The 115,506-nt window shown below is 39.8% G+C and overlaps 5 protein-coding genes across 10 annotated transcripts in view; 2 read left to right on the top strand and 3 right to left on the bottom strand.

Moving 5' to 3' along the window:
- Positions 1–873: 873 nt before the first annotated feature.
- egfra (epidermal growth factor receptor a (erythroblastic leukemia viral (v-erb-b) oncogene homolog, avian)) lies at positions 874–39,187 on the bottom strand. Its single transcript, XM_010729229.3, has 28 exons — positions 38,903–39,187; positions 19,815–19,966; positions 18,968–19,154; positions 18,702–18,830; positions 18,518–18,586; positions 18,033–18,151; positions 17,524–17,665; positions 16,876–16,992; positions 16,069–16,195; positions 15,901–15,974; positions 15,728–15,815; positions 15,417–15,616; positions 15,113–15,245; positions 14,571–14,661; positions 13,819–13,976; positions 12,784–12,822; positions 12,495–12,639; positions 12,245–12,367; positions 11,204–11,302; positions 9,879–10,064; positions 9,392–9,547; positions 7,775–7,850; positions 6,836–6,982; positions 6,583–6,680; positions 6,322–6,489; positions 4,097–4,144; positions 3,902–3,995; positions 874–2,950 (listed from the first exon to the last, which is right to left on the bottom strand). The coding sequence occupies exons 1-28, from the start codon at positions 38,979–38,981 to the stop codon at positions 2,604–2,606; spliced, it is 3,591 nt and encodes a 1,196-aa protein (XP_010727531.3). The 5' UTR covers positions 38,982–39,187; the 3' UTR covers positions 874–2,603.
- A 6,250-nt stretch (positions 39,188–45,437) lies between these two features.
- Positions 45,438–60,702, top strand: mmp16b (matrix metallopeptidase 16b (membrane-inserted)). Of its 2 annotated transcripts, XM_019267102.2 has the most exons (11): positions 45,438–45,884; positions 48,163–48,311; positions 48,572–48,586; positions 48,963–49,079; positions 50,047–50,351; positions 53,856–54,017; positions 54,398–54,612; positions 54,715–54,853; positions 56,120–56,270; positions 58,066–58,181; positions 58,664–60,702. In XM_019267102.2, the coding sequence occupies exons 1-11, from the start codon at positions 45,759–45,761 to the stop codon at positions 59,023–59,025; spliced, it is 1,857 nt and encodes a 618-aa protein (XP_019122647.1). In that variant the 5' UTR covers positions 45,438–45,758; the 3' UTR covers positions 59,026–60,702. The 2 variants fall into 2 exon arrangements, with proteins under 2 accessions (XP_019122647.1, XP_010727532.2); XM_010729230.3 differs by lacking the exon at positions 48,572–48,586.
- Positions 60,703–80,291: 19,589 nt separating this feature from the next.
- pter (phosphotriesterase related) lies at positions 80,292–85,844 on the top strand. 3 transcript variants are annotated; one of them, XM_010729233.3, is made up of 5 exons: positions 80,292–80,390; positions 80,881–81,339; positions 81,992–82,257; positions 83,345–83,485; positions 85,187–85,844. In XM_010729233.3, exons 2-5 carry the CDS (start codon positions 80,908–80,910, stop codon positions 85,395–85,397), a joined length of 1,050 nt encoding a protein of 349 aa, XP_010727535.2. In that variant the 5' UTR covers positions 80,292–80,390; positions 80,881–80,907; the 3' UTR covers positions 85,398–85,844. The 3 variants fall into 3 exon arrangements, with proteins under 3 accessions (XP_010727535.2, XP_019122649.1, XP_010727534.2); XM_019267104.2 differs by having other exon boundaries at positions 80,335–80,450; XM_010729232.3 differs by having other exon boundaries at positions 80,355–80,504.
- A 636-nt stretch (positions 85,845–86,480) lies between these two features.
- On the bottom strand, positions 86,481–88,685 carry c1ql3b (complement component 1, q subcomponent-like 3b). The gene is made up of 2 exons (XM_010729278.3): positions 87,433–88,685; positions 86,481–87,186 (listed from the first exon to the last, which is right to left on the bottom strand). The coding sequence occupies exons 1-2, from the start codon at positions 88,051–88,053 to the stop codon at positions 87,007–87,009; spliced, it is 801 nt and encodes a 266-aa protein (XP_010727580.2). The 5' UTR covers positions 88,054–88,685; the 3' UTR covers positions 86,481–87,006.
- A 14,567-nt stretch (positions 88,686–103,252) lies between these two features.
- Positions 103,253–115,506, bottom strand: part of gpt (glutamic--pyruvic transaminase) — a 15,815-nt gene continuing 3,561 nt past the window's right edge. The window contains exons 1-12 of one of the 3 annotated variants that reach the window (XM_010729238.3): positions 114,850–115,028; positions 114,108–114,294; positions 110,122–110,211; positions 109,799–109,907; positions 109,506–109,639; positions 108,876–109,119; positions 108,205–108,284; positions 107,977–108,113; positions 107,718–107,892; positions 106,653–106,808; positions 105,076–105,188; positions 103,253–103,842 (exon numbers count right to left, since the gene is read on the bottom strand). In XM_010729238.3, the coding sequence (XP_010727540.3) occupies positions 103,752–103,842; positions 105,076–105,188; positions 106,653–106,808; positions 107,718–107,892; positions 107,977–108,113; positions 108,205–108,284; positions 108,876–109,119; positions 109,506–109,639; positions 109,799–109,907; positions 110,122–110,211; positions 114,108–114,245 (1,467 nt within the window). In that variant the 5' untranslated portion in view covers positions 114,246–114,294; positions 114,850–115,028 and the 3' untranslated portion in view covers positions 103,253–103,751. Of the gene's footprint in view, positions 103,843–105,075; positions 105,189–106,652; positions 106,809–107,717; positions 107,893–107,976; positions 108,114–108,204; positions 108,285–108,875; positions 109,120–109,505; positions 109,640–109,798; positions 109,908–110,121; positions 110,212–114,107; positions 114,814–114,849; positions 115,029–115,506 lie in introns of those variants that run through there. The other 2 variants (XM_010729237.3, XM_010729235.3) reach the window with 2 other exon arrangements.

Below are 115,506 nucleotides of genomic sequence, written 5' to 3'. Positions count from 1 at the left end.
TTTGCCACACTGGTTGTGGTGCTTGCAATAATGAGAAAACTAGCTGTGAACACCAAAATTCTGTACACCATATTAAGATTAATATGAATAAGATACTACTGAACACTAACTTTACAACAATTCTGATTTTGTTACACCTATTTTGACATTGTCCATATTGAATTAAACAGTAAACTGACACAACCTCCACTTCAAACAAGAAGCCTGTTTGATACATGTGTGCTCTTTTATTGTTCAGAAGATAAACAATAACGTTTTCATGTAAGCACATCCTCTTTCTCTCTGTTATTGTTAATGATTGAAGTAAAGTAAGGGGAAACTGACAACCACATCTGATCAAAGCAAACCTAAACAGTCCTGATGAGTAGATTAGTGGTAGACTGTGATTTTTTTGTGTTATATGTAATGTTATGGAGACGTCAGGGTCTTTATATGTAAACTCTTAGAACAGGGCCGTTGAGTAGAAGTGAAGTGTTAAACTCCTCAGTTACAAGTCAACAACACAACAGTCTAATCAGAAACATAAAGGCAAATTTAGGAGAATAAGGAACCGTTTTGTCCCTTAATCAAGCTCCTTTTGTCTCATCAGAGGTGGTTTCAAGTCACGACATGGTGTCCAAGCTGACATACTGTAACTACAGAGTCTTTTAAATTCATGAATTCAAATCACTTTTAATGAACTGGCAAAGTATCCAGGTTGACGCTGCTCTTATTCAGCTGATTATGTGCTAAAGGCATTTCATCAAGCTGCTGCTTGAAGTGCTGTTGGCATTAAGATAAAAAAGACTGAGTAGATGATTGAATCCTTGAGTTCTGAGTTCTTCTTCCTGTACCTTGTTAAAACTGTGGGAGAAAAGAAAAAAAAACAAAATGTTTTTCCATAGAAAAAAAAAAGAAGATTTATTCATGTTCACTTTTGAATGTAATAATTACAATTCAGGATTAAGTGCATAATCATGTATGATGTAACAAAACTGTGTACTGAGTATAAATTATACGTGACTATTTTGGGGTATACTGAAGCATAATCACTACTTTCTGTACATGTACCTGTGTAAAATCTGCAAAAGTAGGCGTACAGGCTGCTACAATAGTATATTCCTTTAAAACTAGGAATAATAATGGAAAAGTTAATGCTCTTGCAAGACTACAAGACTTTAAAGCTAGGAGCAGATTCATAGATATGATGTCAACACCCTGTGTGGAACAACGGTCCATACTTTAGTTACAAAAAAAAAAAAAAAGTCTCCAGGTAATAATATAGATACATTAGACCACAAACATCAGAAACATTCTTGGTTTGTGACTTGACATAGAGTCAAATCAAATAAAACAACATTTTTTTACAGGGAAATACTAAAATCAAACTCACATGACCTCAGATAGTTCAACCAGCAAGTGAAAAAACATTAAAAATAGTGACAACTTTATTGAAATGTATTTGGAAGTGGTGGTTTTTACCCCTCAGCGGTTTTCCTGATGGAAGTTTTTTGCTGTCATGTCAACATATTGATCAGTAGAAAGTTGATTAGCTGTGAGTGCAGTCGGAGTGTTGCAAAATACTGTCTGCACAAAGTCAAGAAAAACAAACTTCCTCGGTACACAAACTAAGCCATACTGAGCTCAGAGTTTAGCTATCTTTGTGGGTTCACACAAATATGCTTCATGCTACAGGAGTGCTGAAGGTTTTAAACTGTAAAACACAGCAGTGTGAATACGACCACAATCACATTTGCGATATTTACCATTACATTCTCTACATAGTTAGTGTGATATCACACATCAGGGGACACAGGAAACTCCAGCAAGCAGTTTGTAATACATACAAAACTGTCATAGAGAATAAAAGGTAACATTTTAAATGCTACAATTCAATAGTATTCCCATATACATTCTATACATTGCAACATTATGTTTCCTCATTAACTCATCCTTCAAGATGAGTGTCGTCAGGCCACAACTACAACAGTCAAGCCATCATTTTATTCTTAAAACCTCCATTTTAAATCATGACTTCACCACAGAAGAATGTTCTGAGGCTTCACATCAGCGTCAAGTGAAAGCACCACTGTGTGTTTGAATCCCAACATACCAATACCGTTGACTGATTGTGTATCTGACTTATGTTTCGCACATTTACCATAGGTTGTGTTTTGGTGTTAAGCTGCCAGTTTCTGTTCTTTGCAATAGAGCTTCTGCCTCCTACAAAATGGAGACATTTGCATCATTTTATTAGCAGTCTTTTGGAGACTCACTTTTCTGACAGGGGTTACAATATGTATGTCTGTATCTGGTACAGCAACTCTCAGATCAACTGAGTCATGTATGCATCAACCTCAGTCCAGCTTTCGTCAAGAAAGAGTCATTTTAGTTTGGTGGTGAGAAAAAAACTCTTTGGAATGAGAGGGGTTTTGCGTGAAAAGTATGACTGCATGCAAACAACACAGGAAGCTGCACAAAGTGTCACCTGACTCTGTAAGACAGGATACAACATATATGATTATTGATGGTACCACTTATCTATGCTCTCCCAGCTAAGACATCAATGTCCTCACTTATTGGAACAGAAAACAGTCTATTTCTTGTCTGTATCCACTAAGTCCTCAGTCTGGGCCCAGGTACTCTGCATTCTCTGCCGCTGGTATGTGTCCGTTGGTGTGGGTCTTGAAGGTGGGAGTGAAATCCTGTTGATAATCAGGGTTGTCTATGCTATTCTGGGGCTGGTATTTCTGAATGCTGTGGACCGTGCCGTTGGAGGTTAATGGGAGGATCGCAGGGGTAGGGACCTCGTTCAGGTACTCTGGTCCGTTGGCCCCGTTTTTAAAGCAGTTCAGGTACTCCGTTTCTGTGTCTTCTTCTGAAGATATGGTGGGGAGGATGGTGCGAGGAGGACCGGGGTGCTGATAGATGGGATTCATCATATCTGAGACTCCATTCTGGTTCATGTAGTCTGTAAGAAAGCCAGTGACATTAGCAAGGACACTAGATAGTTTCTCATTAAGTCTATACACAGTAAAATAGAAACCGGCAGATTGTTTATATGACTGAACAAACCATAATGATAGTATTCCAAGTTTCAGCCCATTAACCACAAGTCATTATATTATATCATTATTGTGGCTGCAAGACTTCAAAAGTTTAACGAAAAGTCTGTGTTACAAACTGGCAATATGGAGTTTGAAATAAGGGGATGTTTATAGGGAATAGGGAAGGACGAATGCTGCAGTCCATTGCAAGTCGAAGGTCAATAGTTCCAAGTTTTCCCAACTAGGGTCTACCTGGTTGGTTAGTTCTAGCACAAATCATCAGAAAGGGAATCAAAGTGGAAACTACAGAACTGCTACAGCCATTTTCACAACACAGACACTCCAAACAACTCAGGTTAGACAGATCTTGTCCGAGTTTCAACAATGGAATGCAGCATAACAAAAAGATGCTATCAAGATGCATTATGGGAAATGTAGGATTAAGTTTGTGGAAGATCATCCTTACTAGGACCTGAAATTCAGGATATTTTGGCCTCTGCTGTGTCGATTTTGAGCAATATTTTATAAATCTGTCCCTCGAAAATCCCAACTTTATGGAAGGGCGATACTAAATTTGTCATAATACATGTTTGATGTATGACATTATTCACTTTAAACCTCCCTCTACAGCCACAAAGACTAAAGATTTATGAACTAATAGTACAGTGATAGCACTGGAAGAAAGACTACATCAAATGATAAATAGCATATGTTCTTAAGCTTGGGCAGCAGTGAAAAAACTACAGCAATACAGTTCTTGTCCACCAGATGTCCCCCTACCTCACTGAGTCAAATACATTGACAAGGGGAGAACTCTGCTGAGATTCATTTAAATGACATGAAAAAGAGGTGGTTTTGCAGTTGAGAATACTTGCCTGGAGCTGGCTGGAAAGCCTCATCTAATTGTTTGTCGGTGGGGTCAGGGATATAACGAAGTACGATGCTTCCATCTCTGCTTGGGAATCCATTCTGCAATGTAGGACAAAGGTGTTTGGAGCTGTGGCACTTTCAGTAAAACACAAAGAGGAAAGTAATTTTCTCTAAGTGGAGTTTTAATTGATTTATCTTACCAATAAAGCATTTCTGCTGTTGCAAGTCCCAATGCTACTGTTGAGGCTCTGCAAAACAGAAAATATAAACTTAATGTCTCATGATAACACCACAGTAAATGCAGAACAGGGAGCTCTAACACATTTGGATATACCTCTATTATCCATGGAGCAGACATTAAGTGAGAAATGTTTCAAATGTAACTAAACAGGCAGGTTTAGTGTGATGCACAACACAAAGATGGTCTATTGTGCCCAATTTTTGATTTGGTAAATCCTTAATAAAGCTCAAAAAGGCCAAAAAAAAGGGGACAATAAGTTTCTTTGAACAGTGATAATGTGTTTTTATGGTACCCAAGGAACCATAACTGTACGAGCTAATTACAATTATTACGATCGAAATAAACGTCCACCAAGCAAATTCATATTCATTCAAGCAACATGACAAGCTTTGTTATGTCTGTCAGATTCTCCAGTCAAAGGACTATGTGAATGCGCATTAAAACCATGGAAACCGAGAAAATAAAGAGAAAAGAGTGACAGCTATGGCAATGCAATTACTTTCAACAAGAAAAGGAAATTAAACACGCTGAAGGAGCAACCATGTGTAAAAAAAAAGTCTCGACCCTTAATGGGCCATGCCCCAACACCGATATAGCAAAAGCAGGCTTATGCTGAGCTTTTGTTGGACAAAGCTTTAAAAAAAAAAAGTTTGCCTGGTTGCCTGCAAAGGTAATCAAACTTTAAAGTTTTCATATGAGCTAACCAGGCTGTCAGTGGCCGGCAATAATCCCAGGTAGCAGAGCCAGACCTACGCATGGCCTTCACTGAACCTGAGGTAGAAGAGTTCTGCTCATTCAGCTCTCATCAATCAAAGGGCACCTGGGAGGAAATGTGGGAGAGGGGATGCTGATGAGGAAGAGTGGGCAGGTTCACGAGGAGGAGAAATGGTCCCACTGGTGACTGTTAAACAGAATGAGGGCAACTGGGGTCTGCAGGGTTCAGGCCAGGTACGACTGGCCACATAGAACAACTCTCTTTTCTCTGTGTGATCACCTGGATTCAGTTAAACAGTCAGTGATCTGCAGCTGCTGCTTCAAGTGAAGGCTAATTACTTTCAACAAGCTAAGAAGAAGACTGCGTTTACCTCCGTTCTGACTCAGAGGATAATGATTTATGCAGAAATTCCATTTCCCAAAAACACAGTTAAAATAGCGCAATGAAATGACTGCATGTTGGTGAAGTGTTTGCTCTGCTGGTGCAATTTTTTAAATCAATTAAGGTTGCTTTTTCTGGGAAACTCTATCCTGCCTCCTAAGCAGCTGGTATTCCTCTTTCACTGTTTGGATAGAGAAGGTCAACGTGACTGAGTCTGGTGTGTGCGTCTGTAAGGAATCTGTGCCTCATTACATGTGCCGATTCATTGCTTCTTTTTTTTTTCAGTTGACTCTACTGAGGCTGAAAGTTCACAGCATACAATATTATGACAATATTCTACCTCATTGTGGCTAAAATCCATCCCATATACGATTAGAAGCAAATGCTGCTATTGTTAAAATGCAACTGTAGCCCACTATTTTCTAATCTCCTGGTAGGACCTTTTGAGTTGATATAGTAGTAATGGCACTTATATATACAGTGTAGTCGTGTATACAATACAACATTTATGTCTTTTTAAACACTTTGATTTTCATAATTGTTTTATACTTGGCTTAGCTTGGTTGTCCTAGATTGCACCTCTGAATTGAACCTTTGACTATTAATGAGAACACACTACTAAGACAGTCAGTGTGATTTGTAATTTCACTGTTGTTGGATAATCCTAAAAAATATCTTGTGTTGTTTACAAGTACTGTCGGATGCATCTTCAGTCAAACTACGCCATCTTGTGGAAGTTCTACATACATAGGCAGTAGTCACTCTTAACCACATGTGACTCAGAGGCCAGTTGTGTTAATATTTGTTAATAACTGAGTTTGCATGGTGAGTAATATTTATATTTTGGGAGGAGGATTAACTTTATTGGACAGCGAAGAAATGCAGATAGGAAATGGAGAGAGAGAGAGAGAGAGGACAGAGGGGTGTGTAAGATGTGCAACAAAAGTTGTCCACTGGAATCAAACCGGCAACATCGCTTATTGTAGGTACATGACAAAGGCAACAACAACGGACCCGTGGAACCACAAAGGTCACCCAAGACAGAGAGACGGACACATCTCATCCATTTTCTATATGAAGTAGCTTACTGTGGAGTGAAGCAGCTGGGTGCGGGAGGTGCTCGGGCTGCTGAAGAAGCCATGTTGCGGGACCAGATACTCATCTGCATCCACAGCGTCCTCCATGTCCTCCCCGCTGATCAGGCTGCGGTACAATTTAGTGTCTGAGGGAGTCGGCAGGTGCATGCGGTCATCACCCTGGAATAAAAATACAATTAACCTAGTCAGCTTTGTGCATGTGCTACAAATCATCAGAGATTTAAGACTATGAGATCTGAGGTAAAATTATACCTGAATGACCAGATAACGAGAAGGATCTCGAGCCATCTTTGTAAACTCAGCTATTAGTTCCCGGAAACGAGGTCGGCTGTCAGCATCAATCATCCAACCTGCACAGACACATCAGCAGATATAATTATGAGACAGATAAGATAAGATACGATTCAATTTGACATTATCTGTGGGGAAATGATCAGAAATTATTAGATTCAGCAGGAAGATATCATGCAAATGAGTGTTTGAACCAGCATCCCTCCAAGCTTACATTTCACCATGATCATGTAGACATCTATGGTACAGATTGGTGGTTGAGGCAGTCGCTCTCCCTTCTCCAGGACACCAGCTATTTCACTAGCTGGAATCCCATCATACGGTTTGGTCCCAAAGGTCATAAGCTCCCAAACTGTTACACCTAGAGAAAGGAGGACAGATGATATGTGTCAGTCTGATGAGCTGTCATTCACTTTGTTTCGCTCCCAATAAAAGAGAAGAAATGAGAGTGATAGGATGTAAGCTTTCCAAATAACACGCAGTATCAAAATAGAAATGTTGACAAATTGGCTCTCATATGTAGGAGTGGGAGTTAGCAGGATGCATCTCTGTGTTGGAGGAACTGATGAAGGGAAAAGGAGGAAAGGAAGCTCGTCACTTCTGCCAGGGTCTACTGATGCTTTTGCCATATTGAGCGGAAGACATAATCAAAACCTTGGGAAAAGAAGATTTGGAAAGTAGCCCACTCGTGAAAGCTGTGTGTGTGTGTAGGCATCTGTGCATATATGTTCTCTTAGGCTGAAAGAACTGTTTATGTGGGTTGTGCCAACAGTCCATGACGTGATATTGTCCATCTGAGACTGCTGGTGTGTAGGTGTGTGCTATCAGTGTCCTAAAATCGCAGATGCTAGCAAGATGTTCTCCCTTTCTCATTCTGGGTTTTAAAATGTTGACGAGTCTTATTAGATCCAAAAACAACATCCTATCCAAACCTTCAAAACGTCCTTCATCTGTTTACCCCACTCACTGTTAAAACACTTTATTTAGCAATGAATAAATATTTCTCCAGTGAGGCTGTCACCAATACTCAGGAGGACAGTGAAAGCTCAGGGAAGCTTAGCTGTTTTACATATCTGAAGTTACACAAGGATCTCAATCTGAATTGCAAACAGGGGTTCATTGGGTCAGAGGTATTCACAACAGAGAGACTTACCATAACTCCACACGTCACTCTGATGTGTGTATGTTCTGTTCAGGATAGATTCAAGAGCCATCCATTTGATTGGTACCTGTGAAACAAAAAGTAGTCATTGTATCATTTACAAATATTACAGTTGCTTCAGTAATGGACTATGCCTGTAGATTTGCACTTAACATGATAAAAGGGCACAAACCTAAAAGAGAATATATTTTCCTGCAGTCTTAATAATACTCTGCTTCATTTTTTAGCAGATAATTTGTGCTGGGAACATTTTATGTTCCTGTGTTTGCAGGGGAGTTTTAAAAGAGCGATGATGAGAAGGTTTATTAGCTCATTAAGACCGCAGCCTCAGCTGTACACTTGTCAATTGACTCTCAACAGTAATATCTGTAACAGGCTGTTAACAAGAGTAATAACTTTAATTTGTACCACAGTAATATCTAGTCAAATCTTGGCTTGTTTATTCAAAGTACTGTGTTGCTTCCTTAAACTGAATATCTTTACCACACAGTGTGTAAAGACGGTGCTGTAATGTAACAGTGCTGTCACCTAGTGGTGCATGCATACATCATAAATACAAAAATCCACATTTTTTTTCATGAAGTTACAAACATAGATCAAATCCAGAAATGGAAAAACAGTTTGCAATTTAAAGGAGCTGAGAAGCAGTATGCTGTCATCGCGAAGCTTAAAAAATGATTTCAGGGATGGTTTCCTGCATAAGGATTAAGTCCGGTTCCATACTGAAGATGTTTTTCAGTCGATATCTCTACTCACAAGGCTTAATCTATAACACAAGGTTTAATCCTTGTCTGGAAAACTGCCCTGTGATGTTTAATTAACAGCGTGTTTCAGAATAGCAACTACAAATGGAGCAAATCTCAACAGTAGCAGGTTCCACAGTTTGAGAGCCAGTCCAAACTTGTCCAGATTAATTTTCAAAGAACTGGACTGGGTCTTCACATGTGCACCCCTGGTGAGGACAAGCAGTACACTCTCAGGACAGAAACTGAATACTGCATTATATTACCAGTCAGAATTATTCTATCATCTGTTTGGAGGGAATATAACACAGTTCTGATAATGTAATAAACTAATATAGGTAAGTATATACATTACTACAGATTATTGGATTTTGAAGAAGTTAAGTAAAAGAATCCAAACATTTGGGGAACACTGAGGGAAAATCATGATGATCAAAACTGCGTACTATAGTCTATAGGTCACCCTGTAGATACAAGTAAACACAGTAGGGCACATTCTTCTGCAAGGGAAATACTGCATTGACTTGCACAAAGAAAGACTGATAAGAGAAGGAACCTATCTGATTTTTCATTTCTCTTGGAGCTCACTTCACTGACAGGACTATTTTTACTACATTACTTTATCTAGATGCAGTCTAGAGCAAAACTACAAAAGCAAAAATTCCATCAAGACATGGAACAAATTCATCATTCATCTACAGGAAGCCATCTGTCTAACAAACAATTGTAACAGGCTAAAAAATAGGGTTATTTATACTAGTTGCATACAATCTATGACTACAAAACTGAAAGATGATACAGTGTTTTTGAAATATTAATGACAGACAGACAGACACTGCAGACTACTTTTTAATCTCCAACTAACCTTTCCACCGTCTGCGTGGTACTCTTTCTCATCTGCATTGAGGAGCTTGGCCAGACCAAAGTCGGTGATCTTGACATGTTGCGGAGTCTTCACCAAGACATTTCTCGCTGCCAAGTCACGGTGTACCAAGTGGCGCTCCTCCAGGTAGTTCATACCCTTTTGTCAAACAAACGATTAAATATAAGTTATTACATAAGCATCTTACACCTGATACGGATGTCAAAACATAAAAACATTGCTTGATCAGGCGTGATAAAAGACTGTATTGACAGCAACACATAGATGACTCATATCATTTAATAACTATTTCTAGTTAAAGGCAGCAGGTACTGTTGCATAAGCAAAAAAACTGCTTCGTCTGCAGCAAGGCTCAATTGCTTTTGCTTATCACGTGTATCATAAACAATATTCTTAAGTTTTTATATTACTTAACTATCTACTGAAATCCTACCATGTAACTCGAGCCCTTACTTGGTTTCTCTCTTACCTTGGATATCTGCACACACCAGTTGAGCAGGTACTGGGAGCCGATATTGTCTTTGTTCTCTTTGACATAGTCCAGCAGGCAGCCGTAGGGCATCAGCTGGGTGACGAGCTGTACCGTGGAAGTCAGGCAGATGCCAAGCAGACGACACACATGGGGATGTTCCACGCTGGCCATCACATAAGCCTCCTGTGGTGCACATGTAGACATATGAAATTGTGTTTTTTTTTTCCATTCAGTGTATAATATTAATTAGAGGCTGTCAGGTGACACAAAGTACAAAACAACCTCCTTGTCTTCTGCATTTAAGGAAAGCGTCCACATTCATTCTCAAAACTGATAGCCTAAGAAACACAACATCTGTGCATATATCCAGTGTTAGGTGATATGTTCCTTAGCAGCAGTCATACCCAGTCAAGCATATGCTATGTGTCTCAGCTAAGGCAAGGGAAGATTTTCAGTTGTCATAACAGGAAAGAGACATAGAAAGAAAACATGGGGATAATCACTGGCCACCAACAACAAGCCTCCTACAAGTAGAACCATGCAAACAGCAGTTCAAACCGACCTTTATTTATTACGTTCCCAGTCAGGAGTGCATTACTTGTACCCCAAATATTTTGTACATGCCTATTACAGTATCAAATTGTTCAGTAAATAGCCACTTGATTGTTAGGAGCTCTGTAATTCTGACAGTCTGACGACAAAAAGGGCTTCAAAGCACTTTTAAAAACAAGCCCTGAAGTCATAAAGTTCAGAGGATGTGCATGTCCACTACAACTTCCAGATGTACAGTGACTGAGCAACACGGCCGCAAAAATCACAGGATCCAAGACGCACATTCAGCCGTTCGCACACTACATTTTGAATGGCCTGCTTTCTCAGTGTGGCTACAGGACTGCATTCCTTTCCAGCACACCTCAGCCTTGGATTACACACCAACGCCCACACACAGCCCTCGAATGAATTAATCCCATTTCCTACAGCCCTGTAAGAGGGTCACGGTGTAAAAACATGACACATTCTCTGTTAGAAGGGAAATAAGTGGTCATTAGTTTCAAATAAAGTTGCATGTGCTGTAAATTAGAGGGTAAATTACACTTAAATTGACATCTGGGAAGCGATAATTGTCACTCAACTTTGACGTACTCAGTCAAGTCAAAATATTATAATGCATAGTTTTAACTTCTATATTTCCACTGTCATTTCCCACCAGTGGTACACACTTTACTGAAGTAGTTTGGTAAATGAAAGACTTTCAAAGTTATGACTCAGTATTACAGTAAGTTTAGAATACTAAAATGTACCACATAAATCAAGAAACCTACGTCCAAGATCTCTTTGTTTGCTTTTGGTGATGTGGCCTCTCTCAAAACCTTAATGGCCACTGGGATCTTCACATCTTCTCCCTCTGGAACCCACAGGCCCTGTATGGAAACAAGTTTGTTATTTTACATGCTGTAGTTACAACTAAATCATACACATAAACACACATGCTTAAAAAAAATGTTAATATAGAGCACAGTAACAAATGCTGCCATACTGTACGTACTGCATGAGTCCAGCATTACCCGCAAACTCTTTGTATTCTGTATACAGTACTGTGCAGTATAATTTTAGTACTTAAGCTGCACATGTCTCTGAACATGAAATGTTAAATAATTTAAATGATCTCCACTTCAACAAGCTAAAACATTAAACGCTGTCTACACTTACTATATTTAAAGTACATTTTGTGTACTTCTACTTAAGTATAAATACCAGACTTTTTACAGCATGACTTTCTTTTCACAACCACTGGCTAAACCTAACCATCATAACTAAATGGTTAACCCTAACCCTTGCCCTAACCATAACTTAAACCAAACTCATACCTCAGCCCTTTGAAAAAAAAATTGCTTACTTTGCATGTCCTAATTCAAGGTCTAAAACCCAAACTGGTCCTCACAAAGATAAAAATTCAATAGCCAACACACACTCTTGTTTTTGTAATAAGAACGATGTGTTGACTCACATTCTTTCTCTGGGGATTTAACCTAACCTTGACAGATGGTTAACTTTGTAGAGACCATTCTTTTGTCCCCATATTGATAATAAGTTGCGCACGCACACACACGCACGCACGCAGTATATACATGCGCAGCACTGAAACTGAAAGTAGAGCCACTCATGCATGATCTGGCAAGTTAAAAATGTGTCTTTTAATTGAAAAATTGACAACAGATGTAGATGAGCAAAAACACTGACGGGTGTTGGCTATGTAGACTTGGCACATTCAGTACTCCAGAGCTCCAGCTTTAATAAAGCTCAGTGTTGTGTAATTTTGAAAACAACATGTTTACAGAAACAAACCTGAAGCCTGGTATTACCTTGTAGACTGTACCAAAAGCTCCTGATCCCAGCACTTTGATTTTCTTAAATTCAGGTTCCTTCAGGATCCGAAGCAGAGCTTGGTTTGGTGCCTCCCCACTTGGAGTCAAAGGTTCAACCAGCTGGAAAAGAAGGATTAAATATCTTACAAAGTCTCTTGCCAACAGCACAGCTCATATCTCTGTAAAATAACCCCGTCTTAATATCATCTTCTTCCTGTGTGGTGGTGACTCACTTCCCTCATCTCACCTCTCTTTCTTGGAGGAGCCTGCGCATGGTTCTCTTTCTCTTGATGTGGCGTCGGCGTAGCAACACGAAGACTGACAGGCCTGCAATAAGAACAGCGAGGAGTCCTCCGACTACACCAGCCGCAATCATGGAAAGACCAGAAGTGCTGAAAGACAGGAGGAAAATGATTTAAGAAAACAGATAGAAAACAGATTACATTTACAAATTCAGTAAACAAGGAGAGGTGCCAAACTTTGGCAAAGCCAGTGTATACTTCAGCATCAATGACAAGTGTTATGGGATTACTCACCTTTTATTTTGGCAGCCCTGGAGACCAGGACCAGAGCACCTGTAGAAAAAAAATCAATGCAAAAAATTTGATGCAACCATAAAATCACTATGCTTTCATCATATAGTCACATTGTTTATCTATGACACTAAACAATCAAGGAAATGCTTTGCAATCAGTGTCCATCAAAAACAAAAAAACAATTATTGTTGCCACACTTCTATGTTGCCTAACATGTTTAATTTAATAAAAATCCATCATGTGAGAAGATTTCTGATTTCTGCCAGTAAAAGCACTAAGTTCACAAAGTTCAAAGTAATTTGTTACAAATATACAAGACTCAAGTCCAAGTGCTTTATTATCATCTGGACAACAATTACCTCACTGTAATTCTGTTGAATAAATACTTGGATGGATCAGTAACTTGGGTCAACTGGGGTTTGTTAAACTTTAAAAAAAAGATATATAATATGAAAGATGTGGAAAGACTTGATCATATTTTTCTCATCAAAAGTTTCAGAATACAGTTACACAAGCCCATCAACACAGTGGATTAAAGGACATGGTGCCCTTGAACCACTTCCCTCCTTACTCATCACTATACCATCCAGCCACCACAATGGCTGAATGTTGATTATCCATCAGTGCGAACATTAAATGTGCTTTCATCTCTGTTCTATAATGCAGTGCAGAGCTCTGTCCACTGAATACTGAAATGGATGGAAATGAATGGCAAAAACATTCAGAGGTATACAAAATGAGGGTACGCTTTGAAAAAAAAGAGCAAAAGTAATGTGAAATATAGCAATTTCCAAGTAAATCACCGGTACTTTCCTTTAATGTTAGTCCACAACATCTCTCCTAAATTATCATCGTCACTGATCTCAACAAACAAATCACCTAAAGGCCGACCTCTCTCCACTCTGTGCCAACAGAACGACAGCCGACCCTTCTAGCTTGGATTAAGTTACTGCATCATCATTATGACAGACAAATGTTTGCACCACAGGAAAAATAAAGCGCCAGTTCTCAGGTTAAGCTAAACAATGCTCTTACCCTTGAGTGCAGTTTTTGTGGCATAGCTGGCACACTTTCCTCTCGTCTGCGTATTTCCACACTAGCATGTCATCCTCCCCTAGCACGCCTTGGGGACATCGAGACACGCAGAACAGTCCATCCTGGAAGTTGGCACACTTTGTACAGTTTTCAGAACCCTGGAAGTAAAAAAACAGGCTCATGATGTTTACAATTCTCTCGAGAGGAGTAGTAAATATTATGTAAACTGCATGTCTCATAGTAATTTCTCAGAGAAAGCTGCACACATCTTTCCTTATAAAAATGCAAATGTTTAACAAAGAAAATCCACCCAGTATTGTTAGGTGCTTCAGATTTAGGTCAGGACAACTCTGTTTTCAAGTACTGAAATTTAATACTTTCTCTCAATCTGTACTATACAATAATGATACGCCACATTTCCTAGAGTTACGTTCTCATCAACAGACTTGTGCTTGTTGTTTTCAGCCAAAGATGAGATTCTGAGTGTATAAAAGTAGACACAGCACTAACTAGATCACACACCTCTTATCCATCACACAACATGTCTTGTGGCTGAACTGCATTGGAGAAATTAGCAGAGCTAAAACTTCTGCAATGGATCTGATCTTTGATTCAGAGTGACTAATACAAATCACACTAATCTATTGTTGACATTTTAGTTTCATGAATAATGTTAGCAAAGTGAATAGTTCATGTGTTTTTGTTTATAATGGATGTTTATATGAATAGTTTAATTATTGTGACACACATACAGGCGCACTGCAGGTTGCAGTCCCATTCATGCTCTGACACTCGGGATGACACTCCACGCAGATTTTATTCACGACGGCCTCCCGCGGCTCTCTGCAAAAACAATAACAAAGCTGACAAGACTCTCATCGCCGTGTGCAGCACATTTCAAACAGTTACACGTGAAGTGAAATTCTTGATCGCCTTTTTGAGGGCACAAGTTAAATTGTAAGCATGTCGAGATTCAATGTTTGACAGAGATCTGCAAAGATAAACACATGTCAGTGAATGTGCCATTTCAGCTGCAGTGTTTGTCTTATATCTACTGGAGGTTTAACTCCAAAATACCTTGGATCATATTTGGACTGAGATTTGCTTCAATAACAAATCCCCACATCTAATGTCATAGTCTGGAAATGCTTGTGGTATGAAAACAGACTTTAAAAAGGAGTTAACGGCACAGCACAAAGATCTAAGCACAGTTCAGACTGTTTGTTTGTATAAAATAAGGAACACAGCATTTCTGAGATAAAAAAAAGCATTAAAACACAGATTCCTCCCTTACCCCTCCAGGATGTTGCAGGAGTCAACACAGTTTCCGTCACGGCTATAGTCACGGCAGGCGAAACACATGCCCGGGCCTGGACCCCAGCAGTCGCTTGTGGTACATTTCCTATCACAAGTGTTGTTCCTCATAGCTGAAAACAAAGATGGAATCTCAAAAAGGGATCTTTCCCGCATAATTATCCAATTTTGAAATCAGACTTCATTAATTAAATCTGCTTTGTGCATTACGTAATCAGACGTTACAAAACAAAACATCAAAGGATCGGACTGAATTCAGTGTGGGGAAACAAAATTAAATTTACCACATGTGGCTTCATTAGCATTTTCGCCTATTTTAGCACTTTGGCTTTCTGATTTGAAGAGTCCCTTCCAGTGGCTGCTTTTGATGTAGCACAGGTTCTGGTTTTTCATGATGACCACATCTCCATCGCTGATTTCTTTGAGGGAGCGAAGGCCCAGGTGGTTAATACCGAGCTGAGTTACGGCCAGACTGTGGCTACCACTACAAAAAAAGAAAAGGTTGAAGAGAAGAAAAAAAGCAAAGATTTGTTGAACAGCCTTGAATAATACTCATCTCTTATGATCCAGTGTTTAGTCTTTACAAGGAACGTACCGCTTAGTTCGTCCTCGAATGATCTCCAGATTCTCAAAAGGACTGAGTGAGCTCAGGCTCTCTGGCCACGTTTGAATCAACAAGAATCCTGAAGTGACAAATGGATTTTTAATTGTGAAACTCTTTGGTGTGCATTTAATGTGACAAGAATTACTCAGCTCTTACAGTCTTACCAGAAATTTCTTTTACGGTCTTAAAGACTTCAAGCTGGGCAGGCTGCATCTTTGGTGTTTTGGTATATTTATCCCTACAAATAATAAGAACATACATTGACCATTAGTTAAGGTACCTGGTAGAGTTGATATAGATGGACATGAATGCTGATAAGGCCCTTAACTTACCCATGAATCGATGTGTGGATGATAGCAATGTTGCCATTGATTATGGTGCAATTTTTAAAGGAGTCAATATTGGTGGCATTGATAGACAGGGTGTTAGTCAAGTGTCCTGTTCCAAGTCCATCACACACTGTAGAAAATTAAGAAAAAGAATAATTATTGATTTGAAATCTGTTGAGCTCACTCTAATTTTGGTTTTAAGCTATTACGAAACTGAGCAGAACATTTTAAAGAAAGCAAACTGTGCTACTGTAGTTCAGACCCTTCAGTAAAAGAAGCAAAACCATAAAGTGATGTATAGTAAAAGTACTAATTATTATAACTATTGCATAAGGAGTAATACATGTATAAGTATTTCAACTATACTCAGCAATATGTTCCCTTAAAGTGTTTTATTATTATATCATTATGATATTGGACTATGATTGGATAAACAGTGCGTGCCTGGCCCTGTCCAAAGGTAACAAAATCCACCTACCAGCACTTCTATAGATCACTAATATGTTATATGATATTTGATGTTTGTTAAAAAGTTGTAGTTTGGAGAGTTACGTGATAAGCTAACTGTAACAGCTAGCATCATATTTAATAGACAGATATGAGAGTGGTATCAATCTTCTCATCCAACCCTCAGAAAGAAAGTGAATATGTGTATTTCCCTAACATGGAAAAAAGTAAAAAGCTAATGTCTATATTGCACAAAATAAAAGCATTGATAAAGTACCTTACTTGAGTAAATGTTCCACCACTGCAAACTATATTGTGTATATGACTCAGAAAAGGCTGCACAGTGACAGCGTAAGCCCCTACCTTTTGGGCATAGTCCGCGACACTTGGCGCACTTCCTAATTCCTCCCTCATCCACCTCGTATGTGTTACCACTGCATGTCCGTACGCACGCTCCGTGATCAGTCACAACGTAGTTATCTGGAATGATTGAAAAGTACAAGCTGTTTACTCTATAATCATTATCTTCATTTATAAGTTGAACATTACAAAAGAATCTGAATGCACAAAAAGCCTGAAAAGATCAAACGTGCTTTTCAGCATTAATAACCTATAGGAGTTATACCACCAGTATGACTATAGGTACATAATAATTCTGCAAGCCATTCATTATAGACTGAGTAATACTGGGAAAGATTTGTGGAAGTTAAACTGAGAAGGAGCAGTGTTGCATTAACACGCCCTGAAACTCAATCATTTTCTTTCTGTGTTTATACAGTTTATAATTAAACTGAGACTAACTGTAACCACCGAATGTCTAACACTGAAGGACAACCTGGGCACTTGTTCAACATACCACAACGTAAAAAAGCTCATAGTCATGCATGATATATTTCAAATTGGCCAATAAATCCTACTAGTTTTAGTTTATTTATCTGGACTGTCAAGACAACAGCTACAACAGTGTGTGTTTTTATATAAAATAATATATCAGTATCTAGACGTTCTTACGTGGGCAGGTCTTAACACAGGTGGCCCCGAAGCTGTACTTTCCAAGTGGGTTCGGTACCAGCTGGTGAAGGTTGGGGTCATAGCGCATAAGGCCTGGGCAGGCGTCTTTACACACCCCGTCGTCCTGGAAGTCCCGACAGGCCTGCAGCACAAACAAAAGTCATCCAGTACACTGGGACCATAACAGAGCCCCACACTAATGATAACACTGCATTCCTCTATCACAGCCTTGGCTTCTATCATCAGAGCTGCACAGAGAGGGAGAGCAGACGCTGATACTCGAGGCACTGTCAAATGAAAGATTTAATCAGCACTTGTCTCATTGGTACTGAAACCAATAACAATACTTCTGATCATAAAAACAGATGCTGCTGAGTGAGGGCTTTGTTTTGTTAGATGCTTCTCATCCAGATTTAATATAGACACATGTGTTTTGTTGTTCTATTCTACCCCAGCGCCTTGATCATATCATTACTCTTGTCCCCCATATGAAGGTGTCTTTCTCTCACCAGACAGTCGGTGGGCCGCGGTCCTGTGCAGCCCGCAGCACAATGCTCATTACAGCAGTCACTGGGTGAAGGTCCTTTGCATTTCTTAGAGCACTGCTGTGCACAGTTCAGCTTTGTTACTGGAAAAAAGAAAGACCCGTAACAAGTTTTTATTATCATTTATTAGTAATATTGAAGCCCTATCAAAAGTCTAAATCATAACATTTTGCATCTTAAAACAATGGAGCCTGATTGAAAAAGTCTGCAGACTAGCCAATCACTTTGCCTCTCTATTTATTTATCTATTTATTGCAACACCTGAATTTCCCCTCTGAATAATAAAGGCTTATCTAATCCAAATAATGGCAACAACTATTTTTAGTGATACACCACACCATAATTAGGGACTAACAACAATATATTAAGTAAAATAAATTATAGATTTCAGGTTGAAAAAAGCATATCTACTTGAGTTTTGTTTTATTTGATCAAAAATGATAACTCACAGGTCTGACAGTTTTGAGGACCTGGTGCCCAGCATGACCCATTGACGCAGCTGGAGTCACATTTTTTACCTGTAACATCAGACAAGAAATAAACAGGACACATTTTTTAAGCATTTCTCAAATTAAGTGATATCAAAAAATGACTTTGCAGTCTTAGCTTTCGGCAGTGAAATGTATTACTCACAAAGTGGATTGTAGCTGGCCACTGGGAGCTTCATGGTGGGATTTCGGTCACTGACAATGTCATCCCACTGTATTGTTTCCACATTGCATAACTGGTTGGACCAAAACTTCACACCTCCTTTAAGAATTTCTGCAAAAGAAAACGTCCAACGTCCATCCAATATGTGAGATCATCTCTACAACCCATCGATATTTTGTACACATAGCTTTGTTAATAATACATACTGTAGATTTTATGAGAAATTCTGTCCAAACTGTTGGTCTTACCTGTCAGGCTGGTTAGAAGAAGCTCACTGGTGCCCTGACCTGTACTTTTGTTATAATTGCCAAGCACAGCGAGAGCAAACTCTCTTTCATAGAGTGAATGACCTCGAATGATGCGCAGGTTCTCCAGAGGAATCCTTGGTGCTGTGTTGAGTCCAATAAGGACATAGCCACCCACTTCTTCAATAGACTGTGGAAGAAAAGAGTGAGGTTGATTTACTGCCTGGTGTTTTATTCTAGTATTTAGAAGACACACAAATTAAATGATTTTTACCAATAAAATATGTACAAGACTGCGCTGTTAGACCCGTAAGTAACATTAACTGGCTGCTTTGTTCATATTTACCATAATGGTAATGCACACTAAAACTGGGGATGCTATATCACAAAAAATACCAACTCCTACATAATGATGCTTTACTCTAGAGTAGAGCACAGGAGCCATGCCCCCTCCTCACTAGTGGAAATTAAACCCTTGGAACTACTGCATGATATCTGCTGACTCTATGTTATTCTGTTTGTGTGTGCAAGCTTGTACGAGAGTGTGTGTGGTCCCTCGTGACATCTGCCCAGTGTTCACAACCTTGTCGTTACAACTTTTCAAGCGTTCAAAGCTCCAACCGGAGCGTCATAAACACATTGAATCATCCATCACTACGGACTTTCCACTGATTTTAATTATCTGCACTGAAGTAATAGGAACAATGAAGAGCCTGCAAAGACCAGGGATAAATTGTCTGGCAACCTGACTTCAGACCACCAATGTGACTACCAAAAAAGATAATAGGAACCTTCTCCCATCTGGTATTTGCATGTTTAAGCTCCACTGCTAACAGAGAACAGCCTTTACCCTGAGGAAGGACAGGTCATGGTGCTCCTCCATGTAAGTGATCTCCAGGTTTTCCAGGACCACACTGCAGTTGCTGTATGTCTTCACCATGTTCTGATAATGGTCCTCTCCGGATGCCAGAAGGTTCAAACGATTGCTGAAGCCTTGGCATGCTGCAGGGACAAAGAAACAATTTGGATTTATTTGAATGTTGAAACATAAGATGCAAAGTGGTGGTAAATAATCTGCAATGTCACAAAAGAATTCATCCAAGGCTCACAGTGCTATCAGTCAGAAACATTCACTCCTTATGTAACACACTGGCTCAATTTATGCCTTTCTGTGTGTGTCTCTGTTTGTGAATTTGATCTGGACAGCCATAACTTGGCCAGCTTTCATGTGAAAATACACGAACTGGGTTACATCTACAATAGGAATCAAATCTCAGCAACGAAGCAAATTCTGGCTCATGAGTCAAAGTGAGCTGGCTGTATTTACACTGGCAAAGGCCTGAATCTTTCCACAGCTATGCGGGCTAGTTAAAACAACCACTGTGACCAGCGTCTCCAAACTCGTTGTGTCATTTCAGAGAAAAGATTTGGTGTGTCACAGATTCCATGAGATTTGTCAGTGTGTTTCTTTGGGGGGAATTTTAGACCTCTAAGTCTCATAATTAATATCTGTCTCAATAACTTTACCCTTGTTTAAGCATATCTGATTTTGGGGCAAGTTCATGACATGACTAAATAACAACTTTAAGCTTAAATCAAATGCTGATTCATGCAGTTTCTCTCGAGTTTTATATTGCAAGAACAACAAAACCATTGCAGGAGAGATTCATAGGACTACAATTATGGGCTGATAATGTAGCCTATCTGACATTATGCAATAAAGTGTTTGGATAAGTAAGGCGCTATTACTGATAAGTGCCGAAGACACAAGGAGCTTTTTTCTTGTAGTTTTAAAGGAAGAATGTGTTTCGTGAAAAATCAGGTCGTCTTCCTCTGTTCTGTCCCCTGAGCTGGTCAGACAGGTTCTCACTGGCATTGAAGATAGAGTCAGCTGTGTTTAACACAGTGACACCCCTGCAACACACACACACGCGCGAAGCCATACATACACGCCTGTACTCACACATAATAAGCATATAATTGATTTTTCTCTTATGTTTGTGTTTCAGTTTAAGCAACGGGTCCAAAAAAAACAGAAGATTCTCCCTCCTGTTTATTAGAAATTGCGGTGCTGCTGTAATGTCTCTTGGGTCACATTCCAAAACGTGTCTGCTCTTGACTGCAAACAAAGCCAAAACATGTGCTCCAAATTCTGAGACACACCTCGCAAAAACACTGTACACAACAGTTAATTTAATTGCACCGAGGCATTTCTGACTGTTCGAATTGAAGAAAAAAGATGATCATCTTTCTCGCTAAAAAAACGATCTGAAATCAATATTTTGTACTTTTCCTGGACCACTTTGCTTTTAACACATGTTGTTGTTTTGAATTCACACAAACTGACAGCAGTTGAGCACCCAATCAGTGAGAATTAGGCACAAACAGCTGTCTCTCACCCTCCCTCTTCTTCTTCCTCATTAGTTTATCCCTGAGGGATCTCGCTGACATGAACCCTGCAGTCCAGCAGCCTAACGCCCCGGCAACAGAGGCAGACCAGCAAAAGCAGGCTGACCGTTTTAATTAGAGGAGCCATGTGAGATGTAATTAGCCCCCTAATTATTGCTCAGACTGAGAAACCAAACTGTAATAAACAAAAAGGTTGTCATGACTGTGCGCCTGTGCATATTAATCAACCAGATTTGGACATCCTAAACGATGAACACTAATGAGGATGCTATGGGGTTCATTCATCTTTTGTTTTACTATGTAGGGTACATAGATGCACATGTGTATCTCCCAGCTGCATTCATACAGCCTGCTTCCTGTCTGAATGTTTTGTTCAGTTAATATTTATGATGAGCAGTAAAGGCTGCATGAGGCAGGTGAGTAAAGGTTCAACAAATTTCCTGCACCAGAGGCTCAGCCTTGTGTGGCGCACAAGGAAGAAAAAAAAAAACTGCTGATTGCTCAAGCAAGCAGCAGTATAACCACTGTAAACAACTCTCCTCTGTCCAGTTGATTTCATAACTCCATGCAGGTGGTAAATGAACTGATATTCTACAACCATAAACTGACTTCCTCATCGGGCTCCAACACATGAGAAAGAAACAAGATCAGGGTGTAGCTACAACTAAAATATGACTTCATACTTCTACCTAAAAAAACTACAAAACAGAACTATACAAATGAAAATTGTAGAGTTAGATGTGTCATAAAAAGGTTGTGCAACTTGCAAACTACCTTTCTGCTAGGACATACAAACAACAGCTATTATGGGAAAGATCAGACAGACTGGAAATTACAGGGAACTGTCTTTTTCCAGAGCATGTGATTCAATTTTGACTCATCAAACATACTAAAAACACAGCTTACTGTCTACAAACTGCTAAAATGCAAAGGTGGGGCCTGCAATGACGTAACTGATACTGTGACAAAGACTAATTACCGATTGCTTCACTTCCTCCAGCTGTATTGTCGTCACTAAAATGTCCAGAAGGTAACTCAGAGAGCAAGGAGTGGCGGATCTGGTATATCTCTACCTCGGTGTGGGGGTGTGGGGGTGTGTGTATGTGTACTGACATGTGTGTGAGTGTGTAATACTGTGCAAGATATTCTTCGGATTGCGCTGCACCGATCAGAGCTTGACAAAAGACTCGATAAACCTGATCATTAGTCATCTAAACTTGTTGAAATGTGCGGTCACATATCACTCTTTTGATGTTTACTTGGGGACTTTACTTGGAAGTCAAGGTGTGTGTGGTAGATATTTGTTTCTTGAGGCTACAGGATCTGTGCGACTACAAAAAAATAAGTTGCACATGCTCGTTTTGTGAGATCATTTGCTCACTGCTCAGGCCTGCACTCAATACACACTGAAATACTGCACTGGAGTTGAGAATTCACATGCTACTGTTACAGAGAAGGCGGGTCAGATCTGTGTTTGAACTACTTCAAGAGCTGTAAATAATTGATGATTAATTGCTCGAATCTTATTATATAATGCTTAAAAGTCTGTTCAATCATGTATTAAAAGCGCAAGATCATAAATTAATACTAAAACTAGAAAAAAATGACATTTCTTCTACTACGTGCAAAGCTAATGGACAAATATGAAAGTGGTGTAGATCTTTTTTTCCAAACTTTGCCTTTAAAAGCTTTCCAAAGGTGGCATTTACTGTATGTATTGGATTACATAAAGTCTATGCTAAAGGTGTTTCTGATGTTTATTATCCAAAATGTTGAACTTTGAAGCTGAAAAACTTATTTGACAGAGAAAAAGGGGAACATGTGAAGCAGATTATAAAACCAAAAATTTAGACAAAAGTTACAAACATTTGAGACACATTTACTAAACACGGTAAGATCAAATGCTCACTGATAAGTACCGAAACCAACCAAAGGAAAAGGGTGAAAGTCTGTAATAAATTCACATTTTGAGGTTGCATTTAAATGTTTGGATGAAACATTGTATTTTTCTGGCCACGAGAGGAAATACTGAATGTCCACAAATGTAAACTAAACCTTCCAGGGACACAGCAAAAACTTCTCTAACTCATCTAATGGTTTCCTTTCCTACACTGAGCCGTCTACTATACATTTAAATCATCATGCTTCATGGCTTTCTACAGACAACAGAAATGGCCCTGCTGCTTTCTCTTCCTCTTATTCACTACCTGCAATTCAATTAAGCTGTGTCCAGAGTCTGATAATGACATTATGTGAAAACTTATACATAATTAATGGGAAGTAACAATGCTAACTGACATGACTTGTTTATTTCTCTCTCCAAGTCAACAGCATTACGGCAAAGTATCTTATGTAACTCAATCTGCAGCGTTTCTCCACTGATAACAAAATCGATGCAGAGATTTATTCCCTTAAAAGGTAAATTATGGTTAAGTCCCTTATATGTCTGCAAAAAAATGGTGATATTACAAAGAAAAAAAATACACGTTCTGCTTTTATTGGCCTCAGTTTTAAGTCGTAGCTCACTCGCATTAGCTCAAATTTCTCAGCCTTCAGATTTCAGAGAAGCATAAATCTCTGGAAGCCCACTATCAGTAAATGAAGGGGGACAAAAGCCATTTTTTAAAAATTCTCTCTGTAAATTCATTTCATACTTTTTTCTGACTCGCTCAAAGTCAGGAGGAGATCACATATCATAGGCGAAACCAGCAGGCAGCACGAGTAAAAATGTGTGAGTTCTTCGGGTGGTGTACTATGTTCATATACTCTGTAGCTGATATCCTGCTCTCTGTACAGGGGAAACACAATCTTCCTTTGCGTGGGAGATGCACCAATCCCTTAGAGAAAACATCTTGGGGCCTCAGAAAAGAAAAAAAAGGGGGCAGTAAGGACGAGAGGATACCCCCCCACTTTCCCTTCTTATCCCCAGTGAATGCAACAACACAAGTCCCTTTGACATCTCAGGAAGTTGATCTTTGCACAGGGTCAGTTGCAGACATTACCCTGTGATGCTGAAGCAGATGGCAGCTGATTGTCGTCTCCAGCGGAGGAGGAGGACGTAGTATTAGTACACAACGTTATGTTCTGGAGAACGGGTGGACAGGAAGTGTGACGGGGGGAAAAAAAAGGAGAGTCAGGAGTGGTTTGTGGTTTAGCTAACCAAGGCGTAGATGTGGGACATAGGAGCCGACTGTGGGGTCAAACTGTGGAAACCGGGTGTAAAGCCTTACGCTTGATGTATGAACATTGCTGACCTTTCCCTGAAGGCTAACAAAGGGGACAAAACGTTGGAGCAGCCTGCTGTAGAACACAAACGCAAATGAAGCATCCCACTGAAACAGTTCAACTCTGCCCTGCCTGAGTTAGAGCACAGTCAGTGAAGTTTAGTCTGTTAAAAGCTAGGCAAAGTGACCAAATAAAGACCAAAAAGGCTAATGTTTACTCTCTGCTCCTGAAGAGCACTCTCTACCAGTCAGTGAGACACTCCAGATACCTGTGGCTGGGCCCATCATAATGTTTACTCTCCACCTCAGCGTGAGGAAACCGTGGATTTAGGTTCTGCACAAACACAGGAATACAGCATGTATACTCACACTCTTGCATACTGTGATCACCATTTCTAAGACCTTGTGACATCAAAAATTGTCCACATCCCAGAACCAGAACCAGTTTTAACTTTCAGATCAATTTATTTATTAAATTTGTGGTTTTAAATTAATATAGAGCATACAGATACTATCCATGTACATGGGGTTAAAGACTACGGCACATTATCTCAATAGTGAATGATGCGTTCATTCCCCAATAGTGATAAAATAGATTTAAAAAACCATAAATGATCATTGAAAAAGGCACAAATTACTAGGCAACAGGTTGATTTATTGGCATTAGTTAAACACAGCTGCACTCCTAGTTCTCTCCAGATGTGACCAGTATACAAGAGTTTCAAAATGATGGCCCCAAATAATCAAGCGATACATATCATTAGTCAGATAATTCTCCCACATGCCCTGTTGGTAAGGCCATTAGTCCTCCATGAAGGAACCAAACAATCCCACTCCTGTTACCCAAAACTCACACAACCTCCATTAGCCCCAGCCCCATTTAAATTCCAATAATGCACCCACCATTCTCCTGAAATGTTCCAACATTCAACCCACTTCCTCTTTAACGTCCAGGCATTCTCCCTATTGAAGCCCATTCTAGCCAAGACAACCCCCCCCCAACCTCCCCTCTTTCTTTTTCTTCATTCTCCTTCCCTGTTAAAACGATACTCCTCTTCAATCCCACAGGAAGCACGAAAGGAAGACTGGAGAGGGAGTGGGCGGTAAGGCGCACTGCTGTTAACTCACTGCTCAATGTCCCCCCCCACCCCCACCCCCACCACTACCACCACCTCACCACCACCCGCCCCACTCTGACCGTCACTGAGCCATGCCTGGAAAAGAAGAGAGGCAGAGAAGAGAGAAAGAAAAACAACAACCACAAGCGAAGAAACCCACACATTTCACACATCATCATTCCAGCAGGAGAAAGCAGCTGTGACTTGGGAATCCCCTGTTGGGCTTTCTTTCCCAGTGCAGAGCAGCAGGCCCAGGTTGGAGCACATCAACACAGAGCACAGATAACTCTCACTCACTGGACTCCTCACTTCATCTAAACAAAAAGGAGATAGACGCTCTTTGAGGCAGCCTTTCTGCTTAAGGGTTTCTTATTTTTAGCCCCATTGCTGACAGGCTCATTTCTGTGTAGGTCTAACCACTGTTTCGCAGCATTGCTTGCCAACAACTCTGTTACTGCCTTAGTCATGTCTCTAGCAACTCTGCTCCGCTGGAGTCTTCACGGAGAGAGACCCCATAAAAGGAATATTCTACAAAAGCCCTGGGGTTTGGGTTAGTGAGCTTTACTCTGTTGCTCAGCCCTTAGTCACCATTGCAACCTCTGGTTTACACATCAGCCGGCCCTTAAATCCACTGATGAGTTGTTTCTTCCTCATCCTCACTGGCTGAGGGCAAGAGTCAGGGACAAATGGGGCTCAGGGAATTAGTTTGTACAGCAGAGGCGCTCTCATAATTTTCAACCCTGTGAAAGGGTATTTTGTTACATGTTGTGTTGTACTGGCTAAAAGCATGACCAATTTAATTTGAACAGGAAAGCTCGGAAGAATTTAGCTATGTCTTCCTGATGACACATCAAACTGAAATGTTTGAAATGTAACGGGGTGCCACTGCCAAGTACTTTGGGGCCCAGGGCACTCAGTTATAATCTTCAGAGTATTTTCAAAACAGTTCTATTTCCACTGAAATAATGTGAACAGCAACGACTGACTGGTGCTAGCTTTTCATCAAACACCTCTCCCACCAGCCCACAGCTCAGATTTCCTCCATTGTTAACGTGCGGGGCGTTATCCTGTTCCTGACAAAAAAAGCACATCACACATGGTTAACAAAGCTCCGAAACAATGCGATAGCTTGTTTAAGATGATTATGACTGAGGAGGGTGGTTGTTTCAAGGCCGCCCCCACACTGTAGAGACACAGAGGGGCTTTTGCACAACCTAAGGCCTGGCTGCTTTGCATCAGTCATCAAAGGCATCAGACTTGGCAGGCTAGACCCTTTTTCTCACTATCAGCAACACTGCTGAACACAAGAACCCTGGCTTAGGATCACTGTGTATGAAACACATACTACAAACTCTCATGACTTCTCCAGAGAGTGGACAACCGGCGAATGAGCCAGGATGTAAAACCTTTCCAACATAATTGTTTTCCAATGTTCGACCCAGGGAAAAAAGGAGAGAAAAATCAGCTTCCTTCCTCTCATTACAACTTTCATCACCTTTTTGACAGAAAATATAAACAACTTTAATGTAAAAATTGGTTTAGCATTGGGGTGAGACAATTTGGTTACTATTGCACAACCGTTACAAACAATTCACTCTTGACCTTGGAAACAGTAGTTGGCCAAAATATCTCACCACAATCCCCATTTGGAAGAGCTTACAATGATATCCTACAATCTTGTGTTGTCTGTTGTATGTCAACTACTGTTTCCAAAAATCAAGAATTAACTTTCAGTCTCAGTTTTTAAGCCAAATGGATGAGAAGTCCTTCTCTCCTGGGAAAAATTCTGTGACATAATTGGAAGCTCAAGAAAAGCTACTAAATGGACCTTGTGGTGAGATGTTTTGTCCAACTACTGTTTCCATGGTCACAAATGATCTTTCAAACTCAACTCTGTCAGCCAGCCTCAACAAGAGGTCTTTAAAGTGCCCAGAAAAGTACAAATGTATCTACCATTTCATGACAACTGGGCAAAATCAAGGAAGATTGTGTGAAATGATCAAAAGCTCCAGAACAGCTAAGCTAAATGGACGTCATGGTGAGATTGTTCTGTCAGTTACACACAGCTCAACAGATGTAATAATGTTTCCAGCTCCAAATACTGGCTCTCATTTCGGATGTTCTTCGATCGACCAACAGGTGCCAAGCATTTATAACCCATGATAAATGTTGGACAGTTTAGATCACTTCATTTCCTGGAAGCATAAGACATGAGCGCAAGTATCCAAAATGTTGCCTTACTAAGCCAGAATCACAATAAAAAAGTAGAAGAAAAGATCCCTGCCAGGCTAACACGCATATTTCAAATACTTGAAGCTTGACTGTTTGAAAAAAAAAACAAGTTTAGTGGGCTGTTTACATGTCCTTTGACCCCAAAACCCAATTAGATTTTGAGTATTTTTAATCTCTTGGAAATCTTATGGGTGCCTGATTATTGAAATAATACCAGGATAAAAACTAAACAAGTGGATTCATATTAAAAAAATCTCAGACGGCCTTCTAATCAGCTCAGGAAGAGGTTGTTGATGTAGTGGATATACTGCAGGTCCAGAGGGCTTAATCCTTACTGCCTGGCACTAGTCCAACTATGCACTCCAGGGTATTTCTACCAGGGAACCCATTCTCCACTGCAGAGTTATCAAGCTGAAGTGGTTTGTTATTAAAATGAAGGGAGAGTGGTAGATATTGATCGATTATCAAGGATGCTTTAAGTGTCATGTGGCTGTAATATGATGCAGGGCATGGGAAAATACTTATAATATATGGCCTTTCGAATAGTTTATGGAGCAATCTTGCAAGACGGTCAGTTCTACCTTTTTTATGGAGGGAAACATTACAAGTGAAGCAAACAAAATTCCTTTTTTTTTTTTTTTTTACAGGCCTCTGGCTTCAATTATGAAAACATGTGGTAATGAAGACGTCCCGCTCAAAGTCCTACCAGGAAATTAATTCTGAGCTCAACGAAGCATTGGTGTTGTTGAAACTTACTAGGCAATTAGAAAAGGTACTGCATATACCATTGTTGCATTTAGGGCACATTATGTTTTAGAGCTGTGGGAGTTAAACAAATCACAGATCAAGTCTGTAGCCAAGCCTTGCCACCACTACAATATTATGAACAATGCTGTCATTTCATCTATAAATGGCTGGGATGAAATATGTTTTACGATGCTGATGAAATACCCGAGAGGTAATGCTGGCTTGTAAAAAGCTGGAACCATGGTGAGAGAAGAGCTGACATCTTTTTTCCCGTCCCCTAACACACCCCACCACAACACACTGCCAGAGGCGCTATCATCATTGTTGTCATAATTCAGACAGACCTATGTCATAAGGAAGGCTACTTGCTTGCCAGAAATATATTTCACCAGTCTAAGAGGAGATTACTCATTGGTGTCCTTTTGTTACTTCAGTTCTTGAAGCTGTAGAGACAAACTTTGGGCATATAAAAAATATCCAAGGAAGAATTTATAAAACACATTTTTTTAACCTCAATAGATGCATGGCTTTAGGAATAGCAATGTCGATAACTCGGCCAGTTGATTGATGGACCATTGGTGCCTAGAGGATTAATAAGGAGGATAATAACGTTGTGAATACTTAAGTTTTCATTTGTCAAATACTTCAGTTTATGACAAAATACCCATAAAATGAATGACGGGAATGTACTTTGTGTTTAGTCTTAAATAGCAAATGTTGTATTTAGTATGCTAACACATTAAACTAAGATGGCAAACATAGCAAACATCAAACCTGCTAACATTTGGCTTGGTAGGATTGCTTTGAAAGCTTTTTAGCATGATTGCATTAGCATTTAGCTCAAATACCTCCTGTCTACGTGCAGCCTCACAGAGCTACTAGCACGGCTGTAGTCTTGATACCATTTCAAGCCATGAGCTATTTTCCCCTACTGATATTTGTATGTAGGATTAGATGCCACGATCCAACACAAAGCTCTAACGGAGTTAAATGGATTCACGTAACCCAACAGCCTTCATAACTTTTTAGCCAACAGGGACGTCTTTCTCCTCATTGTTGACACAGAGCTGTAAAGTCATGTCTACATGGCAAGTTAAGGTCAAGGAAGACAGATAAGCCTGTGTCAAACGAGACAACAAAGTCTTGAATAAAGAGCCTTTTGTCCAAAGATTTGGGGTTTCGGCAGGGAAGGGAAACTCATTCAAGTTTGGTCTGAATATCAGCCACAGGGGCTGGATGGGAATTCATTTATCTCATGCACTTTCCTTTTTCTCTGTGTATGTTTCCCGGTCATGCGTGTCCTCCTATTATCTTATTTGGATACCTGCCACCCACCCACTATGTCTATTGGCTAATTTTCAGCCTTATTAACGTTTTCTGTGGGAGACACTCCTCTTAGAAAGTCTAGGGAAGCTTACAACAAAAGGCACACTGTAAGTTGAGAAGTCAAGCTTTGCACTCTGTAGCTTATCAATACCAGGCCCATTCAAAGATGTGACAGGGGGTCTAGACCAGGAGAAACCTGGAGGAAATACAGGTATCAGTTAACAAGTGATGTCTGTAGATGTCTATTTTGCTTGTGAAAAAGTTCTTTCTGCAAAGCAAGCTTCCTATGTTCCTTTGCACCAACAGTACAAGTCAATTCAGCTGGTTAATAAATCATTTTTCTACTAATGTTGGCATCCAAGTGCAACTGAAAGCAAGACAAAAGTGATAACATCACTGAGGCTATTTGTCTTTTCCTTGCAGAGGATATAGTGCATGGCAGAAATCACAAAGATTAATCACGGCTATTAACTTTTCAACAATACTGGAAAGTTACATCCTCTCAGTCTTGATTGACACTCTACCACGCCTTTCCAATGAAGCATGTAATACCTTAATCACATTGTCAAAGAAAACCTGCTTTTTCGTAGGTAGTCAAGCAATGAAAACAAGACAAGCCCCATCGGGATTTCTTTGAAAGACATAAATAATTATGTGCTCTATATATAGTTTTTGATGCTAACATATTCACCCTCACCCTGTGTGAAGTAGTCAGTTGCAGAAAGCAGAACAGCTTTACGTCAACGCCACACATTTTTCCATTGTGTGCAGGTGTGAGCGTACAAAGAGCTAAACCTTTCAGCAATAGGCTAGTTCAGAGTTAATGCAAACTAATGGAAAATCGCCTAATCCTCCAGGTAATGCTGTTAAAGAGCTCCAACATCCTTTTAATCAGGATGTGAGGCAGGAAGCCCCCCCCTGCATATTTACACTGCAAAGGGGATTACAAATTAAACATCCTGGTTCTCTGTCCCCATTGCTTTTGACAAATGCAGGAATACATTTACAAAAATTGGATAAATTAACCATAATGTGCCACAAGGTCCAAACTACTAACAGTGAGTCACAGCCTGAAATGCACCACCATTTAGTTTACTAGGCCAATAGACCACACAAGAGGAGGATAAATGCTATTAGGGAAGAAATCAGCCACCACCCGATGCTTTCTTCTTGAATATTCTGGGATGGAGATTTGTTTCTGAAGCTATTGTTCCCTTTTCCCTGTAGGCGATTCGTCTTCTAGGCGAGCACTTTGAAACACTGCTTCTCAGAATGACCCTTAGGTCATTAGAAAATATGCCACACCTACAAGAGGTCTTTGGGATAATGGTGAGAGACTCTGATGGACAATTTGGACGTCAAAGTAAAACAACACCAATCGCAAAGAACAGCTCAAGGCCTATTTGATGAGGGATTAAGCAAGGGCACAAATACCAAAGTCAAAGATCTTACCCTGTCCTCCTGATATTTGTTTGCGCCTCAGCTTTCCTGTTTTTCTCCTAATGCTGCGATTCCTCCTTTAATCCGAGCTGTCCATTTCATTGACATCTCTTACATTTGCATTGTGACACAAAGATCCATAGAGCTTGGTAGTGAATACAAAAACACCAACTTTTTTTTAATGAGAGAAAAAAAACTCTGTTCACTGTCCTTCTGAACTTAACTGAGCTGCAAAATTCTCTGGAGCGGGTTGGAGCGATGGTTTTCATCCAAGCTGAAAGCCTCCAGGATGGAAACATGTTCGGTGCCCACTTTCCATCTTTACTTTCACAACTAGAGCTGACTTACTGTTTCAGCAGTTCCAGGCCTGACAGGACACTTTCAAAAACTGCTTTGTCAAGCACATGAAAAACATGAAATTCATGCAGAGCAGAAATAAATTGGTAAGAAATTTTTCAGCCGCTCCAACTGGCATCAGTGTAAAGGGTGTGTACTGTGTGTGCATATACCAGCCAATAAAAAGACATTATTGTCTTTATTTTAAACCATAAATTGAACTAAAAATAAGTCATGCATTTGTTCCCACGATAGTTTTCTGAGGTTACCAGTCCAGTGTGAACTTCGTCTTCATGTTTTTATTATTTAGCTATATATTTTTAAAATAATGTAAAATGTCTTTGAGGATAATTAATATACAGTGTCTTTTACAACACCAAATGTCAATGACATACTAGCTGTATCATATATGTGTTAACTGGGGCTTCAATAAATTATTCTGAAGATTATTTAGTTGATTAATTGGTCAATAAAATGTCAGAAATAGTTCCTGTTATCATCTTCTGTAGCCCTTGATGATGTCTTTACAAAGACCAACAGCCCAAAAGATATTTAATTTACAGTCACATGACAACGAAAGTAGCAAACCATCATAACAAAGAAGCTTGATCTCATTCTTTTTACAACTTGAAAGTTGTATTTATTTAGAGAGACATATAGAAAATCCCTGCCAAAATTCCTAGCTTTTTCCAAAGGTAAGGTCAGTTTTTTCCCCATCGGACAGTGGCCTAAAACATTACTCTAAAAGGCAAAAGAATGAATTTACACAAAACTATGAACACTGCTCAACACTCCCTCAGTTTGAAAGACTGTAGGAGATAGAACAGGCTCAATAACCCAAATGGAGCTGTGGCCTCTTTTCCCTTTTAACACGAAGCTGCACCTGATGAGATGGGACGATAGCTTTTTTCCAACCTGAATTCCTGGGTCTCTTTCCACTGGAGACTCCGTGCACAGCCATTGGATCATGGAAAGGCCATAAATGTAGCGGATCACTTTGTTACCATGAACAAACAAAGGAAGCAAATCAGTTCAATGAGTAACCACATTCACTGCCTTATTCCAATGGATTCTCAGTGGATGTATACAAACTACAGAATGGATTTGAGCAGCTGCAGTTTAAGCACAACAAACACTGGTTTACTTTCAGTGAGAGACCAAAAGAAGAGCTTTCAATAAATTCAGAGATGTAGCAGGCGGCATTTCTTAGCTTATTAAATATTAATAACATGACATGAAAGCAAAACATGAAAAAGCTTCATTGCTTGTGGTTTGTTTAGACTGTAAAAGCAGTGCAACCCGACATGTAATTAATGGTTACAGAACTGCAGCACTACTTCATTTTTTGAGCTACACAATAGATTTATTGTATTCAGATGTGTCTTTACGGTTAAAAGTAAGAAGAAGAACAAAAGTTGCTTCAACTTCTGTATTCCCTCTTGATGACATACACGTCTAGCCTCGGGTGCGTCTGCTACGCGGCACAGATCTCGATTGCTCTACAAAAGCATCGGTGCTGCCAGATAACCTGCCCTCTACAGAGGCACTATTGTCCCAGAGTGAAACCACAAACCTACACCTCGCCAGCAGCTCTCTAAAATCTCTACCGCTCAGACACAGTGCAGTTTATCAAAGCAGGGAGAGAGGGCTGCAAAAAAATCTATCTTCCAGCTCCCACGGCCCAAACCAAAAAGCTGTATTTCCAACAATGGCTGCAGCAGATGGAAGTCTGGAAAGGTCGTCAGAGGACCAGTAAGACACAGCAGCAGCAGTAGTAGTATGAGGGCCACTCTGGACCCTAAAACTGGAGAATCTAGAATTACAAAGGATCATAACCTATATTTCACTACCGACATTCATCTAATCCCAGAGAGTGGGCTTTAATGAAAAGAAAAGGCATGGATTTCTGATCGTGACGGAAAAAAACAGATGACTGATGAAGGAAGCTGGCTTGTTAGAGCCCAACACAATGCAGAGGGAAAAGCACTTACTCAGGATGCTGAAATGCACTGCTGGAGTGAAATTTTGTCATGATTCAGCTTAACTTTTGCAGGTGTGCAAGCACATTTAAATGCAGAAAAATGATTGAGCTGGACCTCACCTATAGTGTATATATTATCTTCAAATCTCATTCTGTTGAGAACTTGAATAGCCCATTAACTCTGAAAAAGCATATTGATGTAAGCCGGTTATCCTGTGCCTAAAGCAAGCCGAGGAGCCTCGCATTAGGGATTAAGGGTTTAGCCATTGACATGCCCCTGAAATTGGTCTGATCTTCCACACAGGTTCACTCATCAGAGGTTCAGCAAAGTCAGAGGGGCTTTCATGCAGATTCACCTCATACCTATTCTTTGGCAATTTGGGAAGGCAACATCGAAAAGCAAAAGAGTTTAGAAATATTTAAGAATACAATAAAAAAAATGCAATCACCACCTCTACAGTACAACTCCAGTCACAAACAGAAGGAGTTCAATTGATTCAGAGCCCATTTAGCATTTCATCTGGGAAATAAATCACCGCAGTTATTACTTGTGGTTGGCTGCTGGGTGAAGCTGTGGGCATTATTTACAGCCTCCCCACAGATGATGACAGTTAATAAAGTGAGCATGCCAGTGCACAGGGCAGGGAGCTTTTCTATTATTCAGCAAATCCTGACTGACTCCCACAGAAGCCATCACACCATGGCAGGTTGTCGCTGAGTGGTAGACTGACAGGTGGGCTTCCTGTGGGAAAGGCTGGTAGCTGCCATGTGCCTTATCAAATCTTAAATTAATTTCCAAAAGGCTTTAACCTTTTCCACATGAACACAACTATATAACAGGATGCATAACTAGTGGTTAAATGGTCACCAGGTTTCCAAAGTGTGACTATCCTTCTATACCTTTGGAAATCTGTCTTTGATTGACAAAAGTATATTTAATGTCATTGGGTGCAGCGACTGTTATAAGTTACTGCAACTGAGGCAAATTATTAACAAACTGTTCACTATGCGTCCTCCCCCCCAGATATCACACCTGTCAGGTTTTTCTCCCACATGCACTTTACAGCAACAACAGTGACAGATTTATTACTCAAATGTCTGTATTTTCTAAAATAATAGGTTGCTGATTTAAGACAGGGGAGGGGAAAAAAGCTGGTTTAAAGGTTTAAATCAATTTTCCGGCTGAAACCGGTTGATGTTTTAAAAGGATCTTTTGTCAGCTGTAGCTAGTGGTGCTTATTATTTTCATTAATCGATCGATAATCTATCGATCGTTTGCTCACTTCACAGTGAAAAAAAAAAAATCTATGTTTATTCAGTTTACCATCATAAGGGACTAAAGAAACCAGATTCACACATGAGAGGCTTAAATCAGTGGATCTGTACATTTATACTTTACTAGTTATAAAATAGAATTAATTTAACGCTTCATCAATGATATTTAATATTTCTTGGCTTAAAACGATAATTCTGCGACCATGTTTGGTAGACATAAAACTGATGATTTCAGAAACTTAAATCAAACGATTCGGACATTTTTAAATGACTCAAAATGATTCATCAATTATCAAGACAGGCGATTGATTTATTAATTAACAACAAATCAACTAATTGACTAAGCGCTGTGGACCACAGTGTTTAGTCTTTTAGGCTCTACTAGTTAAGATAACTTTAGCTCCATGAGGCTGAAAACACCATCCCAGTATCCTGGCTTAAAATTATAATGTTGTGAAAGGGGACTAAGTAACGTGTTTGTCAGACATAAAGCTATCTCTGGTAATGATGCCAGTGGTTGCTTCCTTAAACCCAATAAAGAGTGTGCTAACATTACCCTAAACTCTAACAAAGTAGAAGTAATCAGAAATTGCTTTCACTGTGCTTTGGTAACACGTAACCCCACAAATAAATGTAGTTAATTAATAATGCGCCTTATTTTTAGAGCAAATAAACACACTGCTTAATCAACTCTTTGTTTGTTTTGTATTAAGGTCAAAAAAGAAAAACACCACCCTCCGAGCTATTTAAATCACTCTTACCACAGCCCCATGCGCACTGTTTCAACATGTGGAGTAATCCAAAGCTTGGTCTGCCTTGCCTAGTTACAGTTGCTAAGCTATGATTGGACAATTGCTGTTTAGGGGCGGGGTTAAACAGACAACTGAAAAGTGATGGCGTCCTCTGTTTTCACCTCAGTGATCCACCATGTAGGGTGAAAATTATTTTTAAGGATGACCCAAGAGAACACTCCGAACAATGTGCACAGAGGGTTTATTTTTCACCCATGATCTCCATCAGTTTCCAAGTTTTTCTCAGTTTGAGAATCGTTTTGCCACTTCTTGGTGTAAACACACATAAACCACATGTTCTCTCTTGGTTCCTAGCAGCACAAACACTTTCAGATCAAACAGACTCTACAGATATGGATCGAACAAAGTCGTCCATCCCTGACAAACCGTGTGTCTGCCAGTTTTTTAAATAAGTCGAAGGATTACGTGCTCCTTTGTGTGCTGAGAAAATTATACTTCTTCTTAAGGCTTTTAAAACCCTTTGGATTTTCTCAGAAATGCATCGTCAGTAAGCTTGGATCAAGACTGTTTTTCCTCTTTTTGTTTTCTTTTATACTTGCTTATCAATGGAAAGTAATGTTACAGTCATGAACTGTACCACTTTGACGACTTTACATTTTGATGAAGTTAAAGAAATCCCTAAATGGACTAGTAGACACAAAGGCAGGTTCAAAAATATCATTTTCAAAATAAAAGTTGTCTATTTGGGCAATCAAGTCTTAATTCACTTACAAGTATTGATGTGATTTTACAGTTATGAAGCCAAATCTCACTAAGACGTTATCGGCATCAAACAGAGAGCTGAACTTCTGGGTTGTGTTCTAGAAATAAGAAAAACTCATTCAAAACCGAACTGAAACATAGACTTTCTGAGCAGGATGTTGTGTAAGCTTGCTCCATATGTCAAGATAAGGACTGTCACTTTCAAAAAAATTATCTAACATTGCTGTTTACTCAATATACTGTGTTTTTTTGGAGGCTTGTAACAACATTTCCTGTAAGCCTTAGACCTTTGCTGGTTTAACAAAGCATTTCAAGTAGTTATTAAAGATTTTATTCAAAGTTAATGGATGACCCAGCTGCAAACTTGATGACACAACCCTCCAGCTACTCTTTCTTTAATCAATAACAAAAATGAATTCATGTGTTACTTCTGTTTTCTCAAGATGTGAAAGAAACAACGTATCCAAGTATTTGGTTATTTGGCCCTAAAGTTTGGAGATTTGATGTCGTAAGAACTTAATTGGAGTTTGACATCTTGTTCGAATCAGGTTTAATTATTATTGGACACTGTGTGCTATAAAAGCACAGTGTACCACATCGAAACATCTGTCTTAGCCTTTGGCCAAAAGGAAAAAAAACACAACCACCAACAACAACAACAACAACGACAACAACTAAAACTGTCAGACCATATGGTGCTGCTCACATTTCCCTGGAAATGGAAATTGGATCCATTGCTAAAAATGAAGAGTAATTTAACAAAATTGTACTGCATACCATAACTATCATTACAGCTGCTCATTTCTCATCTTCTCTGGTCTTAATAAAATTCTGAAATTCTTATTTACTGCGAGAGACTTGCTGCTGCATGAAATGTTTGTTTAGAAGCCCAGAAATATTTAGGGACTCTGTCTTTTTGGCTCACAAACATTTTTGATTTGTTATGGTTCTCTGAATAACGGCACTGGTTGTTACTTGTTGGGGCAGACGGGAAAGATGCAACTTGCATGTGCGCTGCTGGCACTGAGCACACTGTGCTTATCTGCTTATAAGGAGGAACCACAGTGCAATGAGTCCGGACAATGATGATTCATGTGAATAGGAAGTTAAAGTCATTACGGAGTAAAGTGATACTTCTGGTCACTTTCTCTCCTGACATCTGGCCTTCAAGAAGTCTGAGTCACTCGAACTAGATGTGGACTATATTCTTTAAAAAAACTTTGTTTCTAATTTAACCACTATGCTTATTTTTAACTCATATCCTTCAAATACAGCTCATTTAGAGATCACAGCCATTACAAGGAAAACACATCATTTGTGGAAGAAAGCACTGAAATAATAGTCAAAAAAGTTAAAGAAAAAATGTGTGACCTTTACTTCAGGGCCAAGAGAAAGCACTAAAAAACAAGCAGAGCAAGAGAAACTATGAAACCTGTTCCTGCTTCTTCAGCACTTGTTTTCATACTTTCATCAGTCTCACTATACACTTTCCAGACTCTCTGCTTTATATCATTTGCGCCAGTGGGATGAAGTGACTGTCTTCACATTGTGATTTGATTTCATTCGAAGACCAGATGCAAAACTGGGAACATGCACCAGTTGTTTTTTTTAGTATTATGTAAGAGGATGCTCAAAATAAAAATAAAAATACAAATAAAAAGACCTACATGTGACAGGCGAATTCCAAATGAGAAAATATAAATGTAAGGCTTTAAAGAGCTTTTAGTGTTTCAAGGTGACAGCATCGTCCTAATTTGAATTCTAAATTTACCTACATATAGGTCAAACACTGCGTAGAGCACGTCACAGCCACACAACTCACAAAAAAAACACCAACATTAGTACAAATGAAAGAGACAGAAAGAAACATTGTGAGACTAAAAGTTAGTTAGTACGCCCGTAAAATTGCACAATCCACCTCCCCTCCCGGCAGCATCATCATCAATGTGGTGCAAAATGTGCGTACTTAGAGCCATCGTCATCTCACTGGCTGGATGTGGTGGACATGCGTAGTTTTTTAATTGGCCAATTAATTATAACTTTTACGCAACGTTTACGCAACTGTATTCATGATCAATCCGAACTATCCCGTACTGGTACTGACTCTCTGTAGCTTTTTTGTGTGTGTTTTTTTTTACCAATTCACACAGGCTGAACATGGAGCCAGTGAGAAACTTTTCTCTCACGCCGGATCAAGTTTCTCTGCGGCTTTTTCAGCAGTGTGTGATTTCTGAGATTTATGTAAATGTTGGACAGAGGGAAAACAGAGGAAAAGCGAAAGCTCGCTTGCCATTACAATCCAGCCACGTACATGTTGTAATAGTTCCCTGACATACCTTTCCCTTCCGCCAGAACACAGCAGCACAAGCAGAGCAGAGAGGTGAGACCGATCCACTTCAAAAAGCGGGTTGCCATCGTGTTTTTTGAAGCTCCTGGAGAGAAGGTGTCATTCCATACCAACAACGCGCGATATTCCGCTGTATGGAAACTTTAGAAATCTTGAAGTTTTTTTTTTTTCTCCTTAAGTTAAAAAAAAAAAAGACTTTTCCTTCTCTGGGAAACTTTGACAGCTCCTCCTCCTCGCAGATATCTCCAGTAGTCCGAGTTTATGGAGCGAGAGGACACACTACTGGCTGCTCTGACGTCAGCAGGGCAGGGAGGGAGGATCGATGCGCCTCTCAAACTGCTCAGGTAGAAGAGTCACAGTGGATGATTAAATAAATAAATAAATAAATAAAAAAGTATCAAAAATACCTGATTTATAACGAAGTGCGCCACCGCCAAACATCCAAAGTTACAGTTTAAATCCATGTCCAGACCCACCGCCAAACATCCAAAGTTACAGTTTAAATCCATGTCCAGACTCAGGTAATATACATATAGGTGATAGATTAAAGGAAAAACCTGAATAAATGAAGATGCTTTCGTTAATTGATGAGAATTAGAGTTACAGAAGCTAAAAGAGGTTTGTTTTTTTCCCTTTAAATGTAACATTTAAAGGACACTGTTAACAGAATATGTCAGAAATTAAATATAGCATTCATAACTATGTTTTCATTTGTAAATACCAATCATTTGTTTGTTTTTTTGTTACCAAATTGGTCGACTTGTCCAGGGTGCACCTTGCCTCTCACCCAGAGTCAGCTGGGATAGGCTCTAGCCCTCCACCCTGATGAGGATAGGTGGTTACAGAAAATGGATGGATGTTTTTGTTACTTTAGAATGAGCCTTTTTATATTTACAGAGGGAGTAGAGTTTGCAGTCTTGAGCCACCATGTTTTTACAGTAGCCTAGAGCGGACAAACTTTAAACATTGACTTTAGAGAGAGAAGGAGAGGTGGTTGCAATCAGCAACTTCACTGCTAGATGCCATTAAATCCTATACAAACTGCTTTCAGGGTCATGGGTGGCTGGAGCCTATCCCAATTGGGAGAGAGGCAGAGTACCCCCATGACAAGTCACCAGTTCATCACAAGGATTGACACATAGAGACAAACGACACTCACATTCACACCTACAGCCACTTCACAAGTTAACCTATCAACAAGCATGCATACAAAAAGGCTCCAGTAAGTTATCACCATACTGACATGTGTAATTCTAGTGAATAATTTCCAGTTATAAAAATGCTGCCATACAATATTTACAGAGGAGTGATGGAGAGCTTTTCACCTGGTGCAACCAGAAAAACTCAATATCAGCAAGACCAGTGAGCAGGAGCAGCAGACCCTTCATGTTGGTTCCATAAAGTGAGTAAAGCTTTATTTATATGCCACAAAAATACAAAGTGCTTTACACACAAACACTGGAAATAAATAAATAAATTAGAAAATGGAAGGATGGAGAGGGTGGACTCAGGGTCCAAATCAATAATAACTGGACTGGAACGCGCAACACTGAAACCCTCTACAGGAAGGGACAGAGCAGGCTGTCCTTCCTAATGAGACTCCAGTGTGTGCAACAGGCTCTTGCGGATCTTCTATCAGTCTGTAAAAGCAGACTGATGCAATACCGGAGCTATTTTAGGTGAACAAATAAGTAAAAGAAAAAGTAGACGATGACTCATCCAGGATGTCAAACCCAACTTTGAGAGGTTTCATTGAATTTGGCCTGTAACAGCAATCTTTGCACCCTTATTTATTTGTTGATGTGCGTGCATGGAAGATAGACCTCAGCACCAGTGTCACGCTGAGGTTGATGGAACCAAACGTCTAGACCGGTGACAGAATGTCTGTCTGATTGGAGACGAGTCTAATTGGATGTCAGGCTGCTTAAATGTGTTTATTGTTGTACACATATCAGACTCTATGAAGACAGGAGTGATAGAAATCATTTTTCACACTGGTGTTTATTTCATTACCGCTGGCTAATGGCTCAGCAAATCGTCTTTGGTTGTACAGTTGGAGGAAGAGGTTATTGTGTTGGGTGAAATTATGACCATTTTCCTCGAGGAGAAATTACCTAATGTGAGGCTAACGTTTCACATGAGACTTCACAGCTATTTTCAGTGTGCTGTGGATGTGATGTAACTGTCAGTTTGACTGTTCTGTCATTGGGAAACATAAAAGAAATACACGGCCTTTGTCATTTTAGTAAGTCAGAGGGAAAACGGTAACAGAAGGAGTGCCATTAATTGAGAAAGTTCTTTCCTTCGCAAGGTTACACACTTTAAAATTGTCTTGTGAAGAAGCTCAAGAGAGGTCAAATATTGGAGCTTTGCTTTTAAGTGAAAATCATATTTAATTTTCAATGCCAGGGTCATGTATTTGAATCTGACTCTGTGGTTGATTTTACATGTTTTGAAACCAAGGTTTGGCATACACTAAGCCACAATGGAAGCTTGAAATCACCGTGACCTCTCAACAGAGGCAGATTTCTACATTGCTGGACAACGTCTCAATTATGAAATGTTCCAGTGAAGAAAAAGAAAGATGTCCCAGCTCTTACAGTGTTACATATCACCATCCATCGCTGTCCTGAGGCTCTGAGCGATTTTGCACAAGCCTACCCGGAGCCTCACACCACAGCTGTCTGTCAGCCAAGCAGAAACACTAAACAAACACAGAATCATGGCCATACCACTGGGGATTCAAAACAGAGTATGAAGAAAAAAAAGACCCAGAAAAGAAAGAAGAAAGTGTGTGAAAGGGTGAGACAAGAGATGACAGATAGTGTCTGGCAAAATAAATACATGTCCCACCTTGCAACAGTCTCACATTTTCCATCTCTTATGCTCTGCCAGTTCTGCTATTCAGTACCTGAAGGAACATTTTGGATAGGCAGTTTTAATAAATGCAGCTCATATTTGAAACTTCAGGTACGGTAAAAGCCAAACAATACAAGACTTTGAAGAGGATAATGTTTACACAAAGAGTCTATTAAGTGGTTCAATGAGGCAGAAAGTTCATGTGACCTTGTTGTGAGGGCAGATGACTCTTCATCCTGAAGGTCTGATGTCTGATTTGCATGACAGCGACCAGATGGACCAGCAACATCTCAGTACATTTAAAGTACCACCCCCACTAACACTAATAAGTAAAAGAGTGTCTTATACATTATAGAGATGAGACAGTGCAGCAAGAAGCAGGAAAGAAAAAAAGCACAACATATGGGATCATATAGGATTCACTGTCACTCAAAGGCACAGCATCTGCTGCATCCAGCCAAACAGACATCACATTAATTATGTTTCAGGAAATATACATGAGATCTGAAAATCTTGATGAAAGAGCTGTGTTTGCAACATCATGAAAGATTTAATCTCATGTCTACTAAATCTGATATATGCTCCTAAACTCAACACTGTTTGCACAGCTCTTAACATGCGACAGTTTTGCTTTGTGCTTTAAGCATTTAATTATCAGCCAAAAGAAAAAGGTCTGGAGCCTCTAACAATGACAACACCTTTGTATTCATCTACTATACTTTAGGTTTTCAGCAGTGTGGCTGAAGAGCCTCAGGCGTTCAGAACACGCTGTCAAGTACCAATTAATTAGGTTTAATTAGAGAAGCCAGTGAGATTACCTTGTATCTCACCATCTGCACCCCTCAAAGAAAATTCTGCTTCAGCAAAACTTAAATAATAAAGGCAAATATTTATATTTGCGAAAGGATTATTTTTTTGTAATAGTGAGTACACACACACACACACTTTATTTTCTCTTCCTATGAAACGCAATAATGTGCACGTCTTATTTCTTCAGTCTTTTATCGTTTCCTGGTGAGGCCCCGGGTCTTTTGGCTTTAAGCCATGCTTGCTTGCCAGAGCATGTGGTCTCCATGGCAGCCCATCGGGTTGCTCAGTAAACACCTCAAAGTAAATGAATGAACCTGTTTTAATCCAATAGGAATCCCTTTCTCAACTCTCAGCCAGTCACATCTTGTTTCATAACATGGTACACCTTGTTCGCAGTTATGAGTAATGTGAATGAAACTTTAGGTGTTTGAAATGCATGCTCTCCATATAATAATAATAATAGCAATTGAGTTTTTCTTAATAAAGCACTTAAAAATCAGCAAGTTCTTTACAAAGCCAAGTATAACACAATGAAACAAGCTTCTACATCATCTCTGATGTGCAGCATTCAGTAGTTTTAGTAATCCTAACCCTAACCCTAATGTTTACCCTAGCCCTAACCAGTTGGTTCTCTACACCAAACTGTTTGAGTTGTTGAGTTTGTTTTGAGTCCAATTTTCCTAGAGTGGATGGATTAAAGAATAAGGCATACTGCAATAAAAAATTCAGAGTTATGTAGTTGTCTCATCTGGTCAGTATTTATTGCGAAATGTTCCTTTCTCCTGTGGCTAATGTTGATTTCATAATGTTCCTTACTCCCTGAAATGTAGCAGCAGAGGTTATGTGACAATGTGCAAATAATACTGACCTTTTTTTCTGTGGGCTAAGCAAGAGTAGTCACTGCTTATAACAGAGGGCATTATCCTTTGCTGAATGTGCTGCTTTAAAGGGAAACTGGGGGCAGGAATTAAGATTATACTCACTTCTACAGACACATTATTGTGTATATACATACACACATAAAGCACATACAGCAGAATGAATGGTGTTAGGTAGTAGACAGTTGTCTTTACCAATAGATGTTATTTTGTATGGAGGACTTGCAAAACATTGTACAATGGTCAAACCGGAGAGACAAAGAGACAAAGAACCACTGAGCAACAGTTAAAGAAGATTCTGGTTTTCAAGTCTGAGTGAATCAGGCAGGTCTATCCGCACGTCTCAAGGATTCAAGCATTTTATTCATCTCACAATTTGCAGTTTGTTGTATTTGTTAAAGCAGTGTTACGAAAGAGAAAAATTCTGAGACAAAAAAATATGACAGATATAAAGGAGCATTTCAGCAGCAAAGAACTTTTCTTTGTGTCTGTGAGAGTCTTTAAATGAGACATTTTTAGGTGTCCTTTAGGTCCTGTCATCTTGATCCCCGTCATCTATAGAAAATGTGGGAAAAATCTACTTTTTATGACGTTCTTGATCAGGATAACAATCCACCACAAAGGTCAGCAGAGTTTGGCCCTTGTGGTTAAGGGAGCTTTGAATGCACTGAAGTGGTTTGGTGCTGATTGTGGCACAGTCGCACTTGAGGTCCACATTCCCAAAGCTAGTTGCCACGATTCTCTTTTGGTAAAAGGGTGGCGCATTTCATCAAATCCATTTAAATCAGTGATGAGAAAATGCCCTTAACTCCAGGAACTTCTGAGTCATTCACAAGCTGAAGAAAAAGGCATCAAAGGATTGACCATTCACAAACTGGCTGCACATTTTCATGTTGGACTGGGGTCACGAAATAACTGCCAAGCCACAAATGTGTCAGCTTGGCAGATGATATTCATTCCGACTCTCTTTTTTTTACAAGTGACTGATAGAATGAGATCATGCATGTAATCAGCTAAACTGTAGTAAGTAGTCAGGAACCACTGCTCCTGGAATAGGAGAAATGCTTGGCTGTCATTGACAGAAATGTTAGGGGGTTAATCAGGCCATGCAGGTTCCCCTGATGCCTCCTTGCTATAAACAGATAACCTGTTTAAAAATGGAAAGGTGGGTGTTAAATGCTATTTATCTGTTATCTTATGTTGCCAATTCCTGATATATTTGGCACGCTCACCCAAATCTCTCATCTGAATGTTAACCTTTAGAGCTTCTTCTTCACTCCCCTCCATATGCCTTTTGTGCCTGTCACATCAAATCGATGTCAGATCAATTTCTCGGCTCATTAGTTCATGTGGGGTGGATTCAGGTTCCAGTGGGTCCCTCAAAGGGTTTGAAAGGAAAAAACAGCTGGCGGACACATTTTCTCAATGAAACACCGCCATCTCGTGGCTTGTTTGCTCCAGGCAGGTTGTTGCAGCATATCTGTGCTATAAAGGGCTGTAGGTGCTATAAATGTCTTTGGGAAGCTGTCAGGTCGTATGTTCTGGTCTTCAGGCCAGAGATCAACACAGGGGTGAAATGTGAGACACATATTTTAAGATAAATGAGCAAAAAATAGGCTGATGACCAGCTTTTGTCTTGATGTCTAATGTGCACATACAAGCTATGATGATGATTTATCTATATATGACACGGTGCAGGCTCTGTTTTTCTTATTGCAGGGTGCACATAAATGATGAGATGGCATCACTAGTAAGATACATCAATCCATAATCTGGACCAAGGCCTTTGTTTACTATCAGGAATTTAAGATCAAACCATGCACATCTGCGCTTCAAATTGCACAGTGGCCTTTGCAGTGTAGAAGTCAAACGCACAAGCAGTTCTGAAGAGTTGTATTTCATCCCTCTTTCGCACTGTAGGGCAGCTCTCATGATGCTGCCAAGCAGCGCTGCGCTGTGTGAGAAATCAAAGCGCAGGCGTCGAGTCGGGAGGGAGCCTATCTTGCGCAGACTGGGTACTGTACATGGCCATTGATGCTGCTGGATAGATGTAGCCCCTGATGTAAATAAGAATGGCGAGGGCAGAGGGTCTATCATGTCGCGTTTTCTCTGCTTGACATCGGAACATTTTTATGCCACCATCGGGATTTTATAGAAACGCGTGGCTCGTTTTTTTTGTATTCCTCGTTTTCATCCGGAATCCTGCCTTGACAGCTCGCCTGATGATTTTCATTTGACACAAGAGCCACAGCAGACGGGCGGCTTCTTCTAATAAACACTCGGGAAAAACAGGTCATTATGACCTTAGTATCCTCCAGTAAAAGAAAACCGGATTGCTTTTACGCGGCAGCATTCTGCTTGCATTTTTTGCTTTGGGTTTCGTGTGCCGTGTCCGGAGAGAAGTATCATCATTTCAACGTTGAGGTAAGATAAATGGCCTTCCCATCCCTGGTTTATCATAAATGACCGTGCTCTCTCCTCCACATCGTCTGCCTCAGCGTGAAAAAAAAAACATATTTATATACACAGAGAAAGATACTCCCCACGCTATCCGTGGACAAAATTACCATAACGCATAACATGGATACATTGCAAGCCTATCAGGACAGCTCACGCACTTAACGGAGGAAAATATCGAGCATTCCTCATTTGTGGAGTGCAATGAAACAGAGGGATGCTCATTTTTATTACACTGCGGTCCGTGAGCCGAGCTGATCCAACCGATGCCAAATGTGCAGCCCAGATATGATAGCTCCTATAGAGAGAGAGAGAGAGTCTATTTGAACAGAGATGCCCTACAGCATCATGTTTTCATTGTTAGGTATACTTTTTTTTTGACAGGCCAACGTGAAGTCAGACATGCTTTGGCAGCATCATAGTGTTGGAGGAGATTAAACGTTTACAGGCACACGTTGCATAATAGGATTTGCTTTTTTGTACCTTATTAATTGATGTCATTTTCATCCTCACCTCAGGCTCCCCCACCCCACACCACACTGAAGATGTTAAATGCTGAGGCTGACAGTCACAAACACACACACACACACACACACACACACACACACACAAACACACACACACACACACACATCATTATTCAATTTTATGGCTCACTGAAATCTGCCCGATATCTCTCTGAGATCTGTACCTTTGCACAAACACAACACACACAGGAAATGCATCCACGGTAGAGAGAGAGATAGAGAGAGATAGAGAGAGAGAGGCAGGGGGAAAAGGAATAAACAAGGCGTTTAGCTCAGCAGAAAGAGCAATAGAGGTAGATGGGGGGGGAGGGATGGACGGAGGAGAGACAGCTATTCAGATTAGCTAGTTGGAGCATATCTCACAGGCTGTGTTGGTGATAGGGAGGCAGCTTGGATGGCTGATGTTGACAGCTGTGGGCACCTCAGCTTCAGGTTGAGTCTGGCAGTGACCCCTTGGACGATGCTCGGCCTCAACTCTCCCCTCTGCATTAAGCTGCACTATCGCTTTGTAGGGCAACAGAATACAGGGTCACAGTCCTGCACATGTATGCTGACCTGTAACTGCAAGACACAAACACTCACTAAGGTCACTTGGAAGGGACTGCAATGCAAAAACAGCTGCACCGATGTCCAGAGAGCATTGTGAGCAAAAATAAATAAATAAATACACAGACAAATGTAAAGCTAAATCACTGCTGGATGGACAATCTCTGCAGACAACAGACAATTTATATGCAAATGACACCTCATTAAAGCTTCTTGAACGTCTCATTCACACCGTGACGTTAAATATAAATAGAATCACAGCAGCTCATTCTCTGTGCAGGTTGTTTTCTCGTGATAATAAAAAAAGCATTGTAGCGACGGTTAGTCACCTCACAGCATTTTGTCAAATGCAGAATGAATGACGCACGGTCATATTCTTATTGATTTTTATGAAGGGATTGGCTGCTTACTGGGAAGAACTGGGTAACAACAATACTTTGTCCTCACAAACAGCTACTTTTGTGGTGTCCTTGAGCAAGGTACCCCAACCACTGCGCTGGAGGAATGCCTGTGGTCTGTGTTTGTACTAGGCATCCTCCCAGCATTGAGTGAAAAGAGAATATATTGGAATAGTTACATGTGGGACAAAATCTAATCAAACACAACATGAAGGAGATTCAAGTTCTTAGCGAGAGCTAATGGAAGACATGAACAGAACTCTGTTTTATAGCCTTTCACTTGGGATTTACTGCAGCCTGGTTGACGCATATACATCGTACTAGATGATTAACTCATTTGTGAAATGATCAAGCTTGCAGAATGCACGTCTTGAATGTGGACTTTTTAAACATTTTATTTTATTTTATTTATTATTTTTATTTTTATTTTATATAACTTTTTATAGAGCAAACTTCTCTTCTCTTTACGTTGGTTGCAAAAGCCTCGCCGTGGTGTTCCAACATGAAGGAGATTCAAGTTCATAGCTGCAGCTAATGGGAAGACATAAAGAGAACTTTGGATGCATTCCAGCTTAGATGACATATGGACATTATAGTCGATGATTACCTCATTTATTATCTGAACAAACTTACAAAATTCAAATACACAACATCGTGGGTAGTATTTCAGTGTCCTCCTACTCCTATTCCTATGTATTGTTTTTTTGTCTGACTTAGAAGTCTTAAAATATTCTTGGTGTGAAGGCCCAAATCTTTCCTCTTCAACCCTCGCAGGGATGGCTACAGAGGTATGGCTACCTTCCCCGCACAGAACCGGGAATGTCTGTCCTGCGGTCGGCCCGTACCATGCACTCAGCCATAGCTGCCATGCAGCAAGTCTATGGTCTCAATGTCACAGGGACACTGGATGAAAAAACCAAGGAGTGAGTATACACACATGCAATAGACGTGCTTGTACAAACACAAGATGCACATGCCCTTTCAGCAGGATGGTTTGATGTCACGTTAATGCAAATGCTCCGCTCATTCATTTAAAGTGCAGAACTGCTATCAATATTTCAATGAATTAGCGCAGGACAGAAATAGACATGTTCATTTCACCACCCCCATCACCTCGCCTGAAACAACTCTCAGGTGAAGGATTTAACACTTCTCCCTCTTCTCATTTTGCATGATGATGCAGTGATATCACGCTAAGGTGAGAATTAATGTTTTGCCTATGCATTACGTGTGTTCTGTACTTGTGATCATCTGATGTGGTATGAATGTGAAAAGATTAAACTCTTGTTTTCCTCTCAGGCCCCACTGAGATTTTGATCGCGCACTTGTCTGTAGTTTGGAGTAGTTTAGTGGTATTTTTCGCACATTTTCTTTTGCTGGTGTGATTATCTGGCACCTGTCAGGAAGAGAACTACTGAGTTCACTTCAGTGCTTTATGTTGTTTCGTGATGGTGTTTACCTCCTAACTTTTCTGTAGCAAACTTGAATCACCTCTTCTCTTCTCTTCTCTTCTCTTCTCTTCTCTTCTCTTCTCTTCTCTTCTCTTCTCTTCTCTTCTCTTCTCTTCTCTTAAGTTGGATGCAAAAGCCTCGCTGTGGCGTTCCGGACAAAATTAAAACTTCTTCGAGGTCACGGAAACGGAGATACGCGCTGACAGGACAGAAATGGCAGCGTGCACACATCACCTACAGGTGAGATATAGTGGAGGCAGTTGTCATAGTGACCATTGAGATTAGCAGCGCTTATTATAGGGTTCAGACATGCCATTGTTAATTTCCGCAGCTCTCGTTTCCTACTCTATAACCACCTGGGATCACATGTTTTGTGTTGTCATAGAGACATACGCACAAAATACGTCATGCACGAAAATATAGCCAACATCACATCCAGATTAACACATACATTTCCCCATGTGTGCTGTGAGTACATTTACTTTCCAGTGTATAAATAGCTTTGCTTTTCCCGTTCCATAAAACAAAATTTTTAGCTGAGTAGCATGAAGATTGAAGGCTTTTCTCTCCCTCACATAAAACAGTTAAAAAAAAATCTTGAGTGTAAATTGTCCTTAATCTCAGCAGAAATATTCAAACTCTCGTCTTATCTCGCCTGATTAAGCTCCAGCTTTTAATGGTTTCTGAGGAGAACTGATAAACAGGTCTCTGGCACAACTGCAAATTGACAGGTTACAGCAGTAATAGACGATAACACTGTCAATTTATTCAAATCCTTCCTTCCTCCACAAATTTGAATTGATGAGCCACCTCTCTTAATGGAATGTCAATCAGTGCTGAGCCAGTACTGCTGCTGACTGCACTTTATTCATGAAAATGAGTGGAGAGAGAGAGAGGGAGAAGATTTCCCATTCCTCTCTGCCTGCCAGGGACTGATAACGACTGCTGTGTTAAAAGTTCAGTAAAAGCTGCCAGGCTTGAAATAGTTGTGTCAAGTGCAACTTTTCTTTTTAGTGTCTCCTCATTTTAAAAAGTTAAAATGTTCACTCGAAATTAATGGGATAACGAGGCACAAGGTTGATGGGGTATGTATTTTGTTTCCACTTATGGTTTCAAATTATGTGCATGCGTGATTGCTGCACCATATGTCTCACCTCCGTGAAACAACAACCTCCTAAGCCTCATAGCATCTGCCTCCTTTCCACAGCATAAAAAACGTCACGCCAAAAGTGGGCGCCCGGGAGACTCATGATGCCATCAGACGGGCGTTTGACGTGTGGCAGGGTGTGACTCCCCTCCGCTTTGAGGCTGTTCCATACAGCGCCCTGGAGACTGGCAGGCGTGACGTGGACATTACCATCATCTTCGCTTCAGGTTTTCACGGCGACAGCTCACCTTTCGACGGGGAGGGGGGATTCCTCGCCCACGCCTATTTCCCGGGCCCAGGCATAGGAGGGGACACACACTTTGACTCAGACGAACCCTGGACTCTGGGGAACCCCAACCATGATGGTAAGTGACAGACAGAGTGGGTGTAACCCGAAATCTAGAGACAGAGAGAGAAAGAGAGAGAAGTTAGTGGTGGTAAGGAGTAAGACAAGGTCACAATGAGCCACCAGAAAGGAGAGGAAATTATTCAAGAGATTAAAAAATACTGAAAAAAGAGAATAAAATAGAGAGAAAGGTTGTTAAATGCAGAAGGATAAACAAATAAGGTGCGTGAAGTGAGTGTGGAAAGCAAGCGGAAACAGAAACAGAAAAGAGAGCAGTCATCGGGAGAGACAGATAAGAAATGATGGAAGGCAAATACTGGAAGTACAGATGGCTAGGCAGGAGGGCAATGTGACAGAGATGGTATCACAGGGCAGAGTATGAAGGATGCTTAACCAAAAACAAAGAATGCAGAGATGTCTCTGATCGGGCTGCGCTCTGGTAAGACGCATAACCCCATCTGTCAGGATTTTGATGTTTTTTTTCTGCATAATAAGCTCTTCAGATGACAGGATAGAGAGCATGGCTATTTTAAGACATTGGTTGCTGGCACATGATTATGGCTTTTCTGTTTTAAATAAATACTGCAGCTCAGCGGTATGTAGAACAGAAAAGGTAACACTTTACAATAGGGGTACAAATCATATGTGCAACTAGTGTATGACGATTTAATGCATAAATTCATGTTGCTCACACCTAACAAATGATCAAGTCATTATAACTTTATGTGATTCAGTGATTCATTCACACTTAATAGATCATCACAGAGAAGCTCATGAGTTATGTTGTATTATATCACGCTCTGTTGTGTTGTGTTGTGCTGTGTTATATATATATATGTATAATGTTTACGTTTTTATGAATATATTATATTTTAGTATTTTCTTATTGTGTCATGTTATGTTATGTTGTCTTGTGTTGCTTTATTATAGAGTACATTAGGTCATGTTAGCTTATTATGTGTTATGTTGTACATGTGTGTATATGTGCGTTGCTGTATGAAATGTTGTCTTGTCTTGTTTGTATGTCTGGGGTTGCATTATTATAGGAATATAAGATCAGGTTAGTTAGGTTATGTCATGTTGTGTTATATCATGTTTTGTTGTGTTGTGCTGTGCTTTAATGTGTTATTTCATGTTATATAATGTTGTGTTTTTATGGATATATTGGAATAGGATAGAAGGTTTTACACATATAGGCCTGAAATACAACCACACTCATGCACACAGAGGGCTTATAGACATGCAAGTATAGAGAGACGGTGGAGTGATAGGGATCCACGTAGCGGCGCCCTTAGCAGAGCAGTTAGGGGTTCAGCACCTTGCTCAAGGGCACCTCGGCAGTGCTCAGGAGGTGAACGGCCACCTCTCCAGCTACCAGTCCACCTTTTATGTAGGTTATAGTGGGTTAAACCGCAGTACATAAGGTTAGGTTAGGTTATTATGAGTTATGTGTAAGTCATGTTATGTTGTCTTATATCATTTTACATGCCATGTTATGTTATTATAAATATTAGATTAAGTTTAGGTTAAGTTACACTGTAAATTTGGTTGGGTTTGGCATATTAGTTTGGACGCCATGAGATATTGCTTCTTCCTGTCTTATGGTGTGTAGATGATGTTAACTCATGTTATGTTGTTGAATTTGTTTGGGTTATCATGACTTATGTGGGTTTCATGTCATTCCATATTATGCTATCCATAATGTTTATAATAAGGTTGGTTACTTTATTAGGGGTTATATAAGAGTGGCCCACATTACAGGTTATGTGGGCCACCCTGCCAATCTGGATTCAGCAGGGCACAGCAGTCCAGAGAGGGAGATAAGATTCCTTTCTGTGCATCCACACACTTTAATTAGCCTACCAACAGGGCGCCAGGCTTGTCAGAGCACCACCAGGCTACTTTGCTAATACCCATGTGCCATACGCTTACATTTTATCCTCCCATTAGTGGGAAAGGAGGGTAACAGCTCCCATTGTGTTTGTTCTGGGAAAGTGCTTGCCACCCATCAGCTCCCCTCCCTCTCTCTGTCTTTTGTTCTCATACTCCAATGGTAATTGTCTCAGACTCCCAAGTCAAATTCATGTTCTCCCTTGCGCAGTGTCCCATGGTTATCTACGTGGAGTGCTGAGGCGGATTCTGAAAATCTTCTGTCTGACCGTATGTGTCTCGAAAGCTGTGCAACCTTTAATGGGCTTTCACAGCAGGGCAATTGTAAATGTTGCATGTTGACATGTGTGCTAATGGTAGCTCCGACCTGTCTCCTGGGAGTCCTTGTGGGACATTTTTGGTTAGGTGGAAGAGGCTGGTTGTGTTAGATAATGGGGGAGGGGGAGGTGTAACCTTTTAGCTGCTGGCTGAGGGTCAGTGGTTGTTTTGTGCAGCGTCGCTGGCAGGAGTGGATATCATGTTATAAAGGGCGACAATCTCCCGAGGACAGCTTCAGTCACAAGCTTTACGTAAATGGGGAACTTCTTTGTAAATCAGGCTGACGCTGAGCTGAGCTGCTGACCATAGACATTGACCATGGCATTTCCAGTTTGAATGTGATACAAACCAGATAAACAGTGTTTCTTTGTGCTATACCGACATTTGTATGTGCTCAGGTACATTACACTGTATGAATGTGTGTTTTCAATGTTCTAGTGCCCTGGGCAGAAACATGAGTGTGTGTCCCTCTGCTCTCTCTGGCTCACATGTGGCGTATCTCCTCTTGCAGAGCTAAATGGGAAAAGTGCTCGTGCTTCGCAATTTACCTCCAGTAATCTTTACTTGCACTACGCTGCACCATTAGCTCAATGAAAGTTAATGTCTGGACCAGAGGGCTGCGAGTAATGATTATTTTCATTGTTGATTAATCAACCGTTTATTTGCCAATTACGTGTTTAACGGTTTGTCTATAAAATGTCAAAAAAATAATGACACCGCGAGTCCTGAGAGCGCAAAGTAATGTCTTTAAATGGCTCAACTGGAAAAAAGAAACCGAAAGGTCCATTTACAATGTCATAAAACTGAGAAATAAAGCAAAAAGAGCCTGGAACTCTCTCTGGAACATACTCTGCTTGATAAATAGCTTAAATTATACATCAAAATTGTTGTTGATTTATTTTCTCAATCAAGTAGTTACTACAAGACCTGAGAGACGGTTGAATTTTAATGCGCCTACTTATGCTCCCACTTGTCTCATCGCCCCATCTCTCCTTCAGTGCTTCCTGTAACACATTACAGCCATTAGCTCAGCTTCAGTGACACTGTAGTATGTGGCACGATGACTCATAGAATATACAGGTGGCCATAATAACTATTAAAATGTCTGATGTCCATATTAATCCTTTTTCTCTCTGTATTATTTTTATATTTCTGTGCGTCACTGTCTGTCACCTGAGTGTGTTTGCGCACGGCTGTATGTTTTCTTTTTCCGTTTGATCACACCCCACCTATAGTCAGATTCATTCTACTTCCGCATGTACAATACTATACATACTTTATGTTTGTGCACTCACAATGCCCCCTTCCTCTCCAGGTAACGACCTGTTCTTGGTTGCGGTGCATGAGCTGGGCCACGCCCTCGGTTTGGAACACTCTAATGACCCCACTGCTATCATGGCTCCTTTCTACCAGTACATGGACACAGAGAACTTCAAACTACCTCACGACGACCTACAGGGCATCCAGAAAATCTATGGTAACCCTAAACTTTATAGCATGTGGTTCAGAGATGATGTAGATGTTGAACTAAGACAAACAACTTGTTTTTCTGCTAATTATAGTAGTCAGAAGTAGATAGATGGAGCCATTCAGAGCAATATATTGTTCCAAGATTTGATTGAGTCACAATTGCAAATGCTGCTGCAAAAATATGTTGGGTTGAATGCCAGTAAACAGCATTTGTCAGCTGTCAAAGCCAAGAGGCGTTTTCAAAGCAACATGAGTCAACTCACAGAGTGCCAAATCATCTGTGCTAAATTTGAAGGTGCATTGATGAAAAACTGCAAACTTATTTAATATATCGAAAATAGTACAAACTTGTATGGAAGGAGGTTGAAATACTTCTTGTTTTTTTAGGTCCACCGGATAGAGCACCACAGCCAACCAGGCCCCCACCCACAGTCCCACCTCCTCGCTTCCACCCTCCGTCAGAACCCCGTAAGCACGACCGCCACGCCAGACCGCATCGCCCTCCACAGGCCAAACCCTCCAACCCCAACTCCAAACCCAACATCTGTGATGGAGGCTTCAACACGCTGGCCATCCTCCGGCAGGAGCTTTTTGTGTTCAAGGTAGAGTAGAGTAGTACATCAGCCTGTATAAACACAGGTGCTGGTATGATGATGACGATGATCAAGATGATGATGATGAGTCTACCTTATTCATTTCTACAGGACCAGTGGTTTTGGAGGGTACGGGACAACTCAGTAGTCCCTGGCTACCCCATGCAGATCAACTACTTCTGGAAAGGCTTGCCTCCCAAAATTGATGCCGTGTATGAAAATAGCGAAGGGAAATTTGTCTTTTTCAAAGGTAATAAGTTGCCCATTTTCAGTTTTTGAATTTATTAAAGGCACCCTGTTAAGTTTTTGACCACTAGCAGTGCTAAAGAGCAATATTTGTATTATGTAAGTGCACTAGTTTGCACATGGATGACATGATGCATATTTGCTACCACTTTCACACCATTTCACTATGTGACAAGTGCTGCTGGTAACTTGGCAAAAATTGTAATGTATTAAGAAGAGGGCTCGCTGGAAAAGATGAATGTAAATGAGCTTTGCAGCAGGTGCTTTTTGAAGAAATGCATTCAACATATTTGTCATACACGCTATGCATTTAAGTAAAAACATTGAATGTAAACAAAACTTTTATTTGTTCCCCAGAAAAATCTTCAGAGCTGCTTTACTTTTTGTTTTTATTAGATCAATAATCAAGTTAATCCATAAATTAAGAGAAAGTCTCATACAGATCATACAAATTAATGTCTAACCCTTGAATACATATTAATGATATTTTTCCACTAAATCACAATAATGTAGTAACTGAGAACTAACAAACAGAATGTTTTATGACATTAGTACAAGTGCACACAGTGTAAGCTCTTCAAACATGCAAAAATCTTCTATCAGAAATAATAAATTATTATTGCATAGCACTGTTCGATGTCAGTGTGTATGTGTGAGCTCTCTAAACAAACAGTAATCTTTTATCATATGCCAACTGACTGGGTGACTTTGAGGCTGTTTTGCGTTCTCTACGGTAACAAAACGGGTGCAGGTCCAGTACATCCATCCGTCCATCAGGCAGATTAACATGACATCTGTCACCCAGTGGGATCAGAGTGCCTCATGCTTTATTTATTCTCGCAGGGGGACTTAACTGCATGTGTGTGTGTGTGTGTGTGTGTGTGAGTGTCTAGCTACTTACTGCAAGCTCTCCCCACTCTGCCTGAGGCACTTATGATCAAACTGAATTAAATGCAACAATAGCTTCAATAAAACTGAAAACAACAAGTCTCGGCGGAGTTGCCTTCAGAGCATCATCTTGCTGTTTATTGTATTATAGATAACACTGCATAGATTTTCTGCTGTGGAGATATTTTGTAAACAAGGAGATACATCTGACCTTTGAAATCTCGTGATGAATAGAAATAAATAGACTCAGTGGAAGAGAAAAAAAAACACACAGAAGGCATGAATGAGCTGTGTGTTGTCTAGCGTAATTTTTTTTTGGAGATCATCTTTATGTTAATGTCTTTGTCCCAGAGCCTCCTAACTTTTTTTGTGTGTATTTTAGGAAACCGTTTCTGGGTCTTCAAGGACACAACTCTCCAACCTTCGTACCCTCAGGACATCTCGCTGTTCGGGAGCGGCATGCCCACTCAGAGTATCGAGACAGCTGTCTGGTGGGAGGATGTCGCCAAAACCTACTTCTTCAAAGGAGACAGGTCTGTGTGGAACGGTTATTAGTGCTGTGAAGTTGAACACTTAGCAGAGCTGGAATGTCAAGTACTATGAGGACCATTGATGGTTAAAATCTCTATTAAAGTTTATTATCAGCCCATGTTACCAAGGGATAATACAGCACATTGAGGAGTGAATCCTACAGACAAAAGAAGAAAATCTAAAGTATTTTGTTGCCTCCTTCTCCTCTGTTCCTCTTTGTCAGTGCAGTTTGTCTCTGGTTGGAACATTTAATGATTTTTGGGACTGTTTTCTTTGAGATATTTAATTATTTTGCAAGTTCGTTGATCAATACATCTTCAGTTTTGGCATAGATTAGCTGGCATCATTGAAGCTTTGTAAGCTGTCACATGTTGCTTTGAAGATGATTGCCTATTTAACAGCTGACAAATGCTGCTTATTGGCTTTCAAGTCATTATGACCCAATGCCAGTGCAACATTTGTGATGTTGATTGCGTTACTTTTTCTGCACAGTATTTATATTTATATATATTCATCTACTTCCATACATTGACTGATTACTTATAGCTGGAAGAGAACGGAAATCGGGGAGCGAGCCTTTCCAAAACAACCAAATCAAGACCCGCATGCGTTGCAAGGGTCTTAAAGTTTAAAAGCATGCCAGAGTGACTCACATGTTTGTTCAGCTGTCATGATAAATCACATCCTAAGAGGTCAGGGGACCTTGTGGTAAAAGCTGACAAAATGCTTTGTCATGGTACTGTCATCCCTCAACCTGCTGCTTCACATCATGACAAACAGGACATTCTGTCCATCATCACAAACATGATTTTATCTTTCTGTGTGTGTGTGTGTGTGTGTGTGTGATATGTTGGCGCTTGCTCTAATTCAAAGAAATGACACTGTGTGGCAAGATTTATGTGTGTGAGTGCCAGTATATGAGAAACAGATCAATCACAACAACCCCTGAAAACAAATTTGCTCGACAGATAAACACAGTACGGATGATTGATGGACCACTTTCTCTGGTCATATGAATTAATTCATATAAATCAATCAATGCTGTGCATTAAATGGTCAGATTGTGGGTGCACAAGTCCAGTGCTGCTTCAAAATACTGTATTCGTCCTGGTCGTAAAAGCTGTTTTATAGTCAAAGCAAATAGTCTTCTTCCAGCAGAGTAACAGCCAACTGGTTACTATATCGAACTTTGTCACGGTGAGCAACAATATTTGATTCTTCTTTTTGATTTTGTGTGGTAGCCTATTTAAGTCACCTCCTGCTCAGGTTATAAATTGACTCTGTTTGCATTTGAGGAGAAACCTGTGCTGTTTTGTCAGTTAGCGATGGGTCTGTTTACACCTGATACTAAGCCTTGAAAAGCCTGGATTCAACAGTGCAGCACCTTTTCGCATTTACTTATCTTCACTCTATTTGATCTTGTCCCTCAGCTCTAGTCTGAGGTCCTGTTGAAGGGACACTGAGGGCAGTCTCTCTGGATGATTTGGATGCTGGTGATGCTTGACAGAACAGAATAGGGGAAGTTAGTAACCTTTGTTTACTCTAGAAGATGGAGAAATAGATCTTGTGTTTGTGGCCTGGACAGATTTGAAAACCGCATCCAGGTGTTGGATTAATTAAACTCTCATCATTCTGTGCTGATTAGTGTTTGTGGATTTGTTTGTACTTTGCAAGAATGTGCAATTTCCTCCTACTTAGGATTAACCCAGATCAACAGACTGTCCCTGCAGGGTCTGATGTCTCATAGGGGTACATGCCTCTGTATTGACTGCAGTGTCTGTGTCTGTGCTGCTCTAGATACTGGAGGTACAACGAGGACATGAGGACCATGGATCCAGGTTATCCCAAACCCATCACGATCTGGAAGGGCATCCCTGACTCTCCACAGGGAGCTTTTGTGGATAAAGCCAACGGTATGACAGGTTTATGTAACTAGTCAGTGAAATTGGAGCTAAGCACACTGTTTGAAAGACAAAGTGACATTTATAAAAGATAAAGAGCAACACCTTCAAACACTGTAGAGAGACCTAGTTTCTTTTCAGATGTTTTTGTTGGGTATGTGTTGCTACCTTTTTAGATCTGAATGCAACAGCATGACAGAAGGAAAGCAGGAAGTTGCCGTAACTTGTGGTTTTCCAGAGTAAATGTAGAAACCATCAACAGAGATGCTTTAAAATCTGAAGTTAAAACAGTTCAAAGCAGCCGAGCTCTTCATAGCTGGTGCAAAAGGAAAGGAAATTCTGTTGCAATACGCTACACCATAGCTTGTGTGATCGACCAGTCAATCCAAAGGAAAGAAAACTGTATCGCAGGATGAAGTGGTGCATGCTCTGTGGTACAGTACTCCATCTTTGCAAAGTTAAAAGTGGATTTGTTGTGTCCCACCTCCCTCCAGGCTTTACCTACTTTTACAAGGGAAAGGAGTACTGGAAGTTCAACAACCAACTGCTTCGTGTGGAGCCCGGCTACCCACGGTCCATCCTGAGAGACTTCATGGGCTGTGACGGTCTACCTGCTGATCCGGACTGGGATTGGAACCCCCCAGTGGCGGAGGAACGGCACTACGACAATGGCGAAGCGGACGTTGTCATCAAACTGGACAGCACGGGGGGTACGGAGAAAGCAGTTGCCATCGCTATCCCCTGTGTCCTGGCCCTGTGCATGATGGTCCTCCTCTACACTGTTTTCCAGTTCAGGAGGAAGAGCACACAGCGCCACATACTTTACTGCAAGCGCTCTATGCAGGAGTGGGTCTGAGGGACTGTTATTGAACTGTATAGAGAGGGGTGTGAAGCTCTGATAAAGGTCTAGTTATTACTTGAAGCCCTGAGTACAGCAATTGGAAGTACTGTAAAGGGTACAGTACATAAGGATTGCCATGTTGGCAGATTTAAAAACTGCCTGAACTCATAACGTGCAAGCTGCAAGGAAACGAAACGATCAGCAGAACTCGACTGAAGACAGTGCGGGAGCCACATCTCCTATGTCCAACTAATATGTATGTATCCGCTTTGACTTTTTCTGTATCTTGGAATGAACTCAATTAAGTGAGACAGAGTTAAGCTACTGTAAGTGGGACCTTTGTCTATCCTCGTCTCTGCACGCCGCTTAAAAATCCCCTAGCACTAATTTCAGTGGACAAATTAGATATAGGCTTCTACTTTACTTTGGTTTCTTAATTAAATCGCTCTGAGCTGTGCTTTTTTATTTTATTTTATATTTAGGATCCCTGTAAAAGATTATTCATTGTGTGGAGGACTGATACACAAACCAAATATGACCTTTTCTTCCAAAGAGGATTACTGCTCGATGTTGTTTTTGATGGGATATTTTTCCTCCATGGATCAAACATTGTGGCATCTTACTCAGATTTTCTTTTTTCGCCATTGGTATTCACATCCACCCGTCTTCTCTGTAATCTGTGGGGATAGGAAGCAGCCGTTAGTAAGAGCTAGGAACTCAAGACTGTGGTGGCAGTCTATCTCCAAAACAGGGGCCAAAAACCTCTCTGCAATATTTATGAGACTGCCTTAATCACAGATTGCTTAAAACTCCCTTCTCTTTCTCTCTGTTTCTCTGGTGTGGATACCAAGTGACACAGTAGGAATACAAACAGCGCATGAAGGCGTTAATTACTAAAATATTGCATAATTCAATTTCATAACCAGTAATTAAGGACGGTTTGATCTAAAAATGGGTTCATTGCTCTTGAAAATGTGCCATGCTGTGCTAAACACCTGATGGCAAGTATGCTATCATTTACTGCCCCACTAGAGGGTATGAGAGAGAAAGGGAAGGTAAGTTATGTGTGTGTGTGTCTGTGTGTGAAAGAGACAGTAAATACACACACTAGATGTACTTAACTGTACTGTAGTGTTAGTTATTGAACAGCTAACATCCTGCTTCCATTTTTTTTTGTTTCCTGCCAAGTTTGGACACTAATACACCAGACAATGTCAGTCCATACATTTTAAACAGCTTTACTAATCCATATTTTGTTTGTTTGTTTGTTTGTTTTTCAACTTTTATACAAGGTTTGTAAGTTTACATCGTATTTCACATAGCACAGGGCACAGAGATGGAGGGGAGAAAGGACGAAGGTTCAGGTACCCATTCTTTTTTAAAACACACAGAAAGAATCATTGCGTCTTTAGTTACCACAGACATATTGACCTTGTGGCCTCAGTGGCCAGGTCACTCCATCTATTTCCAAATAGTTTTTTGAGGAAATGCAAAAGTGAAAATATTGTTGTAAAGAAGTAAAACATGTCTAAACAATAACAGGAATTGATCTACAGAAATGACGAAAATTATTGTTGTCTGAATTCTGGTTGTTAGAAAAATTTGTGTGGGCACTGTAATTGTAATTATCCACTGTACAAAAATACCTATGTTATATTAACAAATTACCAATAAATGTTTATAAAACTACAATAACACTGTTGGGATTAACAGGCATATTGGAAAACTACATATACTGTATATCATGATGTTGCATATATATATATATATATATAAATGACATCATGAATAAAATGTAATATGTTGACAAATTTAATCAGCTAAGTATGCGGATCAATAAAAAATAACAAGGGGCAGACTCTGGGGCTAACAGGAGATTTTTCTATCCTCCGTGTATTGTCTCATAAATGCAATAAACAGTCAGTACAGATCCTAATGAAATATAGTGTGTCGCAGTTGCCTTTGACTGCTGCCACACACGTACCAACGTGATTGTGTGGTATAGCATTTCTCAGAGTTTGCCGGATTTTGTTACTCTTTTACTTGAAAATGCTCATCAGTATCAACTGTGCAGGATGTCTGACGTAATCCTCTGTTGATATCAAGGCAATGCCATCATAAAACATATCACAGAGGGAGTTCTTCTAAAATTTATGAATGGAAGGGTTAAATGGCTTGAACCTCGATTATTCACTTGAAAGGGATAAAAAACTACACAAGGGCAATGCATGCCGTTGTTAAAGCATTTCAGACATTCATTCTTTCCTGTCATGGTTAAATTTACCAGAAAGCATTGCAGGTTTCTGTTGAATCCATTGACAGATCCATACTCTCATATCTTATGAACTATATGAAATTACTAACTTCCAGTCTGTCCTCCATCCTTCCCTTCTCCAGGCACCTGTCACATTTTTTACAAAAGAAAACCTTTTCTTTCCTGAGGCAGTGCTGAACTGCCGCGCACATCGATCCATGTTGATCCATGATCACTGTATTTTAAGGTGGAAGCAAAAACCTTTTTGGCTCAGTGTTGTGTGTGATGTCTTATCAGTTTGTGTGTTTGTGGTGAGGATCTGATAGCTCCAGCGAGGGTGAATTAAAGACAGCCAGTGAGGCGAGTCAGTACTATATTTATTGCCGTATTTATTCTTCTGTGCTCAGCACCTCAACTCTTGCATTGCGTTGTACTGAGGGCGAGAAACTGTCAATAAAGTGGGTTTGAAATGCTGTTTTTCTAGTCTTACCACTACCAAGTAATCCTCCTCCTTCTGTTACTGCCTCGACAACAAACAAACCATCTGGTGTGAATGTTTCTCCATCTTTGTGAGGTGAATCACAAACTTGAAAAGGTTACATATTTACACTGGTATTTCTGACACTTTAGATGTGAAGTGAGTGTAATCGGGAAGTCTTGACGCTCTGACCTGTTCCTGTTTATCTCCAGACTCCTTAGTGTTTTGTTTTTTTTGTTGTTTTTTTTTGTCTGCCTTGACACACGCTGCTAAGCATTAGTCATTAAAAGGAAGTAGATGGGGCCGATTAGACAGCAGTCGATACACCAGAGAGGCAAGGGTGCGGAAGAGACGAGGAGCATTTGCAATAATTGCAATCAAGATCTTATACACAGATACATGCAGTATATACTCCGAGGCATAGTGTATGAGAAGTAAAACATATTGCATAATATGTACATAAAGACAGAGTGTATACTGTCTGCTTGGGAGACTTTTGTTTTTAATCCATCCATTCCATGGATAAAGAAAATGCTGTGTGTTGTAAATAAACATGTGCATAATGAGTGTGGCCTCGTGTCGTGCTCTCACACGCAAACATTCATGTCACACACCGGTGAAAGGTTTTGGAGTTCATCACGACAAAGTGACAGCTTGATGGTGCACCACAAAAAGAAACATTAAAGTATTTATTTAGGAGACTTGGATTAATTCTTCTGCAACATATATTTAATTATATTCTCCCTGGACAAAGCAAAGTGTAATAAATTATTATATTAAAGTTTAGCACAATAGGAAGGAAGAAGGAGAAGCATTTGTAGGCCTTGATCTGAAATACAGTACATGACATTAAAATATATTGAAACCTGCATAATAGACAACTGCTGGAATTACTCTTCATTATTTCATGTTGCAGATTTACAGCCTCATTTCTACATGATCTGAATTTTAAGAACTCAGTTTTGCAAAATTCCGCCATGACTTTAGTTCCTCCGTTTGAAGGGAGGGAATAAAAAATGCAGCCATTATTCCTTAACCTTGCAAGGCAGCTGGACTGAATAGTTTCTGGCTATCTTGGAAGGATGAATTACTGACCCGCTTCATCTACTTGCCATAGTCCATTACCTAATATTGACATCTAAATTCCTCCTGCAGCTAATCTCTCTCCTTTCAGACGTCCAGCATTCACTTGAACATTTCCACATTGATGTTTTGCACTGAACTTAAACTTTTAACATAAAATTAGTGAGGCTGTAACTGGTGTACCTTCCTTTTACAGACAACTTGTGGAAAACAATGCTCATGTTATTTGTTATGGCTTCTTTTACTTAAAGTATGAGATTCAGTGGCTACAGACGTGCCACATGCAAAGCCCAACAAGCTTTAATATTGAAATAGCTTCACCAAAAAGTGTCACAACTTCAACACAATTTTTTATACTTCTTTCCTATTTCATTTGTTCTCTAATACTTGATATACTACATTTATATATACAATCGAGTTTGGACCAATGGTGTAACAGCCCTTTCTTCCTCTCCCCCTTGGCATTCACATCCTTAAGTACTGCTGAATTGATTTAGTGCTATGATACTTGCTTCAACTGTGAAAGGTCCTCAGTTCAAGACCCACAAGATCCCCTAATTTGTCACAACCTGGCTCTAGGCTGGACAAAAGAAGAACAACTCTAAAAGTTATAACTAAAAAAAGGTTTATTATTATTAGCCTGCCGTCCAGACAGGGTCAACACATGAGTTAAGGCGGTCTCTGCACTAGTGCCGGATCCTCCTTTAAGGTTTTCATGCTCTACAATAATTATCTTGTCATTTTTAAAGAATATCAATGTCGAAATTTTTGTCACCCTCCTTTATTTAATCACGATGACAGAAAAATTACAAGCTCACATCTCATTGTGTTAACATCACTGCACGTCACGCCATGGATGAAATTATTCTTTTTATTTTTAAGTCATCTGACCTTGTTTGTTACAGAATTTTCATTTCACGAAGAGTTCCTAGAACTGTTTGTGCACCGTATTCTCCAAACTGCTGTTTTAAACAAATACATGCAGTGAAAAACTTGATGGATGTAATAAAAGTATTTTAGTTTACTTTAAGAGATCCAATAAAACTTGCATGCGACATATTTACCTAGATTTGCCCACAGTATGTTTATATAAAAAGAAAGAAGAGAGGAAAACAATTACAATTAGTGGTATAAATTTTAAAGTTATACATTACACAATAAAGATTATCATAGTATATATTTAAGTTTAGCTTTATGCTAGTAGTAAAAACATGAAGAGTTGCACAAAAATCAACCATAAGCAACTCAATTTATTGTGCAGGACTCATTCTTCATTATAGCACGTTGCTGATTGCTTGGAGGGGCACATTTGCTTATTACAGATCTCTCTGTAGCCTCGTGCCTTGGTCAGTCCACTACCTGTTTGAGCATAAACAGAAAAGCCCACAGTCGCACACAAGATACACACCAACCTTTCATAGTATTAGTTATTTCTGAAACACATTGTGTTCCTGCATGTCATTCCCATCTCTCTCTCTCTCTCCCTGCATTCACGTCACTCTTCAGCTGTCTCTATCAAATAAAAAGTTTGAAAAGGCCAAAAAAAAAAAAAAAATCTTTAAAATATGTGAATAAAATGAATCTCATACCATTGATCAGGTTGTAAATAAGGCAGTAGTCGTTTGGAGTCACTTCATTCGGAGATGTTGTTGTGGAAACGACCTGTGCAGGAGTAAACAAAAGTAATGTTAAGGGGTTAAAATTGAATGTAAGCTACATATTGGTAACATACAGATAAAAAAGAAAAGAAAAAAAAAGCAAACCTACCCTCATTTTGCAGAAGGTGGGTGCTGCAGGAGGGTTCAAATCAAAGGAAATTAGAGTGATTTTGTGGGATGCAGGAGGGTTCAAATCAAAGGAAATTAGAGTGATTTTGTGGGATCTGCGGGATGTATGCTTGATTTCAAGGTATGTTGAGGACTCCTTTGTTATCTAACAGATATAAAAAACAAAATAAAGCAGATCATTATTATTTATTAGGGTTTTTACTTCAAAAACATCTGAATAAATGAACTTTTTACTTGAAGCTTCAGGAGCAGGACCACACCTCAACCGTACATTCCTACCCTCCTAACCCTCTCCTTCTCTTTCACTCTCATGTTCTGCACCCCTGCCCATTTCTTTCTCCTATTTCTCTCCTTCCTATTCTCCATGGGGGTCCTGAGGGGGTCTGTTGTGCCCGGGTACGATGATGATTCCCCATCAAAGCTTCCCTACAATGCAGCAACATGCCGAAGGAATACAAGGGTTCACGCTTCACTCACAAGTGGTTCTTGCTAGTGAAATGACAAATAAAGTTGCATGTAATATTTAATGACAAATGTGAAGATGTTTTAATTACCTCATACATGCACTTCTCTTGGCTGTCTTGGCACTTATCCGAGCTCCAATCATTCACCTGGTTCACCAGAGCACTGATGGGTTCAGTGCATGGCAACTCAAAAAGCCTGTGAGGACGAAAATATCTTACAAACATTTTCCCCACTTGCTTTTGGTATATAAATATCTTCATAATAAAATATTATTTACCATATCCCTCTGCATGTTGACTGGTCTGCAGCTGAGGTGGCTGCAAGCAGAAGCTGCAGGAGCAGAGCGGAGGTGGTGAACAGAGCTCTGACAGTCATCGTTGTTGTAGCTGGATGTGGTGTCTTCTCAAGGGTTCAGCCACTTGCTTTAAAGCTTTTTAAAGATGCAGCGAACAACAAGAGCCTAGGAAGTACAAGCACTTTCAATGGTTATCTAATGGGCATAACTAAAAAGTGAAATCAATTAAGGCTGTGTTTGTTAAAAGTGTGACCTGTCATACTTGAGAAAAATTGATTTATAAGAGCCTGCGGCGTCCTGATGGACTAAGGGCTTCAGGACCTCATCTCACAAAGCTCTCGTTTTCTGTGTGCTAACAAAGAATACAAAGAATTAATGGCATCATTTCATGAGACATTTAAAAGGTTCCATGGTACCCAGAGGTCAGTTTTGAATGAGAACTAACACTTGTTATTTTTATTGGATGACAATCACAAAATTTTTGATAATTTTATAGTTGGGACTTTATGCAGAATGTGAGCAGAAACACATTTAATCTGGAGGAAGCACCAGTTGTCAGTCAAACTAGAGATTACTACTTGTTTTCACTGTTGCCGTGTGTCTTCAGGCAAAAGCTGTTTTTACAGGGATGGAATGATAAATTGCAGTTTTTATGAATTATGTATATATGCCACAAAGTCACATGAAAGTTGATTTTTCTTGCTTTGGATGAACTGCCAACAGATCACATTTTAAACATGATCTTGTTTTTTTTTTCCCTGACTGTTTTAGTTTCGTTTTCAGTTTTATTTGTGATATGGTTATGGACAACAGTACGATGAAATGTACTGTTGTGTGAGAAAAACAGGTCAGCTCAGCATTTAGAGCACTAGTTGCCATGGCTAGACATAGAATATAAAAAAAAATGTATTGTTGTCTGGGAGCTGAGGAGACCAATTGCTGTAAATCTTGACAGTGGAGTGTAGGATTTCAGCTGCTCAACACTAGCACTGCACTGCAAGCAGGCTAGTCTAGCACTTGTGGCTGGTTGGGCGAGGAGGGTGAGAAAGTGCTGGTTGTCCACACGACAGCCACCCGGGGATGGCACATCCCTATTTACATGTGAAATTGACAATAAAAAAACACAGGGCACACAAATGTGCAGGTTATCCATGCCATGTGCGCTAATTCACGGATGCTTGCTTTTGAACTGTGGCTGATAACAAGTCATCCGTCCCGTATTTAGCCTGGAGGACGAGGCGTCCATGATTCTCAAACAGAATTTCACATTTTGACTCATCAGACCTCATGACAGTTTTCCACTTCACCTTAGTTCACCTTAAATTAGCTCAGGCCCACAGAAGGTGGTGACACTTCTGGATCTGCATGGAAGAGTTTCAACTTGTATTTGTGGATGCAGTGATGAACTGTGTTCACAGACATTAGTATTTGCAAGTGATCCTCGGCTCATCAAGTGATGTCCACTATATACTACAGCTTGTGTTTATATTATATATGTTTATATTATATACGGCATGCCAACTTTTTTGGAAACAGCGTTGTAAGATATACTCCACTATATACATCTATGAAAACTGAGGATTGTGTGTCAGAGTAAAGTGACAAGTGTATACAGATATATCGGTCCTGGTACAGTAGCAGCAGTCATGGTTGACTGTGCATTTTTGGAGACAGCAGTCTTATTTGATGAGGAGTGAAGAAGTCTGATGGCCTGGTGGCAAAAACTGTTCTTAAGTCTGTGAGGGATGCTGGCGTTCATGCCAAATTTCCCAGTCTCCTCAGCAGCTGTATCAGTAACATGATTACTATCATCTCATTGTCTTCCTCCTCTTCCTCCACCTGCCAGACACACTTAGAAAAGTGTCTAGCCGCCATCCAGGAGCTTGATCTCGGCAGTCAGCCCAACTATATCTGATGGGTATCGTTCCACCCCCAGCTGATAAGACATTCAAAAACAAATTAAACGTATCCTATAGATAAATCAGTGTCTTTTAAAATCTAGCTACGAGCTCCCCTCACAGGCCTGACTTGAAAAGTTTGCTCCAATTTTACTCTAGTTAGTGGATGTGTGTGTGTGTGTGCTTGTTGTTTCAGTGACCATGGCAAATTAACAAGATAATTCAATTACACAGTAGTATGTACAATACTGCAGTCACTATAGTCATCCACAGGTCAGATGCTTTACATCTGAGCTCATATGGAGATCACATGAATGACAAATGATGATGTGCACACATGATTTTGCATTAACAATGTAGAGATCTTTTGTGGCCACCTCAGCATATAGATGTGGTGGATGTCATTTTAGTAGTTGTGTTCAAAGAATCAAAAAATGACATAATGGTACAAAAAATATGACATGTTTTTTTTTCTCCCAGACACAATGTCTTGGTTATTCTGGATAATCCTTAAACCTTACTGCAAACTACTTTCTACCAAAGAAAGAGACAAGAGATCGCAGTTTGTTCTGATTCAACCACAACAACAAGGACACTGTATCTGGACAAACGTGTTGCTCTTGAATGTTTTAAATGTAATCTGTCAAAGCTGACAGGAAATGTGAGTCGACTCCATTAGCACTGGGAAGAAGAATTTACCCCTAAATATAATAATATAAATGTTATTTCAGGCATATAAAGTAATGTGACATGCTTATGTGCTCGTACGGTTCAAAGTGAGAGACATTTAATGTGTCAGCACAAGACAATCGAGTCAGACAATTGCCACAAGACCACCGCGTCATATCATACCATACAAATCAATTTCAAGCATCTTTATTTCGAAGCCTCATGACAATCCTGATATTTTGTATAAAATGACTCGCAGAGGAAGCATTCAGCACTCATTCACACTTCAGCTCTGTGCTACAGAAACAAGCTCTACTGCCATCATGAAAACTCTGCTGCTGGCCTCTGCTCTCTTTGCTGGACTGTTTGGCTCTCTGGCTGCAGTCCCTGTTCCTGTTCCTGTTCCTGTTCCTTACCATGCCTTCTGCAGAACACTGTGGTGAGTTAGTACGCTGATCTGGTTCTTATGTAGTCATTTTATGTCTGTCTTTTCTATTTAATAGCATGAATGTGTCCAAACTCTCACTTTACCTTTTCTAGGCTCTTTGGAACACCTTGCGCTGAGGTCGGTGCCACATTAGTTGCGCAGATTCAGGCCTTTAACCCCCTGTCTGGCTGTGCTGAATGTCAATACTCGGTAAGAACCACTTCTCTTGATGTAACTGATGATATAAAAACAAATCCAAAGAGAAATGAACATACTCAGTGTGATGTTGTGATGTTTTCTGTTCCAGCTTGTGTCAGCCACACCTACAACTATCAAAGCCAATCACACCTCTGTTGATGGCCTCCAGGCTGAGAACATAACCATCTCAATGAACCCCACCATACTGACCGCTGGCTGCCGTGTGTCTGTGAGTATCAATTATGCTCATTTTCAACACTACAAGTGATACATGCATTCAATTAATGCTGGCCAATAGACATACATTTTCTAACAATACAGTAATAATGGGCTTTTAGCTTATTTTATCTTCTTTTGTTTCTTTTGTTCATGTTTTATTGGAGATGAGACAAATAAATAAGCTAAAAGGGGATTTACAGTACAATAACTAAAGAAATTGTTTAAGTAAATGATCTGTCAACATTAATATTATTGATTTGTAAGTATGTTGAAAATGTAAAAATTGTAAATTAATGTAATGTATCTGCTCGCTTATTTATCAGGCACAGTCTTCTTCTCTTGGATTCACCAGCCTTCTCGATAACGGCCTTAACTACTGCAACCTCTACACCTTGCTGTTAGGTGAGTCTAATCTCATATATAAGTGTTCTTCTACTTTCTTCTTCTTCGACTTTATTTAAATGTGAACTTTGAGGATGTCTCTGTTTCCTAAATGCCAGGCAGTATAATCTCATTTCCATCTATTTGTGTTTGTAGCAAGTGGACTCACCTCAGCACCAGGCTTCATGGAGATGACCAATGAGTGGGCTTGCCTGGGATTTGGACTTGCCACCTGTAAAGCCTAAAACGCTTTAATATTGAAATTTAGAATAATGAATTTGTAACATTTGAATTAGAAACAGTGTTTCCCCCTTTAGACTCAGGTATCTCTGCCTAATAATGTTGAAATCACTTGACCAAATCATGACATGATTTTGTTCCATTTGAAATGTAGTTTTTCCCTCTTAGATATGAAAGAAAAATACCAATAAAATGTTTTCAAAATCTTATTTTTCTCTCTCTGCATTTGTGCATTTCATTTTTAATAGAGTTCGGACAGATCATTAAAAGTGATACTGTACTTGACAACATGAAATTTTTACAGGACAGTAACAGAGGGTTTTCCTGTCACACACACATAATATATAAGGACCTGGTGTGTGAGCATTTCCAGTGTATTCGCTCCCTTAGGCACTGAGGCCACGATTAAGCACTGGTATTTACTGATACTAGATATGGAGGACGGGAAATGGTTTACTTAGTGGTGATATGACATCGAGGGAGACGTGATGGATCAGCATGTCAACCGGTTAAAGTGGGGCAACGCAGACAAGACTGACAGCTCCTCCCTCTCTGCTTACTGACGCGCAGTCTCACGATGACACATTGTAACATTTGATTGTAAGAAACGTTGAGGTCAGATGACAGACAAACAGGGTTGTTTTTTTCCGGTCAAGGAGACAAAACTAAACAGAATGCATCTGATGATAATAAAAGCCACTTTTTTGTTTAGTGAGGAGGCAGTTATTGTATTTAAATGCTATGCTAGAAATGAAGTTTTTTCTAACTTTAACTTAGTTCATTAAGGTCATTAAGACAGATATTTAAGACTTATAATGTTCCACTGTAAGCACACACAAACAAACACATACACATAACTTAGCATTACCTTTAATTGCTGTGACTTAAAGCATGAAGAGAGTCTAATCGCTACGAGACTAATAGCTTTCAACCTTGATCTGATCGATTTCAAACCTCCTTGCTGTCTGGCCTTGGTGACGAGAGTTTTCCTTGGAAAAATCTCTGCAGTCACAAGCTCAGATTTTGCAGAGATACTTTAGCTCTCACACACACTCTCAAGTCTCCTCACCGAAGAAACCATCTTTTATTGCAAACATGAGGCCTTTGCTGCTGGCCTCTGCTCTCATTGCAGGACTTTGTGGCTCTTTAGTTGCCAGCCCGGTACCTGTTACTTATTACGCTTTCTGCAGGACACTCTGGTAAGACTAATCTCTTCTGTTTCTTTGTATTCAAGCTCAGACAGAAATGCTGTCACCTCATAAATAGCAAACATTAGATACTATTAAAAAAAACATCAGCTGGAAGCAAATTGTTGCTGTTTGCTGTCGTTTCAAGAATAATGTGCCCATACTGTGATAATTGCTCTCTTGCTCCAGGCTGTTTGGGCTGCCTTGTGCTGACGTCGGTAGCAAACTGGTGCAACAGATTCGCGCTTTCAATCCTATAAATGGCTGCATAAAATGTCACTATATAGTAAGTTTGCTGTTGCTTTTATTGCTTTTCTGGTGGTTGATGAGTAATTAATCTGAATTTTATATACTTATACTTTACATAGAAAGATGCTGAAACTTTTTAAAGGCTCTGTTTTCTGCACTGATCATCAAAATATGAGAAACATTACTAAACAAAACAAATCCCAGAAACTAGAAGCAATTTTTATTAATATACCTCCAAAAGAAAAAATTGCAAAAGAAAAAAGGCGATGATACATCATACAGTGTTATTTTTAGACCCTTAATTTAAATAAGAAAAAATATATATACTGTTATTAATAACTTGGAAAGTTTGGTCTGTGGGGTTTTCTTTTGTGTTTTTAAGAAAGCTACTGTTTCCAACATTAATCATACTTCTGTAGCAGCAGGGGCCAATCTTTTAATAGCATGTTTATAAATCCTTTTAATTTATCATTTGCTTCTTCAAAATAATCTTCTGGTGAGTTATTTCTCACTGTATGCAAATGATGATTGTCGAAGATGATAGATAATCACCTGTATTGTCCTCCTTTCCAGCTTATTTCAGCCATCAATGATACTATCGAGGCCCAGCACACTACCTTGGGCAACTTGCAAGTTGAGAACATAGAGTTCAACCTGCAAACCACCATCCTGACCGGCAGCTGCCGCGTGACTGTGAGTCACACCAATATTCAGCCCTACACATGATTTATTTAAAGAAAAACAAATAGAAACTGCATATTTTGTGTGTTTTCAACAGGCTCAGTCTACTTCTCTCGCATTCTCCAGTCATCTCGATAGTGACCTCAACTACTGCAACCTGTACGACCTGCTCACAGGTGAGTGTCTTTTTCTTGTCATGCACGCTGCTGCTCTGAGGCATAGTTCCAAAATTTGCTTCTACTCACTCACGTTTTTTTCGCACTTTCTTTCCTGTGAAATGATTTTGTTTCTTTTGATTTCAGCGAGTGGCCTCAACTTGGCACCGGGCTTCATGGAGATGACCAGTGAATGGTCTTGCCTTGGCTACGAATTTGCCACCTGTAACACCTAACAAGCTGTCAGTTATACAGTTATGGCTTTGTTATGTTGCATTTGTTGTATCATGCTTTATGTAGACATGAAATGTAAGACTTCTTATTAAATACAGTTAAAGGTCATTAACTCACAGCCAGACTTTGTTATACACTATAAAAAAATTGGTATTATTATTTGCATAAATGCTCAATAAAAGGATATAAAAACAAGCATGTGCGTGTGCATGATGGTTTAGATTTGTTGATGTTGACTGACTTCGTCATCATCAGATAAAACAACAAATAAATTCACTGAAATGTCCCCGTTTTATATATTCTGTGAAATCACTACATTCCCGATTTACATGGTGAAATGCATGATGGTCACTCACGAGTCAGCTGACTTTTCTTGGCTAGCATGATGTTATCAAAGTGGGACATCACAGAATCAGGAAGCATGACAGTCTATAGAAGACAGCAGTAGATGTTCATATATATTACTGTATAAGAAATATGTGACATGCACTGACAACAGACAGCAGCCATTTTGACATGAATCAGTTTGGTCAATTAAGGTGTTTTCAATTATACTAATTAAGGTTTTGTTCCATTTAGTGCAGCAGAGACTTTCCAGTGAGCCAACATCCACCACAGCAGCACCCTGACTCTATTTTACCTGAATGGAACGGACCCTTAACACTATGTAGTATATATTAAACAAAAGCACAATCATTACTTTGAAACTGATTCTGCCTCCAGCAGGCTAAACGTAATCTTAAGATAACAGATCTGAGGACAACAATGAAAATGGAGCATGAATAATTGTTTTAGTGTTCAAGAGTCTTGTGGTTAGTGCAACAAAAGCATTATGCGTCTGTATGAATAATCATTTTACGGTCATTCTCGGGGCGACCCTTTGTCTCGAACAAAAGAACAAAGAAAGGAGCACACCAGACTCCAACATTAAAGAAGGAGAATAAAATGGAGGCACTTCAGAACTCCTGTAATTACAGGAGATATTTAGATCAATATAAATATAATGATAATTGTTGTTTGTTTGTTTGGGTTTTTTTTTTTTGCTTAAACTTTAACTAAAATTTAACTTTGAATGAGATACGCTGATCATTTGTCAAATCCTGTTTAACAGTATTTAAAATTAAGAAAAAAAAAAGGAAAGGAGCACATCAGACCACTGTTTTAAATTAAAATAAGTACCTAAAGAGTTTGTTGGTCTTGACCTGAAATAATAGGAATTATTTTTAGACTGATATAATGATTTTTTTTATTCTCTTTCTTTCTTTTTAATAATAAAAAAAACAAAACAATACAAAAATCCACAAAATCCACAAATCAAACTTTTTTTTTTGCAATTTTTTTGCAGCATTACCTATTTTAATTCTTAATTTAGTGGCCTAATCGAGGTGTAATGCATACATGTAACTGCCCTAACTTTTGTTTAATTTTGTATATGAAAAACTATTGTTAATCACCCAGTTTGCGCTCTAATCACATATCTGGATTAGTTTTTTGTTTAGTCTCTAGAGGAAATTTCTGTAAAGTTGCAGGCCTGTCAATAAGAATGGTTTCATGTTCAAAGTCGGACACTTGGTCAAACAGTAATGTTTCCTGTCTGTGCACTTTATAGTTTAAATCAAATCAAATCAAATTAAAGAGAGAGAGAGTTATCAGTAAAGGGAGATGTGACTGCATCTTCAACCAATACCGTGCCTGACTAGGCATAACCCTGAAAGATACAGACACAGACAGAGAGAAAGAGAGCTAAGTATCTTTAAGTGTGAGTCACTTTCTTGGGGTGCCAAATATTAACTATAATGTTTTTTTATTGAGTTGTAAATTTGTCTCAACACTATAGGTCAGCTCCACATTTCATATTATTATATCCTACGTGTCCCATGAGCAAACTATTTAAAAACAGATGTAAATGTTATTAATTCAGAACAGAATTAGTAGTTGTCACAAATGTAGCTTTTATTTGCTTTATCCATATGAAAGGACAGACATTTCAACCATGACAAAACATACATTTCATATTTCACGATCATTTGCATGCCGACAGTCCAACTCCAAGGCAGAGCCACTCATTGGTGAACTCTACGAAGCCTGGAGCTTTAGTGAGTCCACTTCCTGTACAGACAGGAAACAGAAAGGCAATGATTAACAATCCTCAGCCAGTGATATGATTTAAACATTACAGAACTGGATTCTGACTCAAAATCATAGTTCGTCAAGTTTTATGAATTTAAAATTAAGTCAATATTAATATTAGTGTTCAGTGTGAGAAATCTGCCTACCTTGCATTATGTTGCGGAGGTTACAGTAGTTGGTGCCGTTATCAAACAGGCTAAACCAGAATGCAGAGACGGATGAACCCTGAACAGGAAACAATACAACATGTTCATGAGATTTTGTAACAGAGTTTACGTAGAAAGAGTCGACCTTTGTTTTATTTTTCCTCTACAATGAATATAGTTTAATTCCTGAGTGTAATTAAAATGCAAATTTATCAGACTCACATCTACATGGCAGCCCAGGCTCATAGACGTGGCCGTCATGGTGAAGTTAACACTCTCGATCTGGCCAACTGCTGAAGTGTGATTGGCCTGAATAACGGTTGGAGTCACTGGGCCGAGCTGCATTAGACACACAAAAAGAGTATTTTACAAATCAGTATACAGCTACATGACAATCATCAAAATAAATAAAAATGTCTCTTCAAATGACTCACTTTGTATGAACCCATGGCTTTAATCTGAGTCACGATGGCCATGTTAACTTGATCACACGGCACTCCCAGCAACCTGGGAACAAAAAGAGCAAAATACATTATGATCCATGTATGTATCTATATTGCATTTATATATCATGTTTTTGGTTTTATCCCCACTACCTTTACATTGCATTGGTTAAAGGAACAAATCTAACTAACACTTGATCTCAAAAAGATGAATACTTACCAGACAATCCTGCAGAAAGCATGTGTTGGATCAGCTTGACTATTTCTGACAACACACATTCCCAAAAAGAGGACGCAGGCCACAACCAAAGTCTTTGCTGCCATGATGAAGTTTGTGTGTTGTTCTGGAGTTCTCACTGGACTGTGTGGATGTTTCTGCCGTTAGGGTTTATATACAACACTGCATGAAAAGGAGCAACTTGTTGACCAGCAGCTTGTCATGTGGACCTGTGGAAAGCGATTTGCATGACACTTCGCGTGAACTGCATGGCATCTTTCACACCAGCAGAGCTGATTTAGCCAAGGAGGTCTCTGGGAATTTAGAATGGAAACATGTATAACCTGTACTTTAAGTAACATATACCAACTTAAAGTTTTATTTTGTTTTTGAAATTATTTGTTTCATTTTCATCTAATTGAAGTTTTTCATTTATTTCAGATTTTTAGACCTTTTAAACTTTTGCTTATTCTGACCAAATTAAAATAATTAAATGATTAGTTTCAGGGTTGCAACTGAGAATTATTTTCATTCTCAATTTATCTGGTGATTATTTTCTCAATTAATTAATTGGCCGTCTAGAAAATGTCAAAAAAAGAAAGAAAGAAAATCATTTCTCTCGGAGATTAGGGTGATGTCTTTATATTGTTTTTGTTTTATACTCATATAAAAGTTGAAAATTCAAAATATATTCAGCTCACTGCCATAGAAGAAGAAGAAGAAGAAGAAGAAGAAGAAGAAGAAGAAGAAGAAATATAGAAGAAACTCACTTTTCTAAAAAAAATAATTCAACAGTAAACCGATTATCATCATGTATGATTATAAGCTGATGAATTTTCAGTGAAATTACAAATCAGTTGATTATGAAATGTTTTGTGGTGAAGCAGCTGACCCGGCTTGCAGAGCTCTGACGGATATTTTTGGGATGAATTCGTACGCAAACTGCGAGCAGGACCTTGTCACTCAAAATTGTGCTCTTGTGATTGAATGGGAGCGAATTCCTGCATCCAAGCTCGATAGAAAGACATGTTAATGACGTAGATAGTCAGTAATCACATAAGACCTGAGAGGGATGTTGAGGTGTCCACATACAGTAGTTTTGTACATTAACTGTATGTGGTAATTTGTTAAGAATTTCGCTTAAACTCTGCAAAATGCAGCCAATGTTTGATTAATATGTTGTTGTTTTTTCCATCTGGAATTGAAGCTTAATGTTAATCCCATTTTTTCTTGCATCATATATGGAAACCTCTATTTAAACTATGTATTATTGAGGGTGAGGTTTGCAATTCATCACGGTTTCATTGTTTTCATAATTAATTATCACACTGTTATTTCTTGAAACAAACATGCCTATTGATTCACAAATGCTGGAGGCTGTGGACGTCCTAACCAGCATAACAATTAGATAAAAGACCAGAAACAACAAGCAGAACACCACAGTCAACCACTGGCTTTTATTCTCATTCATGACATTTAAATTGACTGAAAGCAATCCCAGTCAACCCCTCATGAAAGAGGGTGTGTCCATGCCTTTAAGTACAATTGAGATACAGTGTGATCTAATATTTTTTACTGCTCTTCTTTGGGCCACATCAAACTGCAAAATATATGTGCCTCCTCTCTGTCTGCAGAGGGCACCAGACCACAACACTCGGCTAAGCCTAGAAATCCCGACAGGCCTCCACATCTAGACTCTGTGTATATGAGCTGCAGAACTGATCTGCCTTGATGAAGATGAATATTGCAGGAGAATATTAAAATATATAAATATATATATAAAATATAAAATGCAGCATTTAAAGTTGAGTTCTGTGGTGACTTTAGGGCAGGCTTTTAATACATTGATTTTAATAAGTGATGAATAATAACAAGGTTTCTTATTATACAGACTATGCATCAAATTCTTGTTAATGTCTGAGCTGTGTCTCAGGAGGTCTGCCCACATGGGAGAGTCGATTTTAGTCATCTCTCTCCTTGAGAATCTCCCTGTGGTCGTGTCCGTCTGAAACATGTCAGCCATACAGATGGATGGGAGCGACAGTGTTCTCTTGTCACTAATGAGGAACCCTGCAGTGGGATGGTACGCTGCGCTTATGACAGCATTTCAAAAACTCATTTAGGCCTAACATAAGAACTTTGTATCATTCTTGAGTTGGTAAATTCATTTCACATCCCAGTTTGTTTGTTGTTTTTTATTCCATTTGTTGCTGTCACAGTGGCTGACTGTATTGATTTTGACTTTGCTTTACTTTCAGACTCCCGGTTTTATTTTACAGATCTCTGACATCTGTGGTCTGTCTGTTATTTACTCAGTTTTGTATATATATTCCTAAATTAGTTTGTGTTGAATGGAAGTTGGAAAGTACAATTTATTTAAAGAGTACTTTTTTAGATCAAATATCAGATAGTGCTTTACAATAAAGTGAGTAATTAAACTCAGCCACAATATGAAAGTTATAAGTAAGTGAATTAGAAGTCTCCTTTAGCTTTAAGTGTGAAGCAGCCAACGAGCCCGGATCAGAATACCACAGAGGGGTGCACTATGCTCCTCAGAGGCCGTCTTGGTTGGTAAAATCAATCCATGGTAAAGCCCTTTTTAAAAATCAAGACACATAAAAAAAAAGAAACTGTCACAGCATGTGACCCTGACCTCATCTTCCACTTCTAAGCCAATAAACACAAATAAGATTTATCCATCCTTGAACATGAAAACTGAGCCTGCTTGTGTTCAATCAGTCTGATCTATCTCGATCACTATGACGTGTGCTGCTGCCTTTCTTGGCCAGGTCACCCCTTGTGAAAGAGGTCTCGATCTCAATGGGTTTTTATCTGGTTAAATAACGGTTATAATAATCTACAGAGCAGTCATCCTGCAGACAAATAGATTGCATAGGCTCCACAGTATGATGGTCATTTGCTGAGCTATTTGGAGGGCTGGTCAGTGTGATGGTGACTGTGACGAATGCTGCTGTGGAGACCATCTGCTCAGTGAGGAGCACAAAAACAGTCTGGGAGTCACAGTCTGTCTATCAAGCCCTGCCGCCACTTCACATGTTCTCCCCGCAAACGTGTTTATTAGTAACCAACTGCTTTTTAAAAAGATTATGAATTCATTTACTCACATTTTAAAGACCAATTCTAAGTCATTAATAATAACAGGTTTTCGGGTTGAGACTGTTACCATAGATACATTTATTAACCATCATTTAATAAGTGCAGACTTGATGGAGTGTAACTCTTTATAGTTATACATAAATTGCTAATGTTGACTTATTCAAATGTCAGAAACTCATGATGGCTCTTTATTAAAGACTATTAATGAATCGACAACTAAGTTAGAGACCATGTAGCCACAAAAGTGTTCTTATTACTGGCTTTTAATATCTAATCTATATGTGAAAGGGAGGGTGACAGGAAGTCCAGCACTAGGAGAGTCCATAAAAACATTACATTTATAGGATGAAAACTGCGAGCAGGACCTTGTCACTCAGCATTGTGCTCTTGTGACTGAAAGGGAGAAAATTCCTGCATCCAAGATCCGATGAGAGACATGTTGATGCCCATAGATCAGTCAGTAATCACATGAGACCTGAGAGGGATGTTGAGGTGTCCACATAGTTTTGGATATGGATTGTATGTGTTAATTTGCTTAGAATTTCACTTAAAGTCTGCAAAATGCAGCCGACGTTTGATTGATATGTGTTGTTTCTTTTACTTGTTTCTGTAATTGAAGCTTAATGTTGATCACATTTTATTCCACCATCTCTGGAAACCTCTCTTTAAATTATATATTATTCAGAGTGAGGTTTGCAATTCATCACTGTTGTGGAGAAACTGCTGAAGTCAAAGGTCAATGGTGAGGTCAGGAAGGAAGAAAGTGTTCAGGAGCCTCTAATGTCTTATGCTGTATTATTTATTGACGCTTGGCCAAGAAGAATTAGAGACACTCTCAAAGTTCATCAGAAGTGCCTGAGTCGGTCTCACATTCTGCCAAACTCATCCTGGTGGATCAACTTTAAACCCCAAGATAGCACCACAAATATACGCCCAGAATTAGTCAAAGAGAATGTTTTTACTCATGGAGGTGTTATTGTCAGTATATTCTAGTCTGGAGTCACAGATGTCTGTTTACACAGATTGGAACGTCAACGGCAAGCTATCTATTATGACTAGGAAGGCAGCAACAGGTCTCTTCGACCCTGGCCACCACAGTGTTGAGATAGACTGGCACCTACTGTTCTCAACCAAAGCCAAACAACTAATACTGCAGAGGAACTCAAGGCCCACACGTGACCTTGTGTAATCTAAGGATAGAAAATTCCATAACAATCACGGTTTCATTGTTTTCATAATTAATTATCACACTGTTACTTCTTGAAACAAACCTATTGATTGCCTATTGATTCACAATTGCTGGAGCCTCTGGACATCATAACCAGCATAACAATTAGATCACATTACATTTAGTCAGCTGACGCTTTTATCTAAAGCAATTTACAAAAAAAGACAGAGAAACAATCAAGGTGAGAGAAGCTCACCTGGGTCTTTCTTTCTGCAGTGAGACAGAGCTCGGAGTGATTGTTTAAACACATCATCCAAGAAACAGAAGGGATCGTGTTCCAGTTTAAGATACTTTAAGAGAAGCCAACCACTGTTTTCCCCTGATTCATTTGATTTTAGTTTAACTTTAACAGGACATTTTATATTATTTTGTGGGTGGTAATGCAGCCACTTTGCATGTGTGCTTTATTGTGTGGTTTGAGTCATCTTAGCTTACAATGAATACATAAATTAAGTGTTGTAGAACAGTTTAGTGTGACCATATTCTCTTTAGATGCATAACCCCACTACTAACCCCATATTGTTTATTCTCTCGATTAACGTATTAACTATATCATTTACTGCCCCTAGTGGAATGTGAACTGGTTTACTTTTATGGTTCTTTTTGTTTGTTTTTGCTATTTGCTGTCTACTTTTATTTATTGTAAGGTGTCCTTGGTGCCGAAGGCGCCTATGAAAATAAAATGTATTATATTTTATCATTATATTATTATATTGTGTTATTTTATTTTCTTATATTTATTATTATTATTATTCAATCTATTGAAGGCATTGTAAAAATAAAATCTAGATTTCTTTCTCTGCTTTATTCTGGGTATTATGCATCAGGTACCACCTGGTCACATTTATTTATTAATCCATCACACTGAATGACTTTTTAGAAAATGGTACCTGTTTTTTTTTTGTCAGTACGTTTTTTTCTTCCATTTTCATAAAATTAAACTTGATCTTCAAATCACAATAAAAGCTAAAGATGCTCTTCGGATATTGAATTAGTTAATTTTAAGAAGAGAAGAGAGACTAAAATGATTCACACTGATTTGTGGTCAGAGCTCTTATTATTGTATTCCTGTCAGCAGAGCTGTAGTCTCGTGAAATCCCGCGATGTTTCCCGGCAACTTTATTGCTGAGCTCAGCTGCAGGAGGCGGAGCAGCAGCTTCCTGTGTGGAGGAAGAAGGAGCAAAGGGAGCAGGAGCAAGGTCAGCAAACTGAGTTTGAGCAGTTCAGAGACCCTTCAGGGAGTTCCCGTTACCTCGTGGGTCCGTGCATGTTTTGGTTCATTGGATTTTCCGTCCAGAAAAGGATTTTTCAAAGTAAGAGCGCATATGAGGACGGTGCTGTGTATGAGAGAAATAATTTTCGGTGCTGCTGTGAAAGTTGATGGACATGGATCAGTATATTGTTTTTCGAAACAATAAAAAAAATGTGTCTCAGGGAAGAGAACATGACTGCAGAAAAACTAAGCCGCATATTTCAGGTATTTCATATGCGCTCTTATTTTGAAAACGGCGACTTATTAAGGATCAGGTCTTGCAGTGCAAAGGTCCTCCCCTCCTGCATGCACTGTGAAGTCAACCTGGTCAATGAGTTGTCAGATCCTCCCCTCTGATCTGTAACATCTGTTGCACTGACCTGCCAAAGCCTAACCACATCTGATACTCCTGTATAAATTAATATGTGTCCTTCCAGGTTTGTTGGAAACCCTGAACATCAATCATGTCAGAGTTGAGTGGCAAGGTCCAGACCGTCCTGGGTCTGCTGGATCCAGACCAGCTGGGCCGCACTATGACCCACGAGCACCTGACCATGAGCTTCGAGTGCTGCTACTTCCCTCCTCCTCCGGGCGACGAGGCCGTGGCCGAGAACCCGTTCCAGATGCAGCACATGCACTGGCTGAGACAGAACCCCTACAGCTGCCACGAGAACCTGCTGCTGCTGCAGGAGACCGCCGCCGTGCGGGACGAGCTGCTGGCCTACAGGAAGGCCGGCGGGGGAACCATAGTGGAGAACACCACCATGGGCATTGACCGGGACCTGCCCACCCTCAAGCAGCTGGCCAAGGACACTGGGGTCCACGTTGTGGCAGGAGCAGGGTACTATGTGGACTGCACCCACACCGAGGCCACCAAGAAAATGAGTGTGGAGAAGGTGTGAGCCATTTTAAATCATTCAAACCTAACAGATGCTTTGTGTAGCAATAGAGTGCCCATCCGGTTTCAGAGTGCAAGACCACTGTGGTAAACATGGACAGCTGTCTTTCAGCCTTTTAGTTCACCAACGGCTAAAAGTCAGTCCCAGATTTCCTCTCGTCTGATGGCTTCTTGCTCCGTCAGTCTTTCATTTTCTTTCTTTTTTTGCTTCTTCCAGCAACATCCTCGTCTGTCTTTTTGCCTCTATCAATGTGTGCCTAGAGGCTGCTGAGCCCAGTTACATTTCACACTTGCCCAGCTCTGATTCTAGCACACCAATCCAGTCAGCATATGCCCGCCCTGGCGCTGAAAACCTGTGGTACAAACACTAACACTTCCCTGGTGCTCTGAGCTCACAGTCTGTACAGCCCGGCTAACAGACTGACCTAACATTAGCTAACAGCAGCTACAGTTTGCAGAAGTTTACTTTACTGTCCATCAGGAAACTCTGTAAATCACAGAGAGTTGATGCACAGAACAGAAAACATTTTCTCTTTTTTCAAAATCAGTGAAATAATTAGTGGTATGTGAAGTGTTATGTAATAATTGTGGATGATTGTACCAGAGGCACAAAGTTACATATTGCTTTAACTCATTTCATCTCTCTTCAGCTCACGGACATCATCGTCAGCGAGGTGCTTCACGGCGCAGACGGCACAGACATCCGCTGTGGTGTGATCGGAGAGATCGGCACCGGCTGGCCAATCACAGAGAGCGAGACGAAGGTGCTGAGGGCCACAGCTCACGCTCAGGCGCAGCTCGGCTGCCCCGTCATCATCCATCCCGGGAGGAATCCTGCCGCCCCGGCTGAAGTCGTCCGGATTCTTCAGGAGGCCGGCGGTGACATCAGCAAAACTGTCATGTCACACCTGGACAGGTGAGAAGTCACTGGAGATTCAACCTTTTAGATATCAACTTAGTTATAATCTCTCCTATATGCCTCATTACATCCTGTCCCACATCCCCTCTCTGTTATTTATTTTTCCTGTTGCTAAAAATAAAGGGATGCAGAATGATCATTTCACCATCACCCACACTGCACGAATAACACTCCTCTTCCTTTCTGGTGTCATAAGACGATCCAGCAGATTTCCTTTGATGGTACAAAGTGTGAAAGGCAGCGTAGAGGCCGTCACAGGCAGTGCATTTTCCTCAGAGATCTTTATATTGTCGTATTAGTGTAGTAATGTTTCACAGTTATTGTGTTTATAATGAATGATGATGAAGTATTCCTCTAAAGTTTGCAAAATCATAATAAGAGATACCATTCAGTCAAATGTATTACATCATGGATGTAATAATGAATGAATGATTAAACTTCAGAGACATGTAGTAACATATAGAAGAATGCATTTGGGTGTTCATATTCTCAATAAATCAGAAAATTAGGGGTAAGAAATCTTAATTTTGCGAACACGAAACAGTCTTAGACTTAGTGTTTACTTTTCAAAGAAGAACCCGAGCGCATAATCAGCTCATTTGCAATTTCTCCTCGTTTGTTTTTTTCACTTTTCCACACCGGAAAAACATTTTCTGAGCCTCGCTTGTCGTGAGGAAATCGTGTTTACAGTAAACAGCAGTGATCAGTGTCCTCTTGCAGCAGGAAATATGAATGCACATAAAATCTGTGTGGAAATCAGTTTAAACTGCTTTCTGAAAAGAAATTTGCACAGATTTTCTGACATACGCATGAAAAACTGTTTTTTGATTTATGTCAGCTTGCATGCTGTTTTTTAATTTCATTCAAAACCAAAACTCAGAAGGACGAAAGAAATCTGCCGTTAAATAAGATAACTTCATCGTTTCACAGTTAAACCTAATATTTCTACTTCTTCAAGACAAATGAGTTGAGTCGCTGCTATTTGGCATTCTCAGTAGAAAGTTAAGAAACAAGCTGGTCATTGTAACACACTTTGTGATTCAAAAGACTGATCACCTCTCTGCTGTCTGCTCTCCTCCTGCAGGACTATATTTGACGATGGTGAACTGCTTGAGTTTGCGAAGCTGGGCAGTTATCTGGAGTATGATCTGTTTGGGACGGAGATGCTGAACTACCCATATAACCTGGAGGTGGACATGCCAAGTGACAGTCAGAGAGTGAAGACGTAAGTAACACTGGTCAAGGTTAAACTATTTTTATTATTTATTATTTTGGTCAATATTGAAATCACAATTATTCAAACGATTAATTTTGAGTTTCACAATGCATCTATTCAGCATTTCTCTCTCTCAAAAAACACTTTGTTATTGATGTTATTGATTATGCAAAATATTAAAATTAAAAAATAAATTTTGGCTACAAATATGTACTCTACAGCTGTTTTGCAATGTATAAAGCATTAAGTCAATAAAAATAAATATACTTTATGGAACATTAAATAAGACATAGAAAAACATAAATGTATCCAAAATAAACTATGGATCCAGCTGCTCTGCAAATAATCTATATTTCTAGAACAAAATAAATATAATAATAAGCATCAATAAGCAATAAGCATCTTCTTGAAACCCTCACCCTCGACTGTATTAATGGGTTGCATATCTTTAGCTAAGAAATATCCAATGGCAGCTGTTCGGCCCCGTATTTTAAAAGACGGAAACATTTCCCTTCGTTTGTACTGATCTTTTACACGCAAACGGTGAATTCGCTTCTGAAAACAAATCGAGTTTTAGGCAGCTGATGTGCCAAAAGTGCAACCAATGTTTACTTTTGCTATGACGATGATCATGGAAGCAGCCGCCTATAGGCTTGGCGTAGTTATGATGGCGCTTGATGGCGTATTTATGTGGGTTGATGTAAACGAAAACTTTTTTGAAAACGATGCTATGTGCACGATGTTATTTTGGAAAACGGAGGGAGGGAAATATTCAACATACCCGGCTATGTGTAAACGTAGCCTAATGTCTTGTGCCTCTCCGAACTTGTCGGATAAGGAGTCGCATTAAACAATGTGTCTGTGATCGATGACTGAGTTTGCGTTGACGTCTTGCTGGTTGTGGCACAGGCTTTGTCTTTTTGTTTCTTTATTAATTCGTCGTGAGTGACTTTGTGCTTTTGTCCGAGATGGTTGAATAAACTTGTAGTGTTACCAAGAGGAGCAGCTGTTACCTTGTAGCAAATCTTGCACATTATGGGCTGCTGCTTCTCGTCGGATTCTTCTCATTCGCTTTCAATCTCACTCACTGTTTTTGAACACCAAACGACACACCTCCTCACTCTTCATCTGCGTGAAGGAGTATGGGCTATCCTGTTGTGTGAAATGGAATGTATTGCGCATGCGCGTCTCTCAGAAATTGTGTAATGAAAAGTGGAAAATAAATCGTTTAAACTCGATTATTTGATTTTTGAGATCGTTTGACAACAAAATCGAAATCTTGATCAAAATTCGATTCATTGCACAGCCCTAACTGTGACTCCATTGTCCACATTTGACATTTTAATATGACCTCGGATGTTCAGACTTCCTTAATATATTCATTCATATTTACGTATGTGGAGCAAGAGTCCACATCAGGCGTTTATTATTGAGTTTTTTACTCCCCGCGGAGTGAAGAGTGTGTCCTCCAGTTTTTTCACAGAAACTGAGAGACACTAATCTCCCATCACAGCGGAGGGAGGACTGTGCGTCAACAGGAGGAGTGATGAATGAGTGATGCCCCTCGCATTATTCACACAAATAAAAAGACAGCTTTTAACTACACACGAAAGCGATCACAATATGTTCTTCTTACTAAAATGCAGTCACTCTGTTTTGTTATGTTTAAGGCCACTTAATTTTTTTAAACGTTTCTTTGTTTACGCTCAGCTTGGCCTTCCTGGTGAAGGAGGGCTACGAGGACATGATAGTGGTCGCACACGATATTCACACCAAGAACCGTCTCACCAAGTACGGCGGCCACGGCTACTCTCACATCCTGAAGAACATCGTGCCGAAGATGCTGATGAGGGGCATCTCGCAGCACCAGGTGGATAAGATCCTCATCGACAACCCGAAACGCTGGCTGACCTTCAAATAAAGCAAGAAAAGAGACCCAAGGAAGGCATTTTGATGTACCCATTATTTTATCTTCAGATGATGACTCAAATACCCCACAATGAATACTTTGATATATTTGCAATAGTCACAGTCCAGACTCATTTATAAATGTGCTTTTGGATCCTCAAACCAAAGAGCTTTTTTCTTTTTTTGTCTTTAACATCAATGTTCTTATATTTGTCAGCATAGCAAAATGTTTTGTAGCTTCGTCTTTCCAATGGAAAAAAATTACAATAGTGGTTCTTATAGACGCCCCATATTAATTAAATTTCACTTTTTAAGCTGATTACATAATGGAAAATGTAAGATCACAGTGTCTGTAATATGCAGTCATGTTTTGGTCCCATTTAAGTCACAAAAATAGCTGAATGTCAGAGAAATATTGTCCACAGCGGTGCTCAATAAAGTGGTGCTAATTGATTTTTCAGTGCCAATGTCACTGTTGCTTTCTTTTGTATTGGTAAACGACATTCCTGCAAACACGTTTTCATGAGATGAATATAACAAGCGTGTTAGTAATCAGTATGCTGCTCTGCTCTCGTCACAATGCGGCTGTGTTAGATGAGTTGTCCTGTTGCCCCTCAGTGGGTGTCTGGGTGTCTATGGGAGGCTGACTGGCTGGCAGGCCCCGATGAAGGACATGCTCTCCTCTCATCTGGGAACAGGTGGTCTCACAGGGTGACTTCACCACATGATCAATGGCATGATCGCCACAGCTGACTGCGCGCCGTGAAACAAACTATGTAACTTTGATTCATCTTCTGAGAGGATTACAAAGTGAGCTGAAGGATTTAATCATACTTAATATTTTAAACATTCACTGACAGTCTTGTCTGGAGGAGCAATCAGCAGGCAGGTCAATGTTCATCGTCGAGCTTGAGGAAACATTCCTTGTCAGTGCGACTGTCCAGTTTTCTGATGGTGACTAACCAACAGGCCACCCTGTTGCCCCAACCAGCTGTCATAGAGAGACAAGCTAAAATGATCATTTGGTGACAGTGCTTCACTATGAACATCAGAACGGCCTAGCTTCAGTTTTAAGTGCTGTCACTTTTTTTTTAAATATATAATCATGCATCACTACTTTTACATTTTTACCCCATAAATTCAACAACTGTCTAATATTTGTGAAAAAATAAAGCGCACACATGGATGAAGAACACCGTGAACAGAGTTGTGATTATGTCAGTATAATTTTAACATCTATACTCAAGTGCTAAAAGTCAGTACATTCAGTGTCACTCAGTGTGTGGTAACCACAGCAGCTACAGTATGTTTGACATATCAGCAAACTTAATTTGTAAAGCTAAACAGTTCATTCAGGGTGCAATAGCGACACTAATCAATCTGACATGGGAACATTTGAATGCTGTACACTTTAAAATTCATTATTATTGTGTAATTATACTGTAAGCTCTTACATCCCAAAGTTCAGTTAGTTCTTTTTTTTCTCTCTCTCTTACGCATGACCTCCTCCACATCTCTCTGTGACTCTTGCAATATGGAAAATGTTGAGCTCTGTCTCTAATAATCCAACTGACATTGAATTGAGCATGAGCAGTGAAGCAAGCGATGTTCAGAGCAGATCTTCAATCAGCGTACAACATGAAGCCGGAGAAGGTGCTGTACTTGTTGTTGTTACCCCCGTGAGCCTTTCCGCCGTCCAGTTTGATGTAAATCTCGTCCCCGGGCTCGAGATGAAGGACAACACTGTTGCTGGCGTAGTCGTAGTTCTGGTCGGCGTCCTGTGCGATGGCACTGGCTCTCACCTGGAAGGCAAAATGAGACATTTCTGCTGATGAAACGTGGCTTTGTTTTGAAATCAGAACCGCGGACAGCTCCATCAGTGACTTCACTGTGAGCCGTTTTGTTTTTTTGTTTGCGTAAAACTTGTGCGTAAAAATGCAAAAAGAGAAATCGGTCGTTCATCAAATGATGTCTTTGCAAACAAAGACTAAAGATCTAAAACAAAGATTTAAATGATTGTTACATAATTATGTAATGAAGCGTCCTACCTGCTTGTTTTTACAGAGATCAGCCCACATGCTGGTCCCATCTCCGCCTCGCATCAGCACATGGTAAACAAAGAAGTAAATCCCCGGTATTGAGCAGGTGAATTTCCCTGTAGAGGGGTCGTAGTGGTTGCCAATATTGGTGACTACGTCGTCGAATTTCAGCACTTCATATCCTTCATGCTGCTTCTTCAGTCCTGCATAAAACGCAATCTTTGGGACTGTGTTGTAAGTAGCAGCGCTGATTGCACCGTTGGGCCCGTTTGCTCCGGGTGCTCCCGGTGGACCCGGGGGGCCCGGTGCCCCTCTCTCTCCGGGTGGACCAGCAGGTCCAGGTGGCCCCGGTTCGCCACCAGGACCCCTCGGACCCATCCTCCCGACGCGTCCCGGCTCTCCTTGAGGACCTTGGATGAACGTCGGAAGCGACTGGACTAGGCGGTTGTCTTTGTTCGGGTTGGTCGCCTTGGCCGTAGCAGTGGCGGCGGTCCCGTGAGAGTCACAGACCATTTGACAGGATCCCAGCATCTCATAGCGGGCAGGAGTCCCGGCGGTATTCACCATTACCGGGATCAGAACCACCAACACCAGCACCAGCGCGACGCCACAAACACCAGTTGCGATCATCTGCACTCTGCGGATTCGCTGTGTTCTCCGAGGTGGATGGTCGTCCAGCCTGCTTGTGGGCGCAATTTTTGCAGAGGGAAGAATTTCACCTGCTCTTGTATTACACTACAACTTTCGGAGATACAATAGTCCTTTAAATGTTGATGCGCAAAGGTAACCATCCACAACTTTTACGCGCTGCAGTATGCGTTCTGCTGAAGCTGAATCATCTCCACTTTCTCACTGCAAGAAAGAAAAACAACAACAGAAGACTTTCTCAGACACAAGATATCTGGCGATGCAAAGTCAGCAGCACACGTTTCTGCCCACCACGGTGCCACGAGAGAGAATGGGCTAGAAATGAACCGTAACCCGCTTATGTGTTTGGAGAGTGAGGGGAGGGGTGGAGGTGATGGATGGGATAGAATACATGCATTGCTTCAATCAGAAGAAAGTGAAAAACATACAAACACTGATGCATCTTTAAAGCTCTGAAACGTGTCTACTCTATTTTACGCGTTTGTTTGCGTCATTCCAGCAGTGTTTTAACACAGTGTGTGCACTTTTGGTATTGATGGCTGTAACGTTACATCCCAACAACACGTTACCAGAACTTATCCAAACAGCTCTAAAGGTCTTAAGCATAATTAGGCCCATTAAAAACAAAAGGCTATACTTCTTCGACACCTGGTTACACCTCAGTGGCTCCTCGTGTCCAATTTATCATTAGGAGAAAATCTATAGAGCCGCTGAAGGGAAGGAGGGAGTCACTAGGAGCTGGCAGTGAAGGATGACTTCACACAAATATACTGACGAAATGACTGAATGCTTAAGCAAAATAGGGTGAGACCACTTAATTAATTACTAATGGGAATTCACCATCAACAGCCACCTAAACAAATTAGTTTAACATTTACTGCTGAATTTCCAATAATCTATAAAATGATTGCAACAGTCCATGTTGATTTCCAAGATTGAAAACCAATGAAAAATGTCCATATAAAACTTTTGTAAGGTTTGAGTGATGAAGGGCTAATTCTTAGTGAAGAGGGCAGATGATGATGTGCTCATGAATGCATAGGCTGTCACTCTGTGTCGATTGCACCTCACTGCCAGGTGGAGAGATAGATGAACGGGAGAGAAAACACAGATAGCCTTATTTGTTTGTTTGTTTGGGAGGTGAGAGGCTTTAAATTGGAGCCTGAATGAGATTCTTCTTCTAAGTCACAAGTCACACAGTGTGTTTGTGGAATCATAATCCCAACAAGTGCCACAGAGAACCAATGAAACTCTTTAAAAATATCTGAACATATGAGCTCTATTACTTATATACCATATAACAGCGAGACAAAGATACGCAGATGTAGGAGCATAGTGCATGGAATGAAAGTTTTTTCTAAAAGTTGGAAAAAAAACATGTTGTTGGCACACAAGACAGAAAAAGATAATAAAACAGTACATGACCTTCACATAATCAATGAATATAATTAATTTCATATTATATTTTCAAATGATAACATTTAGAGTAAATTATAATTCCTCAATTTGAGGACACATCATGCCCACTTTGATTCATTCTATAAAAGAATGAAACCTTTCAAGCAAACAATTATACAAATGCAAGTGAAGTATGTTTTGTGTGTAATTATGTGTAATGTAGGCTCCAGCCCCCACCTGACCCTGATGAGGATAAGCAGTTACAGGTAATGGATGGATCTGATGTGTAATGGGAAAGTTGTTTGATGAACTTCATGAGAATGAACAAACTGCAGTTTCCTCAGCTCTATAATCTTTCTATCAAGTGTCTTTCAGCTCATTGTTTTGGTTTTTTACGAACCGTTTTGGTTGAACCTCACCGCTCTTATTTCTCAGAGTGGCGGCTGTTCTCGTCATTTCCCACTGAAGTTGGTGGAAACCAAAAAGCAGAGCTAAAATAAGACTTAACACTTTGCAAGTGGACAGAGAAACATACATATAAACAAAAGCAGTTTGCTAACACGAGTCATATCCACCTAATAAGTTGCTAATATGTCATCTTGTGTCTAGTGTATCCAAGTAAAGCTCCAGAAATAATAAACATAAACAAACAAACAAACAAAAAGTTAATGGATCAACAAAGCCATTGACTTTTTATGCTGTACTTTGTGTTTAGTTCTAAATTATAACATGATAATCTAAGATGATGCTAAACATGCTCTGAGCATTTCACTCTTATATGAGGTCGTTGCAGAGAACAGATTTAAAGAGCATCAAATACGCAAGAATAAGGATCTTAATGGATACTTTGGATGCCAGTAACTAAGTGAGGAAATGTCTGAATACAGTTACAGTTGAATGAGATGTTTTGTTTACTGTAATATTTTCCTTTTATTTAAGTTTATTCGTGCATTGTTGCTGTTTGGGAGGGTACCGAATGTTATCAGTTCAAAAAGACCACACGTGTTTTGTGGGAAGGGTGCAAAGTGAGAAATAGAATAGTATATAATAGAGTAATATATAAAGACACACATGCACACTCACACATGTACACAAACACAGTGGGACATACTGTGGCGGCTATGAGTCAGTGAGCACTTGTTAGTGGTCAGGCTCTTTCCCTCCAGTTGGCACGAGCCATCAGTGACTCAGGGAGACTTGTCGACCAGGAGCCAGAGTGAACAGCAGTGTCAAAATCCACCAAAAGCTGTGGGAAGAAGACGCAACTTGTATTGGAAAGATTTTCACAGTATCACACCGACTGAATCAGAGTTTCTTTATTTATTTTTTTCTTTAAAAAAAAAAACAAGCTCACGTGTGTCCAAAGTTGACTTTTTCATCACTCTTTTTTGCTTAATTGCTCATCTCACCTCCGCTGATGTATTGAAAGATTTCTCTGGTGGTAAAGGGCCTGACAGGTTGTTTTGAGTCTCGACTTTTGGAGTTCATTTACAGCCAGTCGGGCAGGAGTCCTCTGGGAGCCTGATGATTTTTGACATCCGGACAAGCAGATGTTCAGAGGACATGAATAAAACATACAGCCCATCTGACCACAGACCAGAGGCTTTTTGAGTGTTTAATGAAATATGAGGCGTGATTTCAATTCACACATACACACACACATACACACACACACACAAAAAAATCCCTTTGTCAGATAGCTGTTGATGCTGCATGAAATATGTATGACATTTATGTAGCCTGATCTGGGTGGCTAAACAGGGTTCAATTGCGGTTATGACAATCAAAGCTGAGACAGGTTTGTCAAAGAATGTACGTGTTGAATGGGAAGGAAACTGAATGAACCTCTCATTACCAGCCAGGAATATAAACAGAAATATTATGTGACCACTGACACACAAGTGTTTATCAACTGATAAAACACCATGTGTGCCAGGCAGTGATAAGATGCATGTCCCTCAGTACTTTTCACACCTTCTGCTCTTTCAGAATTTGAGTGTTTACTTTTCTTTTGCACAGAAAAGGCTGGGCTCAACAGTTCAGCTCAGCGGGGGGGAGAGAGGGGATAACAGAATGCATTACCACACCACCCACTCAAAGCTGGTCCTGTACTGTATTTAAGATGGAAAAGCAATCACAATCATCCAGGGTGGGACTTTAGGTTTAGACTGGAGAACAGGGCATTTCATTCAAGTGAAAATCAACGTATGATTGGAGATTGTTTTGTTTGATTTTATTATTTGCTTTCATGTAACAAGTGAACAATTAGGCTACCTTACAACCTTTATTTCGATGTCCTCGTGTCAGCGTGCTGCTGTTCTTTTCATTATTCATTAACAGTGTGAGAGGAGTGTTTTACTCTGTTCTTGTGCGGACTGAAACTTCTGATATAGGACTAAAGGTAATGAGCGTGCTGGCAAAACACATTTATAGTTAATGTTTGCCACATGACGGAAAGATAAGATTTGTAGAGATTCAAATGAAATGTAGAGATTATTCAAATACACTTCAGGTCATTTGTAAAGAAAAAGAAAACAAAGAGCTCCTGGATGAACATTTCTAACAGTAATAAGCATACAGCATGGAAATGCTGTCATGGCTGTGGATATTTTAGCCTGTCCTAAAGGGAAGTTTATGAATTTTATGAAAACAGGCTAAACAATTGAAATATTTCCCCCTTTTTCATTTGTCCTTCATTTACCCAGGTCTTGTTTTCTTTCCGTATAGCAAACTGTCTCAGATTACAAAATAATAACAATATAAGACCAAGTGGCTGTTAAATGAAGCCAATGTGGAAGTGCCAAAAACTGCAGTTCCTCAAGCGGCCACTTGAGGCCGGACACAGAACAAGTCTGTCTCCATAAGTCCCCATGTTCAAATGTCCAACTTTACAGCCTGGTACAAAAAACAGTTTTGGTCTCTGTGGCAAATTTTTCGTGTTCATGACAATTGAGTTCGAATTTTTATATAACTCACCTGTTCAAATTATATTAAAGCTTAGAGTTGTGCATAATTAAGAGCTTGGTCGCTTTGACTGACAGGCAGGCTTGTTTGAGCACCCAGTCTTCATTCAGCCAGCCTGAGGCCCACTTACAATCCATAAATGTCCATCTATTTCAACCTCAGACCATCATCATGTATAATGCCATCATCTACTTTGAGACTATATATATATTGTATATATCAACAAAGTCATGTGACTGACCTTAGGATGTATCCAGGTGAACATGGCTCCTCCTCTTTGCTTCACAGTCTGTCACTTGCCTGTGGATTTTACGCAGTTTTACCCTTTCTATGTTTTTGGGTTGCACAGCTTGTGTTAACATCTTCTTCTGATCCCAGCAGTGACTGACTCAGGGTGTTCGGAGGGCAGGGGTAAAAAAAAATAAAAACAACACCAGCTGTGTTCGGTGGGGTGTCAGCGCACAGAAAGTCATGATGCATGTGAAACAGTTACAAACCCTAAATAGAAGTAGAATTGTGTGAATATGACTACTACAATTTCTTTCACAAAGATAAATCAAAAGTGGTGTCTCAATTTGGATACTTCTGTTAGCACACTTCTCTGTAGTCCACTGTATACACTATGTATTTTCTGACAGCGTGCACTTATTTCATCAGGGTAGTAACTCAGTTTAACATTTTAGCGCTTCTTCTTCTTCTTTGTCAAATTACAACCTGACAGAGCATTAGTGTCATCATATTACTGCCAAAATTTGAATATAAAACATACAACTTACATTTTGTGTATTGGTATTTGCTGCAACTGCTTCAGCTCCAGCTGGTCCCTTTCCTTTAGCTACGTAGTCAAAATGGCAACCACTGAGGGCGAGAAGCTTCCAGCGTTCCCCAGTCAACTTTTTGACAGTTTTGAGTGCACCATCTGACAGTGTGAACATATATTATGTACTCAAAATAACAAGGGCAGTTTTGTCCACTGGAAGGGCATTTCATTGCATGTCCAAGAGAAAACCGTGGGGACGAGGCATCATGTTTTGTAGATTTTACCATTTGTGGGCTACCAAAAGTTTGTGAGCCCCAGTGTCACAGTAACTACTTATTTAACTTCCTTTTTAACTAATTTGTTCATTGTAAACAAACACTTCACATGTTAAAGATGAGGTTTGGATAGGTTAACACTATTCCAGTGTTTCTGTACAATATATCCACATGAGCAGAGCAGCCTTAGTTAAATATTAGCCAGTGAGTCATATCAGCTCAGTGAGTGAACAATCATTTTTAATAAAGTAAAATCACTTAGAAACCTCCTCTCTACTATGGTGTGACTCTGGCAGAAGTTTGCAAATAAAAATTTTTACCGTTGTGCTACGTATTTACTAAATCCAGACAGTAATGTAGATCTTTGGCGCTTTTATAGACTGACCTTAATTCAAGGGAACTGGCTACTAAATATACAAATTACTACCAATTATAAACCATTTAAGAATTTTCATCTTTGTGACATTGCATTGAAAGGTGGAGCAAGAAAAAAAAGAGAGGATGGTCATTTTTTATATTTGAGGGGTCTTCAAACACTTATAAAGGGAACTTCATCAGGTTTTCTCTACTGATAGGACACCCTAGGGACACTTTGTCCCCACCTGGAAAAATGCAATAAAAGTGCAACATTGATAGCCTATTTCACTGCACATGGTTTCAATGCAATTATTGCTGTGTCCATCTCACAATGAGAGGTGGAGGTGAGTCATCCTTTTTATTTCATTTGCTATTGTTAGTTCACTCTTTACATTTGTGTGCAACAGGTGGAATGGTTTACTTTGTTCTTTCTGTTTTTTTTTAGTGGTGATTGTATAAGCCCTATTCACAGGTGGGTGAAGTTCTGATTGCTACTCCTTAGTCATTATGTGTTTATAGTTGGTGTTTTTCAAGTGCTTCATATTTATTTTACCTTTATAAGTGATCGTGACAAGGTTTGATTGGCCTGATTATTGGTTTCAACTATTTGTAGCTGTTGGGTACTCTCACGGTTGTGTCATTTTTGCAGAGGCATCATGGACTCCCGTGATGCCATACACCATGAATGCCGAGATTGGAAGTGTAATAGTAAATTTAATGTCTTTGTTTCAATCACTGGAGACGCACAACCTCCCCCCTTCTTAATATGGTCACCAGCTCCTTTGTCTCTGTAAATAGTGATGCATAGCTTCCCCCTTCCTTAACAAAAGGCACCAACGCCTTTTGTCTTTGTAAATTGTGACGCCCAGACTTAACCTTGCACCTGAATACAAGATCCTGTAGGATACTTCAGGTGTAAAGCATAGCAGCGGGGGGCCAGCGCCAATATTTGCAACAGACAGAAGGGGCGTAGTTGAGAAAAATGGGTTAGGGTTAGGGTTAGGGTTAGGCTCCCCCTTGGTCCGAGAGACCGGAAAGGTCTGGCCGAGGTGAGCGCAAGTCCATTGGAACGGATTCTCCTGGTAGCTCCCCCGCCGAGCTAGGGGGCGACAAATTGTCAGAAACCCCACATCCTCTGGGGCCGTATCTCGGCGAGGGAAGGTCCGGGAGAGGCGCGTCTCTTTGAGCAGACAAAGGGATGTGAAAGGAGTGCCCCTCAGGTATAAATATCCAGGTGTCCCCATATTCGGGGTCTTTTCTCCATCTTTCACCGCTCGCATGTTGAACTGACCTTTTATTTGCAAAGAAAATAAAAACCTTTTCGGCCGGCAGAAGTCTCTATTTCATTCTTCACCAGCAACAGAGGAAAGTTTCCACAACAGAAGTCATGGCGATGCCCTCTTATGGGGTGATAACAAATAAACCCAATCCAGAAACACTGCTGCTTGACTGGACTGAGGAGGAGTGCCAAGAAGGAAAGTGATCATCCTTACATTTCAAGGTAAAGAAATAAAATTAACCTCAAGCCAAGGCAGCAGTTTTGGAGGGATTTTGCCTGAATTCTCTCACAATGTTGGAAAATTATAGCTCTCATGGACAGATTGCTTGTTGGCAAGCTGCTAGGCATGATTTCAGCCTCATTGGCTTCTTGTTCCTTTGGGACTCATCAGGGCTCAACCGCTACTGAAGTGGATAAAGGCGTTAAACCTCCACCAAAGCTGGGACAGACCCAATCTGGCTCTCAAGGAGTGGTTGACCTATGTCTTGTTCAGAAAGGGCACTAAGGACTTATATTGCACACACTCTGAGATTATTGTTTGTTTAAATTATAAAATAAACCCAATCCACTGTCTGCACAGTGTTCATCCCATTGGATTGTTGACACTATCTCTGAGGTCTATTCTAGGCAGAACTTGCAAATGCCGGGTAAAGCATGTGGTAGCAACAGAAGTGTAGCCACTTTGTGGGCCACTTTAAAATAGGTTCCTCTTTCAGAAATCCGTGCAGCAGCAACAGCAGAGTGCTGAACATCTTCTAGATTTTACAGAGTCAATGTGATATCGACTGCACTGCTGGGTTCTGGCCATTCTGCTCTCAACTGCTGGACGAGGATGTGAGGGAGTGGAGTCCTCTATTGAGACGTTGATGGTACCCGTCATTCAAGGTAAGTGACTGAGTGAGGCTGAAATACATCATAAGTTATGACTATAACTTTATACCTATGAGACAGAACGATGACCTTTACCATCTCTTGTTGCTCAGAACAGGCTGAGACGTTCCAGGCAAGAGGAGGTATGTTCACCTGCATGCTTTTATGGGCAGTGAGTCAAGCCATTTAACGTTATTGATAATATATGATCTCAATGAGATGGCATCATTCAGATAGAGGTGAAGTTGCCTTCTCCTTCTAAATGTGTAGGAGAAACTACAGCGGCTGCAAACTTCCCTCCGTCTAGAGCCAGTGTTTGGTATGTCTGTTTTGGGTTTCTGTAGAAACGTGGCAGTTTAACATGGTCGACTATGTACACACTCCTTTATATCCTATATATAAAAAGAGTTTCTACAAAAACAGGTAACAAAAATCACAAGAAATCTTATTTTAGGTGACTAAACCCTAATCAAAAAAATCACAAGAAATCTTATTTTAGGTGACTAAACCCTAATCAAAACATACTTTTGAACATTATATTTGATTCCTGCAACATTCTGCCAATACACCGCCCTAAATCCTGCAAAGTGGACCTTTGATAACACCGAAATGTTGAAGACCGAAATTTCCTTAATTGCATCTATCAGATATATTGTTGGTTTTCCAATGACGTCACCAAACCTTCTATCCCCTCCTTTGTGCCTCTATATAGTTATATGAATTACAGTGATATTAATTTAGGCTTTTTGTGCAAAACTTGAATGTGTGTCTGCACACAAACACTGCTCAGATTTCTCAAGAGCTGACTTCACAAACCCAAACTGGGTTGGGTTGAATTGCAATAGTTTACATGTATGTATGACCACAGCAGTTCTTCGTGGTCCTTATTAAATTAGAATACCATGTTTTTCTCTTTGCAGTGTCCTCTTGTCCTCCAGCAGGAGCCCAAAGCCAAACACGTCATCACTCACATGCAGTCTGTGAATAAGATGTTGACTCATGGGTTGCATCCTGCAAGAGGCTCAGTAACAACATAGAAAGTCATACAATCATTTTAAAGAAATATGACAAGACATCACTGCAGTGCAATGAACGAGGCTGCACAGGGAATGTTTTTATGGCTTAATTAAGATATTATATCTTATTATTTAATTTCACAAAATCAAGGACGTGTTCAGTGATTCAAAGATCTTCAACCAGAGAAGTAGAGGCTTTAATTGCTGATAATCACGTGTTAATGATTATTGAAAATATGTTTGAAATACTCCAGTTCAATAATATGGGAATCTGGGGACACAGAAACAACACACATTATTAAAACATAATTGATGAATAAATGCAGTTTTACTTCACCTGAGTTTTTCCATTTTATGCTACCTTACATGTCTTTCTGCTCTAATTTGTTTATGGCAAAATATTGTTTTAGTAACATTTTATTTATTAATTATTAAACAGTATATAAAGTAGATAAAATTAGCTCCACCTCGACCAACTGCAATGTTAAAATGTAATAATAATATTATCATAACTCAGAGAATATATTAAATTTTACATTATCCTGCAACTACTTTAGTAAATATTGCTGATTAAGGAAACAACCCGAGGACTGGCTGACAAACAATAATGAATTTAAAGGGTCAATAACAAACTCAAAATATTCTTATGTAGGCTTCATATTAAGAAACACGTAAATGAAACTGTAGATGTTCAGCATTGTGTGTAACTGTCCCTGAGGAAATGATCGTCCCTGCATTCTAGGAGTGTTTTCATTGCACCCAATAAAAGTTTATGTATTGCAACCTGGAATACAGGATTACAACAAAGGATTATAACAAACCCAAATCCCCCATGCAACAAAAAAAAACTAAGTAGATTGATTTTCATCGAGATGTCAATCGATGCAACGTTTGGCTGATGGCATCAGAGGGTGGAGTGTCACATTTTCTGCCGATGAGATTGAGCGGCAGCGAGAGGCTTAGTGGCAAATACAATCGAGGAGTGTAAACATACCGAGGCCCGCGAGAGGCCGATCAATGCCTCCAGTCTGGGATTGATTAATTACCTCAAGAAAGAGACTGAGGTGTGAGGGCAACAGAGAAACCTGATCAGAACAAGATTTATCACCCAATCTCTGTATCATCACTCCCTCCCCCTCACTGTTTTCTCTTTTCTCTGCCCTTCTCCATTTACTGATTTGACCGTGTCATATGAAAGTATGAATGACCTCTTAACATGTTGCAGAGGTTAAAAAAAGAAAGAAAATAAACTAATGGCAACCTTAACCCAGATTTTGGAAGGACAAATGCTGCAAATATGAAATAAAATTGCATTGAATTTTTCATTTATTTACCAATGTGATCTATAAAAGCTCAAACAAATAAACTAGATGATGAATACAATAATATTAAAGTCATTGATTTTGTTAATTGATCTTCAAGAAGATCCACTAATTTCTACACTAATATAATATATATACCAAAATTCTTCTAGATGCACGAGAGAGCATCTAGAAGAATTTTATAATAATATCAAAAAATAATGTCAAAATATAAATGCTTAATAAAAGTAATTTAAAAAAAGAAAGAAATATTTTGATATTTTGTGAAATACACTACACAATACCACTCTGGTAGAGTGGTAGATAAAAAAGATCGACAGGACTCTCATCTGTCAAACATAAGACCACAGCCTGAAAGCGTTTAGCCTGGCCTAGCACAAAGACTGGAAACAAGAGGAAACAGCTACCCTGGCTCAGTCTTAATGTAACAAAATCAGTGAATCTGCACCTCCAATGCTCACTTGTTAAAATTTTACCTCGTCTTTTATCTTATTTGATTCTTACAAAAACTGAAGTGTAACGACTAAAGGGACAGTTATTGGAGGGCAATTTCTGCTCTGGTTGCCTAGCAACTGCCCAGTGTTCAATTTTTATACCAATTAAACAAACAAAACATTAAAAACATGTTGATTACTGAGCTTTAGAGGACCCACGCTCGCTGTACCTCCCTGTTTTCCAGTCTATATGCTAAGCTACGCTTCTAGTAGTATGTACAAGTATGAGAGGTGGTATCAATGTTTTCATCTGACAAGAGCTCAGAATAATGTCAAACTACTGCTTTATTATTCTACAGCTGGATGTTTCCATTTCTTCTCCTTCTAGTTTTTGTAGAGACCTCTGAGGCAAAAAACAAAATTAAGAAGATGCGATAAGGAAAGATTAAATCTGATATGGACAAAATCAGTCTCACATTCAGAACGACCAATCACAAAGAGACAGAAATCTCTTTCTTCTCTCAGAGCTGCAATTACACAACTAAATGCAAATCATCATGTTCTTACATAATGATTGAACAGCAACAGTTTAGCTCAGCGTTAAGTAGGAACTACATGTCACACCTTCAAGAAAACAATACAGCTGTTGATTGGTGATGCTGATGGTTCCTCTGATTCATTTAGACTTCCTATAATGCATGAGCTCTATTTTCAGCAGATTTGGGACAAAGATAGAAAAAGACCTGGATATTAGGTATTTCTCACTCACATTTCCTCACTGAACAATAAGTTTGCATACAAATTTGGAAATTAATGGACGTATCTTTCCTAATTCATTCAAACAAAACAAAAACTGCAATCATGATCAATGATTTCCTCCCGTTTCCTGAATCAAACCCTCCATATTTCAACCAAAATGTGTTTTTAAGTAGAAAAATAACCTCCAGCTGTGTGACTGACTGAAAGGCAATTTTACCTTCCATATAAACCATTGAGCGCTGTGACTACCACTGAAGTCTAAGGGTTGAAAAGGGTTGGTAAATGTCTATAAAACTGGGGAGAAAGACACACATAAAATACAACACTACATCCAATGCATGCAGCCGCGCACTCTTCCATCACATGTATACAGATGAATTGCCAGCAAACATGAACTTGCTTATAGGAAAACAACCTGCATGCACGGTGCATTCTCCCATCACATGTGCAGCCCACACTACTTCACTGCCTGAGCGAAAAAACACATGCTTTCATATAAGTTTTGGTTATTTGATTTATTTGCATTTTATATGTTCTCTGCTAGTTTTTGCTCCCTTGCTGTTACCATGTGTGATGTAACTGTGTGATTGTTGGACTTTTAATTCATTTATTTCCATTCGGTCTTTTTTGTAAAACTTAAAAAAAAAAAAAAAAATTAGCCGTTCACTTCAATAAGTTTGCACAAAGCCCACATTGTCTGCTCCGATTTTCAATTTTTTTTTATTTTTTAGAGGTTTTTTTAAAGGTTTAGTGGTCATTGTCTGTGTTCAATGTTAAAAAAAAATCCATTACAATGGTGGAGGGTTCAACTGACTTAATTTAAGCTCCACTCAACTGAATTTCTTTTTTCATTTCTTTCATTTCATAATATAAATAAATAATATAATTATATCTTATTATGATGTGGTAAAAGGTTTGTTTCTATCTGCACATATCAGTAAATACAACCTGAGCAAATATCCCCTGTATTTCCATTATTTAAGTCCATTTGTGTTAATTCTAATAAATTCCCATTCATTCCTATACAAAATTCTCACCTTGAATATTTCAAGAACTTTGACTCTGTATGTTAAAACTTTTTTTAGGCCAATAAATAAATTCTATATTAATTTCTCCGTGCATATGTTACTGATGTGACGTGAAGGCGGCAGCATTTACACCTTCATTGAAGCTGCTCTAATCTAAATTTTTATGTGATTTTCACAGTAATGAAGCACCAAAGAGTTTTCACCCGACTTCCTTAGCTTACTTCAGCTCTACGTAGTTTTTTAATTACATTTCATTTTTTACATTTATATAGCATCAAATCATAACAAAAGTTCTCTCATGACACTTTCCATATAGACCGTACTCTTTATATAATCTTTTTGGTTTTAGTCTCATCGTTCTCATCAGACAAGTCCATTCTGTTTGAAACTGACGCCTTCGGTGCAGATAGCAACCATTTCACACAATTACAGCGTGCTATGCTTAGACTACAAGTTTATAAAATGCCTTTTTTTAATGTCTACTATTACACGAGGGAAAAATGTGTTGACAACTTCCATGTTAAATCAGTTTTAGTCGTCAATTTTAATGATAACTTCATGTTGAACACTTGAGATGAAAAGCATTAATTAAGAGTTCTGATATCGGATATTTTTGATGTGAGTCTTTTGTGACATTTTCCGTGGAATCACCTTTGATTTCCAAGCTAAATGCCAGCCGAATTTAAAACTTGGACCAACTAAAAGACTCTTTTATGGTCATCACTGTCCACACATACAGAATAATGAGCACAATACAATAGTCATTTCACAAATGCTCAATAAGCTAGTCCATCCAGTCATATGGATCTCCTCTTATAAGACTGTACACAGTGAATAAGGACCGGTCAGGACAGGACAGCCGCATGACAGTGCTGCTGTCTGATGCATGACTGTCTCTGTGTCGCCCTACATCTTCACCCGAACTAATGGCGACCTTTGATTCCCAAAAGATGTCAGGAGATGGGAGAAAAAACCCAATTAATTTAGGGTGAAGAGGACTGGAACGTGTGAGCGCGTCATGCTGCTGGAGTGAATGGTGAGGAGCTCCAGGAAAGACAAGGCTCTGTATAATTAGGATTCAGGAGGCTCATTGTCAAAGATAATTAAAGCTGACAGCCACTGTGGAGTAGAAAGGAAGAGAGCAGAAAACACCTTCAAACTACATGCTTCACTTTAACACACTTTAAACATAGTCTTTCAACCTCCACACACACATAAGCTGCGGTACCATCCATCATCCCAGCTTGTTCGGAAACTGCAAACTAGGCAATAAAATAGATGACAGATTAATAGAGACAATAAAGACAGTTGTGGTATCCACACCTACAGCCTTTTGAGCCTGAAATCAAGCTGAACAACATAATTATTAGAGGTGACAGTTTGAGCAGTGTGCAGACAGCTGGCCACCTCACAGATGTGTGTCTATGTGTGTGCATGTGTCACCACTCTTTAATCTCTCGATACTGGAAATATGAGTTCAGCCCCATCTAATGAGAAATACTCATATAATTTAACTTGGTTAATCTTTAAATACTTGATGCTGAAAAATATGTATTCATTTTCATCTGTATACTGGTTTAATTATGGCTTAAGTTGTTACCTAAGCGGTAATTGAATCAAATCATCAAATCAAAAATATTGATCAGTGGAGCTTTACAGCTGAACTAACTAAAACTGACTGGATAATAACTCGTTCTTTTTTCCAGTCAGTTTTAGTTAGTTCACCTGTAAAGCTCCACTGATCAATATTTTTTATATTAACAATGAATCAAATGACTGCATGCAAAGTCAAAGTGGTTACTTTCGGTGACAACCCCAACAAAAAGAGCCAAATATTTTCCTCAGGACAGGGTGGAGACCAAAAACAGAGCTTTAAAAAAACGAATATTGGACACCAACAACTCCAAGTGATAAATGATAATCTTTGTTATACGTGTTTGCCCAAACTTTATGAGGTTATTATTTGTCATACTTACATGGCATGGCTGTGACATGCTCCAACTGTGATGTGGCTGCTGAGCTGATCTAGACAATGAAGTGTCACAACGCCTTTCAGAAGTGTTTTTCAACAGAGGATATGTGGCTGGTCTCTTTATGGAAACCTCACCCAATGTGTAATCTGAATATGTGAGTTATGAAAAAATTCTTATGTTGCTTAGTCATATTCAAAATAAAGCACACTATGTAGACTCCCAGTTGTAAGAGAAAGACAAACAAACTATTTAACTATGCAGAAGCACATAAATCAAGAAAAATGACTAAATCTGAGCAAGTTAACTATATTTAATCTATTAAATATATATTATTTAAGTGGAATGTATGTCTTCTGTAAGCAAAAATCCTGAGTTTAATGAATTGAACAAGGGTGTTTCATTGTTTAAAAATGTAACTTTTTATCTGTGAGAGGAAAACTGTATTCCTTTTTTTCTGTCAAACATTACATAAACTCGCTTTAAAGAGTAATCTTAAATCAGTAACTGTTGCACTTAGGAATGAAAACTCAGGTTAAAAAGGAACAACGTTCCTACAGACAGTTTCTTTTCCAGTACAAGACACTGAAGGTGAAAGTATGAAGATTTGAAGAAATTATGCATTTGTGATATTTTATCTTTCTCTTTTTAGAGGAGCCACAGTGCCACATTGTTTCTCCTTAAATGTTCACGTTCAAAAGAAAAATGTCACTTTTTCTTCACAGCTCTCTCAAAATAACGAGACATAATAAAGACTATTAACATTTATTTTGATTCTACAAAATCATCTCTGAATCATCATGCAAATGGAAACCTTTCTGCATTTTTTCTTCCGCCTGCTGGAATGAAATATTTTATACAAACTCAAGGTTCCAAGCATTACAATTTTTCCTTCAGTTGTACCTTTCTTTTAGCTTGGTATTCACATAGACAATCTATCTCTCATATTCACAAATACAAAGACATGCTATACATCCTTCAAAGCTGAAACCGCACACACAACCATTATTTTTGTACCGAGCTGACACACGTCTTTTGATTTCATTTCTTCATCTCCAGTTTTGTTTTCGGACACAATACAGTGCCTTTTGTATCGTATGTGAATGTCCAAATGAGAGACAGCTGTAGAGGCTCGAGTGTGTCATCGCAGAGACCGCCAGAGCTGTCGTGGGAAAGGCACTTGGATTAGTGTATTTCTTGTGGCTGCTGAGCTGCTCCGCTTGTGAACAGAGGAAGAGAATTAGAAATTTAGGAATACTGCTGTGTGAATTTCTGGTGGAACTCCTTGACTTTTTTCAGCAGGATCTTCAGCTTGTCCGTCGGCGGCAAGATGGTCATTCTGCGGAGGGAGAGGGGGAAAGAAAAGAAACACACTGAATGATGTAACAACAGCAGATGTCTTGACTAAGAGTTAACATACGCAAAGCCCCATCTGAGCCAGTGTCTGGTTTGTCCATACTGTTAAAACATGTCGGCACAAAATGCCGGGCCCTGTTTAAGGGCTCATTGTAATACAAATAAACAAATAAATCTGTCTAAATCTTACACACTGGAAGTTATGACTCTGGTCTAATTCCTATTTGCTCTCACATGGTATGTAAATCATTTTGCTTATATTCATTTATTCATCAAAGCAGTTGGCATGAATGAAAATTAGAAAATATAGGGAGAGACAGTTGGTCAGATTATCATTGTATGAGGGTCACACCAAGAGGGAAAAGTTTCTATAGACTGATCTGATATGTGAAGAATCTCCTGAGCTTCTTAAAACTGGCTCTTAGTGCTTCATACTTGCATGAGCTATAGATGATAGATTTATTACACTGATCTTGTATGCATGTTTAACCGAGCAGTCTATACGTTAATCCGTCAGCATTCAATTCAGACATGTGCCGTGTTTAAAGAGATACTGAAAGACTGCTGTCGGAAGCATGTTCAGACATGAAACCAACATATTAAGTTGTTTACGTACAACATTTATTTTACAAAAAAGAAATAAGAAAACATATTTTTGGTTTTCCGGCTACAAATTAAGCAATTTTAAGACTTTTTCAATACTTTCTGGTGATCAAACAATGAATTGTGGCAACTGCCAAAATTGAAAATAATTAAATGAGCCAATAAATAAAATGTCATACAATTAAAAATTGCATTAAATGAATGAGCTACTTAATTTACATAACGAACCAAAAATGTAAAATGAAAACCCAGAAATTAATAGGGGACGAATGCAAAGGGAAGATAACACATAAATAAATATATAAATAAATACATGTCAATAAGAATAAATTAATAAATAAAAAGTGAAAGTAAATAAATAGGGGATTTAATACAAAGATCAACAAATACAGAAGCAAATTAAATGTGAACATCAATTTAGGTCAAATTTTCTATATTTGTTTTAATAATATTTTGGTGCATTTAATGGAATATTAATTAATTAATTAATTTATTTATTTATCTTTGATTTTGGCAATTGTGATCCTCCATAAAAAACTAAACTAAAACACTATCGTGCAGGTGAATCAATAATCAAAATGATTGTTAGCTGCAGCTCTGCAGTGTTTTGTACCTGAAGTGGTAGGTTCCATCCCTCTGACCAAAGCCGCTTCCAGGTACGAGGCAGATCCCAGTCTCCTCCAGCATCTTCATGCAGTAAAACATATCCGGCTGCTGGCCGTTGTCCTAACAAAGAGGAAAAGACACATTATGGCACCATTGAGGACTTTTTTTTTTTTTTTAAGTTGTGAGTATTTCAAAATTTGGTCGTTTTTCTTTGATAAGCACAGTTTTGCTGTGGGCTAAAAGTTTAAATTATAACAGAACACTGTGACTCACTGTATAACCTTTATACTTAAAGTACTGCATGTACTTCTTTAACAGCATTCCCGCTGAGCTGAACTGCTTTCTTTAATATTTATCTTCCACTACATCCTGTTTCTGAGTCATGACTTCAATTTCTTAAAAATGATTTTCAGTTTGTAGAAAATTATATCGATTGAATGCAGAATTGGGCCAAATGAAAGCATCTCTTTGTAACTGACAGTCCATGCCAGTACTTACTACTTTATGTAACATAAAAATAGGTCATCTTAAGTAGTTATGCAGCTGAAAGCTAAAGCTAAGAAGCTCTTCAAGTTAAACATGCAGCAGGGAACTTTTAGTACACTGTACATACACTGTGCACGACACATCCTTATAGCATATGCCTCCATCATACTCCTGTTTGTTGTAGTTTACTCTGTATCAATCTATCCACTTTCTATAACCACTTATCCTTATTTTCTGTTTCTTTTTATGTCTTCCAGTTATTGTAGCACATGTGCTTTGGAGTTGAGTGAGGACAGGATGTTTCCTTCAGCAGTATAAAAGATAACTGAAGGCTGATGTTGAGTACTGATGATGAGTACTGGTCTGAGATCAAATTAATTGAAAGTATATCTCATTTCATCTGCATCAAAACCTCTTGTTAAACCTTTTCAAGCGTCTCAGTCTTAGAAGTAGTGGAGTATTGAGATCACACTCAATGGGCCACACAGCAGCTCTATTTAAACTGCCGATGGTAAAGAGCGCTGCTAAAGAAGCTCGGCCTTTACGCGGTTTTCTGGGAAAAGCACAATCAAAAGCGAAGCAATGCTACAACTGTGTACTGAGGATGGTGAGCAGAATCGCTGGGATTGATGAGGTGTCAGCAGGTCAGCTTTACTCTGACCTTATCCTCTGTAAGGCTAATCAGACTCTCGGCTCGACTCATCCACCCTCCCTGAAATTCCTACTGAGCAGTTAACCTCGGGACAGAATTGAAACCACAAGCTATTGGAAATCATTTGTTCTCTTAAGCAAACACGGAGGTGGAGACACAAAGTACCGGACCTGGTAAATGGTTACTTGTTCTAACACAATGAGAGAGTATGTGTATTAAATGCCAATGAGTGGAATATGACAATTAATCGAGGGCTGTTGAGGAGGAAGAATAATGAGTGGACCAAAAAATAAGCATTAATGGGAGTAATAGTTCTTGTATAACTGCTTCATCTGTTTTATTCCTTTATTTTCGCTGCTCCTGATTTCTTTGTTCATTTCCTTGAAGAGACAATTAAATCAAACTTGAATATTGAAACATTTATAAAGAGTATGTTAAGGACTGACCGTGGCCTCTTTGATGGCCTTTTCGGGGATGGTTATGCAAGGGAAGGAGTACATAGCACCCTGCACAGGATTGCAGCTGATGCCTTGCACAGTATTGAGAACCTGCTCTGTGAGCTTGGCCTTCTCTGCTAAGACATTCAACGTGGCTGTGCGCTCCTGGATGTGGGAGAGAATAAACATACAGAACAAAGGGAGGTGTTACTAGAATCAAGAAACACCCACAACAATATTTGCGTGACTGAATGTACTAGAATATGTAGCAATTCCCTGTACCATTGAGCTCAGTGAGGTCTGGAGTAATATTAGCAGAGTTTAAAAATGTCAAATTCTTGAAAGAGTTATGTCTCGGGTCCATTAGGTCGTCAGCTGCCTTTTTTTTAATAGCTGGAAGTGAAACAGTGAATCTTAACAATGTTTTCTGCAGGAATTTCTTCTATTGTACAGCAGGTGTGAACAGAGATCATGTGAATGCCACGAGCTGCACAGAGAATTTATACAAGACCGACAAGAGGTCATGGTCTCTCAAGAGGTTTCTTTTTGTAAGGTGTGCTACTTGAATAAAAATGTTCAAGAGCAGTTTCGTGCATGATGTAACTCATGTTTCAACACCATGACAGTGATAACAATTTACAAGAATTACAATGAGACGATGTTACATGATAGATCACAAGTTAACGGAAACAAAAATGACAACAAACCCAATACATCGCAAACTCATTTGTCATAAAATAACAGGAATAAAATGCATATTCACTGTATTACAATGTGTATATAGTCAAGGTCGTTTTAACACAGCGACATGTGCATGTCATATCTAAATAATACAAAAGTTCTTCATCATATTTCATGTTTTCAGTGTGTTTGTTCAGAAAACTCTACAACAAAAAAACAAATGACAAGGTAAAATCTGTAATCAATAGCAGTGTACAGAGCATATTTTATCCTGAATATGTAATGATGATGGTGTCAGTGCGCTGAAAATGTACAACAAGAGATCACCTTGCAGTTTATTGATGTATTGATTAATTTGTCCACGCTGCAGATAAATGAGGTTGTGCAATGTACCTTGATAAAGTTGTCATATGAAGGTTCCCCAGGCTGCGGAGGGTTGACCACCAGGTCCATTAGAGCCTGACCAGGGACAGGGGGACACAGGCGGACAGACACCAGCTTGGTCAGCTGGGCCTTCACCTCACTGTCCATGTTGATGATCTCCATGTAGCCTCCACGGAAGCCACACCTAAGAGGAAGAGAAAACATTAGGATGTGACCTAGAAACGGATTTTATGTAAGCAACACAACAAAACAAAGTAAAATGACTTACTCTCCCATGTAACATTTGGAGGTGGAGTGGAAAGATGCCAGTTCCACTGTGTTTGAGTACTCTGGTCCCATCTCAAACAGCACCTTCTTAAAAGAGTGGAAGTGGCATCCATCAGCATACACGTTATCCTGGTACACCTGGGGGGAGGGGTGAAGACCGAATGACAGGTGTCACCGGCGTGCAGAAAACAATAAAGGAGGCAGATGTTAAAAGACAGTGAGACGGTACCTCGTCAGCCATGAGGAAGAGACGTTCCTTTGCTGCGAATCGGATAACATCCTCGATGCATTCTCTGCTTTGCACCTGACCTGTGAACGAGAACGAGGCTCATTACAGAGAGAAAGGTTTGAGACGTTGATTAGGCCGGCAGTCGTGACTACTTGCTGCCATCTAGTGGCTCTTCTTTGAGTAGTGGATGAAATATGTGGTCGGCTTTCAAACCACATCTTGCCTTCTACCACAGCAGAAGGAGTTTGCTCAGCTGTCATCATGTCGTAACATCTGACAGCCATTCTGTGGTGGTACAGTGAGCCATCTCCATGACAACTGTGCAAACTCTAACCACTGAGGACGGCCACAAGATGCCCAGTTAAAAGCGAAGAGGAAGCTAGTATATGGAGTAGTAGTAAATTAATGTTTTAGAAGAAAAGGTTCATTTCACTGACAAAAATGTACAAATATTAAATACTGTGAACAAACCTGAAACTTTAAATTTGACACTGCCTCAGTCTTTGTTATGTCAAAATAAAAGTCCCTTTTCATGATGTTTTTATATTCTTGTGTCCATCTCCTAAAACTGACACTAGACTGCTGAACAGGATGATATAATACGTAAAAATACTGTCAACTACTAACAGCCCAGTAGTCACTTTGATCTCAAAAGATTTAAAAAACTTTACCGGTGGGGTTTCCAGGGTTGATGATACACAGGGCTCGTGGGTTGCAGTGGCGCCGGGCCTCATCCAGAGCACGCTGCAGCTCACTGATGTCCAGACTCCAGCACTTTTCCTCATTAAGGTAGTAGTTGATCTGCACGGCGCCCAGTTCAGCCAGAGCGGCAGAGTACAGGGGATACTGGGGTATGGAAATCATGACGCCCGTACGGGTCTCGTCCTCACCGCACACCAGCAGCTTCAGCATGGTCTACAAGTGCAGGATAGGGAGGTCAAAAAAGATATGTCAGCTCAACAGTTTTATACAAACTTGAGTAAAACAACGAAGAGAAATGTTTTTTTTCTTGAGTCTGTTGTTTTTTTGGACTCACAGAGAGATAACTAAAAGTGAAATGTAAGTAATACCCGGCTTTTAAAGGGTCACATGCAAACATATTTGGGCATCGGAGATCTAATTTCCCTGCTAGTGACGGCTTGTGTGGTGCGTCCTTCACTGATGAAGAGACATCTCTTTTGTTAGATTGTCAATGTCTCAGTTTAGACTACTACTACTACTACTACTACTGCTGGTGTGCTGCTGGAAAAACAACAGACATTCATTTAAGTCGTTTAAACAGGTGAGAGGTGATTTTTTACCACAATGCCGTCGCTGGCCCCTGTGGTGAGGTAAATGTTGTCTGGGTCGCAGGGCACACCGCCATCCCTTCGCTCAATGTAGCGCGCCACATCCTGACGTACAGAGTCTATGCCCTGACTGGCACTGTAGGAGCCTGCAGGAAGACAAGGCAAGTTGCTATGACAACTTAAGAGCTTTAACACAACAAACACCACCAGAAAGCATACTTTGACGCTCAAGGTGATAATTAGCAAACCAAGGTTATATAAAGCTTATTGTGCTTGCACAGAAAACCCAACACACTCATACACACCCATACTGTTCCCTCCACAGGACTGCAGAATGCGGCGTGCTCTACTTTTAGCATCCTCTGGGAATGTGCTGTCATTCAGCAGTTCGGGGTAGGAGCAGAGCGCCAAGACCTTGAAACAAAGAGAGGTGTGAGTATAAAGGGTGGAAGAGACATTGTGCAAACTCATGCATGAATTATTGCATTAGCGAAAGAGAGAGAGAGATAGAGAGAGAGAGAGAGAAAATGATTGACAGCAACTTTGTTAATGAGGAAGAAATCAGTTTTATAGATGAGAGAAGTCAGAGGGGAGGTGCTATATTTAGATGAAGGGATTAGGAGCAGACCTGTCGGAAGAAAGTGATTGGCTGCTGGCCCATAGCATGTGCATCACCAATGTTGGCCTTGATGACTTCAGCAAAAGGCTTCTTCATTCCCTGCAGAGCATGAACACAGCATACAGAAATGATCACACATGTGAAGAAGAGGAGCATCTGTTCTCTTTGTAGATAAGAAAACAATGTCCTGACAAACCTTGACTCGAATTGTCAATGAGAACAGGGTAGGCTGAGAAAGCCTCACTGCACCTAAACACTGCGCCTGCACACAGGCTTAACACATACATGAACTTTTCTATAAACATTTACACCACAAGAGGCTGGTGAGCTGCTGAGCGCACAGCAGGTTTGGTGGTTTACTCAAAACCACTTCCAGGGGTGGATTATATTGGCTGGTGGTTGGAGTGGAGAACTCACTTTCCTGGATTAAAATGTGTAAAGAAGTCCAAATGCTTACTTGAATATTAGCTATACCGTCCCCTTTTTAAATCACATTAAATATTTACTCAATCAAATATTAGCCTTTCTGGGCATGAGGGGTACAACAGACTGTCTGTCTGTTGCTCCAGGCTTACATGTAGACCTTAAATAAAGTAAAAAATATGTAGGTTTACCATTAGATTTTGCTTTATTTATATATTTTTTTTCCTTCTTTAAAATACATTCAACTAGTTGATCAAACACACAGAAAATGTGTTTTAATGAGAAAAAAAGAGTGAATGTAACATAAGTTTATTTATAAAAAATAAAACAAAAAACTTTACAGGGCAGCTTTAATTTCAGATTTCCAATAAGTTTCCACAAGTCTTTCTGTCTGAAATTTGGAGTAACAAAATAAACCCCAGAAGTAACTTAACTCAGTATCATGTATATTCAGGAAAGCCTTGTATGGTGTCAGCTGTCCTCTATGCTAATTTTGTTCTATCACACACACACACACACACACACACACACACACACACACACATCTATCCTTCATAGAGAACTTGATTACTAAGATGGGAGGTCACACTGCAGCTGTGCAGTACAGACAGAAAGCATTTAGTAAAAACCTTGCAGTGTAGATAGTTTGTGTAAACACGGGTAGAAAATTTCAACCTGCGCACACTACCTTATCGGTCTGATACCACTGACCTCCTGACACAAAAACACAGCAACGCACATTAGACGTATGCTTTTAACCTCAGTGCAAACTGAGAACGAACAGGACGTCTGACAGCGAAGCAGCCGAGAACTTGACGTCAAAAATAATTAGGGGAGTAAAAGTTACCAAAATAAAAGTATTAATTTACTGTCTCCCAGGTCAATTACATAACATTTCTGAAAGATAATCCCTTGAGCAGCTGAGACCACTGACTGACGGACAAACTAATGTGGGCAGCCACGTAGCACACACATGCGGTTAACACCAGATGTTAGAGACAGCGTGACACCGCAGGGAAGCCACAAGTTGGAACCTCACTCCCTGCAGAAATGAAAACAGCCTGTTTGTTTGATTTGTCCAGATTTTGAGAAGCCCTCTCTGTCTCTTTCACTGGTCACATATTAGAGGCGTCTCTGAGTCTGGACCAATAACAGCATACCGGGTGAGTAACACCCCTTAGGTCAAAAGTCCCACCCATTCATGATGAGGATCTTTTGGAGGCACATTGACCTTTGCTCCTGAGCACCAACTGCAGAGGCTCTTGTGCCTTTTTGTCCTTCACCGCTGTGCTCTTGATGTACAAGCTCAAGCTGCATATCCTTTTGCTTCTTTACAAAATAAACATTTCATCATTAAGGATGTAAAGCAGTGAAAGCACTTGTAAATAACTTAAGCAGATAACAGCATACAGTAAAGTTCGGATAATAAAGTTGCAGTCTGTAAGTTCATGCCAAATAAACTCAATGTTCATGAACTGCACATTCATCGTGGAGATCAGTGTTTAGAGATTTGCATATTACTTTTCATTCTGGCAGAATATGTGGAAAGTATTTGTTTGAGGTCTGTCCTCAAAAAAGTCCCCATTCACTATCAGCTAGCAGCTCATTAGTACAAACAAAGGACACAATGTAATAACTGTATGTGACGCCTTTATCTGAGCACTTGTTAGCTGGTGCTGTAATTTGTCCCAAAGTCCGTCTTGTTTCTTTTCCCCATTTGGAAAAAAAAACCCAACAGCTTCAGTATAACAGAAAATAACAAGAACAAGGCCGGACTTGAGCTGCAAATAAAGACCAAACATCTCAGTTCCAGAGAAACAAGGTGTGTAGGAAACTGGAGTAGGGGATCACAGTGTGCATTCATTTGTGTGTGTGTGTTTAAAATCGCAGACAAAAGTGAGAATAGCACTGTGACCTGTTTCCCAAAGTAATCCAACACCATCCAAACCGCAGTTTGAATTGGAAGTGTTTGTGAAAAAGAAAAATGAAAAGGAATGTGTTTTGATGAGAGAGTTTCAGTTAAAAATTTTGTGAAACGCAGTTCAGTGTCTCTGAAAAACGTGGAATAAGATGGGGAGGGCTGTGAATGATTACTTGGGGTGCATTTTTGCCCTCTGGCTGTGTACTGTTCTATTGAAAAGGACTGGCAACAGGACAACCTACAGTTGGTGAACAAGGGTTTTGTGGTGATTCTTTTGTCCTAGTTGGAAATATTATGAATAAAAAGTTCATAAATGCTCTGCAAAATGCTCCCATTGTTAGATATCTTCTCTGGTTTTTGCCAGCTGAATATAGCAGCAATGTCTTCTGCTCTGTGAACATCTAAATATCTCCATCAATACGCCTGATCAAACTATTGTCCAGTCAGTAAGAAAATAAATATCCTATAAAGAGTGTAGGGGTAAAGCTGTGGATAAGCACTAGTCAAAGCAAACAGAACATATAATCTATGGTGCCAGTGAGCCATCTGGTTAAAAAAGGTCATCACTGTCATTACAGTCCATTGCTGGATGATTTTACCCGTGCAAGAACCTTTTTTGTCAACTCATCCCTTCCTGTGCAAATAACTCAAGAGAGGACAGTTTTCACACCAGACTGCACACTGTGCACTAACAGCTGGTTGCCACATCACCATGACCGGAGCAAGAAGGGACTGAACACAGATTTCCTTTTTAAAAAAAAAAAAAAAGAAGAACACACTAATGGTGTGTATTTAAGGAATAGGCTGATAATGTATTGCATAAATAACAAAATCAGCAGCGGATTTTAAATGCTGGACAAAGCTGAGATAGAGATTTTTACTGATTTATAGACCTTTGAGATGACCAGTCACCACAACAAACATAACAGGCGAGTGGATAAAAGGCATAATAGTGGACAGATCAGCCAAGTTGGACACTGGGGACAGTTTCTGGTGTGGACTATGGGTCTTTACCTCTCTGTGAGGATCTCTCAGTTTAAAAAACAACTGAAAAGCAGGTTATAAATTAACAGTATGAATATTAAAAATATCTGGATCACACCAGCCTACAGTGTTTCTGATGTGACAAACATCGTCAGGAATTACTGACTAACTGGATGGACTTTGACAAGAGGGTGTGTGAGGAAAAACAAGCGATAACACACGTCTTTCTTTTGGGGGTAATGGTTGGAAGAGTTAAAAGTAAAAACATAACCACGACTGGAAACCCACTGAGCTGACCTGAATGGACTCAGCCAAAGAAATAAACCCCACAAACATGCAGCAGCAGCAAATAAGCTCACAGAGCTCTTTAAACCTATTCAAATCTGTAGAGAGATTTTTACAGACTAGTTTGTCAATAACAATCTATTTTAAGTAGATAGAAATAGTTCATTATGGCCCATTAACAAACATACAGTAATAATAAAAGTAGATTAGATTGTTAGGCAGAGTTCAGACCATCTTTTTGATATAAAACATGTTTGTTTTTACAGTGTATCCATTGAAATAAGTCTATAACAAGCTGATGACATTAAACAGACAGACAGCATCAATGTAATCAGTCTGCTGGTGGTGTGAACACTGATATCAGACGGCCTGTTGTACAAACCTCAGAGAGCTCCCTCTCCAGCTCCACCGCCCGCTGCACAATGGGCCCCCTCACCGCGTACTCCACCTTCTTCACCGTGGGGTTCATGGTGTCGATGGTCAACACTTTGGCCCGGGGCGACACTCCATTCTCGGTCATTTTCTCTTTAGGGACCCCACGCCGAGTCGCACTCAGACTTGATAAAGCTCTGCCGGGAGAAGAGGAGGACAGATGGGAAGAGGTCAGTGAGCGGACCCTGGGACCACCACCACCACCACCACCGCCGGGCCGCTGCGCTCCACTGCAACCGGCTAACACTTCGTCTCGCCCGCGGCTTAAAAGTCGGACGTTCCTGGGTGATAGTAGCTGCATCCGTGTTGCTGCCATTTCTACTGTCTCCTTTTAACAATGTTGAGTCACTATTAAAATGCTCTGCGGTGCACCGCGACCTGCAACACACCGGTTTCTTCACACTAAAAAAGTTGTGCAAGAGGTGGCACCACGCTCCTTAATATACCGACGAGGCGCTCGGACCTTTGGACTGTTCAGAGGTGGACGAGCTAATGGGGCTTCGCCAAAACTGTGAATAAATCCCAGGATGTTTCTTCAGGTCCCTGACTGCATGCACTCACACACTGACTGGACTTTCCTCACTGTGAAAGTTTGGGGTTTGCTCCCTGCACACATGGCAATACTACGGACAACCCTCCCCTTTGTGTGACTTCACATAAACCGTTATCCCACCCCCCGTTATCCTACGCACCGTGATGCTGTCAGTCAGGGTCGTTTCTCCGGTTACTCTGAACCAAAACAGCTTTTCGGAACAACTTGACGTGGCTCGGATGGATGTGACCAGCGGACCGGCGGCTGCAGCTTCAAACCTTGTCCCGAGCTCAGCGCAGCATGCGCCCCGCTTTTTGTTCTGAGCGCTCCATGCTCTTTGGGAGGAGACTTTGAATTGTAATCCGTTACTAAATACTCAGGAATGCTCCTCCTATCCTGACCGGAGCCGGTGACCTCTGCCAGCTGAGGTGGTTTGAGATGAGATAAGATAAGACTTTATTTACCTAGTTTTGCACAGAATATGCATTATGCACTGCATTTTACCATAACAATCCCTTGGTCAGACACAAGGGACAAAGTAAGGCCTGATTACACTGGCTCAAATTTCCATTTTCCCAGGCTAAACTGGGCCGGTTCTGTGAGGAAATGCATTAACTGTCTTGTTTCTCTGACAGGAACTTGAAATGATCAGCACAGTATTAAAAAAAACTACAATTATCAGGACACAAAGTCTTCATTCAATAATGCTGTGTGTGTGTTTTGTCAATAAATCCTCACTGCCACTATTATTATAGAATTAAGCAGCACAGAGAGTTCACCAGAACTCCAGACTGATGCTTTTAAAAAAGGACCAGTG

This window comes from Larimichthys crocea, chromosome II, assembly GCF_000972845.2.
Source record: "Larimichthys crocea isolate SSNF chromosome II, L_crocea_2.0, whole genome shotgun sequence".
Classification (NCBI taxonomy): domain Eukaryota; kingdom Metazoa; phylum Chordata; class Actinopteri; family Sciaenidae; genus Larimichthys; species Larimichthys crocea.
The sequence above is the reverse complement of the archived record's forward strand: the minus strand, read 5'-3'. Positions and strand labels throughout refer to the sequence as shown.

What these genes read in the sequence shown, in the direction of transcription:
- egfra (XM_010729229.3), bottom strand. Translation starts at nt 38,981, where the DNA reads ATGGCAACCCGCTTTTTGAAGTGGATCGGTCTCACCTCTCTGCTCTGC. An exon ending in TGTTCTGGCGGAAGGGAAAG is followed by an intron (nt 19,967 to 38,902) that starts GTATGTCAGGGA and finishes TTGTCCCTGCAG; the next exon opens with CATGCCAAGGCTTCAGCAAT. An exon ending in GGCTTTCCAGCCAGCTCCAG is followed by an intron (nt 2,951 to 3,901) that starts GCAAGTATTCTC and finishes GCTTTCTTACAG; the next exon opens with ACTACATGAACCAGAATGGA.
- mmp16b (XM_019267102.2), top strand. Translation starts at nt 45,759, where the DNA reads ATGACCTTAGTATCCTCCAGTAAAAGAAAACCGGATTGCTTTTACGCG. An exon ending in GGGGAACCCCAACCATGATG is followed by an intron (nt 50,352 to 53,855) that starts GTAAGTGACAGA and finishes CTTCCTCTCCAG; the next exon opens with GTAACGACCTGTTCTTGGTT. An exon ending in TACTTCTTCAAAGGAGACAG is followed by an intron (nt 56,271 to 58,065) that starts GTCTGTGTGGAA and finishes GTGCTGCTCTAG; the next exon opens with ATACTGGAGGTACAACGAGG.
- pter (XM_010729233.3), top strand. Translation starts at nt 80,908, where the DNA reads ATGTCAGAGTTGAGTGGCAAGGTCCAGACCGTCCTGGGTCTGCTGGAT. An exon ending in GTCATGTCACACCTGGACAG is followed by an intron (nt 82,258 to 83,344) that starts GTGAGAAGTCAC and finishes CTCCTCCTGCAG; the next exon opens with GACTATATTTGACGATGGTG. An exon ending in GACAGTCAGAGAGTGAAGAC is followed by an intron (nt 83,486 to 85,186) that starts GTAAGTAACACT and finishes GTTTACGCTCAG; the next exon opens with CTTGGCCTTCCTGGTGAAGG.
- c1ql3b (XM_010729278.3), bottom strand. Translation starts at nt 88,053, where the DNA reads ATGATCGCAACTGGTGTTTGTGGCGTCGCGCTGGTGCTGGTGTTGGTG. An exon ending in ATCTCTGTAAAAACAAGCAG is followed by an intron (nt 87,187 to 87,432) that starts GTAGGACGCTTC and finishes TTTGCCTTCCAG; the next exon opens with GTGAGAGCCAGTGCCATCGC.